Source organism: Marmota flaviventris, chromosome 3 (genome assembly GCF_047511675.1).
Source record: "Marmota flaviventris isolate mMarFla1 chromosome 3, mMarFla1.hap1, whole genome shotgun sequence".
Lineage (NCBI taxonomy): Eukaryota > Metazoa > Chordata > Mammalia > Rodentia > Sciuridae > Marmota > Marmota flaviventris.
Genome location: NC_092500.1, coordinates 52338706 through 52482884, shown reverse-complemented (window position 1 = coordinate 52482884; position 144179 = coordinate 52338706). Strand labels below are relative to the sequence as shown.

Below are 144179 nucleotides of genomic sequence, written 5' to 3'. Positions count from 1 at the left end.
CAAGTTCAAGGCCAACCTCAGCAACTAATTGAGGTCACAGTAGAATGAATGAAATGAGGACAGTAGAATAAATTGGACATAATTTTCCTGTGTTCATATATGAATGCAAGAACAGTGTAACTCCAGTATTACTGATCCAGTGGATCAGTGTACAAACACAAAAATGGGAAGTTATACTCCATGTCTGTATGATATGTCAAAATACATTCTACTGTCATGTGTAACTAAAAAAAAAATTAAAAACAAAACAAAATTGATATTAAAGGTTTGAAAATGGTTTCCTTTGGGGAAAGGGAAGACATAGTAATTGAGAAAGGATATGAATGATTTGATTCTGGCCACTTTTTTGTTTGTTTGTTTTTAATCTAGGCAGCTACACAGGTGTATTCATTTTGTGATGATTCATGAGCTATATGCCTAAAATTAACCACTTTTTTTTTTTTTTTTTTTTTTGGTGGAGGAGCTGGAGAATGAACCCAGGACCTTGCAAATGAAGGACAGTGTGGCATTCTACCACTAAGCTGTGCCTTAAGTCATGCACTTTTATATAAGTTATACTTCAACTAAAAGTCTACAGTTTTACTGGGCATGGTGGTTATTATCCCAGTGACTTGGGAAGCTGAATTAGGAGGATCACAAGTTCAAGGCCAGCCTCAGAAATTTAGTAAGGCCCTAAGCAACTTAGTGAGACCCTGCCTCAAAATAAATAAATAAAGGACTGGGGGATGTGGCTCAGTGGTAAAGTGTCCCCTGGTTTCAATCCCCAGTACCAAAACAACAACAACAAAAAAAAACTCTTCAGTTTTGAGTTGGTGGCACTATGTGCCAGGGAATACCAAAATCTGGTTCACTGAAGATCGCACACCTCAACCAGTCATGATGGTAAGAGGGGTGAGAAAATTTTGTATTATAGACAAGTACTTTTTAATTGGGTGCTGTTGGCATTTTGGGAAGATAGAACCTCCACGTGCAGACTGCCCCTCAACATCCCTGGCTCCCAAAGCACTACATGCACTAGATCCCTTTCCTCACATTTCCTAGTGCCTTTGTTGAAAACAATCCCTTTAGACTAATCAAGACCATAAACATAGCTGGGGCAATATCATGGAAGCCACAAATCTGCTACAGAGTAAGAGAAGGTGGAATGGCTCTGGAGAGAAAAACCAAAAAAGGCCAAGTGGACCTAGGAAAGATTGGCACCAAAAAAACAAGAGCAACCAATCATTCCTTTTATCTGTGTTCACTGCCTTTCATTAGTTAGGAGAAATTCAATCTTCTAAATAATGTAGTATGTTTAGTTAGTGAAAATACTGATTTTAATCACTCTGATTGTGAGAATTGAGTAGATAGGAAATCATTGGTGAGCTGGGCGCACTTTGGCACATGTATGTAATCCCAGCAACTTGGCAGGCTGAGGCAGGAGGATTGCAAGTTCAAAACCAGCCTCAGCAACTTGGCAAGTCCCTAGGTAACTTAGTGAGATCCTCTGTCAAAATAAAAAATAGGGCTGGGGATGTGACCCAGGGTTAAGCACCCGTTGATTCAATCCCTGGTTAAAAATAAAAAATAAAAATTGATGAGCTGATAAGCTTTTCCTTTTTTGCAAGTTATTCTGTTGTCTTAAATGTCCTTATACTTGCTTCTGCCCACACAAAGAGGGAGCTCATACGACATTTCTTTTGTTAAAACTCAAATTGTGAAATATGATATATCAAGAACTATGTAATGTTTTGAACAGCCAACAATAAAAAAAAAAAAAAAAAAAAGGTAAAAAAAAAAAAAAAACACAAAAAACTCCTGGCAACTAATGTAAATGGTAAACAATGGGGCCCACAGTTTAGAAGATGGTAGCCCATTAACATAGTGGTCTAAGATGTAAACATTGCTTTCTCTTGGTACGAGGGATTGAATCCAGGGACACTCCACCACTGAGGTATATCACCAGCCCTATTTTATTACTGAGGTATATCACCTGCCCTTTTATATTTTCCATTTTGAGATAGATTCTTGCTAAATTGCTGAGGCTGGGCTCGAACTTGCAATCTTCCTGCCTCACCCTCCTAAATCATTGGGATTATAGGTGTGCACCATCATGCCAAATTTAGAAATGATCTTGATGATGACGTGTAGAAATGTGGAAGATCATCTATGATATTATGCAAAGTAAAGGACAGAATGCACAGAGGCATGTATACTATAAGTAACTATGAAAAGTATAAGTGCATCTAAGGACTGAAAGGTGTTTCGCAAAAAAAAAAAATAGTTGCCTGGGTGGTGGTTTTTCTTTTCTCTAATTGATAGCTAAAATTATTGCATGATCTTTCCTTGGATGATAAACCAAAAATGAAGTGAAAGGCTTTCTTTCCTTTGAGAAATCCAGCTTCCCCCAGAATTGTAGTATAAATTATTAATCTCTACTCTGATGAGGTTTTTTAAAAGAAACTAGCTCATCCCATAAGAGTTACAATGTCAGGAATTCTAGCTTCTATTTCTAGCCCTGTTGACAGACTAATGATGGACCTCAAGTATGTGCTTTAAGCTTTTCTCCTCTTTGAAGCTGGGAGGAATCCCACTTGCTGCTGCCATTTAGCCCCATAACGTGGTAAAGGCACATACTGTCCATAATGTTTGTGGGAATTTCAGGTGATCGTTTCTTTGAGAAATCAGTGTTGTTTGCATAGGAGGAAAAAGAGTAGGAGTGTTGTTATATTGCTATAAATTGAGTTCCTTCAACTGACCTTCCTTATTGAGTGCCTACTGTGTGCAAGGAATGATGTTTACAGTTATGAGTATATGCAAATATGTTCAAATCATGAGTTTTGCCTTTAAGGATCTTACAATCAGATAATGATAAAATATCTCAATTTTACCAGCCAGGTGTGGTGGTGCACACCTGTAATCCATGTGGCTTGAGAGGCTAAGACAGGAGGATTGCTAGTTCCAAACTAGCCTCAGCAATAGAGAGGAGCTAAGCAATTCAGTGAGCCCCTGTGTCTAAATAAAATACAAAATAGGGTTGGGGATGTGGCTCAAGTGGTCGAGTGCCCCTGAGTTCAATCCCCAGTACAAAAAAAAAAAATCTAAATTTTTCCAATAGGCTAAGGCACTAAGTCATGTGCCTCTTTCAGCCCCCTCCGGTCAATACATCTTATAAATTAATGCCTTTTTAAAAACAATTTTTTATTTGTTCTTTTTAGATATACATGATGGTATTTTGACATATTATACATACATGGAGTATAACTTCCCATTCTTGTGGTTGTGCGTGATGTGGAGTTACACTGGTTGTGTTAAGTGCGATTAATTCTACTCTTTCCCATTCCCTGCTTCCCTTCATTCCCCTTTGTCTAATCCAATAAACTTCTATTCTTCCCCTTCCCACCCTCCCTTGTAAAATAAAGCCTTTTTTGGGAGGAGGGGTATTGGAGATTGAACTCAGGGGTCCTGGACCACTGAGCCACATCCCCAGCCTTATATTGTATTTTATTTAGAGACAGGGTCTCACTGAGTTGCTTTGCACCTTGATTTTGCTGAGGCTGGCTTTGAACTCTTGATCCTCCTGCCTCAGCCTCCTGAGCCACTGGGATGACAGGTGTGCACCACCACGCCCAGCTAAATACTGCTTTTTGATGAGGGACAAATTGAGCTTACCATCCAAAAACCATGTTGGAAAGTTTGTACCTCTATTCAGCCTCCCAAGAGTTTCTACTTAGGCTGGCCTTGTCAGTTAATCTTAATCATTAGCATAGAAATCACATTTAGGTTATATGTGTTTTAATTTCTTTTTTGTGAGGGAAGAAAATACTAACATTAGCCAAATATTTTTCCCCCTAGTACTGGAGATCGAGCCACAGGCCTCACTCATGCTGGGCAAGCACTCTACTACTTAGCTGCATTCCCCAACTCTTTTTAAAATTTCATTTTTTATTTTTTTTAGTTGTAGTTGGACAAAATACCCTTTTTATGTAGTGCTCACCCATGCTAGAGGAGCTCTCTATGGCTGAGCCACAATCCCAGCCCTAAATTTCATTTTTGAGATAGGGTCTTCCTAAGTTGCAAAGGCTGATCTTGAACTTGTGATCCTCCTGCCTCGGCCTCCCAAGATAGCTGGGATTACATGTGTGTGCCACCATGTCAACTGCCAAATGTTTTTAATAAACAATCTTTTCTCTTTTTTAATATATATGTATGTTCTAGGTAGACACAATATCTTTTATTTTTATGTGGGGCTGAGGATTGAACCCAGTGCCTCACACATGCGAGGCGAGTACTCTCCCTCTGAGCCACAATCCCAGCCCCACAATCTTTTTTTTTTTTTTAATGTTATAACTTTGTGTTGTCTAATATTAAAATATTTCTTTGTCTTTTTCCAGAATCTATAAGAGATTATAGAGGATTGTCTATGCTGAAAACAGGGAACAAAACTAAGTTTTGTGTTCTGGATTTAAAGCCCATAAAGTCATAGACTCTCAAGTTTAGAAAGAACTTTCAAGGATGTTTCTGGCTCAGTTTTTTTTTTTTTTTTTTTTTTGCTGTGGAGTATAACCCATCTGTTGATTGTGAAATTAATGGACTGAGTTATGACAAGAATTTTTTAATAAAACAAAACAATAAAATTGCACATGGTAAAAAGTGTAAGGGTCATTTATCAAAACCTTCATTTTAATTGTCATGTCCATTTCCTAGGGCTGCCATAACAAGGTGCCACAAACAGGGTGATTCAAAACAGCAAAAATTTATTCCCTCACAGTTCTAGAGGCTAAAAGCCCCAAACTAAGTGTTAGCGGTCCTTTATAATAAAAAGGCCAGCCCTGGGCCGGGGTTGTGGCTCAGTGGTAGGGCACTTGCCTAGCATGCATGAGGCACTGGGTTCGATCCCCAGCATCACATAAAAATAAATAAAATAAAGATATTGCGTCCATTCAAAAAAAAAAAAAAACTTTTAAAAAAGGCCAGACTTTTCTATTATTATTATTTTTTATTTTGATATAGGGTCCTGCTACATTTCCCAGGCTGGCTTCCAATTTGCGATGATCCTCTTGCCTCAGCCTCCAGAGTCACCAGGATAATAGGTGGGCACCATTGTGCCAAGCTGGAAATGAGGATTAAAAAAAAAAAAAGTTATAGGCAAAATTTAAGTGTTGGGTATAATAAAGACCTCATTGCCAAAGTCCAGAGAAGGTGTATAGTGTCTCTCCATGTTTCCTTCTTGTTTTTTCTCATCTGAAAGTCTTTAAAAGAAATCAAGGGCTGGGGTTGTGGCTCAGCGACTGAGTGCTCACCTAGTATGTGAGAGACCCTGGGTTCCATCCTCGGCACCACCTATAAATAAAGCTATAAAAAAAAAAAATCAAGACATTTTTAATTGTAAAGCACAGGAAGCTAGGTCAAAGACCTATAGACCTGGGTAGCCTATAAAATCATGACACCTTGCCTTTGAGGTATCTCAACATGTGGCCACCACCCCGCCCAGTTCTCTGAAATTTGCCAAGTTTTCCTCCTCTACTCACCTTGCTGCTAGCACCAGCCTGCTCATGGGAGTGAAAAAGTTTCCCCACAAAAGGTTAATTAGATTTTTATTTCTTTAGAAATTTTCTTTTTTTTTTTAAAGAGAGAGAGAGGGAATTTTTTAATATTTATTTTTTAGTTTTCGGCGGACACAACATCTTTGTTTGCATGTGGTGCTGAGGATCGAACCCGGGCCGCACGCATGCCAGGCGAGCGCACTACCGCTTGAGCCACATCCCCAGCCCCCTAGAAATTTTCTAAATAAATCATTGTGCCTATTTGTGCATGGTCAAGCTGTACTATTTTCATCATAGAAGATAATTTAGAACCCAAAAGACTCTTTGGCTAACTGCATCTTTTCCTATCTCTAAGACATTCAGAGAGGAAACAAAGTCCTGTCAATCCCAACCCATTAATCTGCAGAGGTTCTTAGAGGTGGGACTTTGGGGACCAAGAAAGAGATGTATCTTACAATGGAAAGAAAGATGTGGAGTTATCAGAAGTTTCATTCTGAAGCCACCTCCCTCTTGATACCCACACCTTTGAGCTGGCTTGAGAATCGATACCATTAATGTGTCTCTCCAAGAGAGGAATCTCAGACCTGAAGTCTCACAGGGGAAGGTTGAAAGTATAGAAGGAGCTTCAAAATACCACTCATTTTGGTTTTGGGGCTTTTGCTTTTTGTTTTTGGTGCTGGGGATTTGAGCCCAGGGTCTTGCCAACCATGTACTTGACTGCTGAGCTACACACGTGTAGCCCCTAGCCCGAGACACCGCTAGCCTTGAAGCATTTGATCAATCCTTGTTCATAGCAGCATATATCCTCAGATTCAAAGCACATATCTCAAAATAGCCCTTTACATTTTGTTTACTTGCAAAACAAGAAGTTCTTTTCCCTGGAGAGATGTCCTATACCCACTTCAATCCCCCTTTGTACACAAGGCAATGGCAGGAACAAATCTAAAAGAATTAAATCTTTGTCCCAAGGTAGGAACAAAAGGATCTCTATCTTTTGATAGAGATCAAAAGGATCTTCTGTCTATCTTTTGACAGAGTTATTTGCCCTTGCTTTATTTGGGTTCTTGTTGAAATTAAAAACAAAACAAACAAAAAAAACCCTCTTTTATTATTCACTGTTAATAGGGTGAAAAGCTCAAGTGTTCTGTATCGTGTACAAGAAATTAGATGTGTGTTTTATACTAAGATTTTACCCAGAGGTTCAGGAAGCTGAGGCAGGAGAATTGCCAGTTCAAAGCCAGCTTCTGTAACTTAGCAAGGCCCTAAGGAACTTCGTAAGATCCTGTCTCAAAATGAATTTTTAAAAAGTCGGGGGACTGGAGTTGTGGCTTAATGGTAGAGTACTTGCCTAGCATGTGTAAGGCCCTGGGTTTGATCCTCAGCACCACATATAAATAAATAAATAATCAATTGACAACTAAAAAAAGAAAGAAAATTAAAAAGTCAGGGGTGGGGATGTGGCTCAGTGGTTAAGTGCCCCTGGGTTCAGTCCCTGGTTTAAAAAACAAAAACAAAAATCACCAAACACCAAACACCAAGATTTCAAGCAACCAGATGATTTTTGCTGGCCCCAGGCACACACTGCAACCTCTCTATCTTCCTTTATCTCTAGCAAATCCATTCTGCCAACTGTCACCATATTAACCTACAAGAAACCAGGGGGCCGGGCAGTAGAGTTGATTTGACTTTCTGTCACCCAATCACATCCACTTCCTGTTCTTTTAAATCTCACTGGCAGCGTCTTCTTTTACATGACATATGTGGTGAGTTTGGCTATGCTATCAATTTCTGATAAATTTGTGTTTTAATCTCTGACGGTCAGTGTTGCAGGCACTAATGTTATTTAAAAGTAGCCACACAGTTCTAACCCAGAAGTGGTTTTCCAGCTAAGATCATATATTCAGGCAGCTGATTACAGACACTGACCTTGAGCTAGGTTCCTGTGCGGTAATCCAAACCATCTGTACTCGACAACAATTAAAACCTTCAGATCTCTCAGGCATTTCCTTCCTCTGATTATAACTTATGGGTTGCAGCAAAACTCAGAGGAACAGTTAGATGGAGCAGGCTTTGGTGCCAGCTTGATTTCTGCGGGGCATTTCTAAACAGAGAAATCCCATTTATGTAACAGCTCTTTCTTCAGCTGAAATGCATGTCCTCAACTTCTAACAAACCTTGAACATTTCATTATTCTGATTCCCTCTTTTGTCCAGAGGGGAAAAAGTATCTTTCATTGATGGAGCCAGAGTCCGGCTTTTTACTTCTCCTGCCCAATTTCCGTACCCTCAGACATCTTGCTGCCATCTACTGCAGAGATCCAGAAAAAAGGAAAAGAAAGTCAATGTTCCATTTCTTTTGTCCCCCTCCCTATCTCCTTTCCCTTTCCCCTTCCTCCCCCTCCCACTTCCCTCCCTCCTCCTGCTCCTCCCACTCCTCCTTCTGCTGCTGTTGCTTCCTTGATGATTGAATCCAGCACATGCTAGGTGAGTGTTCAGTACCTTGGTGTTTCATTTCTTACTGTCATTCTCCCCTCCTTTATGACCTCACATCCTCACAACTATGACTCTCCTATGAATTCCAAAGGAAAGGCACAGAATGAATGCATCCAAGTATCTGTTTTAGTCTATTTTCTGTTGCTATAATAAAATATTCGAATTGCAGCAATTTGTGAAGAATAGAAATTTATTTGGCTCATGGTTCTAGAGACTGGGAAGTACAAGAGATGGAAGACCAGCATGTGCTTGGCATCTGGTGAGGTTCATCTTGTGTCTGGCGGAGGGCATCACAGGCAAGACAGAGCAAGCATGCTAGCTCAGGTCTCTCTTCCTTTACTTACAAAGCCACAAATGCAGGCCCTGCATCCAATACCATTAACATAAAAATTTTGGAATTTAGTTTCCAACACTGGACTTTTATGGCATACATTCAAACCATAGCAGGGTCCATGGGGGATAAAACTGTCACCCTTGGGAGTTGAAGCTGTAAGAGAAAGCCCTTAGAAACAACAAGTTTTTAATGGAAAGCATCAAAGCCTGAGCAAATTCCTGGGGGAGTCTGAACTTTGGTTGGCTGGAGCATGGCAAATCATACTATTCCTATGGCAGTATTATCCTCTAGGAATGCTCTGGAAAAGCATAGGATTATTTAAGCCAGGCTCTGGAGGCTGGTAACCTCAGCTTAGGGACACCAATGGGGATTTTTTGGGCCACTATGGAAAAATCCAGTACTGGCTGGGTATGCAGGGGTGCACATGTAATCCCAGCTACTTAGAAGGCTGAGGCAAGAGCATGGAAAGTTCAAGGCTAGTCTGTGCAACTTAGCGAGAACTTGTCTCAAAATAAAGCATTAAAAGGTCTGGGGATGAGGCTCAGTGGTAGAGCATCCCTGGATTCCATCCCTGGTACTACCAACAACAACAACAACAAAAGAGAGAGAGACAGAGAGAGGGAGGGAGGGAGGGAGGGAAAGAAGGAGGAGGAGGAGGAGGAGGAGGAGGAGGAGGAGGAGGAGAAAGGGGAGAAAGAAGACCATAAAGAATGAAAGATAAAAGACCATAAAGAGTTCTTTCTCTGACTGGTACCAGGTTGGGGAGAGAACTTGGGGATATAGAGCTTTTTCTTAAGCACTAAGATTCAACAGAATGGCTCCTAATTCAGATGCGGAAAAGTGAAGAGGAGGTGGGGGGAGAGAAGTCTCCTTCCCCAGTGCTTCATCAGCACTCCTGCTCCATCTCACTAGACATGTCTTCAGCAATTGTCATGGTAGAGCAGTGGTGTCTGCAGAATCTTTCACATTCATTGTCTCACTTGATGCTCTTTAGACTTATTATCTAAGCATTTTCATTCTTTAAAAAAAATTAGGAAGTAAAAATCCCCTCTAAACTCACTCTTCAGAGAGAACTTATATCATGTCTGATTTATATTATGCATAGTATTATTGTCCTCATTTTACAGGTGAGAAAGCTAAGATTCAAGAAACATAAAATACTTTACCCAAGGCCACATAGCTAGTCAGTCAAGTGTTCTATTTCCAAATTCAGAGGCTCTTTTAAGTTTATTTTCCATGTTCCACCCCCTCCCCTGCCATACACATTTTTTTTCTTGTAGAGTGGCAAAGATTTGTGTGTGTGTGTGGTTTTTACTTTTTTTTTTTTTCCTTGCTTTTTCCCTAAGGGGGAAATGGGCAATAGTTTGAGAACAACGTAGGGTGGCTGTTTTATCTACAAAATGTCATGCTACCTGGCCAGAGTATTCTCAAATGAAGGGGGCAATACATCATTTGATTTAAGAAATTGGTTTTGACAGTGGGTCACCATCCACAGAATTAATGAGACTGAGCCTGGTGGTGTCATGTCTCCCTCTTGTTTCATTTGCAGAGTAAAGGACAGATGCAGCTAGTACAGCAGAGGGGATTTTGTTGGTATTTGCCAGGCTGATGAGCTCTCCCAGTTGTGGCTTCTATACTAGGACTCTAGGTCCTGGCTCTTGTTTGGGATTCCACCCACTTTTACCAAGTAACTGTTTGAAGAAAATAGAAACTGTAGCAATTTTATTTTTGTTCCAGTTAAAAATACTTCAACATAGACAATGATATCTCAACCCACTATTTTTTTTTCAAGATCATGATACTTAATGGTTTCATGGTATTAACTAAATGAATACCATCCCCGTAGCTTCATTTGTAGGTTTCTATACTTATCAAAATACAATTACTAAATTAATACATCAGGAAAGAGCAAGTTACTCCCAGTTTTGCTCTCATGGTTACTGAGAATAAAGAGAGGGAATAGAGGCATAAATATAATAGGAGAGTATTTTTTTTTTAAATGCTGAAGCTCAAACCCTATGGTAGGCAAGTGCTCTATCATAGAGCTACTTTCCCAGCCCAGTTATAGTATATATTTTTAATGTATACCTTTTAATTCCTAGAAATTTTTACATGACTTCTTTTTCATTTCTTATTTACAAAAGTTTGGTTTAACTCAAATTGTTAGAAAACATGAAGCAATAATAAGAAATCATCACACTGCTTTTTGAAATATAGTAAAACAAAGTATTCAACTAACACCAAGTGTGTTACACAGATAAAGAACAAAAGCAACTTGAGAACTTAAGTTGAAAGCCAGTTCTCTTTTTCACAATATAAATGCCAGAGTAATCAAATATTTAAAGATGGCATTCTACAATTAAAGACTAAATATAGCATTTCCATGTAAAGGCCTTCCCATATGCCAGTATTGCTTCAACAAACATAGCTTTAAAACAATTAAGTATGCTATTTAAAAATGATAGCTTCTCCCCCCACACACACACACACATAAAGATAAAGTGTTTAGGTCTTGAGTTGAGGCTGGGTGTATAGCTCAGTGGTAGAATGTTTGCCTACCAAAGCCCTGGGTTCAATCCCCAGTACCGTAAAGGAAAAAAAAAAAAATTGGGCTAGCCTTATAACAAAGCACTCTGTGATTATTTGATGAACATTAATATATTAGCTCAATTCTTCCCTATGAGGGAAGATGAGGCCAAGATGGCACAAACACTATGTTTACTTTATAGACACAAGCCCACAAAACTAGGCTTCAAGAGTAAAGAGATACCATTTGTTTCATTGACAAGGAAGAAAGGTGGCTATCCACATACACCCAGATGATTTTAACTAGTTCTAGACATTTTAAACTATCCATTACATAGGAAATTCAGGGTTTTAAGGTTATCTTTCTAATTTGGGTACCACCTAAAATGGAGCAAAACTTGACATGAATTTTAATCTCATCTCTCAATGTTACTTTCCTTTGTAGTCTGTATGTTAACTACCAACTATCAACTACCAAATGCCAGCCAGTGGGCTGTTAGGGAGCCTGAGTTTCAGTATCAGTCCAGCAGTGAACACAGAGATATCACTTAACTTCTCAGATACTCAGTTTCCCATCTGTGAAGAAGCAGTAATTACAGACCCTTTAGGTGAAGCTAAGATAACTACATGAGAAAGTGCTGTGAGCATTTTTAAAAGCATGGCCCGAGACACATCAAGCTGTTATTATTATACTCTGTTATTTAATTTCTTCATGTAGACATGAAGCCATTAACTGAAATACCTCTCAATAACATGGTAAACTCTATCTTTAAGATTTCTAAAGGTCTTTGAAGATGAAAGGATGCTAAGAGGGTTCTTGATATGAGTTCTGGTCTCATGTGCACTAAATGGCCTGAGGGGGGTGTGATTGTGTTCTGATGGAGTTAATAAAAATTCAGAGCTTATGCTTGTTTTAAGAATTTTATTATAAATATTAACACTAGAAAGAAAAGTATAACAAACCCTTAATGCCCATAACTCAGGTTCAACTATTGTCAAGATTTTGCTACACTTTTTTTTTTTTTTTTTTGAATTGGGTCTCACTATGTTGCCTAGGCTGGCCTTGAACTCCTAGCTCCAGCAATTCTGCCTTAGCCTCCCCAGTTCCTGTGACTACAGGCATATGTCTCTGCATCCAGTACCATTCTTGTCTTATCCATTCCTTTTTCGTTTTGCTCCAACAAATCCCAGATTTTATGTTGTTTCAATACATAATTGAAGGTGTATTTCTTTTTTTACTCCCCCCGCCCACTTCTACTAGGGATTAAACTCTACCACCGTGCTACATCTCTAACCTAGTTTCCAAATAATGGTACAGTCATAACCTTGACCAGGAGGTACTTACTATTTTTGCTAGTGTGTTTTCAAGACTGAGGAATGCCTATATAATTTGCCAGATTCTACTGAATTATCCTTTCTGGGAGTTGAACCATTTTAAATAATCGAAATAATCATATGTGATAATATCTGTTTCCCTGCAACATCAGTAACAAAGTTGTCAATTTGATGGAAAAGAAATGGTACTTCTCAGTAATTTTAGTTTGTATTTTTCATTGTTTGTGAAGTTGAGCATCTTTTTGTAGGTTTAAAGGCTATTTTCATTTTCTGTTCTGTGAAATTACAGATCTTTTTTTGCTCATTCTTCTGTTGGGTTACTGCTTTTCTACTTGTTTGGAAATGCTTTATGGATCATGGATATTTGTTCTTTATGACAAAACTTTCCTGGTTTGTAAATTACCTTTCCCCCCATTAAAAAAAATTTATAATTTATATAAATAGAATTTACCCTTTTTAAAGGTATAGTTCAACAAGTTCTGACAAACATACAATTGCATAAACTTCTATGATCACAATTGAGATTTATTTTCTTATTTTGAATACGAGGGATTGAACCCAGGGCCTTGATCATGCTAGGTAAGAACTCTACCACTGATACAGACCCCCAGCACCACAGCCAACATTTAAAACAGTTCTTGTCATTTACCTTTGTTTTTTTTTTTTTTTTTCCCCTAGTGCTGAGGATTGAATTCTGGGCCTTGCATATGCTAGACAAGGGCTACATGCCCAGTCCCTTGTCATTTACCTTATGACTCTTTCTACTATGTTCTATTTTGCCATGATGTGCTTTTTTTCTCTTTTAAGCTATTACAACAATTATTTATGTAAACAGATTCTTTAAACAAATAGCTCATAATTCTCTTCAGAGTGTTAAATAGATTATATAGCCTAAATGTACAGTGTACCTGGGGACATAAGGACACATTGTTATAACTAATATAAATTTTTTTTTTTTTTACTAAAGCAATTTATAAACTTAAAATTTAAAAATTCCTGTAGTTAATCTGAATATGATTGCTCCTACCACAATTGTGGTAGGCTTAGGAAGCAAAAAGAAATGGGCAACTTCTAAAAGAGTTTAGTAGTTTTGCTATTTCCAATATACTCCTGAAAGGAATGAAGTATGCCACTTTGGTATGACAATTATTTTGAGTTGAAAGCAATTGAAGAACAGCACACTCAGGAAAAGCTCTAAAAATAAATGAGCATAAATATCTCTTTTGTGGGGACTGGGGATGGAGCTTAGTTGTACAGCACTTGCTTAGCTCCTATAGTCTCTGGGGATTGGATTCCAGTCCCCAACCCGATTCCCACCCTCATCCCCCCAAAAATTTCCTCTTGTGAAGGAAATTTCCTTTGTAAAGATGTTTCTTTCAGGAAAAAGAAAATGATTCCCCCACCCCATCCCCAATCCTGCCTTGTTAGCTGAGGAAATAACAAATGGGGGGAAAAGGTATTTGCAAAATTTTGTCACAAAGAGCAAATATTTATGACCCATAGATAATAAAGCTGATCACCTGAGATGACTAGATTCTGCCTGATGCATCTTATTCAACATCCTTTGTTTATCATAGATTTCCTAGTCTCCTTCCCTCAACCTGCCCCCTGCCCAAGTCCAAAACTTCTCCACACTTTGCTAAAATGGTATACAAGCCCTAGGGAATACCTACCTCTGGGCTTTCATTCTTTGTCTGTAAAGCTCCCATATGTATGTACAATAGTCTTTTTTTTTTTCCTCTTGTCTATCTTTTGTCAGTTAGTGGGGCTCCAGGCACTGCAGCTGAGAGGGTAGCTACAAGAAGAAATTTCTTTCCTAGCCTGCTCATATCACATGAGCCTTGTGAGTTTAGTGGGAGATTGTTTTGTTTGTTTTTGAGAACAGGCCATCACTGATTAGCAAAGTTCAAGGACCTGGAGGTACATTTCCCAATGCCCAACAACCTCTGCACTGCAGGAGTCCTTTCTGAACCACAGGAAGTTTCATAAGCCATGGTCAGAGCTTTTTGCTCCTCTTCATTGGAGTTACAACACAGACCACCACCCACTCTACTTCCCAAATTCTGTTCTTCATATGGTGCCCTGTCTGGCACTTTCCAAATTCACAACAGACAGTCTTATCTCCTTGGTATATCTTTCAAGACTTGGGTCTTCACCTATCTGGTCAGCTTTTCAGATTAGTTTTTTTGTTTTTTTTTTTCTCTCTCTCCTTTTCCTTACCTTTTCTTCCCTCTGTCCCCCTTCCTTCCTTCCACTGGAAATTGAATTCAGAGCCTCATGTATACTAAGCATAACCTCTACCATTGTGCTGTATCCCCAGTACCCCCAAATCTTCTAATTCCCCTCAATTTTATGTTAATAGTTTGTACCTAAGTTTTAGCAAATGACCTTTCTTCTATTCTCTTCCTCTCATCTATCTCCCTTCTTTAAGATTCAAACTAAGGGGCTGGAGATGTGGCTCAAGTGGTAGTGTGCAGCCGGGGTTTGATCCTCAGCACCACATACAAATAAAGATGTTGTGTCCACCGAAAACTAAAAATAAATAAATAAATAAATATTAAAAAAAATATTCAAACTAAGTCTCACCTCTTTGAAGACTTCCCAGATGAAATAATGTTCTTCTGATGTTCTGATCACATTCTTCATAGATCTATTGATAGGCTAATCACAGACTCTCATTATTATGTAATTGTTCCATGGGGTACCTTTCCCTCATCAACTGAATTAAAACATTTGGAGGGCAGGAAAGTATTTAAAACTTCTTTTATGTCCTGCCCAGTTTCTAGGGTGCTATGGATCTAGGGAGGGCTCAGTAGTTAAGTAGTGAAAGAATGGATGTTCCTTGAGTGTGGATGCAGCCCAGCAGGGAACAAGAGAGACCAGTGCAGAAGGCCTACATCAGCAACTCAGGTCTTCTTTGGTATGGATAATGTATGCAGCCCAGTTTAAGCTGCCCAGAAGCCTCCTTCACCAACATTTTGCAGCCAATGTAAATTTGTAAAGAAGGACCTTATTTTGTCCTTATTTGTAAAGAAGGACCAGTATAGTCCTGGAATGCCTTTCTTGAAGAAACAAAAAAGCATTTCTGTTTACCTAAAGCTGTTGCTATAAAACAGATTTCAAAGTCAGGTATGGTGGGCTCTGGGTAGAGGTACCATGTATTGAAAAGCTGCCATCAGATCTCTGCTATGTTAGAGATAAACATTCCATATTTAGCCACAGAACATTCCCCATTTCTCCCTCCATCTCTCAGCCCCTTGACATTACATCTCAAGCAAACTTTCCAGAAAATGTCCTTTTATTCTACCCATGTTACAAAATGAATGTGAATTCAATGAGACCGCCACATGACAAGGGTTGGCTCTTCTCTTTGTGGACAGCATTAGTCTCCCAGCCATACCTCTGAATTTAAAGGCCCTGACTGAGAGAATGCTGCTGTGGATGGGCCACAGTTTTGGTAAATACTCCATGGCAAAAAGAGTTCAGGGGCTGGGGTTGCGGCTCAGTGGCAGAGCGCTTGCCTCACACGTATGAGGCACTGGGGTTCCATCCTCAGCACATGTAAAATAAATAAATAAAATAAAGGTACTGTATCCATCAAAGGTAAAAAAGAAAAAGAAAAAAAATTTTAAAAAAGAGTTCAGATTCTCTTTACTTATATACAAAATAAGGGATGGAGAGTTGGCAGATGTCAGTGGAAAAGGTTACAATCAGTTGGAACGACTGATTAAAATAAATATTGGGAAGTTCAATGTCCTGGCCAATTGAATAAAAACAATTGTTTTTTTTTAAACCTTCAATAGCAAATATCTCTCATACTAATGCAAGCTCCTACAACACATTTCAAATCAATTCACTGAAAATCATTTCTGACAGGCAGAAACCTTCTGGATTTTCTCTAAGGCAGATTGACTGTACTCTTGTCCTCAGCTGGTTGAGCCCCAAAGGCAGTGTCTCAAAGTGTTTGGAAGGGGGAACCTAGGGGCTACCACTGCTTTGCCATTTGTATCTGTAATAGCCACTCTGCACTGTCCTTTTATTGGGGGTCATTGAGGGGTGTAATGAAGATTAAGTGAACTTCTATTGACAGAACACTCAGAAGAGTGCCTGGTACCCTGTAAGAGCTTAAAAATATTCAAGGAAATTTTTTTTTCCCCTATCAGACAGGCCTTCTTTAGGAATAATATCTAAATTGGAAAACATAACATGTCAACTGCTTCAGGGGTTGTTTTGTTTCTCTCTATAGAATTTCTTTCATTGATGGGCTGGGTTTGTGGCTCACAGGTGAGGCGCTCGCCTAGCACGGGTGAGGCACTAGGTTTGATCCTCAGCACCACATAAAAATAAATAAATAGGGAGTAGGGTTGTGGCTCAGTGGCAGAGCACTTGCCTAGCATGTGTGAGGCACTGGGTTCTAAGCACCACATATAAATAAATGAATAAAATAAAGGTTCATCAATATCTAAAAACATATTAAAAATAAAGAAAGAAAGAAAATAAAGGTACTGTGTCCAGCTACAACTAAAAAAATTTTTTTTAAAGAATTTCTTTCATTGAAAATGAACTTTTTATTTTCACAATAACTTCATTTTGTTTGTTTATGTGGTGCTGAGGATCGAACCCACTGCCTCACACGTGCTAGGCAAGCATTGTACCACTGAGCTACAACCCCAGCGCCTGAACTTAAACTTTAATGAGGGCAAACAAACTGTGTTTACCCACTATTTGAGGAACAATTAAGTTTTACTTTCAAATGTCCTTTGGGAGTCCTGTATCTTTGCCAAAAATGACTCAGATGTTAATGCTTTTTTAAATTTTTCCTCATCTCAGGGAAGGTAGAATTCTCTCTTTCTTTTTATTGACCATATAAGCATCCATTCTTTTTAGATTCAATTAAATCATAAGAATTTTCAACTGTGATCTATAGGAAATAGTAAGTGGAAATTACCAGCAAACACCTTAGACCCAGTGGTTTTGTGCAATGTTGGATTTTTTTTTTTTTTATCTCAAAGCTATAACTTAAACATTTTTATTTTTTTTTTAATTTCTTGATGCCAATGATTGAACCCAGACCCTCTTAAATGAGTGCCAGGCAGGTACTGTACCAGTGAGTTGCACCACTAGACCCAAACAAAAGTTGGTGTTTTTTTTCTTTTCCTTCTCTTTTTGTGGTGCTAGATATGGAATCCAAACAAAAGTTTTAAAACTATTCTTATTGTAGTTGATTCCCAATCTTTTTTTTTTTTTTTTTTTTTTTTTTAGGGTGCTTAACTACCCAGCCACATCCCCAGCCCTTTTTTATATTTTATTAGAGAGAGGGTCTTGTTGATTTGCTCAGGGCCTCACTAAGTTGCTGAGGCTGGGTTTGAACTCATAGTCCTCCTGTCTTTGCCTCACGACACGCGCTACCGTGCTAGGCTGATTCCTAATCTAAAACTGGCTTTTGCTCTGGAATATTTTTGCTCCTTTTCTGTTTAGATTTCCATATAATATAAATAAATATATTTATTTATATTATATATATGTATATATAATCATGTATACATATATATATATATTTTTTTCACTACTAGGAATTGAACCCAGTGGCACTTTATTACTGACTTACATCCTCAGCCCTTTTTATTTTTTTATTTTGAAACAGGTATTACTAAATTGCAGAAGTTGGCCTCAAAATTGCAGAGGCTGGCCTGGAATCTGTGATCCTCCCACCTCAACCTCCCAAGTAGCTGGGACTACAGGTGGAAAGTAAAATTTTAAACATAGAAAAGTGAACATTTTTCTTCCTTTCTTCATAATCTTTTCTGCACACCATTGCAACTCCTAAAGTGCCCAGACCAGGATCATTTTTCATTTTTGGTACTAGGGATTAAAACTAGAGATATTTTACCAATGAGCTACAATCCCCAGTCCTTTTTATTTTTTATTATAAGTCAGAGTCTTACTAAACTGCTTAGGGCCTCACTACATTGCTGAGGCTGGCCTCAAATTTGTGATCATCCTGCCTCAGCCTCCCAAGCCACTGGGATTACAGGCATGCATCACCACACCTGGCTCATTTTTCTTTTTTATTCATCTAGGTCTTATTAAAACAATACTTATGGTTATTGGCATTTAAAAATATTTTTTCACAAAATTGTTAGAGTCTGCTTCATTATCAGGACTTAAGTTTTCAGAAGTTTTCCATCTGAGATCTCCTACTTAATCTCTAGATCCAGTTAGTTCTTTGTATTATTAAAATGTAATGATGGGCTGGAGATACAGCTCAGTTGGTAAAGTGCTTGCCTCTCATGCACAAGGCCCTGGCTTCAGTCCCAACACCATTAAAAAAAAAAAAAAATGTAGGGCTAGGGATATAGTACTTGCCTTGCATGCATAAGGCCCTGGGTTCAATCCCAACACCACCAAAAAAAAAAAAAAAAAAAAAGTAATGGCTTTTAAAAATTACAATTATAATCTGTCTTTTAGTTTTTATTATTATAAAATTAAAAAATATTCTAGGGGCTGGGGTTATGGCTCAGTGGTAGAGTGCTTGCCTCTCGCGTGCAAGGCCTTGGGTTCGATCCTCAGCACCACATATAAATAAAATAAAAATAAAGTTATTGTGTCCAACTACAACTACAAAAATAAATTTAAAAAAATATTCTAGGCATACAAAAAATGTGGACAAAATTACTTAAAAATCTGTGTCCAGTATCCATTTAAGATACACATTAACATTTTGTCCTATTGCTTTATTATTTTTAAATAAATAAAATACCACAACTAAATGAAGACTGCTGGGCTGGGGATGTAGCTCAGTGGTAGAACACATAGCTGATGTGTATGACACCCTGGGTTTAATCCACAGCACCGCCAAAAAAAAAAAAAAAAAAAAGATTGCTCCCTATTTTTCTTGCTTTCACTCTCCCAATTTTGGAATATAACCCTCCCACTATCTGTTTTGACTTCCTCTCTTTTTCTTTCTTGGTCCTAGGAGTTGAACCCAGGGCCTCCTGAATAGTAAGGACAAATTCTACCACTGTGGGACACTCCCAACCCCCTGTTTCCTTAACCTCTAGAGGAGACGAGTAATTATCACTTGATATGAGGGTTAATATTAACATCAAGGGCTTAGAGGTCTGAGAAGATGATGTGATAAAATAGCATAATGATTGAGGACTTTTTCATCAGATATGTGCTTTCCTTGGCCAGTTCTTATCACAGTAATGAGGAAATATGGAGCCTATAATGAAATCTGCTGGGACACAGACATCCCAAACTATGGGGTTCATTTGAGAGTGCTTGCACCGGGTAGTACCCTGGCATGAAATATTTCAGCTCATTCTAATAGGCCCAAGGGAGGCAGGATTGGCAAGTCTAGTGATGGAAAAAATCATTTGTTTTCCTCCTTCATCTTGTCCCAGAAACCTGCATCTCCAGGTTCACAAAGAGCATATGACTCTCTGGGACACCAACAACGTGCCCAAACAAACACGGAAATGCTTTCCCTCTGTGTAATCATCTTTGCTGGCATTAATTGAACTTTTATTATGCGCCGGGCATTGTGCTTTACATGCTTCATTTTATTTAATCCCCATAGGAATCCTACAAGGCAAGTAACATCATCCCCCACTCCCATGTTCTAGACGTAGTACAAGTTACCATGGGTCACACTATCTCAGCCCACATTTGGACACAGTCAGTCTGACTTCCGAGCCCAGATACTTAGCCACGGAATATATTATCTTTCAAATATATTGTTTATTTTTGTCACTGTCATGAACAAAATGGAAGTTACTATGGTAATAGTCAAAGCCACAGAAATTGACCAAACAGAAGAGAAACTGACTATATCAGTGCAGCTACCCCAGTGCCTATTTTTTTTTAATTTTTAATTTTTTTTTTGTTTAATTCTTGTTAGCTATACATGACAGTAAATGGATTTTGGTATACATGAATATACCTTCTCATTCTTGTGGTTGTACACACTGTGAAGTTACACCGGTTGTATATTCATATATGGACACAGGAAGGTTATGTCCCATTCATTCTACTGTCTTTTCTATTTCCACCCTCCCCCTTCTCTCCATTTCCCATTGTCCAATCCAACGAACTTCTATTCTCCTCCCACCCCCTTATTGTGTGTTAGCGTCTGTATATCAGAGGGAACATTCATGCCTATTTTCTTTTAAAAAGATTTTTTGACACTGGAGATTGAACCAAGGGGCACTTTGCACAGCCCTTTTATTTATTTATTTATTTTTAAATTAGTTGTTGATAGACTTTTTTTATCATTTATTTTTAGATGGTGTTGAGACTCCTCGAACCCAGTGCCTCACACATGCTAGGCAAGCACACTCCCACTGAGCCACGACCCCAGCTCTCAATCCTTTTTATTTTTATTTTGTGACCAGATCCTGTTGAGTTGCTGAGGCTGGCCTTGAACTTGTGATTCTCCTGCCTCAGCCTCCAGAGTTGCTGGGATTACAGGCCTGCCCGCAGTGACTGGTTTACTAAAGCCTATTTTCTATCAGCCTTGAAGCAACAGATTTCCATTATCTTTAAGTTTGAATGTCATAGAATTTTTGAGAGAAATTTTAGCACTACTTCCTCCCTCCCTTCCTTCCTTTTCTCCCTTCCTTTCCTTTCCCCTACCTTTTTTTCCTTCCTCTCCCCTATCTTTTTTTTGTGTGTGTGTTGTGTGTGTATGAGGAGCACAGGGATTGAATTCAGGGGCACTTGACAACTGAGTCATATCCCCAGCCCTACTTTGTATTTTATTAGAGACACGGTCTCACTGAGTTGCTTAGAGCCTCGCTTTTACTGAGGCTGGCTTTGAACTCTTGATCCTCCCTCAGCCTCCTGAGCTGCTAGGATTATAGTTGTGTGTCTTTATTTTTGACATGGGGTGCTTGGGTTGGCCTCAAGTGATGTTATCTCCTCATTCTCGAGTAGCTGGGACTGTAGGCATGTGCCACCATGCCAGACTAGCAAAATATATTGTTTCACATAACAAGAAGTCCTACTCAGGGGAGCTTCAAAGTTGGTAAATTCAAAGACCAATGAAGGTTCCTTGAATCTACCATCTTTGCTGATGTCAGGGTGTCAATTTCATCCACAGTATGGCTGCAGAATTCCCAGGTGCCACATTCAGGCAGGGGAAATCCTGTGGAAGAAGGGATGGGTCTTTTTGTGGTCTTTTTTTCAAGGTGAGAAAACTTTTCTCGAAAACCACTCAGAGGACTTTCCTTCCTGTCTCAGTATCTCTGAGGTTGGTTATGTGAGACCTGCCCATACCTAAAGCCACTCTGGTACTGAGAAATGTGACCATCACATCCACAACCCACTGGGAACATCAGGCCTTGCCCTGAGCTGGAATTGGGCCTCTTACCAAGGAGAAGATTCTTGAACTAAAGTCTTTATTTAGTTAACAAGGAAGAAATGGATAATGGATGTTGAACGTGCACCAAAATCTAATATTTGGGGTAAGAAAGACCAATATTTACTTGGCCCTATTCTTTGCCAAGGGCTTTACATGATTTCTTTCACTTAATCTTTACAATAAACTCAAAAAAGTAAAATGAAGACATTGTTATTTCTGTTTTGCTGATGATAAACCTGAGTTACAAAGGAGCTACTTAAATCCCTAGGGCCACATGAGAGCAACAGTGTTATCATTCAAACTGGCTGGTCTGCCTGACCCACAGGGTCAGGCTTTTTCCATGTCACCCATATATCAAGATAATAGTTGTCTGTTAATGTGGCCTTTATGATAAATCTCCCTGATAATTTAACTTAGTTTCTAGCACATTTTAAGAATATTACCTATACTGGGTGCAGTGGCACATGTCTATAATTCCAGCTTTTGGGGAGGCTGAGGCAGGAGGATCACAAGTTCGAAACTAGTCTCAGCAATTTAGGGAGACCTTGTCTCAAAACAAAACAAAACAAACAAAAAAAACATAAAAAGGGCTGGGGATGTAGCTCCATGACAAAGCACCCTTGGCTAAATCCCCAGTACTGAAGGAAAAAAAAAAAAAAAGGAAAGAAAAGACAACATATAAGATTACCTACAATCATAGTTAAATAAAAATAAATATAGTTCTATTATGCTCATTGTTTCATGACCTACTTTAAAAAATATGCTAATATCCTCATCAGTGAAAAATGAAACCCTTTGTTTTATTTGCTTGAGTTTTCAGAAGTTTTAACAGTTTATTCTCTGCTTGCAAACCAAGGGGGTTCTTTACAAAGGTGAATCAGGCCTGGTGTGGTGGTGCATGCCTGTAATCCCAGTTACTTGGGAGCTTGAGGCAGGAGGATCACAAGTCTGAGCCCAGGCTGGACAACTTAGGGAGACCCTGACTCAAACAAACAAGGCGGGGAATGTAGCTCAGTATTAGAGCACACCTGGGTTCAATTCCCAGTACCTATCAATAAATAAATACGTAAGTAAATAAATAAAATAAAAGGTGAATCAGTGGTTGTGGACAAGGCTCAGCGATACAGCACTTGCCTAGCATGTAAGAGGCCTTGAGTTCAAGCTCCAGCACATACACACAAAAAGTGTGTCAAATATTGTCATTCCTCTGTTCAAAATCTCCAATGATTTTTTATCTTAGAGTAAGAACCCAAAGCAAGGTCTATGCTTTTACTTTCAAGGCATTGTCCCTGTTACTTTTAAAAATTCCTACTGCTGGGCTGGAATTGTGGCTCAGCGGTAGAGCACTCACCTAGCATCTGTGAGGCCCTAGGTTTGATCCTCAGCACCACATAAAAATAAATAAATAAAATAAAGTTATTGTGTCCACCTACAACTAAAAAAAAAAAATCCTACTATTCCCTCCACTTGCCCACTTAAGAAACACTGGCTTCCTTTCTTTTATTTTGAGTATGCCAAAGCGCATTTTTGCCTCAGGACCTTTATACTTTCTGTTTTCTCTGCCTGAAATGCATTTGCTAAAAATAGGAAATGACCAGCTCCCTCCCTTCCTCTTTTCTTGAACTGACCTCCTCAGTGAGACCTTTAGTGTTTAGTCTATGTAAAACATTCATCTTTTCTTCATGATTTCTATTAAAGTTATACTTCCTAACATACTATATAATTACTTTGTTCTTTGCCTGCCTCTCTCCAACCTCATTAGAACAAGATTTTTTTTTTTTTTTTTTTGGTAGTGCTGGGGATTGAACCCAAGACCTTGTACATGTGAGACAAACACTCTACCAACTGAGCTACATCCCCAGCTCCTGAGTGAATGTTTTAATATATAAATGATTGATGAGCTGTTTGTGTATGTGCATATATATTTATTTATGCACTTTTTTAAAAAATTGAGATAGGATCTTGTTATGTTGCTCAAGCTGTCTGCAAACCCATGATTCTTATACCTCTGCCTTCAAGTAGCTGGGATTATAGGTGTGTACCACTACTGGGCTTTATATTTTTCTTTCTTTATATATATATATGTTTTAGTTGTAGATGGAAAAAATACCTTTGTTTATTTATTTTTATGTGGTGCTGAGGATGGAACCCAGTGTCTCACACATGTGAGGCAAGTGCTCTACACTGAGCCACAACCCCAGCCCTATTTTTTCTTTTTATCAACAACTTGTCCTATCCTTTGCTTTATTCATTAAAGATGTTCAACATTTTTATTGCGTTATCTAATTTCTTTATTTATAATTTTTTTTAGTTGTCAATATACATTTATTTATTTATATGTGGTGCTGAGAATCAAACCTAGTGCCTCACACATGCTAGGCAAGTGCTCTACCACTAAACTACAACCCCAGCCATAAGTTCTTTATTTTTAAAAATATATCACACCTGTTTTTTATGTTACAAACACTTCCTCCAGTTTTTTCCTTACTTTTTAATATTGTATGTATGTGTATGTTAACAATATTTAATTTTTTTGTATCTGTGTGTGTTAACAATATTTAATTTTGGGGAGGGTACCAGGGACTGAACTTGGGCATTCAACCACTGAGCCACAACCCCAGCCCTATTTTGTATTTTATTTACAGACAGGGTCGCACTGAGTTGCTTAGAGCCTTGCTTTTGCAAGGCTGGCTTTGAGCTTGCAATTCTCTTGCCTCAGCTTCCTAAGCCACTGGGATTATAGGTATGTGTCACTGCACCCAGCTGTAATATTTGACTTTTTTTACATCGTAGAATATAAAAATCCTTTCCTTTGTGATGTTGTATTATCTTTATTAGGACAAATTGACAGAAGAAAAATTTTACTTCTAAATATGTGTAGCTAAATGATGAGGTGTTATTATTTTTTTTCTATATTTATCATTTGTGTTCCTTTAAAAATTTGTTTAAAATTGTAGATGGATACAATACCTTTGTTTTATTTATTTTTATGTGATGCTAAGGATTGAACCCAGTGCCTCACACATGCTAAACAAGCACTCTACCACTGAGCTACAACCCCAGCCCCTTGTGGACTTATATAATACTTAAGGAATCTGAATGTGATTGAAGCTTTTTGGTTGATAACCATGTGTATAGAATTATTATTTTTTTCTCATGATGGTTTAACTGATGAGAAAGAAGGGTCAAAGCTTTTAGCTCAGTGGTCCTATGCTTGCCTAGCCTGTGCTAGGCTCTGCTTTTGATTCTCAGCATGCTACTCCACCCTTCCCCCCTCACCAAAACACCACCACCAACAACAAAACTTTTAGTAAGTCTTCCCTTTTACAATAATTTAAAGGAAATTATTTGATGTGTGGGATAATTAAAATGATAAAAACATTTGTGTTTATAATGTTTGTATACATTCAGTAAGCTTTAAATATATTCCCTGATTATCATAGAAATAAAAGATTACGAGGCTATAAATCTAAATCAATACACTCTTGTATTGCTGGGAAATTTATGGTGATAGAGTCCATTTTCAAATTCAGTTCTGTGTCTGACAATAAGTCCTTTCAAAACTGACTTGACTGCATAAATTTTATTTATTCCACCCCTTCCCTCAACTTTAAATGTTAAAAATGTCTGGTTGCTTCATATGACATTTTGAATTTTTACAAATATCATTTTCATAAGCCAAAATTTATTTTAAAGAGTATATTCTTTTTATATATATACATTTATTTTATTTTTATGTGGTGCTGAGGATCAAACACAGGGCCTCACACATGCAAGTGCTCTACCGCTGAGCCACAACCCCAGCCCCTCACAAGCCAAATTTTAAACTCATAATTTTATTAAAAAATTCTATCAGAGAAATTTAGAAATAATATTATGCTCCACTTAGGAAACAGCATGCCAATTCTTCCTTCCTTCCTCCTTTATTTTTTTGCCTTCTGTTGCTTAAATGCATTGTTTCTGCTTATTCAATCATACCTCACCATCCAACTCAGTGCCTCATGTTGTCAGGAGCTCTACCACTGAGTTTCATTCCCTGCCCCCCATCATACCTTTTTATTAAAACTGGTTCTAATGGATGTTGACAAATATAAAAATTAATTCAGTCCTTTGGAGCTTAAAAATAGCATCAAGAAATCGTGTTTGTGATGTGGTGGATCACAAAGCATTTTAAATGAATTTTTCTTCAAAGTATTCAGAGACTTTAAATAATTTGTTCTGGATAAGATTATTTCCCCCTTTGTATCTACAATAAGACAAGTTATTTAACTTCTTTAACCTACACATTATACTCTTAAATTGGAGTATTTAAGAAGGACTGTGTTGATATGACATAATATTTGAAAAATGAGATAATGAAGTCAAGTAAGAAAAAATCTTTCATAAATTGTCCTATTCCCTTATAATGGGTTAATGTGCCTGGCACACACAGGAACCAGCAGAGTTTCACTCAGTAGCTGTGTGGCTGGGAAAAAGCCTTTAATACAAGACCTATAAAGTGGGCTGTTCCTTCTGGAGTTGTGAATCACTAGGAGTAACAGGAGTGTTTTGCAAGCTGGAGGTGTGAGTAAGCCTCAAGGAAGGCAGAGCAGGTTTGCAAGCCCATTTCTGCCTCGGGTAGAAGGATGAGCCAATTCTTCTCCCCTTCTGGTCATCTGGGGGCTATCTCTCTCTCACCAGATCACAAAAGAGCATGGCTGACCACGGACCAAGCGCAAAAATCATAAGGGTTATGTTAAAGCCTTCGAAGCAGTAGAAGCCACAGCAGAATGGTCCCAGCCTTGCTACCTCCTGTACAACTGCTGCTGTAGGTGTAAAACTGGCATAAAGTAGTTCAAACTAATTTTCAGTTGTTTTGAAGATTAGGGGAGATCATGCAAGAATGTTTAGTTGTAAAGGGTGAAAACTTCATCTTTCTAAACCCCTTTCTTCCCCTTTTAAGAAAACCTCTGCTGAAGCCAGAGTACCATAGCAGGGTTGAAGCTTCAAAACAACTTCCTTGCGGTCAAGGTCTCTGCAAGCAAATTACTATGATTTAAATCAATCCTGTAACAGCAAGGTGCAAAAGATGAGTCCTCTCAGGTGGCTTGAATAAAAAAATTGACTGGAGGGATCTTAGAAAAATGAAAATTTTAAATTTATTTTAAATTTTTTGCATGTGGGTGTAAAGTTCCCTGTTTGCCTTACCTTCACTATTTCACCCTGCCTTGTGACCTAGGCTGGTTGTGGAAGTGGGTATTCACAAAGTACATTTAATTATTACTCGATTGTTTTGTAACTATGGAACTATTCATCTTCCTCTACACCAAGTGGCTTCTAAAATCATAACGATTTGGCCACCTTCACTTGTGAAAGAGCCTTCGCTGGGGGTGGGGGGAGGGTAAGATCGAAGTTCAAATTAAAGACCAGAAAGGATGTTTTCCTTCGAATAACCTCAACCCAGCTGCTATCTTCCCACCCATCTCTGCTAACTTTTAACCCTCCAGGAGCGGCGGGCTGCAGGAGGCCGGCGCTCTGGGGCACCCTCCGCTGCCGCCCTCAGGACCCCGCGAAGAGGTAAGCTGGGCGGAAAAAGTTCTCCGCTCGGCTCCCGCCCTCTCAAGAGCTCCAGCTAGCGTAGCGGGGGGCGGGCGGACTGATCACAGAGGAATTTGCAATTTCCGGGAGGTTGGGGAAGCGACCCCTAACACAGCCCGGCCGAAGCAGCCCTCGAGCCCGGCTTTCTGGGTTCCGTGAAGCTGCAGGGCGCGCCTGGAAGGGGCGTGCTCCTCGCCCCCACCTGCGGCCGCGGGGTGCGTCCGGGCTCGCGAGGAGGGGCTCGGCCGCAGCAGGCCGGCCGGGGCGGGGCCCGGGAGGCGGGGTCTCCGGCGCACCGGGGCCGGGCGGCGTCTGGAGCAGGCGGGAGGGGCCCAGACGGCCGGTTGAACGGCGGCCGCAGCTGCAGCAGTACGGCCCGCCGGCGGCTCGGGGCCGCGCGCCGGGAACCTCGCGGGGCGGGCGGGCGCCGCACCCCCTGCCTGGCCGCCTGCGCCCCGGGGAGGCCGCCCGTGCGCGACGGGACCAGCAGCATGAGCAGCGGCTACAGCAGCCTGGAGGAGGACGCCGAGGACTTCTTCTTCACCGCCAGGACCTCCTTCTTCAGGAGAGCGCCCCAGGGCAAGCCCCGCGCCGGCCAGCAAGTGAGTGGAGTGCGCGGCGGGCGCTGCTGCTGTTTTTTCTCCGCCCCGGCGTGGCGGGACCCCAACTCCACGTGTCTCTGCGGGGATGCTTGCCCGGGAGGAGCAGGAGGCCGAAGAGCGGCTTCTGCCTTTTTTCGGTCCCGGGAACTTGCCTTGAACCTCTGCCTGTTGGCGTGGGGTGCCCTGGGCTAGGGAAGCAGGAGGAAGGGCGGGGAGGCGAAGGGCCCGATCCTGCCTTCCGCGCCAGATGGCCTCTGCGGCCCCGCCTGGGGGCCGCCGGCTGTGGGGGAGCAGTTTTGAGAACCTGGAGGCTGCCCCAGGTCCCTGCCGGGTCAGCCATCGGGTCCCCGAGCCGTCCCTCCTTGTTAGTACGCCCTGTGGCCCGTAGCCCCGGCGTGGCTTGGGGGAGTGTGTAATAGCCTTGAGTGACCGCGGTGACCTGTCCCCCGCCCCCGCCCCGCTTCGGGAGCACTGGTGGGGGAGGGGAGCCGAGCGGACCCGACAATAGTAGGCGCTCACTAAATCTGGGTTGCTGGACTTGCAGGACTTAAGGTCAAGTTTATGGGTGCTCCGAATAAGTTTTGCAAGCAAGCTCCGGTGCTAGATAGAAACTAGCCGGCGAGAGCTGAGCTTTAGGCCGGTTTCTTCCTTTTTTGGAGGAAGCATGCCGTGGGAAGCATGGCTTGGGAAAAGATGGAAAGGGAACTTGTGCCAGTTTTGCCGGTCGTGACTGTTTTTTAGGGAGGCTTTCCAGACAGGGCGCTTGAACCCGCGGCCTGCTGCCCCTGGGAGCCGGGCCAACCCGGCCACGCTCACATCAGATTAGAGAAGGCTGTAATGGAACAGACTTGTTGCTTTTCAAAAACAACAGGCGCGCTTCGGACCTTTCTTTCAGGCAGTCCTAAAGACTAGAAGCAAGAGAAATCGTTCAGGAACTGGGTGATGGGTGGTTTTTTTTTTTTTTTTTTTGAGGTGATGGGGTGGCAGGGAGGGAATTTGTTCAAAGTGTCCTTGCCAGGTTCTCTTTTAAATTTATTGAACCCCTTTCTAAGGTCAAGTTTCTTAACAAGATTCGTAAGTTCTAGCCTTTTCAGCCTCTTAACCAAACCAGAAGAAGGGGGAGTGGACGATGAAGGGCTAGAGTGGAGTCAAGTGCCCTTATTCAGTTAACAGCGATTAATCGGGTTAATGGTGAATGAAGTGCCCGGTGATAGTTCGGGTCTTTATTGTTTCACAGGCTCAAGGGCGCACTACTTACCAGGGTGATCTCTTATTTTCAGTAGAGAGTGTGCTAACTGCCTGAGTTTGGAAGTCAGAAGTTACTCTCCATCACTTATGAAAAATGGATTTTTCTTTTTCTTTTTTTAACCTTGCTTTTCTCTTTCTTTTCTTGGCCTATCCTTTCTTTACCTTCTTCACTTTATCTTCTTCACTTACATTGTTGTTGCCATTTGACACATGGAAACTGCTTGTTGTGCTAGTTTGAAATCTATTCCAGAGGTGGCTAGTAATCTCCAGAAAACTAGTCAGCTCTTGGATTCTCCACGTGTGTGACATTCTCCTTTACAAGGGACAGAATCTCCAGATTGGAATTGTTTGAGAATTCTTTGGTGCTTTAACAAGTAAGGAGCATTTCTGTCTAGCTTTATGTCCATATAGTGGTTTTATGTTTAATGCATTAATTTATGTAATAGTCACCTAGCATGTATATTATGCTCATGTAATATTATTTATTGAGCATCTAGAATTAACCTAACATTAATAGTGTTTTGAAGGATTGTGTTGAATCAGAACAGTAAGGCTTAGTTCCTGCCTTGAAAAGTTTCATATGTATATTCTGAAACTCTATTGCCTGTACATTTCCCCTTCTAGCATAATGCATGCAAGGTGCTGCGTTGTAAGAGGAGTTATTTGCCAGGGAGATAAAGGGTCCTAAAATGAATTTTAGTGGGCATTTTGTTTTACTTAAGGAAGGTACTGTGTTTCAAGTTCCTGCTAGTTTTGTAAATAAAGAAGTGAAATAACACACTCTTGTGGAACATTTTTTTTTTAAGGTCAGATAAGTCATCACTTTATTAACTTATGATTATAAAAATAAGTATTTCTATTATTAAGAGTAGTGATTACTTTTTAGCTGTTGACCATCTAGTGGAAAAGCTGGAAAATTTGGTTTCCAAAGCCCTTGAAAATATCTGGAAAATGCAAGATATCTTGGTGAATGCATGGTTGGGAGGAATGGGTGAGGGTAATGCGAAATTTCTTTCTTTTACCAAGAGAGGGACTGTAACCCAACTTCTTTCCATCTCCAACAAGGACAAAATCCTTAAAGACAATGAACATGCCATCATTTTTCCCCCCTCATTTTCTTTTGTATCCTGTTCTCTTAAAAAATAAAATAAAATAAAAAAGAGGGAAACAAGGGTTAAAAATCTGTCTGAAGGATATAAAGAAAATGCCTTTTTGTGGCATTTCCAATGTCATGTATTATAGCTGTATCCTCAGGACCTGAACAGTACCTGACCTAGAGTAGTTGTTCAGTGAGTACTAGTTGAATGAATGAAAGCTTTCCTGACTTGATAATAATTGGATCTTTATCGTTTTTCAAATGTACTCTATCTTATGATTCTCCCAATAACCCTTTGAAGCATTAACCTAATGAAAGAGAAGTTGTTGTACAGAGTTAGGTGGTGCACACCTGTAATCCCAGCTCCTTGAGGCTGAGGCAGGAGGATTGCAAGTTCAAGGCCAGCCTGGGCAACTTAGCAAGACCTTGTCTCAAAATCAAAAATAAGAAGGGATAGGGGATGTAACTCTTGGTAACACGTCCCTGGATTCAATCCCTAATACCTGAAGGGCAGTGGGGAGGGGCAAGAGGAAGTATTGGTATGAGATTGTCTAAGTGTCCATACTTAGAAGACTGGAATTTGGGTTTTCTAACTCAAATTTCACTTTTCTTTTTGTTACTTTTTGGCACAAAAAATTTAAATTAAATTTTCCCTTTGCATATATGGATGTATGTAAATTAGGAGTGTTTTTAAAATTCAGCTTTGTCGTGTACATATTGTCATCACAGTGTTTATAATTCATGTTTGTAGATTCACTTAATTTCTAGGAATCTACCTAATCATAGTTTTAAGCAGATCCCAAAATGTTGATGATTCTGTAGTTTATGATTTGCCTTTTCTGGTTTTGTGACAAAATCAAACTACCTTTAAAAAAGCAGGACACATTCAGATTTCCGAAGAGGAGAGGTAGCCCAAAACTATTAAGATAAACTGTTGAAACGTGTCTTACTTCTTGGCTGAGGTGTTCACCTTTCTTCTTGAGCCTTTCCTAGTGAATAGGAGTAAGAAAATGGGACGCTGTTGTTGCTTTACAAGTAGAATAGTGCAGACATAGTGAGGAACTTGAATTGTCTTCTGACAATTGTAAAAAGCAATACTGAGGAATTTTTGAATAAGTCAAACCTGTGGTTCATAACAAGCCTTAAATTCGCTCTTTGGGTTTTCTTCTTCTTATTGTTTCAGTAGTTTTGTGGGTCTTTATTTGGCTGTGTCTTATTGTGAGAATCAACAATAATGAGTTGCACACTCCTCCCATTAATGTTTCCACTGGAAGTTTTGAAGGTAACTCATTGGGGCAAAAGAACAGTAGTTTACAGCATCAAAGGTGTTTTGGTTCTATTTCTTTTGTGTGTGTATGTGTGTTGTGTATGTGTTTGAACCCAGGGGTGCTCTGCCACTGAGCCTCATCCCCGGCCCTTTTTATTTTGAGATAGGGTCTCACTAAGTTGCTGAGGCTGGCTACCAATTTGTAGTCCTCCTGCCTCAGCCTCCTGAGTTTTGTGCTGCCACGCTATACTAATGTTTAATCCCTGGGCTACTGAATATAAACATTCCTACCAGCCATTTTGCCTTGTGCAAAGTGATTTGCACATTTTGTCTGCATGTCTGATCTGATCTGTTCTTACATAGTCTTAATCCATTGGAATTTTGTGTTTGTATGAGCAGGACTCACAAAAGCATATTGCTTTAACTGGATTTCAAAAGAAAATTATTTCCCAATCTTTTATAATTTCATGTATGACCAATACACTCCGTATTCTGTTTCTTCTTCCGGCTGACTTGCAATATTTGGAATTATTTGGAAAGCAGTGACACAAAACGTTTATGAAAAGAAAGGCTAAAAATATCTACTAATGTCATTATTCTTTTTAGACTTCCTTTGACAGTCAATGCCTATCATGCTGTGAACATTCTCTTTATGGGAGAAAAAAATGAGGCTGACCCAATGCTTTCTAGTGTGGTCTGATCACCAGCTCTTAGCCCCGAGCCTCAGCGCTTGCCTTCCCCCACTTCACTAACATAACTCACTGCCCTTTGATGAAGGCCCTAGATTGAGGCTTGCTTTTGATTCCTAATTTGGCCCTAGGTCATTAGCTAGCCATGACAACCTTCTTCATAAGGAATGGTGAAAAGACTGTAGAATATATGGTAGCTGCAGGCAAAGGAGCTTCTAAATGAAGTATCAGGGCTAATGTGGCCTGTTTGTGCCTTTGTCTGAACAAAGAGTTAAATATATTGTATAGTAGGAAGTTTTGATTCTCACAGCTGAACAAGTATTACCTATGTCACAAGACCCAGCTGATTGTTCACCCTCTAATGTTATTTATTTTTGAGATAGTGTCTTGCTATGTTGCCCAGTCTGGCCTCGAACTCCTGGGCTCAACAATCTTCTTGTCTCAGCCTCTTGAGTAGCTGGGATTTCAGGTGTATGTCGCTGAGCCTGGCTTGTACTGTTATAGTTGCATATAACTAGAACTGTAATCATGTTAGCTTTCTTTTAGTTCCTTTCAGGATCCAAGTTATTCTCCTTTCAGGATCTTGGCCTGGAGTTTGCTTCCCCCCATTATCCTTCTTGTGTCAACTTAAATGTCACCTCAGAGAAGTGTTCCTGAACCTCATATCTAAAATAGGCACTGTCCCCTCTGTTAAAGCTCTCTTGTCTTTCCCTTCATAGCAATAATATTTTTTTTAAAACATGAAGATGGAGACTAGTATGTTTACTTAGCACATAAAAGAAAGGTTCAGCTGAGAATGAATGAAAATTTGCTCTTTTTTTTTTTTTTGTAGTACTAGGGGTTGAACCCAGGAGTGGCATTATGAGTTATGAGTGGCAATATCTGAGTTATGCCTGAGCCCTTTTTATTTAGAGACAGGGCTTCCCTAAGTTGCCCAGGCTGGCCTCAAACTTCTGAGTCTCCTGCCTCAACCTCCTCAGTACCTGCGATTATAGGCATGTATCACCATGTCCAGTAAACCTGCTTATTTTGGATCAGTGTTCCAGTACTTGGTACTATTATCTTTTCTTTATATACAAGTGCACATAATTCCCCACGCTTCCTCTCCAAACTAGATCATAAAACGTCACAGTATCTTACAGGTGGTAGTCATTTAAAATTGAATGATATTGATGATATGTAATTCCTAGCTATATATTTTCTATTACTAGTTACACTAATAATGTATATTAGTTAAGCTAACAATATATACTAGTTATTACTAATACTATATATTACTAGCTATATATTTCCCCCTTGTTGTAAGAAAGCTTGTCATTCATTCTTTTAGTGAACAATTTATGAAGTGCCTTACTATGTGCTAGGCTCTGGGGATAGAGTGGTGAACAAAACCAAGTCCCTAGCCTCATTTAGTAATACTTTTTAAAAAGATGTGCCAAATAGACAAAATTCTCTCAAACTTTTCTTTCAAAAGCTTGCTCCTTTAATGTATTCAAGGAAACTTAGAACTTTTTTATAGTTTGCCAGGAACATACCTATTTTATTGTCAAGCTGTATATCCATTTAGATGGAAATGTCAACATGGAGGGGTATCCCTGTCAAACACTCTTTCCATATTTACTTCTGTGCTAAAATGTAGCACATTTAGTCATTTAGTAGATGCTGTCGTTCAACAGAAACAGTCGTCTTCAAGAATAGAAAATGCATCACACTTTTTAGTTAATTAGAGTTAATTGAACCTCTGGTTAATTAACCAAAATATGACCACAATTAACAAAAAAAAAAAAATTAACCAAACTTGGTTTATTTCCAATGTTTGTCTTCATAGTTCTGGTTTGGCTACTACTGACTAGTCAAATGGCTTTTGTTTCCATGTTAATTATTTTTATTTTTTTCTTATGCTGGGGATGGAACCTAGGACCTCACATGTGCACGTACTTTGCATCCCCAGCCCTTGACAAATCTTTTTAATGGAGAAGGTGAGCTATGCTCTAGGAAGGATGTCAGAAACCATAATAAATAACATATGAAATACATGTAAAAAATATTGTAGTTGGCTCTGAGTTAGAAGTGAACATGCTAAAGCTGTGCCATCCAATACAGTAGTCACTGGCCACATGTAGTTACCAAGTCCTTGAAATGTAACTAGTTGGAATTAAGATGTGCTGTAAGTATAAAATATCAGATTTTAAAGACCTAACTGTGGCAGAAAGAATGTAAACTATATCACAGTAATTTAAAAATACTGATTGCATGTTTAAATGATATTATTTTGGGCAAACTGGCTTAAATAAAATTAATTTTACATGTCTATTTTTTAACATGCTTATTGGAACATTTAAAATATACAGGTGTTTTGAATTATATTTCTTTTGGACAGTGCTGCATGCTGAAGTAGAGCTGATAGCCCTTGCCATAGGTTTGAATCTCCATCATCTGGGTGGCGATTGGTGGATGGGGTGCCCCCCAGTGTGCTGTAAAAATTGCTCTTTGTGAAGGGGGAACTTTCTCTTTACTGTTGGGAATGGTTTCTTCTTGGACTATCATGGGTCATACATACAGCATTTTGTGGTTGTGAAACTTTTGTGTGGGGAACTTTTTTTTTTAAATGTGAGCTAATAGGGTAAAACTGTCCTGCTGGCATTCTAAGTGCAAATCTGCCTTCAGTTTACAGAGAGAATAGAGCTCATTATTTCATAGAGTATTAAAACAGCAAACTTAATATGCATTTTATGGACTGTAATTGCTAACTGCTGCTACATGATTCATTCAGCTAAGAATAATTTACTAATTATATATTGCAGCATCGGTTCTTTTTCCAGATGTTAAACAAAGTGAGATTATTAGAGAGGAAAAAGGATAAATTTGGGTATTGGAGACTAGAATAATAGATTTTTTTTTTTTTCCCAGAAGATCTTAAATTTAACAGAGTTGGAATGAATGTAATCAGCAGAGTGTTCCGCTGAAGTTAATGCTGTGTGTGTGTGTGTGTGTGTGTGTAAGATTGGTCGGGGTTCTTTTCTAAATTTATTTCCTAGTGTTTATTGAATATTCACAATGTGCTGGATAGGTGCTAGAGATTCAGTAGTGAGCAAAACCATTTGGTAATTATATTTCTTAATAATTTTTTTGGGAGGAGGGTACCCTGGATTGAACTCAAGGGCACTTGACCACTGAGCCACATCCCCAGCCCTATTTTGTATTTTATTAGAGACAGGGTTTCACTGAGAGTTGCTTATCACCTTGCTTTTGCTGAGACTGACTTTGAACTCATAATCCTCCTGCCTCAGCCTTCCAATTACTTGGGATTACAGGTGTGTGCCATCCCACCTGGCCTGTTTCTAATTTTTTGATAAACACTGTAGTGACAATTTTGAATCCTGCTTTACAACTGAGCTATATCCCCAGCCTTTTTATATTTTTTATTATGAGATTGGGTCTCCCTCTGTTGCCCAGGCTGTACTTGAATTTGTGAGCTTCCTGCTTTAGCCTTCTGTGTACCTGGGATTATAGGGTCAAGATATTATGCCTGGTCAAATTATGAGATATTTTTGTGCCATCACACCTGGTCGAATTATGAGATGTTACTGGATGATTTCAGTTTTCATTTTGATGTCTACATTGTATTTTATTAAATAGGCATTATTCCCAAATATTGGAAAATTTGGTGTTGCTAATTTTTACTACTATAATATTGTTGTGAACATCTTGAGCATGAAACTTTTCCACTATGAATTAATATTAGGATAGATATATAAAAATGGAATTTTGCTGAGTATGAGGGTAGTCATTTTTATGGCTGTTGTTATGTATTGTCAGTTTATGGCTGTATTTTTACTCAGTTACATTACTCTCTCAGTTCTAAAAAAACTCCAGTGAATAAAGGCACCTTTCATTATTTTTCTGTGCTTCTAAGAGCTCTTCCTTTGTGTGAGCATTGTCATGCATGGCCTTTGGCCACTTGTTTCTTAGGTAGGCGGAAGTCTTCAGAGGGCCTATTCTTGAGTCCTGTGCATAGTTAGCTGGGTAATGTTCCCCTTTTTGTGGTCAGCTGAACTTCAGGTTATTTTTCTGACTTACACTATTTGTACCAAAGGGGCATTACATATTTTGGTATTTGAAATACTTCAAAATGTGTTTCAGGTTGACATAACTGAAACTCGGAGCGAAATACTTACTACTTGTGTAGTTACCACACATGACAGGCATTGTGAAGAAAGCAGTGCTGTGAGTAGAGACGGTGGGGAGTTGGCTGGTGTGCCTTCACTAGCCTTGTAAGAAAGGGGAACTGTAAGTCTTGTTTATCTTTGAATTTCAGTACATTTAGGGCTAGTTTACAGCCATTCTAGTGAGATTCAGAGGAATCTAAGTTATAAGTAGTCTAGGTATTGAAAAAAAAGAATGGAAAACTGAAAATCCCTCCCAGCAAAGAGAACTGTTTACTTATGGGCTTATCGTCTTGTTGAAAAATTGCAAGTAGAAAGGAATCTGGAGTTGCCAGATACTTAAATGCTTGTTGGTGCCTCTGCAGAAAATTGTTGCTTCATCTCATGGTGTAACTTCTTGTTTGCCCTGATTTTTTTTTTTAAAATATAAGTACTGGGTATTCACCCAGAATCACTTTACCACTAATTTATATCCCAGCTCTATTTATTTATTTATTTTAGTTGTGGTTGGATACAATACCTTTATTTTATTTTTTATTTTTATATGGTGCTGAGGATTGAACCCAGTAGGCGAACCACATCCCCAGCCCTTAAAAAATTTTTTTTTAAAATTCTTTTTAGTTACACATATGACAGTAGAATGTATTTTGACATATACATAAATGAATTATAATGTCCCATTCTTGTGGTTTTACATAATGTGGAGTTACTCTAGTCATGTATTCATATACAAACATAGGAAATTTATTTCTGATTCCTTCTACTGTCTTTCCTATTCCCATTTTCCTTCCCTTCCCTTCATTCCCCTTTGTCTAATCCAAAGTACTTCTATTCTTCCCTAACCACTTCCTCCGTTATATGTTAGCATATATGTTAGCATCTGCCTTTGGTTTTTGGGATTGTCTTATATCCCCAGCCTTTTATCTTTTATTTTGAATCAGGGTCTCCCTGAGTTGCTTAAGGCCTTGTTTAGTTGTTGAGACTGGCCTCAAACATGTGATCCTCCTGCCTTAGCCTCCTGAGTTGCTGGGATTACAGGCGAGTACCATCATGCCCAGCTAAGATTTTTTTAAAAAAATATTTTTATTAGTTGTTGATGGATCTTTATTTTATTTACTTATTTGTATGTGGTGCTGAGAATTGAACCCAGTGCCTCACACATGCTAGACAAGCACATTGTCACTAAGCTAGCCACAACCCCAGACCTAGGATTTTTGTTTTTTAATCAAGTGAACTTTTTTGTTTTTTGCAGTGCTGGTGATAAAATCCAGATCTTCGTACTCTATCACTGAGCATACCTCCCCACTCTTTCTATCCCCATTTTTCTTAGACAACTTAAACAAGTTTACTTTGAAAACTTCCAACAAATGCTTGCTTTGGGGAATTTTCAAAAATATTTTGCCACACTGGGCACTGTGGCACACATCTGTAATCGCAGCAACTCAGGAGACCGAGGCAGGAAGATTTTCAAGTTTGAAGACAGCCAGGCAACTGAGTGAGGCCTAGTCTCAAAATAAAGGCTGGAGCCAGGCACAGTGGCTCCTGGGGAGTCTGAGGCAGGAGGATTGCAAGTTCAAAGCTAGCCTCAGCAACTGGCAAGGGGCTAAGCAACTCAGTGAGACCCTGTCTCTAAATAAAATACAAAATAGGGCTGGGGATGTGGCTCAGTGGGAGTCCCCCTGAGTTCAATCCCCAGTACCAAAACAAAAAAGAAAGAAAGAAAAAGAAATAAGGACTGGAGATGTAGTTCAGTGGTAAAGCACCCCAGGCTCTGGATTCAGTTCTCAATACTAAAAAAAAAAGGTCAGCATGATCATAGAAATTTTCATGTATATGATGTAGTTCTTAAAATAGCAAAAAATTATGAAATTAGAAAACAACATAGCTAAATGTATTATATAGAAAAATACCAATAAGTGAAATTTAGCATTCTATACCATTTTACAATTAGCAGAGCATCCCAGGAAAATTAAAATTCACATGATCCTATCACCTTAATTCAGTGGAACTTTTTGACAAATTAACCACAGAAGTTTTAATCAGTCAAACCTTAAACAGATACAGGTTTCATGGCATGTGAGAGGTGAGTTTTTAGGGATACTTGACTACATTGAGTAATTTCCCAGCTATGGGAAAATGTAAATATTATGTAGATGGTTAAAGAAACAATAATATCACTTTTGTCCATTTCAGGTCTTTCTCTGTTTGTTTAAACAGGCTTGTGGGTTGCTTTTTTCTTGCCAGTGTTCCTGTAGGAGGAAGGTACTGCCCTTTCAGATCTTTCTGAAGTTTGAAAATTGCTTTCTTGCTTTTCCTGTAACCATCATAGGTCATGCAGCACAGTCACCACAAAACTGCTATGCTTAGTTTGATCCTTGGTGTCCTGTTGGTCTGTTAGAGGAAATCTGTTCTGTGAATTATATCCAAATAATTATTCTTGCCACTTGGTGGAGAAGACTTTGGAGGTTATGTAGGGGAAAGAAATATTGTTCAAAAAGGCAAACCTAGCACCAATATCAGCAAATCAACTTCAGACCCATTCTGAAGAGGGAGTTCTGTTACAGTTTTGAAGTTGGCATTCCAGTAAGTAGATCTGCACTTGGAGGTGGGGGCTTAAAACTCAGTATTGAGTCAGGCATAGTGGCACATGCCTGTAATCCCAGCAATTCTGGAGCTTGATTCAAGAGTTTTGCAAACTTGAGGCCACTTTCATCAACTTAGCGTGACCCTGCCTTAAACTAAAATGTAGCTCAGTGGTAGAGAGCTTTCTTAGTATGCTCAAGGCCCTGGGTTCAATGCCGGATGCCATGAAAACCGAAAATGAAAACTCAATATTGGTGACGGAGGGAACTGGATTTGTTATGGGCTAAAAATATATGTGTTCTTAATTGATGAATTGATTGATGCAAGCAGTGATGTAGGGCAGGCAGCCTGAGGTGGAATCAGTGCAGGCTGTGTTGTCTTGGGCGAGTGGTTGTGAAGCCAGATTTAAAATTAGGCAGTCAGTGTAGTTAGGTAAATGGGGTCTAATATCGAATGAAATCTAAAATGGAGGCCATGTTGAGAATGAATTTCCGGAAAAGTTGAGCAACTCTCCTAATGTTAATGAAGTCCAGGAAACAGCCCCCAACAGATTTGAAGATAGCCCATCCCCAAGAAATGTTAATGAAGTCCAGGAAACAGCCCCCAACAGATTTGAAGATAGCCCATCCCCAAGAAATGTTAATGAAGTCCAGGAAACAGCCCCCAACAGATTTGAAGATAGCCCATCCCAAAGAAATGTTAACGAACAGCAAACTTGAAGATGCTGAACAGCAAACTTGAAGATGCTGACTCGGAAGTGCCTAGATTACTTCTTTGGCCCACCTGTGTCCTGAACCTTCGGGTCTTTCCACCTACATTCCATTACCAAAAACTATAAAAAGGGGAAACAACCGCACTTCCACGGATTCCATCTCTTGGGTCCCCTTCTTCCTCCTGGAGAAGTCTTTTCTGCTGTCCTTTAATAAACTTCGAATTTTCTACTCTGACCTTCCTCGGTGTGCTTCTCTGGTGTTATTCTTCAACATTGGTGAAGCAAGGACTCGTCACCCGCCAACAGCGGTAACAGTTGTACATCGTTAAGCCTCGGTTTCTTCCATCTGTAAACTAGGGGCCAATGTGGCAGGTAATAAGCACTAATAAATGTTGGCAGTTTCTATGTTTTTAAAAGGTTCTATTGTATATGATCACTTACAAACTCTTTGACAGTGGTTGAGAGATTTAAAGTAAACTACCTACTTAAAGTCAAAGAGACCAGAGAGGGAGGAAACTATAGGTTTCTCTTGGCTTTGTTAACTAAAATGAATTGGAAGTCCCAATGTAATTGATAAGAAAGAGCTTCAGTGTTCCTGGCCATGGTTATTTTTGTTTTCTAACTGCCTGCCCCATCACAGGTGCCTTTGTTTTCTGGTAAGGGAGCTGTTTCCTCCTGACCAAGCCTGAGGCCACCTCAAGTCTTCACTGACTTCTTTCTCCTTTCAAGTGGGGCCACCCTGACTTGAAAGAGCAAAATGTGGTTCTTTTGCCCAAGTGTTTATATGTCAGTTAACACACATTATATGCACTTTTTAAATTGAAACTTCCTCTTTTCTGCCTCTGACTGCTGGATTCTGACTGCAGAGTCTTGCCTAGGGCTGCTCACTTGACTGAGTGACAAATTCCGCTACATCCTGGGGGCTTTCCTTTTTCCTCCAGTAGGTCTTGTGCTCATTGTTTAGGGACTTAGTCACTGTGGTGTTTCTGTTTTCATGAGATCAAATCAAATGAGGTAATCTATGCAAACTGCATGATGTGCTGCAAAGGGAGCCCACCCACTTCTCCACTGTGGCTGCCTTTCCAGCCCTGGGTCTCCCACCCACAGAGTCCATCTCAGCGCAGGGATTTCAGCTTTGCTGGCTTTCACAGTTTGAAAACAAGCTTGCTTCTGCTCGAATGCAGGTGTTGAAGAAGCTCAGTGAGTCATGTGATCTGTCTGGCCAACTCTTCAGAGTTCATTTATACTCTGAAACTGGATGAGTTGTGGAATTTGGTGGGATCCTTCTGGAATTGGTTGTTTATTCTCCACCCCCCAATATCTCCTTCCTTTGGTTATGTGTTTCTTACAAAAAAATTGGTTGTCTGAAACTGCCTTTATATAATTCCGAATACCATTATAAGCATTTTTAATCACCTTTAAATTTTCAATTTGATTAAGCTATAGTGTAAGTAAATTATTATTAAATAGGTAATTCATATAAAAAGACTGAAAGTAGCTGGCATTAAGGATATATTCAATAAAAGTCAACTTTTTTTTGTAGTGCTATTAGCATTACTAATATAAAACAATTTGGTAGGAGCTTTTACTGAGGCAGTGTTGTTCAATAGGGAGGTCTGTGGACCTAGAATTGGTAGACTCTTTGTTCTGGATCATACGAACATCAGAGTGTACTTACACTAACCTAGAAGGTACAGTTCTAGGAACTTGAGCAAGGTTCTTAATTAGCTTCCTTGAGTATTTGAGAGGGACTAAATAAAATAATGTATGTGGAAATCATTCCTAGAGTATAAATTGTTACACAATTGCCAATATGACAGCATCATAGTGTGTTTAGAGACTACTCTTAAAATTGTTTTTTCTGCTTTTAATCTTGTCTCATGTAAGAGTTCTCAAGCCTACCAGGAGGTGACACTTGATAAATAGTTGTTGAAAATGTCCCCTGTTTCTTCTATGTGTCTGCAAAGTAGTGATTTAAGGAGCTGAACAATTGATATCCAGGTTTAAATTACATTCTAAAGTGATTTTGGTATTTATGAAGCTCTCTGATGCTTTGGAGAAAGATGCCATTCCAGCTCATTGTTGTATCAAGGGAATCGAACAAATTTAGTTTTAATTGTTTCTGATTATCCTATGAACTTCACAAAGGCACGTCACATTTCTGGTTCACCACTGCATAGTCACACGAGTTGATCAATCATGGAACTGCTTTTTGAGAAATGAGTTGTTAGGCAGTTTAATCATACGGACATCAGAGTGTACTCACACCAACCTAGAAGGTACAGGTCAGTCACTCAGCATGGCCTCTTGATGTGGTCAAGAGGTACAGTAAACACAAGATGTATGAGGCTGCTGCCAGAGTAGCATGGCATTCTGTTTTACAGTTCACTTTTTACAAATAAGTAGAAGGTGTACAATCAATAATGATTAAAAGTATAGTATGATAAATACATAATCCAGTAATGTAGTAACAGTTGGTTGTTATCATTAGCAGGTATTATGTAGTGTGCATAACTGAATGTGCTATACTTGAATACTCCTGGCAGTGCAGTAGGTTTGTTTATGTCAGCATCACCATAAACTGGAGCACAGAGCTGTGCTACAGTGTTACCAAGCCTGCCTCTTTACTAGGCCATACAAATTTTCCTGCTGAATTAGAGTCATGGGACCACTGTTATAGGTTTCAGTTCATAGTTGACTGAAACATCATCATGCAGTGCTGAACTGGTGCTGTATTTTCAATGTATGCGTGATGTCTGGCACTGGGGACTGACATGGACCTGTTGGCTTTACTTTTCAGTGCTGGGGATGGAACTTGGGGCCTCATGCATGCTAAGGATGCACTCTGCTGTCAAGCTCTCCACCCCCAGAAACTTGACCATCTGGCTTTCACCCAATCAGACTCGTCAGAAGTGTAATCAAGAAAAAGAAGTTGGAGCTGGGGACATAGCTCAGTTGGTAGAGTGCTTGCCTTGCATGCACAAGGCCCTGGGTTCAATCCCCAGCATCATTAAAAAAAAAAGAATTTGGGTGAGGGGCTGGGGATGTGGCTCAAGCAGTAGTGCGCTCGCCTGGCATGCGTGCGGCCCGGGTTCGATCCTCAGCACCACATACAAACAAAGATGTTGTGTCTGCCGAGAACTAAAAAAAAATAAATATTAAAAAAAAAAAGAATTTGGGTGAGGTCAGTGAAACAGGGTTGCTTATTTGTTTCAGGGGGAGTAATAAGACAGTGGTAATAGAGTCTGCATTTATGTGCAAGTGAGTGAGACAGACATTCAGGTAAAGTAACTTGGGAAGAGTTACTTAACCATTTGGAGCTACAGTTTCTTCCTCAAAGGCCCTGGCCAGATCTATGATAAGTGGTTAATTTATTCTGGAGTTGAATTATGATGGACCTAAGAGAAGAAAACAATGACTATGTGTGATTTCATTCATTAATGTTTTGAGATGTTAATTAATTAGTTTGACAGTTGTTTATCTGCTTGGGTGGGGTAAACCTGAGTTGATTAGTCATTGGTGTTTGAGAAATGAGTGGAATATGTAGAATTATTTCTTTTTCAAAAAGGGTAATGACTTGGGAATGAGATCTCCAGGGGTTCATGGTGGTGTGTTTAATTCATTCATCTATAGTGCCAACAAGAGTGAGTTTCATGCAAGACAAAGAGAACACTTAATTGTATGCTGCAGCAATTATGAATACAGTGTGGAGAACTATTTAAAAAAGCCCCCCAGCAGGGCCACATTCCTCAGCACTAGGACAGGATGAATGTGCCAGCATCCTCTGCTTATCTGGGTGTCTGGACATGGAGGGTGGGTTAGTCATTATTGTGCTTCCTGAAAGGGTGACACTTGGAGGTCATTTGGGAGTGAGGAAGTATGTTCATTTCCTTTGGTGGAAGATTTACTTTTTTTTTTTTTTTTTTTGGTGGTCCTGGGGCTGGAACCCTGGGCCTCATACATGTAAGATAACTATATTCCCAGCCCCTGGAAGATTTACTTTTTTCATTTACTTCTTAAAAAAAAAAAAAAGACTTTATTTACTTGATTGTTTGTATGTGGTACTGAGGATCAAACCCAGTGCCTCATATGTGCTAGACAAGAGCTCTGTCACTGAGCCACAACCCTAGCCCCTTTCATTTGCTTCTAAGATCACTTTTATTCCAACTGGTCTGCACTTACCCTTGCCAGGTAAAATGTCCCTAGAAATCTTTTAGCATATTTAACCCGATTATGAAATGGCAGTGTTCATTGCCAAATACAATCTAATACAACTTGTCCAAACATGAGGCTTCCAGAGACTCTTTATCCCCTTGCCTACACTGTCTGTAGTGCCTTTTTTAGCTTCTCCACTCACTGGTTCTGGAATACCCAGTTCGAGGTTCATTTCTTTCTGTTTTGCAGTTTTGGGTATTGAACACAGGGCCTCACACATGCTAGGCAAGGGCTCTATCACTCAGCTACCTCCTCAGCCCTTGTTATTTTACCTTGAGACAGGTTTTCACTAAGTTTATCCTCTTGCTTCCTGAGTAGCTGGGATTACTGGCCTGTGCCACCACACCCAGCTCAAGGTCCATTTCTTACAATATCTTGTCCTGATTGCTAAAGTGTGTTTAAGGTTTGACGTCTTGAAGATTGGAGATCTTTGCCTTATAGAGGGCATGCCAAGAGAGTGAGTGTGATGATTAACTTGATTCTTTTTTTTTTCTTTTAGTGCTGGGGACTGAACCCCAGGCCTCCTGTGCTTTGCAGGTACCCTACCACTGAACCACACTCCCAGCCCCCATTTGATTCATTCTTGAGATATCACCTTTCAAGAGAAAAATTACATATTTGTCCAAATAATTCTTTTAGAAAACTTTCATTCGGGGCCGGGGATGTGGCTCAAGCGTAGCGCTCGCCTGGCATGCACGGGGCGCTGGGTTCGATCCTCAGCACCACATAAAAATAAAATAAAGATGTATGTCCACCGAAAATTAAAAAATAAATATTAAAAAAATCCCCCCCCTTTAAAAAAACTTTCATTCTGTTTTTAACTTGATGTATACTTTAGGGAATATTTCATCAACATCCTATGGGGAAAGGTAATACTTCAGATTTGGGCTTTTAAACATTCAAGAGATCATTGATCATTTGGAATGTCATAATTATAACTCCAAAAGAATGGAGCATATAGACTCATTTCTTTTGACCTGAATAGTCTGAGGTTCCCTGTTGTTCTTCTAGTGAGAATGAGTATTCTTACGTACGTTATTGTATAAAGTTTTGTTTTTAGCCACAAGAGCCATAAGAAATTATTTTTTCTAGCATCTCCTATTCTTTTCATTAAACACATCCTAGTTAGTGCCCCTGAAATTGTGTGGTGCATTTTGGATGACTGATGTGATAATATGAAGAGGTGGCTGGCTTAGGGTGGCTGCTCACATTTTGTGTTTCTTTTAATTTGAAAACCTGGCCTATGAAAATGGTTTATTTGTACTAAAATCTTATTAGTGTTTTGTGGCAAGCAAAGCACCAAGTTCCCAGACCCTAAATGTTATTGTTATTAAACATTTGAAGTATCTCTGAATTAACATACAAGCATTCCATTCATTTTGGCATTCATTGATTTTTAACAATTTTTATGATCAAAGGGAAAATGTGGACTGAACTATAGAAATTATAGATTCCCCCATGTGTATAGTTTATGTTACCAGAAAAGATAGAGATCTAAAGTTAAAAAGCTTCTTGGAAATCCTGAGCTCTTTCTTGCACTCTTGGGACATGTGCACTCCACCTATATGTCTATTTCAAGAGTGAGTTTCACAGTCCTCAGTGGCCATTTAGTTATTATGTTGGAATGAAGGCAATGAAAGTAGGGGAAAATGAAGGTAGGGCCAGGCTGGTGGTACTGGAGAATTGGGGGAGTTGGTAACATTGAGTGTGTGTTGGGAGATGCTTGCTAAAATGATGGGTATCGAGATATGTTGTATGCATAGAGCTAGGGTTAGAGTGGGCTCAGAGTGGTGGGGAGTGAGGGTTGTGTCATGGGTTCTGGCTTGGGTACAGGCAGTCTTCACCGAGAGAGGGAACAGAGCAGAAAGGACAGATTTCAAAGGGAGGATACATGCAGGCCTTGTGTGGAGCACACCAGGCAGCCAGTACATTCTGAATTAGGAAATCTGGGGTGTGCATTTTGAGATGTCTGTGGGATATCAAAGTTTACTGGGCATCTTGTCTAGAAGGTAGACCTGGTCTGCAGAGCTTTAGGATATGGGCTTGGACACAGTCACCTGACAGGTGTGTGTAAAAGTGAGAAGAGGTCTTTGGACAGAATATGGAGGATGCCACACAGAAGCATGGGGACATCCATATGTAAGAGCTAGGTAAAGAAGGGTATGTCATGGAGGTACCAGAGGAGCAGTTGGAGAGGCTGGAGGAAAAGTGGCAGAGAGTGGTATCCTGGAGCTGAGATGTGGGCTACCTCAAGAACACAAGCTTAGTTATTGGGACAGGTGTTTCAGAAAAGCCCAAGGATGGGGTGGGGGTGTGGGGGGTGGAACCTTTATTTAGGAGGTTGCTGGAGGCCTTGAGGGGAGCGTGCCTTGCTCTTCAGTGAGCTGGAGGGGCGAAGCCCGACTATAGTGGGTAGAGGGGTAAGTAGCGGGAGGACATGAGAACAGGAGTGGAGGCCACTCCTTCATGAGCCTTGGCTGGCAAGGAAAAGACTGTAATTTAAAGGAGGAGGTCCTAATGTCAGTGCAGTTTTGTGCATGAGGTCTTGTCATCATTTCTGTTTCTTTTCAGATTAGATGACCCCGAGGGGAGAGAAAGGTGAGGAATCAGGGGAGTGAGGGTCCAAGTGATGGGGAGTGCTGAAGGAGGTGTCTGCCTCCTCTGTGCTGAGAAGGAGGATGTTGGGACTCCAGGTGGAAGGGAACTGTTCATCCATGGTCAGCAGGGGGAGAGCCAAATCTGATCATGGGCACTAGGAATTTGGGTTGGTGGCGGATAGGCCTCGATGTCAGAGGTGGGCATGTATGTAGAGGGGCCTGGGAAGAAACTCCACAAAGGCACTCAGGCAGAAGAAGGTTGTGCTGGGGTGTGTGGGGAACTAGTTGGTGTAATGGCTGGAGCAAAGGGTATCACCCATGGGTGTGGTAAGAAACTGGGCTGGAAAGGGAGGCTGGCAGGGCCCTCCCTGCCAGTCCAGCCACTTTGGATTTTATTTTCTGAGTAAGGAGGAGCCGTCTATGGAGAAGTGATATGGCCAGACCTATGATTTTGAAACCAACAGCAGTTTATGGCAGTGTAGAGTAAGAGAGGCAGGGATATTGCTTGGGAGGCTACTGTGGTAACACTAAGGAATGTAATTGGGGCTAGAAATAGGGGAGTTGCAATGGGAGAGATGAGGATTCCAGAAGTTGAGTTGGTATATGGCACCTGATGGGCCACCTCTTAGGAGAGGAAGGAGGTTGGAGGGAGGAGGGGGTGTGGAGGAGGAATGTGCTGTCATGGAAATAAAACAGGAGGAAGAGAAGCAGGTTTAATGAGGTGGTGGGGCAGTTCAGTATTTGGCCATGCATAGAACATTTGTGTAGTATTAGCTGCAACCAGAATTAGGAATCTGAAGCTAAGGACAGAGGTTGTACTAGAGGCAAAGATAGGAGCATGAGATCATTATTTCTTTCTTTTCTTTTCTTTTCCCTCCCTCCCTCCCTCCCTCCCTTCCTCCCTCCCTCCCTCCCTTCCTCCCTCTCTCTCTCTCCCCCCCCTCCCCCCCCCATCTCCCTCCCTCTCTGTCTCCCTCGCTCCCTCCCAAGGGTGTTCTACTACTGAGCTACATTCCCAGTTCTTTTTCTAAAATTTCAGTCAGAATCTTGTGAGTTCATCCCAGGCTGGCCTCAAACTTGTGATCCTCTTGCCTTGGCCTCCTGAGGCTCTGGGATTACAGACTTGTGCCCCCATGCCTGGCAAGATCATCTTTCTTACATTGGAAGTGTTTGAGATTTCTTTGAAAGAGCAAGAGGGAAATAAGTATCAATGTGGATATGAACTGGGAGAGTAGACTTTATATAATATTTGAGTATATTTTAAATTTTCTTAGGGGCTGGGATTGTGGCTCAGCAGTAGAGTGCTTGCCTAGCCCTGGCGGGACCTGGGTTCGATCCTCAGCACCACATAAAAATAAAGGCATTGTGTTGAGTCCATCTACACCCAAGAAATAAATATTTTAAAAAATTTTTTTCTTAGAAAAAGATCATTAATGTAATCTACAAAATGTAGATTTATACCCCCACCTCCAAATAGTTCAAAATAAGTTTGAAAAATTTCAATAAAAATGCTGTTATTGTACTAGGGCTGTTTTTGTTTTTTGTTTTTTTTTCCTATCAGATTATAGTCTATTTCTTAAATCCATTTGTTTCATTTTGGTAAGAGTCTTCAGAATACTGGCAGGGATTAGTTGGTTGTAGTTTTTGAGAACTCTTCAAATGTGGGGAGAAAAAAAAAAAAAAAAACCACCCCCCAGCACTGGAGATTGAACCCAGGGCCTGGCCCGTGTTAGCCAAGTGCTCTATTATTGAGCTACAGTCTCAGCCTATGAAATTTTGAGTGTGGTATCATTGTATTTTATTCTTTTTTTGGTGCTGGGGATCTTACCCAGGACCTTGCGCTGATAGGCAAACAGTGGACCACTGATCTACACCCCCTGACTCGTACTCAGCAGGTTTTTGAGACCAATGGGTACTTAATAGTATTCTAAAGCAGTGTTTTCAGAAGGATTAAAAATATAACTAAACTGGTTTTCTCTCTTTTAGGGGGAAATAAGCTGGCTATAATTTATATTTAGCCACTTTTGTGAGGCATTTCTTTTAATCAACTACAAAATCTGCTTTCCTTTTCAAAATGTATAGGTAATAACTATACATAACTGTTCTGTCAAAATGTTAATTAAACAAAGTAAATTATTTAAATTCTCTGGAACTTCTAGCAATGGGATGGACATTCTAGAATTTGTGTACCGATGCAAGTGATTTGGTTTTTTTCTCCCCAACTCCTGCTGCTGTCTGTACAACTTCCACTTGGATTGAATGCTGTGGAAGAGAGATTATTACTCCTGCTTTTATGGTATCAACAAACATTTATTGAGTGCCTGCTTTATATCCTGCATTGAGCTTGACTGAGAATTCCAGGAGGAATACTCATGTGTCCTTGCCTCAGGAGTGTGCACCTAGTAGAAAGTCATGAAGAGCCACAAGGAGCTGCTGTCAGTGGCTATGGAAGAGCAGCAGAGTATACTGGCTCTTGATGACAAGGATGGCTCACTGCACACATTTTGTACCTGTTACCTGTATTGATTGATTTCTTTGTACACCAGTTCAGTGGAATGAAAGATGTCCTCTTGGCATAGAAGAGGCTGAGAGGTTAAGTAGTAGCTGGTAAATAGAGGAACCAGGATTGGAAATTGGGCAGTGTGGGGCAGAGTAGGTGAAGCAACAGTCTGGTCAGGGAGACTCTCGTGAACTGAGATGGGAATGAGCCCTTAATGCTGTGTGCATGGAGCTTGGGTGGGATGGAGGGGCTAAGGGCAGGAGAAATCGGGTAATGATTACATTAAGTCCGGATGGACTAATCTGAAGTCCAGTGGTAGAGGGTGAGGATGTAGGGAAGGGGGATGGTCAGAGATTGGAAATAGGCAGATTGTCTCCTGTTACATCAAAGGTAACAATGAAAAATTTAAAGTTATATTCATAGTTTTGTATATATTGCGCATGTACTGTGGACACTCAGTGGAAGCCCAGGATCTTTCCTTCACCCTCCCCACTTCGCTTCTCAGTACTGGGGACTGGGTGCCTGTGCATACTAGACAAGTGCTGTATCACTGAGCTACATCCCCAGTCCTTTTCATTTTAATTTTTTGTTTTGAGAAAGGATCTTGCTTACATTTTGAGGCTGGCTTTGAACTTGTGATCCTCTTGCCTCAGACTCCTGAGTAGCTGGTATTACAGATTTGCGACACCAGGTCTGGATGACTGGGACCCTTTGAGTTTTTAGCATTCTTATTCCCATACTGATTATATTCATTGTCATCCAGAAAATATGCATGTAAAACGTGGGTGGAAATTATAATGATTATAATGAGAGTCACAACTCTAAAGAAGTTGGGGAGCTCAGTGTACTTTATTGTAATTTAAAGAGCAGTCTATAATTAGTAGACTGGAAATTTGTTTCAAATTTGTTCAGTTTGGAAATGAAGGCATTCTAGAGACTAGTCGTATATTGTATATTGCTGTATATATTCTATTCCTCTCAGATTGGAAAGGGAATTCAAAGGACCTGGGTGCATTCCAAAAATTAAAGTAAGCCACACACACCCTTATTGGCACACTGGGATTGCTCAAATGTTTGCATTATTACTAAGCATGGACAATGCACTGAGCTTTGTTATACAACTGCGTTGTTACAGGATTCCTGCTTCCTCCTTGTGAGGAGCTCTCAAGTTTACGTGAGGAGACCAGCTTGCCAGTGGTAGCAACTTGTGTATAAATGAACAAAGAGCAAGTCAGAGGAGGTAAAATAAATACATTTAAAAGCGATCATAGTGTTCTCTTGATTTATTCATTTTTGCAGTTGGTTTTGAGTGGTAGGCACCTGGGGGTGGAGTGAATAGACAAGGCCTGCCCTAAATAGGAATACCATAAATAAGAGAAGCTTGGATTTGGGCTTTGGAAGGATAAAGTCTCAGTGACTGAAAAGGTATTGATTATTTTTTCTGTGAACTCAGGGGCACTTTACCGCTAAGCTACATCCCCAGTCTTTCTTAATTTTTATTTTGAGACAGGGCCCTACTAAGTTGCTGAGTTTGTCCTGGAATTTGTGATCCTTCTGCCTCAGCCTTCTAAATTGCTAGGATTTTAGGCGTGTGCACGACATTTTTTTCTGTAGAAAAAGTATGGTATGTTTTGAATCAGATTGGCTCAAAAGCATAATAAGTTTTGTTTTTTTTTTTTTTTTAAATTCCAGGTGTATTTTGACTTGTTTACAGACTCTAACACATGGACACAATATTTTTATTTTGTTTATTTATTTTTATGTGGTGCTGAGGATCGAACCCAGGGTCTCTCCTGTGCGAGGCGAGTGCTCTACCACTGAGCCACAACCCCAGCCCCACATAATAAGTTTTGTAAAGACTTAATAAATTCAGAAATTCCATGTGTCTCTCTGGTAGGAGTACCAATGAAGCCAGATTTAAAATTAGGTAGTCAGTGTAGTTAGGTAAATTGGGTCTAAGAGTGAAATCTAAAATGGAGGCCATGCTGAGAATGATTCGGAAACGCAGGACAACTCATGGAATGTTAATGAAGTCCTGAGAAAAGCCCATCCCAAAGAAGTGTTAATGAACAGCCCCCAGCAAACTTGAAGATAGCCCATCCCAAAGAAGTGTTAATAAACAGCCCCCAGCAAACTTGAAGGTGCTAACTCAGAAGTCCTTCCTGACCAGATTACTTCTTTGGTCCACCTGTGTCCCAGCCCTCGGGCCTTTCCACCTACATTACATCACTGAAAGAAATTATAAAATGGAGAGACAACTGCACTTCCACGGATTCCACCTCTTGGGTCCCCTTCTTCCTCCGGAGAAGTCTTTTCTGCTGTCCTTTAATAAACTTTTAATTTCTACTCTCACCTTGCCTCGGCGTGCTTCTTTGGTGTTATTCTTCAACATTGGGGAAGCAAGGACTCATCACGTCACCGGTCAAAAGCGGTAACACCTTCAGGGACTGGAAGTGATATGAATAGTTAGTTAATCTTTAAAAACACTGCAAAGCATCACAGTAAAATTTTAGAGACAGATAACTCTAAAATTAGGATGTCCCTAATCACTCATTTTCTATATTAACAAATCACATATTTCTATTTGAGAATTCATGATTGTAATAAAAAGGAAATTATTTTTGGACTATTACATTGTCAAGGTAAATATTTCTTAGAGAAGGTTAAAAATGCTAATAAAGAGGGTTTTTCATTTTTCTATTATAAAGTAATTCAGACATAAATTAATCATAAAAGTAGCATTACCATTTAGCTACTGGAGCTTAGAAGATAAAACATTGCAGATTGTTGAAGTCCTGGGTTTCGCTTCCTGGTTCCACTTCCTCTTTCCTTCTCCTTTCCTCAGTTGGTGTTCCCCATTGACATCCATGTGTTTTATACTTTGTGTGTGTTTTCAAAGTGTTCAATTCAGTGTTTCTTTCTTTTAAAAAAAATTTTTTTTTATTATACATGGGCACAATATTTTTATTTTGTTTATTTATTTTTATGTGGTGCTGAGGATTGAACCCAGGGTTTCACATGTGAGAGGCAAATGCTCTACCGCTGAGCCACAACCCCAGTCCCCCCTTTTTTTATTTTTTATTTTTTTGTAGTTGTAGATGGACAGAGTGTCTTTATTTTATTTATTTTTATGTGGTGCTAAGGATTGAACCCAGTCCCTCACAAATGCTAGGCAAGCGCTCTGCCGCTGAGCTACAGCCCCAGCCCCAGCCCCATCATTCAGTGTTTCTGTGCTTTTAAAACTTATGGACATGGTGTTGTACTGCCTGCATCAGTCTGTAGGTTGCTTCTATTGTTCTACTTTGTTTTCCAGACTAGTTCTTGTTCTAGCTAATTCTTTTGGGCTGCTAAACATACCACGGTATGTTCATTTTTCCTGTTGATGAACTCTTAATTTTTACTTCCTCCCATTTTCTCTATTATAAATGGTAATGCTGTATATTTCTGTAAATATCTTTTCTTGCCTTTTTAATGTCTCTTTGTGTGTGTGAGACTTTATAATCTGAGGAGTGGGATTGCTTCATCATAGGGAAGGGAATGTATCTTCATGTTCTGGGCTAATTGTTTTAGGTAGGTTCTTCAGTTCTAGCTTTGACATGGGAAGTTTGGGGGTTAAGATTACTTCTTTTTAACTTGAATTTTTTTGAAGCTGTAGTAGAACTATGAATGTTGGTGTTTGGTGTGTCTGTGGGGGAACCTATATAGAGTAGGTAATATTGTGTGTTAATTGTTTATAAGTTGTGACATGTAAAGTTCCTTTTAATTTAAATAATATATGGTTCATTTTTTAAAATATTTTTTTTAGTTGTAGTTGGACACAACACCTTTATTTTACTTATTTATTTTTATGTGGTGCTGAGGATCTAACCCTGTGCCTTGCACATGCTAGGCGAGTGCTCTACTGCTGAGCTACGACCCCAGCCCCATATTTTCTAATAGGAACCTCAGTAAGAGACTTTAAAGAGGAAATTCCTAAACTATTTCTTTGGTATCTTAGCGTCCACTTGAAATTTGACTGAACAATGAGTGTGGCAACGTGTGTGATGTTGTACACCTGTAATCCCAGCAGCTCAAGAGGCTGAGGCAGGAGGATCATGAGTTCAAAGCCAGCCTCAACAATTCAGCAAGGTTCTCAGCAACTTAGTGAGGCTCTTTGCTCAAAATAAAACATAAAAAGAGCTCAATAAAAGACTCAGTGTTTAAGTGCCCCTGGGTTCAATCCCTGGTACCAAAACAAACAAATCAAAACAAAACAATGAGTGTGGCTTACTGTGGGGCAAGGGAGATGGTTGTGGTCTTCAAGTTTTTGTTTTTGTTTTTAAATATTTTTTAGTTGTAAGTGGACACAATGCCTTTATTTTTATTTATTTAATAAATATTTAATTTTTAGTTTTAGGTGGACACAATATCTTTATTTTACATTAATGTAGTACTGAGGATGGAACCCAGTGCCTCATGCATAGTAGGTGAGCATTCTACCACTGAGCCACAATCTTAGCCTCTTTATTTATTTTTATGTGGTGCTGAGGATCGAACCCAGTGCCTCACCTGTGCTAGGTGAGCTCTCTGCCACTGAGCCACAACCCCAGCCCTGGTCTTCCAAGTTTTCTCAAATTTATTTTAAAATCTCTTTCTAAACTCTTGTCTTAAAGTGCTCAAATACAGGGGAAAGTGTACCTGAATTATGAAGAGTGAGTGGCATAAATCATGAGAGGGCCTTTTTGAAGTCACCTGGCAGGATCCCTTTGGGTGAAAGAAGGATCTGTTTTCTTAGTGAGTTCTTCCTGCTCAGGTTGCCCAGGTGTAGCTTGTGGTTTCCAAGTACCTGCTGGATTGGCTTTAAGCTGATGTATCAGTTCCTTCATATTTTCTCCACTGTTTTCAGATAAGGCCCTAAAACAATTTTGCTATTACGGTGTAGTTGCTTCTCCAAGTGTTTATTACCTACTGGTAGAATCAGTTTGAGGCACTTCTGTAGGTCTTGGCCACAGGTTCTGTGATGTGCCATTACTGGTAGAGATGAGGGACTTCTCTTGAAAGATCTGCTTGCCATCCTGTGATGAAAAGACTCAGGGATAAATATTTGTGCTATTAAAGCTATGCAATTTATGTAGGTAGATCACTGACCGTTTGGTTCACCTCAGGCTTCTGATGATCTTTTGTTTTCCTCTACTTTCTAGTTTGACTTAGAACACTTCTATTTAAAATAAGTATATTTTTTACAGCTTTATTGAGATGTAATTGATGTACAAAAACCTGGACATACTTAGACTATAATACAATTTGATGAGTTTGGACCCGTAGATGGACCTGTGGTGCTATCACTATCAGCAAGATGCCAAACATTTCCATCACCTCTGAAAGTTTCCTGTCACTCTTGTGTGTGGTAAGAACACTTAACACGACCTCTATCCTCTTATCAGATTTTCACTGTACAATACCCTATTGTTAACGGCCCTGTATTATATAGTTGTCCTGTAGAATTGTAACTCTATACCCATTGATCAACTCTATGTTTTCCCCTCCACCATATTCCTTAGATTTACTTTTCTTTTTTCTGCTTCTATAAAGTTGGCTGTTTTAGATACTACCTTGTATGAGTGGAATCACGCACTATTTGTTTCCTGTGACTAATTTTGCTTAGCATAATGTCCTTAAGGTTCGTCCATGCTGCTGCAAGTGGTAGGCTCCCCCCTCCAACCCCCACCCCCACCCCTGGGAATTGAATGGGGTGGGGTTACCACTGAACTACGTCCCCAGAACCTCTCTTTTTTAAAATTTATTTTTTATAATTGAGACAGGGTCTTGTGAAGTTGCTTAAGGCCTCCGTAAATTGCAGAAGCTGGTCTCAAACTTGGGATCCTCCTGCTTTGGCCTCCCGAGTCTTTGGAATTACAGGGATATGTCACTGTACCCAGAAAGGCTTTCCTTTTCAAAGGCCAAACAATATTACATTGTATGTTTATACAACATTTTCCTTTTTGGTACCAGCGAGTGAATCTAGGGGTGGTTAATCACTGAGCCAGCCACATCCCCGCCTCTTTTATTCTTTCTATAAATTTTGAGACAGGGCCTCACTAGGTTGCTGACTCTGGCTTTGAACTTGTGATCCTTCTATCTTAGCCTCTCAAGCCACTGGGATTACAGGCGTGCCTGACTGTAGCTCAATTATAAACTGATTAAAATGTGCTCTTAGTTGAGGGATTTCCTGGTTGAGTTACAGTTTTGCTTTATCTTCTGGCCTAGCCATTCTACTTCTAGACATTCCTTCTTGGGAAAAAAAGGTCGAGGATATATGAAAAGATCTCTTTCAAGAAAGTTCATTGATTCTTGTTTTTTTTTTTGTTGTTGTTGTTGCATACTAGACCCAAACACTGCTTTTAAGAGTGGAAGGTGGAAATTTTAGAAGTTAAAAACCCAACCTCAAGAGGCTAGGGCTAGGGCTCAGTGGTAAGAGTTTTTGCCTAGCACATGTGAGGCACTGGTTTCGACCCTCAGCACCATATAAAAATAAATGAAATAAAGGTATTGTGTCCATCTATAACTAAAACAAACAAAAACCCAACCTCACATCTGTCAGATATGTAGACATTTAACCATTTAAAATTATTTGTAGGGGCTGGGAATGTGGATAGCACTTGCCAGCATGCGTGAGACCCTGGGCTCCTTAGCACCACAAACAAAACAAAACAAAATTGTATAGTGCTGTGGTTTAAAAGTGTGGGTTCTGGATTCAGACTGTGAATTTATAATTCTGGTTCTATCACTTGTAGCTTGACGATCTAGGGCAAATTTCTTAAGGTAATTGATAGTTGTAACTGTTAACACCTCTCCTTGGATTATTTTGAATATCAAAGAAGTTACTAATTGATGTAACATGCTTAGAACACATGTGGTTCATAGCAAATGCTCATTAACATTGGCTGTTGTTATTGTTAAAAGTATCCAATTCATAGATATTTACAAAATTTCTAAATGGAAAAGATTTATAAATAACATGTATAGTTATCATTAAATATAAGACTAAACTTTATCCACAGTTGGGTACAGTGATGTACTCCTCTAATCCAGCAACTCTGGAGGCTGAGACAGGAGGATCTCAAGTTCTAGGTCACCTTGGGCAACATAGGGAGACTCTTGTCTCTTATAAATAATTTTAAAAATAAAACAAAGAATAGAAGTTAAACAGTAAACCCTGTAAGAAGCTACGTCTCTGGGTACAATCTCTTTTTTTTGCTTCTGTGTTTTTTTCTTTCTGACAACTGCCTTGTTTTGCTTCTTTAATATAGATTTTTTTTTTTAAACATCAATTTTATTTTGGGGTCTTTGGGTAAAAACATCTAGTAGTTACTGGCAGATTAATCCTTAAAGAACAATTTGATTTTATACTTTATCACAGAGTTTCATTTGTTTCCTAGTAATTGACTACTTATTTAAAAATTCATTGTGGCATATGTACAGTTGTGTCGAAAATACACTTTCAAACAAAGGCAACTTCCTAAGGGTAGCCATAAAATTGTTTATAGTTTGTTAAACTTATTGTGGTATTTTGTTTTTCCTAAATACTGTTTCCTGTTCTTTTGCTTTTACATGTTAACATTGCTGAAAATAAATATTTCAGAAAGCCAGATGGGTGTTTATAATTCAAGGAAATAGCTTAAACTGTCATCAGTTAAAATTGCATTAAAAGGCCAGGAGAACTTTCGTTAGAATTTTGTAAGGTAGCAAGCCAGGAATATTCTAAGTAACCTATGATCATGATGGTAAAACTGAAATAAAGGTGGAGGGAAGCTGGGTACAGTGGCGTGTCCCTATAATCCTAGCTACTTGGGAGGCTGAGGCAGGAAGATGACAAGTTCAGGGCCACTTTGGGCAGTGCAGCAAGACCCTGTCTCAAAATAAAAAGGATTCATGGGGATGTAGCCAGGAAGTACAGTGCTTGCCTACCATGATGGAGGCCCTGTGTTCAATCCCATTAGGGGGGGAGGGGTGGGGGGTAGGGGGAGGAGGTGGAGGGAAGGAAGGGTAGGTGAGGCTGCAGGTGAGAGTGAGGCTGCAGGTGAGAGTCGGAGACCCAGCACAGCCGGAAGTGACCAGCAGCTGAAAGCTCCAGATTTCTCAGGAGCATCTTGTGTTATTTTAGCAAAGTTTGTAGTTTTCTTATTAATGTCTGTTTATATAGCGAATGTTTCCCTGTAAATTTTCGTTAAGTTGGCTGGCTTCAGAAAATAGATGGTGTATTTGTCCTCTGACTTCAGTATACCAAGGAAGGTCCCAAGGTTTATATATAGCTAGTGTGAGAAGCAAGACCTAAACAGGGTGAACAGTTTTTACAAATTAAACTGGGAATTGTTTACAGTTTGCATGCTTTCAGAGAGCTTCTCTGAATTTATTCAACAAGTCCAGTGTCCCCCTGCTCTGCTGCTGGGGATGGCACCCAGGGCCTTCTGCTGCTAGGCCAGCACACCACTCTAACCCTAGTCATTAAGACTTCAGCACCTGTGTTTTTTTGTGGGGTGGAATAAAAGGGAGTGAAGGAAATGGATAAATAATTGTGTCACACCATTGCTAAGTGGTGGATATGTGCCAGGTGCTGTGTTAAGTGATTGTTATCCTAGTTAATTATCCTCACAGCAGTTCTCTGGGATAGGTGCCAATGTCACCCCAATTTAGAGGAAGGGGAAAGTACAAGAGAGACGAATTTATTCTTTCTTAAAAATATTTACATTTGGAAAGTTTTGTGTGTTGTAATGTATATACTGTTTCATTAAAGCCAAAATCTTTATTACTAGCCTTCTATCCTGCCTGCCCATCTTTTATTAAAAAAAAAAAAAGTGAAGAAAAAAGTTTTATTCCAAAGTGAATGGTGGGCATGTTGTGTCTTCATATTTATTTATGTAGATATTTGAGTTTTTAACTTTGAGGTATAACATATATAATGAAAAACAAATCACAGCTATATAGCTTACTTTGACAAGTTTTTCTGTGTTATGTTTAGCTACTAGTCAAATAAAAATATATGGTATAATTTGGTAACTCCATAAGGTTCCTGTGTATCCATTCCCAGTCAGCAGTCTCTCCAGCTCTTGGTTAGAACCACTATTCTGACTTTCATTATCATAAATCCATTTTGCGGACTGAGGGTTGTGTCTCAGTGGTACAGTGCTTACCTTGCATGCGTGAGGCACTGGGTTCGATCCCCAGCACTACATAAATAAATAAAATAAAGGTATTGTGACCATCTACAATAAACATTTTTAAAAAATCAGTTTTGCCTCATCTTTAATTTCATTTAAGTGCAATCATGCAGTGTGTACTGGTTTGCAGCTGGCATCTTTTGCCAATCCAATATCATTGATTCACCCATGTTGCAGCACATGTCAGTAATTATTGATATTTGGCATTCCATTGTATGAATATTCCATTCTTTGTTTATTCATTTTCTTGATGAGACTTAGAATCATTAGCTGCTTCAAGCATTCTCATTGTACTTGCCTTGTGGTGGACATATGCCCTCATTTCTCTTTGATTATATACCTTAGAGTGGAATTGCTGTGTTGTAGTATGTTTGGTTTTAGTACATATCATCAGTTTTCCAGTGTAGTTAGACCAGTGTACATGTCCACAAGCAATACATGAGAGTATCAACTTTTATTTGTTTATGTTTTCTGTGTGGGCATCAACCAGGGCTTTGCACATGCTAAGCAAGCACTCTCTACCACTGAGTCATACCTCCAGCCCTGTGTTTGATTTTTAATTGTGTCATGCAGTATGGGATGTGGGAGAAGGTAGATGAGGAGTGCGACCTGGATGGGATGAAGATAAATTACCAGCACATAGCTTAAAGCTTTGCTCAGCTGCTAACTCAGGCCTGTCAGTTGTCTCAGTCACTCTAGCAGCAAATTGATTGGAACCTGTCTGCCCACTTTTTCTTTAGGCCAACCTTATCAAAATTCTACTACAGTTATGCTTAAGTTCTCTTCTTAGGATAAGTCGTTATTTCTCTGTTTACATTCATGTTGAAATAGCAAAAAAAATTCCTATACTTCAAATTTCTGTAGGGAATCTCTTATTTCAGAAGAGATAAGTATTTGATTTCTCTCCTCCATTTCTTCCATTGAAGTGATGTGAAAGACCTAGGAAAAATCAGCCTTTTTGTACATTTTGGAGCTCCAATGACAATAACCACAGCTATTGTTGCTCCTTATCTCATTTACTTTCCATCACAACCTAGTGATAAAAAGGTATGGTTAGGGTTGGGGTGGTGGCTCAGTGGTAGAGCTCTTGTCTAGCATGTGTGAGGCCCTGGGTTCAATTCTCAGTACCACATATAAATAAATAAAAGTCCATTAACAACTTGAAAAATAAACAAATAAAGGTACTATTATTATTTCCACTTCACAGATGAGGAAACTAAAGCTTTGAGAGGTTAAGTAATTTACCAGTTACTAAGTACAGAAACTGGAATTTAAATCTAGGTTTTCTAACTACAAAGTACAAAATCAGAGTCCGTCTTTATGACTGTTAGTTTGTTAATAATTAGGCAGAAGAATTTCTACATATTTATTTATAATATATTTTTAGTTTATTTATTTTGCAGTACTGGGGATTGAATCCCATGGGCACTTTACCACTGAGCTTTATTCCCATCCCTTTTTGTTTTTCGAGACAGGGTCTTGCTAAATTGGCCAGGCTGGCCTTGAACTTGCTGTCTTCCTGCCTCAGCCTCCTAAATCACTGGAATTACAGTTGTGCATCACCACACCCAGCCCCAATTATCTTTTTAACTGAGTCTCTTCCCCCCTCCCCTGGCATTTTGGCAAAAAATAAATGAAACCCAACGTTGTTTTTAGGCCCTTTGAAGAATGTAAAATAGAACGAATGGGAAATAGGTTCAGGCATCAGGTGGACTGTGTGTAGCAGCCAAGGTTAGAAATGCACGTGGCCAGCCACCAACAGAGGAAAGGTCCTGATGAAATTTTGGGGCTCTTGATGGTACCAGGCTTTATCTAGGAGACATTTGAGTTGTGATTTGAAGAGTGGCTATATCTCAGCCCATGTGGGCACTGGACATGAGGCCAGGGGCCAGAGGGTGGAATCTGTGCTCCAGGCTGGATACTTGTGTTTGATGGGTCCGTGGGAAGTGGGATGGGCATCTCCATGGCAAGTAGCTGATCCTGCATCCATTCTTGACTTTCTGGTCAGTAGCCCTTGAACTGTTTCCCATTTGGGGAAGATTAACTAGCTGGGCAGTGCTGACATGTGGAGGTGGAGAGGCTGGTGAAGGATTTGTGGCACTGTAAGCTGGGAGGCAGATCTGGGCTGGAGAAAGCAGATGTGGTAGTCACAAAACTGGCTATAGGAGCAGTGAGAGTAGACAGAGGCTCCGGCTAGAGCTGTAGGGCAGTGGGTTAATCAGATGGGTTTCGAGGTGTCTTGAAAATATATTGGCCTGTTCTGACCTTAAGGATTCTGATGGGCGGTCCTGGGATCACAGCAGGGTCTGAATTTTAAAAGTACTTCAGGGAACTGAAGGTATAGCTCAGTAATAGAGAGTGTACTTAGCACGCACAGGCCCTGGGTTCAATTCCCAGCAAACACCCTCCTCTCAAAACAAAAAACAAAAACAAAAACCCAACTAAATAAAAGCACCTTGATTTCTTGTATTGCATTTTCTTTCTGTACCCTGAAGGTCAGACTAGGTGAGGAAAATGGGTCTTCAGTGCCTCTCTAGGAGGTCACACTCAGAGGACAAATCTTGCTATCTTGATAGTTGAGGGAGCAGCATTAAATGTCTTGAAAAAGTCTTGTTTCCCAAGTGGTCATGCTGTCCTTGCTTAATTAACCATTTCCAGAACAAAGAGCTTGCCAATTTCCAGAGCAGCCATTTTGGAACAATTTTGAGGATCAGAAAAGCTTTTGGGTGAGACAAGCTGAGGTGTCTCCTGGAACAGCCTTTGTAGAGTAGGGCCTACAGGGAGCACAAGACCTAGCTCCTATGTGTGGGACTCTTTATGGTTTTCAAGACAGTTTTCACACACCTCAGCTGTCCTTTTCCCCTCACTAAACATCCCCAGTGTACTCCTGTGCCATATTCAGGCTTAGGATCTCTCTGGACGATTCCTTTTTGCTTCTACTACTTTTCAAATGGGCACCCTGAAAATTTGGGCATTTTGACTAGCGCTGAATGGAGTGGGACCATTTATTCCTCTCGTTACGTAGGAATACACTTCTGCATTTGGGGGGAGTGTGAGGCAAATCCCAGATATAGACCTTAAAGTATCTTTAATTTCAAGGAGGATGCATTCTATCATTTGAGCCTGTCATCTGGCTCACCAGGGTGCCATTTGCCAATTTGATGAGGAAACTTGCTCGCCTCTGCAGAGGAACAAGCACCACTTCAAAGGAGGCTGCCCTGCCATGACTTGGATCAGTGATGAGCGCACTAACAGGCCACCTTCACATATTTAGTCAAGATCTTGACTAGTGAGTTGTCCTCAGCTTATTAAAGTAAACATTGCTTGTTGTTTTTAACCTCATGAGATGACTTGACTCTGCAGAGTCTTTTCTTATACCTTGAAGAATAGTTTGAATGAAGTGGTTGCCTGTTTAAGGTATTTCATTCGTTCTTACATATTTTTTCCCAAGAATTTATCATGCCACTAATTGGACAGTCCCTGCATTGAGTGCTTACTTCTGGTTACACTGTCCTGGGAGCATTATGAATTGTATCAGTGACATTGTTTGCATCTACTAAGCATGTGCTCTATCACTGAGGTACAACCTCAGCCCTTCTCAATGCTTAGTTTCCAAGAGGTGTTTGCTATATGTACTTGATGTGTTTAATATAAATAGAATTGAGGTTGCTGTTTGAAAGTGCCATATGACCATAAACTTAGCTAACTTGTTAAAGATATGTTACTGCATTTTAGACACTGAATCTACTAATAGAAAAAGCAGTGTCTTGTTAGGTGGCACATGCTGTAGTCCCAGCAACTTGGGAGGCTGAGGCAAGATCGCAAGTTTGAGACCAGCCTCAGCAACTTAGTGAGACCTTGTCTCAAAGTAAATAAAAAGGTGCTGATTGAACTCAGCACCTCTGACAACTCCAGTGCCAAGGGGAAAAGAAAAAAGGGGGGTGGGGAGCATAACAGGTTGTGTGCCTCTTTCTTGTGGTCCCTCTTTCTTTTTTTTTAAAATATTGACAATTAAATGTCCAGAACTTTTGTGGCTTACCTAATTTAAGATCCAGGGGCTAGAGATTTAGCTCAGTTGCTAGAGTGCTTGCCTCTCATGCAGAAGGACATGGGTTCAATCCCCAGCACCATACACACACACACACACACACACACACACACAGATCCAAGATATTTGGAGAGGCAATAAAGGTGACATAGACACAGAGAAGACAGAGGCCGAGAACAGACCCTTCCTCACAGCCCTTAGAAGGAAGCAACCTTGATGACATTCTGATCTCAGATTTTAGCTCAGTATTTGGCCCTCCAGGATCACTAGCTTGGTGGAAACAGGTTATTAGTGGGTCCCCTTCTCCATGACATGAGCAAGTCCATTTGGGGAAATGATGATGTCACTCTGGTTTTAGTTTGCCAGTTCTCTCCACTCTGATTTTGGTTAAAAACAGCATGCAAATGCTGAGAGGAGTAATTTGTACTTGGGCATCATAATCTTGTCAGTAGTCTCATTTATTTGACTGTCACTGTATTTATCTATTGACCATCACTGTTCCTTCCTTCGTTTTTGCTGGGGATCAAACCCAGGGCCTTGCACTAGGTCAGCTCTCTACCAGTGAGCACAGTCTGACTTAATTTTTCATTAAATCCTGTGTTTCTCTTTGAACTGATTTGCCGACAAGGTTGCCTTCTGTCCTCTCCACATGTATGATTCATATTCATTTTCTCTTTTTGTTGTTTGTACTAACTTCTGTGAATACTATAGAAGAACATGGTATGATTTACTGACTATCAAGAACTAATCATGGGCTGGGGGTACAGCTTGGTGGTAGAGCACATTCTGGGTTCCATCCCCAGCACAAAAACAACCAGAAACTAATCACCCCAATACCTGTCCCAAGTGTGGTGAGAGCAAGGGGAGATCTTTAATTCAAAACTAGTTTCTGGCTAGGTGTGGTGGTGCACGCCTGTAATCCCAGGGGCTTGGGAGGTTGAGGAAGGTGAATTATGAGTTCAAAGCCAGCCTCAACAACGGTGAGGCACTAAGCAACTCAGTAAGACCCTGCCTCTAAATAAAATAACAAACAAACAAATAAATAAATAGGGCTGGGGATGTGGCTCAGTGGTTGAGTGTCCCTGAGTTCAGTCTCTTGTACCCCACCTCCAAAAAACAAAAACAAACAAACAAACAAAAATACCTGGTTTCTGTACAAAACATGGGTGTAGATCTGTAGAGATTTTCACCTCTACATAATGCTCAGGAGTTTTCTATAAGCATTTAGCTCTTAGTGATTATAAGTAGTTTACCTTTTTTTTAAAAAGTTTGTTGATATCCCATTTCTCTGATATTGCTTTATTAAGAGGCTGTAACATCACAATTTTTAAAAATACACATTGCCAAATGAAGGGTAATGGCCAGAATGTGTGTTGTGACAGGAGAGAGACAGGAATGTCCACAGAACAGGGAGGAGAGCTAGCCTACCCTCCAACACAGAGCGCAAAGCCCTGAAGAGGCGCCCCCCTTCATGCTTATCTTAATTACTGTTCTTCTTTTAAATTGAAAAGATCAAAAAACAAAAACTGTTACAATTTGAGGAACATCTAATTTTTAAAAAATGTGTGTTTTTTGTTTTGTTTTGGCTAACAGAACCTCAAGTTATTGGGATACGTCTGCAAACACAGTTTCCAAAAATGATGTTTACTGGAAAGAATTGTTTAAGGTTACTTGTGGTATATGTATGCACGCATTTGATGGTAGTGGATGTGTGTTGGACTTTGAAGTGCTTGCTGAGTACTGTGGGAAATGTGGAAGGGGTGTAAGAGTACTTATCACCTGGATTATAAAGTTAAGGTCATGTTAATGGGAAAGAGTGGGTGGTGACCACTAATGGGTTTAGGGTTTCTATGTGGATTGATGGAAATGTTGTAAACTGAGATCATGGTGATGGTTGCAAAAATTTGTGAATATATTAAAACCATTCAGTTGTACTCTTATGTGGGCAAACTTTATGCTTTCTGAGTTATATATCAGTCTGACGATGCTTTTAAAAAAGACCTTGTTAATAAGCAGTGATAAATTAGTAGTGCCTAAAAGATTTCAAAAGTGATTGTGATTTCTGCTTTCCTTTTTCATTCTTCTGATCTCCCAAAGCAGTTGTAATGAAAGACAAAGAACAGCAAACACTCTTATCTTCTGGTGGTGGGGAAATGCTGAGTGGCCCCAGATTTGTGCAGTGAAAGTTGTTTACACAGCCTGAATCTGTAAGCTCAGAGATAAGGGAAATCCCTCCTGGTTGAAGCCCCACTCAGGCAAACCTTGCCAGAGAAATGGGCCCTTCTGCTTGCTTGAAGGAAAATCCAGGATTTCCTGGCTGGGTCCTTAGTTTTGTGAACCCTTTAGGCTGTCAATAAAGTAAGAGTAAAGTTCTTTCACATGCAAGAAGAAAATGACTTTGAGGACATTATTCTGCATAATTAAGGCAGGCAAAAAAGGACAGATATTGTGTGGTTTCAAATATGAGGGACCAAAAATAGATTTATAGAGACAGAGCAGAATGGGGCTTTGGAAAATGCAGAGTTAGTGTTGAACCAGTGTATGGAGTCTCAGTTGGAGGAGATGAAGAAGTTCTGGAATGGTGGTAAAGGTGCCACACTCGTGTGTGCACTTAATGCCACACACCATACGCTTAAAAATGGCTGATATGGTAACATTTATGTCATTATGTTTAGCACAATATATTTTTAAAAGTAAGGAAAGAGAGGATGGACCAGGGTGTGGGGGTTCCCTACGCTGGGGATCCTTTCTGATGGTCTTGCTTCTGTTGCAGCCTCTGAGTGTGTGTGTGTGTGTGGGGGGTGATGAGGGTGCTCCATGAGCCCTCACCTACACCACCTTTGTTCTTGTCACCCAAGGAGCATCTTCTGTGTTCCAGAAAAAGAGCCTTGGCACTGGGGCAGGATGCCCAAATTTTGGTTTGGGCAAAGGGGAGGGGGAGAGGGGAGGAGGAATGGGGGTAGGAAAGATGGTGGAATGAGATGGACATCATTACCCTAAGTACAGGTATGATTGCATAAATGGTGCGACTCTACATCGTGTACAACCAGAAAAATGAAAAATTGTGCTCCATTTGTGTACAATGAAACAAAATGCATTCTACTGTCATGTATAACTAATTAGAAAAAAAAAAGTGTGACCTTCAAGGTCCTCATCAGTCTGAAGGGAGTTATGAAAGAAACATTTGCTTTAAAAAACTGTCCTGTTGCATTGTGATTTTCTGTGCTGGAAGCATGGGTGGCATTATTTAGGTGCTATTTGAGTAGTGACCCTGAGATATCTGGAAACCTAATTTAAAGTAGGAAAATAAAAATGTTGATGAAACTTGGTACCTGCAGACATATTCTTATAAAAGACAAGAACGGTTTTAGAAGAACAAAAGGTGTCTAGGCCCTAGAACCTTCCCGAAGCAGAGATCCACCTGTGTGCCAGAGGAGCCTAGGCTTTGGTGGGCAGCCCCTAGGGTGAGGTGAGCTATCTGACATCTGAGTCCTGGAGTGATGTCAGGAAGACAGCCAGATCCATAGGGAGTTGAAGGGCTAGTTGGAGGGAACCAAAGCAAAAGTGTTTACAGGGCACTCACTGCAGACAGGTTAGCAGGTTATGGAGAGGAACGTGTCCTAGCTCAGGGGCCAGTGAGAAAGAGCCTGGAGATGGTTTTCAGCACATTCCATAGTCCTGTTCATGTTTTTTGGAGAGATGGGTTTTCAGAGGCAGTGTCTTCATCTGTTAAATTCTTTACCGGTGAGAGGTGGAGTAAGAGGTGAATTGGGGTCAGGAAATGATATTTTTGGAACATTTTGAGATACAGAGTAATTTCCTGATAAGATTAGTTTTCTCCTGAGTGAAACTTGGACTGTGGTCATTCTCTTACTAATGAAAAAGTCAGAGCAAACTGAACAACCTTAGAAGACTTGGGTTCTTGGCTCTTATGCTGAATTCTGAGGCTATGTCCTGAGGTGACTTTAAGGATAAGGGGGATTAGTTTTTGTGGAGTATCTTATTTTAGTTTGAGGTTTGTTTGTGAATTAATTTTTTTGTTTGTTCCTTAATTTTTCTGTCACTTTCCCACTTGGTTGGAGATTGGTTGCTACAATTTAGAATACAGCAAAATTTGAAAGGAAATTTAGAAAAATCACACACTAAGAATTATTAGCCTAGTCAGGCACACACCTGTAATACTACTTGGAAGGCTGAGACAGGAGGACTACAAGTTTGACTAGACTGGGCCACTTAGTGAGACTGTCTCAAAATTTAATAAGGGCTGGGGATGTTACTCAGTGGTAGAGCGCTCTGGGGTTCAACCCCCAGAATCAAAAAAACAACAACAAAAGCCCCTGACAGATTCTTTGTTTTTTTAAGAAAAGGGAAAATAGAGATTAATTACACTAAATGTGATATTTTTTTTCTTTTCACTTGCTTATAATTTGTGATCATTGACCAGTAATATTCATGAGCCAGTGTTATGGATACTTTAAAGTAAAAGGGACCTCATGGTGTTTAAGATGTGTGTAGTGAGTAGTTTATATTGGCCAGTATTGTGAGAAAACTGCTTCTGGAACCTGTTTTGGTGCTATTGGAGACAAATACAACTTCATGTTTCATAAGGAAGGTCAGTATTTTGTCATGAATCTAATTTCTTGACCTTTAAGGAGAAGGTCACAAAATCTTAAAAAAAAAAAAAAAAAAGTGATTCATTTGCTTTTTCCCTTTAAAAGTAGGGAAATTTCTTTTTAAGGTAAAAATTTCCCTAATGACTAAAACAATATGCACTCAATACAGAAAACTTGTAAATTAGGGAAGAAAAAAAATGGAGAAGTTTGTGAAAAATCTCTTCTTTCAGGATGAGGGCTGGTTGTGTTTTCCCTCCAGGTGACAACCAGCAGAGCACCTGTAGCCCTCGCATTTGGAGGATTGGGAGGATTCCTGTGCCCTTCTCTCCCCATCAGCTTCCAGTCTTTTCCACAGAAGCACAAAGAGCTTTCCTTTTTAATTTGTTAACCACTTAGCTCTGTGATTCTGGTTCTAGGAATACCTTACCCATTGCTCCCAAGGCTTGTTTCTACTGAGTCCGGAGCTTGACAGCAGAAGGTGGTTGTGGAGGGTGGTGTGGCCCTCGCTCAGAGGCATTGGGCCAGATTATGGCTTCAGTCAAATGGCGGCTAAGGGGCAAATTGAAATTGCTTTGCTCATGTAAGTGCTAATAATGATTCTTAGTTAAAACTTTTGGATTTACCTGTGTGTGGCAGACTCTCAGGAAGAGTTCTCTGTAGGGATCTGATGTATTGTTCATTCAGATGTGTTTATTGAGTGCCAACTATATGCTGGGCCTTACTTTTGGTGTTGGATTCCAAAAGAGAAAATAAAATCTCTGTCATTGTGGAGCTCTGAGGCTTGTGGGAGAAGCCAGTAATAAACAAGATAAATGCCTGAAATACAGGATTTACTAAATAGTGTAAGTGCCAAGGAGAAGAAAGTCAAGTTTCCATTTGGAGGATCAGGGTGTGTGTGTTGGAAGGGAAGGAATGTTGAAGGGTTATAGCTGTGACTTAGTCACCACTGTTAAACTGAGATACAAATACTCTATAGAGAACTGAGATAATGAACAGCAACATTTGGTAAGTGGTTATAGTTGAAGGTTGTTCTCCTGTGAAGTATATTTAATTCCCAGCTGAGGAGAAGACCCCACCCTAGTGTTGAAACGGAACTTCCTGGCTGTCCCTGGCTTAGTGGGCTCTGTGTCTTGCCTGGTTGGGAGTGAGGGCCCCAGCAATAGGCTTATGGTTTGTGGGGGGAAGTTTGCATGTGGCCTCTGGATATACATGAAGAGTGCTTAGAATAGTGCCAGGCAGTCAATAAATTCTGGCTATTATATGTGTTAACTCTGAATTATGTCTTCTGTTAAAGAAGACTCGGAGCTTTAAACAGAAACTGGAGAGGCCACTTTTTGGATAAAGTGCCTAGTGCTAGAAGCAGTTATTATGTAAGTACCAAATTTGGAGCATACACATGGTGTTGATCCTCCCCATCTTTCTCACACTGGCACTTCTCTTCAGATTTCTGTCTCTGGGTCCCTTCCCCCCCTTTCATCCCCTGGGGGAATTTTGGAGATGGTTTTAAGGCTGGAGCCTCAGTGTGTAGCAGAGCCGCCCTTCTGTTATTACCTAGTGAATCATTAGTCAACAGGAAGTAACATTCTGAGTACAGCCAGGTTTCTAGAAATGTGCTTGAACAAAGGGAGGAGGATGAGAAATCCAGTAAAGGTGTGTTGCATGCTGATTGATGGGAAAAAAAATAAATAAATGCGGTGTTTTCCTAAGCTCTAGCCATCTCTTGTTTTCTGACTAAATTTGGGTTTTGGAAGATCCAAATCATTTCAGGGATGTAAATTTATTCAGTGGCTTACAACTTTAATTTCTGATTACTTCTGGGTGGTGCTTTTTAGTTTAAGAAATATGATTCTGTAACTGGTGTTAAAAATGATACTTTAAACCACTTACTAAATGCTGCTGCTCATTATCTCAGTTCTCTATAGAGTATTTGTATCTCAGTTTAACAGTGGTGACTAAGTCACTTTAATGATAGGTCTCCATTGAAGATACCCCCCCCCATTCCCCATAGCCCTTAAAAGGCAGAGGTCCAGAATTAAAAGGTGTGAAGTCTTCTGTTGGTTATGTATTTTGTGGGCTAAATCATCTTCTTATATCAGAAAAGTAGTGTAGTGGCAAGTTTCAGGAGCTACATGGGTCTTGGTTAGAATCTGAGTCCCTTTTGAAACCAGTTGTGTATAGTTTGGGCAGATTAATTGCTTGTCAGTTTTCTCATGTTCAAAGTAATTATTATTATCAATTCACCAGGTTCTTATGAAGGCTCAGATAGATGAATATTATGTGCATCTAGCTCAAGGTAGCTACTAAAATTCATTCCAACTAGTTTCACGTCTGTCAGAAATAGTTTATTCATTGTTCACTTTTAATATAGATTTTGAGAGCTTCCAGTCAGATTTTCCAGTTGATTTTACTGTTAGATTTTAAATCTAACATTATTGTTAAATACCAACCTCAGTAATGAACACTAATACTAGTAGGTAGCAATGATACGATGCTGATGGTAGCCAGCAAACATTCCAGTGTTCCCCATGTGTTATCTGGTTACTCTGAACAAGGGCCTTTCGAGGGCAGGTATGTTTATTAGGTTCATTTTGCTGAAAAGAAATGAGGTTTAAAGATTTACGACGTCATGAAAGACAAAAGCTGTGTTAAAAGATGACTTTTTTTCTTGGTCAAGATAACGTGAGTTGCAGAGCCCTTGGAAATTGCTGGAAGGTAATGACATTAGGAACTTTCTTTTTGAAGAGATTCACATTTTTGGGCAGAAGTCAAACCTGTTCCCCTGTTGCTACATCACCTCAGGGCCTTCTGAGTACTGACTGAATGGAATCCCAAAGGTCTAGTCTTCCTGGAAATTCTTGGGATGTCTCTAAATTTGCTTTCTTCTAAGTAGATCTGTTTACCTAGGAAATAACTGGATTACTGCTGTTATTCTGAGTTCCCACAGGAATGAGGGTCCAGCCTATAAGCTATGTTTTTTTTGCAAAGAAAGAAATAAACTGAAAACTACATGAGATGGTTCTCCCAATGGATTCCTGATGTTGATTGAGGCTCTCCTGGCAGCAGTGAACCGCTTAATAATTTAAACCTTTTGATACACCCAGTTATCTGTAAATAAAAAAAATTGAAATTTAGAACGCAACATTGCTTTTTTCCCCATTACATTTGTTCTTTCTGTTTCACTCTTTGAGTGTTGACATGTTAGTGAAACACAGAGAAAAGTTACATCGATTTCACAATGTTTTAAAGTAAGACAAAGATGACAACCTTGATTGGATCAACAAATATCCATGAAAGATTTTGGGGAGCACAGTGGGAACTCTGAATGTGAGATGGATATTGGATGATATTAAAGAATTACAATCCATTTTCTTAGGTATGGTAAGCGTGGTTTGATTATGTAAGAATATGGCTTTATTCTTTTATTTGTTTGTGTTTTGATACTGGGAAGCTTTGGCATTGAGCTACATCCCCAGCTCTTTTTATTTTTTATTTTGAGACAGGGTCTCACTAAGTTGCTGAGGCTGGCCTTGAGCCTGCGATCCTCTTACCTCAGCCTCCTGAGTCACTGTGATTACAGATGTGTGTCACTGCATCCAGCTTGAAAATGTCTTTATTCTTGAGATTCATGCTTTAAGGGTGGAGGGGTATGAGAGCGTTCCGGAGCAGGGGTCTATATACAATTGAATACACAGCCTGTTTGAATCCAGCATCATCTAGTCACAGCAGTTATACACAGCTTAACTTAATTATCATCATCTTAATGGCTCACCTCTCAACCATTACTTCTGGCAAAATGCCAGGAGCCATTCCGACTCGGCTGTGGCTCCCAATAGGGGTAGAGGGACATCACATCTATGAGTTGGAAATGGATGTGCAAAAATGAAGCTCCCTCCTTCCACAGGGTTTGGAGTAAACCCATTGCAGGGCTGCCTCTGCCCTCACACAGCAACACACACAGTTTGTTTGAGGGAGGAGGGACTATTCCAAAGAAACCAGCCTTTCGCTGTCACCCTGTCCTTCGCCCAAGGATGAGCTCCTTGGGGGCAGGGTCTGCCTTAGTATCTGCCCAAAGTACAATGCAGGCTACCCAATAATCACTGTGGAATAAATGGGCGAACAATGTGACCAGCACAACTAGTGTAATGGCAGCGACCCTTTGTCCTTGTAGACTTGCCAGCTGGTGGGAACCCAAGGACGAGGGGCAGTCTGGTTCCTCCTGGGCATTTTCAGGAAAACGAAGTTGAATAGTAATATATCTGAAAAGAGTAGCAGGTTGCTGGCAGCACAGCCTCAGTCTCCAAGACTGATGTGTTTTTGCAGAAAATAGCAGGTGCCACTGCCTAGTGAAAGCCGAACTCTGTGGAACACCCCATTCTAAGCCCTGGAATTTGGTTCATCCTCAGGCTGGGCCAGTTGGAGAAGTTTTAAGAGGCTGGGTTGGGCTTGGGGGCTGCTCTCCAGATATGAAATGTGGTTTAAGCCTATTCTTGGGCAGTATGGTGAAGGGACAGAAAACATACTGTTCCAAGCTGAATTTATGGCCTTTTGTTCATGTGTGTTTTGCATTGTTTAGTGTTTTTTCCCTCAAGATCTGCAGTGAGAGAAAGCAGCTGTAGTCAATGTTGTTTCTCTAGCATGAGGCAGATACTTATGTTGTAAGCTATGGAATGGAATTAGGTATGGAATGCTGATGTTTATTTTCTGTTTTAGGATGAAAGTAGTAAGGCATAAAGAATAAAAACCATTGCTAATTTAGACTTCAAATCCTTTTTTCTGTCTTGTCTTTCACTTGTTTTCTTTTGAAGTACTGAGGAGTTCAGAGTGGTTAACTGAAACAGACTCTAAAAATACCCTTCAGCAGCATGCTAAGTATTTTCTCTTTGTCTAAAATTAGCCACTTTGAGCTGTGTACTTTGTTTTTACCCTGATGGCTCCATTAGGTGCTCTGGCGGCTTCTTTCTGAGGTTCTGTGTGCTCTGGATAACCTGTCTTTTGCAGGAGAAGCCACAGAGCAGTTTGCAGGTTAGACACCTCCTCCTCCAGGGATATCTCAGTGTGACCTTACTGTGTCTTCTAGATCACCTGCCTCTTTGTCCCCCCCTTAGTGCCACTTCCCAAGTCTCCATGACTGTGCTGTGTTCACTGTTGCATCCCAGTACCTCACACAACTGTTTGCTAAGTACTTAGGTGCTTAACAGGTAATTTGTCAAAAGCCAAAATGGGTCCATTTACTAAGCAGAAGGAAAGGAAAATATTATGTCTACAAAGAGATTTGTCTTTTCACATGAAAATGAAGAAGGAAGTGGGGGCAGAAAAGCAAGAAAGTGAGAGCAAAGTAGTTGAGAGCACAGTGGCTCAGAAGTGTTATAGGGACTGGGTGTGGAAGGAGGGTCAGGTGAGGAGGCTGCACAGATGGCCAGCCAGAGGGGGAGAGTAGAGCCAACCAAGACTTGCCTTTCTTCTGCATTGGACATTGCCAAGTCTTTGTCTTTGTTTCAGAAACTGATCGGTGCTTTCAAAAAATGTTTACCCCATGGATGTGGTGACGCACATCTGTGGTCCCAGCTGCTTCTTCAATTTAGTGAAACTCTGTCTCAAAAATAAAAAGGTTTGGGATGAGCTCAGCGGTAGAGCGCCCCTGGGTTCAATCTTCAGTACTGGAAAAAAAGGGGAAAAAAATGCCTCGCTGTAGGTAACGCAGGAACACATTTATTTTTTCAAGTAGTCTACTTAACAGTTTTCATTTGTTAATTTCTGGGATAGTTTTTAGTCTGGTATGTGCATACATGTTTTCTTTCTGTTGTGAATTCGGGGCTGGATCGTGGCTTCTATTTTAATAGAATTTCTATCTTAGCTGTTTTCCCTTTTTTTCTTGGTGTTGAGGTATTCAAGGAGGATCAAATTTCATCCCGCTTTGCTGCCTGTGTTCTCTCATTTAGTGGAGAAGGAGACAGGAGTAAGGCAGATGGAGACCAAAATTTACCTTTTAACTCCCATAACAGATAAAGCCAATGTGGAGAATGTGGCTGTTCCTGAGGCCCAGCTGCAGAGGTGCAGAGGACACCCCCATCTCCAGAGTCAGAGCAGACTGTTGGCCCCTAAAAGGTCAGAGGGAGGGGGTGGCAGTGACAGGAGCCAACTTTCTCCTTCAGACTCTGGATTCTTTTAGTTCTGCATTTCCATGGAGAGGTAAGAACTCAGTGAGGTTCTGTACTTTCTTAAAGTAATACACCGGCTGGCAACAGATTTTTCCTGGGCTCTGGAGGCCATTTGGTGTGAGTAGAAAGGGCATAGTTTCGGAGTTGGCCAGGCCTAGATTCATATTCTTCTTCTATGACCTTGCCCTTGATTTATGCATCTATACAATGGGGTTAAGGTTTCCCCCTGAGGTTCTGGGAGCTTTACATAAGGTATAGTGTGAATGGTGCACTTCCTCAGAACCAGTGATGCAGATGTCACCCAGCCTGCCCAGGGTGCTTTCCTCTACTCCAGTCCTTTTGTTCTCAGCTCCCTGGTTTGGAGCGTCAGTAGAGTGGGGTGTCGATGGTGACTTTTCAATTTGAATATTTGGGAGGAAAAAAATTTGTTCTTAAAGAAGTAAATAAATCAGAAGAATTGAATGTATTATATCTTAGGACAACTTGGGTCATACCTGGAATTGATTTTGTAGTCAGGGTTGAACAGTGTGGCCTGTTTAACCTTGAAAAGAACATCCTTTCAGGGTCTTTTTATTTTTTTAGTTCTGTTATTTTTATTATTTATTGTGGGTATTGGGGATTGAACTCGGGTGCTTTACATGGTACCTATGTGGTACCTTTTTTGCACTTTGTTTTGAGACAAGGTCTTGATAAGTTGCTGAAGCTGGCTTCAAACTTGGGATCCTCCTGCATCAGCCTTCTAAATTGCAGAGATTACACCCATGCCCAGCTAAAGTTTAGTTTTGTTGTGCATGTTAGAGGACTCTATGAATGAATTCCTGGGGGAGGAAATTGGTGGCTTAAGTGAATAAACATAAAGACAAAACTTTCACATATATGTATAAGGGATCTGGTCCAGAACATGTAAAATCCTACCTTCTTTCTTGGTGTTTCCTTAGATGTCCTGGATAAAATAGTCTCTGTGTCCTCAGGGACACTCGCTGCAGGCAGTAGCACACGTGGGGAGAAGGATGTAGTGCTAAGCAGCACTTTCCTGTGTTTAATTCTGTGCTGACCCTCCTCTTGGTGTCTGCCACTTGCTTCCTGTCCAGAGTTTTAGCTTGGAGTGAGGTCCAGCTGTGAAGCTGAGTCCTACATGTGCTACATGATTTAATTCAGCTTCTCTTTTTCTTCCTTCTGCTGCACATCAGCCTTTAGAGCAGGTTTGTAGTCCAGACCTGTAGCTGAGCCCTTCTCTGGGGTGGCTGCCTGGGCCTCCGACCCCAGCATGAGGAAAGGTGGAGCAGGCTTCCTCTCAGCCTTGGACTTCCTGTGCTTGCCACTGTGGAGGAAAAGGATCTGGAGGCCTTGTGAACCTTCAGGTTATACAAGTAACACTCTTGCACGAACAGAGACAATGTAAATTGTTGTAAATTAAAAAAAAAAAAAAAAAAAATACTGGCAGTTCAGTTTCCAGGCCAGTTGGAGGGTAGCTTTTATTTATAAATTGGTCAACTAATCGAGTGATGTTAAAAACCTACCTTTCCTCTTGGCAACCCTTGTTAACAGTATTCTTATTAACTTTTTAATGGCCAGAGAAATCTGTTTTATTTCACAGATCACAGTGGCAGCCTCTCTTACTTAAGGGATCTCTGTTTTGCTCTTTCTGGCACCTTCTGTGTGTTAGTCTCTAAGGGCAGTCGGCTGTCAGTGTGGAGAATGCCCAGCCTTGCCCTGGTGGTGCCTCTGTTTATTTGGGGGTGGTAGTCGGCACATGAAAGTGGTCTGCTGGCAAAGCACTCAATGGCTTTGTGTTTATTTTTGTTTCCAAGGCTGCTTATTTTATTTTTTTATACATGAAAGCCTTCCTGCCTTTCCCAGATTTTATTTTTCGATCCCTGATTAAGTCATACAGACTCCAGAGACGTTCTTTTGAATTTAGTAAAAATTTAGAAATTTAATTTAGAAAGAGGAGGGGGCACCCTCAGTCTCATCAATCAGACACAAACCACTGTCAGTGTTCAGCCTATTTCCTTTCAGTTTTTCGGCTCCTCTTCTTCTTTTTTAAACATTCTTTGTCCTACAGGGTATATAGTTTCTTCCCTGATTTCTTTTTTCATTTCATTTAAAAACTCTTCTGTAGGCTTTGTGTTAACAGCTCCTATATGGCCCTTCTTAGGAGATGGCAGTATTTAGCCATTTCCTTAATGGTGGAAATATAGTCTTCTAAGTTTTAAATTAATTGTCTTTGGCTTTGGCCAGATTAGTAATTCCCTAATAAGTTGACAGGTGTGTTACTACCCCATTCTACAAAATTCACATGGCTACTGTGTCTAAAGGACCAAGCCTCCATAAGCTGAGTGGGTGGTGGGGAGGGCTGGACATCCCTGAATGCTGTGTTGTGGTCTGTGGGCCACTCCTCCTCTTACTTGCTTGTCCTTACTGTCTTTGAATCCAACAGACCTAGGTATGAACCTCACTTGGCCCCCACTCACTGCATGTTCTCAGGTGAATTCATACTCCAAAGCTTGTTTTCCTTCTAGCAAAATAAGAGTAATTGTAGTACCCAGTTCTAGGGTCTTTTTTTTTTTTTTTTTTAAGTTGTAGGACACAATATCTTTATTTAATTTATTTATTTCTATGTGGTGCTGAGGATCGAACCCAATGCTTCATGTGTGTGAGACAAGTGCTTTACCACTGAGCTACAAACCCAGCCCAGTTGTAGGGTCTATATGGGAATTTTTTGTAGGAATTTGGTTGGGTCATGGAGGGTGTGGGATGGTGTCTAGAGTATGGTGGTGACAAGTTCACCACGGGGACCTGATACTGTCCCCATTCTACCTTGTGTCCCCTCCCAGGGATTTGGGTTGGCTGATCCTCCCCCATCCATTTGTGGAATAGGGATCAGATAGGAAAGGGAGGCAGAATAAGAGGAGGTGGAGTTGAGAAGACTTTTCTTTCCTTCTAAATGTAGAGAATTTCATGTTTCAGGTTGTGCCTGAGCCCTCAAAAGTCGGTGTGGGCTGGCATTAGGCCACCTGGCTGGGGTTTGTGATGTGGCCAGGAACACCAGGCCTGGACATTCTCCCTGCAGAGGACCAGTCCAGCCCCACTTCTTTCTACTTAGTTCTCTCTGTGAGCATTGCCTATCCTCACTCTGTCCAGCTGGAGCTCCTGACATGCCCCCGATGGCTTGCATGTTTCTCTGCCCACCCACACCAGAGCAGGAGGCCAGGAGGGGGTCTCTGGGAAATGTGCAGCTCTTGAAGGCACTCATCCTCCTGGGTTTTATTTGAGTATCTCTACTGTATGTTTTGATTATTTGACAGTAATTTTGCAACCTTGGTAGGAAGGAGGAAGGTGATTCCCTAGAGCTGCACTTTGGGAAGAAAGTGGTTCTAAAGTAGAGGTGGCTGTGTGGGTGTTCTCCGTGGGGGGAGTTTTGTGCATGTGTCATTATCCTGATGATGGAGGGCAGTAGAGGGGCTTCTTTCTTGTTCTTTGCTTGTTGCCTGTGGCAGAAGGAATCCTGTACACTTTGTACTTAGGACATGCTTTTGAAGAACTAGAGACAGAGGCATCTTGAGAGGAGCATAGGGTGCTAGGGAGGAAATGGACCCTCTTCTGACTTTCAGATTTGTCTGTTAAAAAAAAAAATGCTTGGCTATGTGTGATAGTCCACATCTGTAATCCTAGCTACTCAGGAGGCTGAGGCAGGAGGGTCACATATTTGAGGCCAGCAACTTAGTGAGACCCCCTTGTGAAACCCTCCCTCAAAATAAGAAGTAAAAAGGGCTCAGTGGTTGAGCTCCCTGGATTCAATCCCCAGTACTGGGAGTAGGGAAAAGCTGGTAGGTTTGGGGGTGTAGCTCAGCACTTGCGTAGCAGGACTGTTGACTATCTCTCTGATCTTTGTGGTGCTGCAGACTTCAGATGGTACTAGTGCGTGGTATGTAAACATGCTGGGCTGGTGTATTTATAAATCCAGGCCCTGGAGGAGTTAAACGGGACTCTCTTTGGGGACATGGTTATCCCATACAAGTTGCTGTCTCTACATTTTAACTCCATTGCCTGAAAATACAGAGTTTTAAGTTGATATAAACCTTTCTTCATGTGGTGGCAACTTAGACTCACAATTGGCAAGGAGGAAGACACCAAATCCTCTGTGGAACCTTTGAACCCTGGTGATAAGGGGTTGTCTTTTAGGTAAGCTTGCTTCAGATAATTTCCCTTGGGGTGATGGTCTACAGAAATTTCTGATTTTCTTAATACTGTTCTCCAAATTAAGTTTCTTTTGGCAAAGTGTCCACTTTTTGTTTGCAAACCTCTGCCCTTGAACTTCAGATTCCTGCTGTTGGTGGAGCTGGAATAACCTGGAACCTGCAGCGCTTCCCAGACTGCCCCACCTGCCTTCTTGGTTGCTGCAGCATTTCTCTCTGCTTCCTGTTGGGCTCACCTCAGAGGAGTCTTTTAGTGCCTTTCTCTGAACCTTCCCTTATCACTAGGGTTCAAAGATTACGTAGAGGATTTGGTAGTCAGGAGACCTGACCTTAAATTCTGTCATGACTAAAAGCCCCTGTGCCCCTGGACTTCGAGCCTCTGGAGCCACAGTTGTAATTGCTGTTAGCCAAAGAAAACACACGGCTGGGTGACCCTCAGGGCCTCCACCAGAGAGAAGTTCTAATCTAGAATTTGAGGTGGTGTTATGTTGGGAGTTGGCATTGTCTTGTTAGTCGCACTTCCTTCCTGACCTCCTTAGTAAACTCTTTTTTCCCCCCTAATTTTCTTAACATTCACTGGACTTACTTTATAGTATTTGCCTAGGGTAGTATTGCAGATGGAATAGAATATTAGAAAACTGACACTGAAAGGGACCGTAGTCCGGTGCTGTCTTTTAATAACAGGGAAACTGAGCTCTTGAGGCCACGCCTTCCCTTGAAAACCTGAGAATCCACTGCTGCTTCCATTGACTGAGCCCACAGAGGAGGGCCTTGGTGAGAGTGCTGACTCACTGGCCACGTGCCTCATCTAATTATCCAGGCTGATTCACTGGATGTGGATGATGGCCCTGAGGCCTCTAATCGGCTTTCCTCTCTCACCTAGATCACCTAGATTTTGAAGAAAGTTAAGCCAGTTGTGAAATGTGTTACCTTTTAGAAATTAATAGCTTCTTAATTGACTCCCTTTTAAAACATGTCAAGATGGGATTCCTAAGTCTGAGTGTAATCTGGTATGCCTTGACGTTGGGACCTCAAGCTGGGGCACTCTGGGGAGTCGGGTCCACCTCCAAGTTTGTTTTCTGGCTCTAAACAAACGAGTGGCTGTTTGACTATTGGCACACGACCCAGTTTTAAAAGTACAACCATATAGGGTATTGGTGGAGTGGTAACCCAGGGGTTTAAAAAGTGAGGTCATGGGAGGCTCAGATGAAGCTCTTTTAATGTGTATCACAACTGCAATTAATCTTATTAACATGCTGGGTCTGTGCCTGCTTTCACAGCCCTGGGTGAGCAAGGGTATTTAAGGGGCAAGCTCTGAAGGACTCTTGTTCTTTGATGATACAGATGGATAGCAGAAGCATATAAAATGTTGTATCTGATATTGTAAAGGCATTTTGTGTGCCTCTGAAGATTTACTCAGTTTTGATTCGCGAGCAAAAAACCTCCTGCGGATTGATAAGGCACACAGAAGAGGGTGGCTGGCAGATGCAGGCTTGTGGCTGGGCTCCGTGACCAGATCAGAATCAGTTGATGGATGGCGCACACCTCTCTGTCCAGCACCAGCCTAGTTTTAACAGAGTACTCTGGTTATAAAAGATTAAAAAAAAAAACATGGTAGGGTAGTTGATAAGTAAAAGTAAACACAGGAGCCACAAGTTCTAGAGGGTGCCTGGAGCCAAACTGATGGTAGCATGGATGTTCCAACTGAGGGCTGCTGTGGTTAAGGTGGCTTCCTGGGTGGGTGGGATCTTGAACACAGAAGACCACAAGGAGAGCAGCAGGAGGAGTTCAGCGTGTTCACTGGTGGGGCGGTGCGGTGGTGGGAGGGCACGCAGTCAGCCCGTGGCACACTTTTTGAGTGTGCTCTTGCTCTTGTTTTTCTTTCTTGCTGGTGCACATAGGAGAAGGCTAGTGCAGACCTCCATCCTTATAAGGTTGTTGCTTAGTTCTGTTCTTGCAGCCTATTTTTTGGAAGTCTTCTAAAATACCCATTTAAGCTCCCCTGGGTGTCCTCTTAGGTGTTGTTTAATAAGCAGGCTTGGGGACAAAGAAGTTCCTTAAAATTGCCAAGTTCAACTGCTATGGTTTAGGTGTGTTAGCAACCCCCTAATGAATACAGCATCCATTCACTAAGTGAATAGCTAATAAGACCCCCAAAATAATGTGTCATTTGCTTGTAATTAATGAGCATTAATGATCTATACCATTATAATAAAGTTCATTTTCTTAAGGTTTCCTTGCTGTGTGTGCTTTTACTGGTTTCTTTTTCTTACTTTTTTTGGAGGGGGGTACTGGGTATTGAACCCAGGGGTGCTTAACCACTGAGCCACATCCCCAGCCCTTTTTTTTTTTTTTGAGAGAGGGTTTCACTAAGTTGCTTAGGGCCTCACTAAGTTGCTGAGGCTGGCTTTGAACTTGTGATCCTCCTGCCTCAGTCTCCCAAGCTGTTGGGAACATTGATGTGCATCCAGCTGCTTTTACTGGTTTCTTAACTGCAGAACTTCTTAGAGACTTTAGTATTTTGAGGAGCATTGGGAGTCTTGGGGGAGGCAAGCAAGAGGTTCAGCAGTGCCCTTGCTGTCCACAGAACATCTTGGAGGATCAGTGTCCGTGGAACACTGGAAAATGCAGCTTCCCGTTGTTCTGCAGTGCTGTGCACATTGCCCTTGTCCTTTCTAGTTGCCCTGTTTTCTGCTCATTTTTCCCACCCTGAAACAACAGGGAGGTCAGGGATAGGAGGCAGCTGTGAGATCCCTCTTCTCCTTGGCAATTGGAAGCATGAATATCATCCAGTAAGCCTACATGGTGGCCTAGTAAGAGTTGCCTGCCTGTAAGCTGAATGCAGGCAATGTGAGCTCCTTAATCCTCATAGAAATGGAAATAAAGTACGAGCTCTATATTTTACCGTCTTTTTTTTTTTTTAATATTTATTTATTTTTTTTAGTTTTCGGCAGACACAACATCTTTGTTTGTATGTGGTGCTGAGGATCGAACCTGGGCCGCACGCACGCATGCCAGGCGAGTGCGCTACCGCTTGAGCCACATCCCCAGCCCCTATTTTACCATCTTTAAAACAAAAAAAACAAAAAACAAAACCTCCCATCTGGCAGGGGAACAATCCCAGTGTAGAGTGGCCAGGATGAATCAGCATGCTGGGGCTGCACTAGATAAGCACTGGGTATCCAGACATGGCACCCCTATGGATTTTCAGATCGGTGCCATGAGAACACAATAGTGGGCAACATACTGTATTTTTAAGGCCACCACCAGCATCTCTGAGCACCCCGAAACGGCTGTTCTCATTTTTTCCTTCAGGAATAGAATTGGATTTGTGCTCTAGAACAGGTGTCTTTTCTCCTTAACATCCTGTTGTACGTTGTTTTCTGGTTGCTTTACTCTCTTTGTTCTTCATTTGCCTGTGTCCATTGTCGTCTAGAGTTACACTGTCCAGTGTAGTAATGAGGTTTAAAATTCAGTTCTTCATTTCAAAGGCTCAGAAGCCACACATGTGGCTGCTGGCAGATACAAGACGTTGCTATTGTTGGGTAGTAGAAAATGCTGTTGTTGTGTAGCCTTGGTGTTTGTCGAGAACTTGATCCCTCCTTGAGAAAAACTTTCTGGGCCCCATAGTGTTCTGCCTGCTTTGAGAATTTTTTGGAGAGAATGGTTCTGAAAGTGAAGAACGCTGGACAGTGAGGGTAGATACTAGGCTGTCCCCTATGGCCTTTCTCATCCATATTTTCATTAGCATTGAGCAAGACATGATTCTGGCCTGAAGGACCATGGGGCACTTGACTACCGAGCCACATTTCCAGCACACACACAACGCCCCCACCCCTGCTTTTTAGTACCAGGGATTGAACTCAGGGGCACTCAACCACTGAGCCTCATCCCCAGCCCTGTTTTTTTATTTTATCTAGAGACAGGGTCTCACTGAGTTGCTTAGCGCCTCTCTTTTTGCTAAGGCTGGCTTTGAACTCTCAATCCTCCTGTCTCAGCCTTCTGAGCCACTGGAATTACAGGTGTGTGCCACTGCACCTGCCTCCAGCCCCTTTTATTTTTTATTTTGAGACAGGGTTTCACTAAGTTGCTTAGGCCCTTGCTAAATTGCAGAGGCTAGCATTGAACTTGGCAGCCCTCCTGCTTGAGCCTCCTGAGTCGCCAGGATCACAGGCACACCTCCCCAACCCCCCACACCCAGCCCCTTTCTGTAGTCATCATATGGTCTCCTCTTTGCACACCTAAAAGTCTCCTTGGAAGAACTTTTTTTTTTTTTTTTCCTTTTTTTCCTCATCCTGCGGATCATACTTTAAAATCTAGTTCAGGAGTATTTAACTTAAAGAAACACTTAGAAGAAGTAGTTAACATGTCGACCCCCTCCAAACTGCTTGCACTTTGGCTCCTGGAGTTACTTGTTTACTGAACTCAGCAAATGCCTCATTGCAGGCCTGCATGGGGTTTGTGTGTAGGTCCCTCCCTGATTGCGGTAGAAAGATATTGCTGCTAGAGAATTTTTTTTTTTTTTTTTTTGGTTGGGTCCACGGTACCTTATTGGATTTCCTTGTTGGAACAGGGCCTGGCAGGAAGATGTCTAGTGGAGTCAGTACCTAGATTCAGTTCAGTTATTCAGTTCAGTTGGAGCTGGCCTTGAACTCGATTTGCAGGAGAGGCCCACTTGATGTTTACAAGACTGGAACTATTCTTTTTGTATCACACTGGGTACCCCAGTCTCTTGGGACATCAGTAGGCAACTGCTTGTTTCCAAAACTGGAGATGAGATTAAAAGTAGGAATTCATGATTTCTGAGTCTAGCCTGGAAAAAACACCCACGGGTGTGGTAAGTTCATCCTTCTCCGCGGACACAGGCTGAACCCCAAATTCAGCTGTCCAAGCAGATGCAACCTGGAGCAGTGGGGCCTAAGGGCCAGGTGATGGCAGCACCTGCTGAGTGTTTGTTATGCCCCTGGCATCAGGCACTGTGCAGATAGTGTTCTTGACTTGGTCAGAAAATCTCTGTTTGGTCCCCCACTCCAACCCCTTCTTGCGAGACCTGTCAATAGCTTGCTGTTTCCTTCCTTCCTTCCATTGTTGATAATGGGACAGTGGGCCTTGTGTATCGTAAGCAAACACTCCACCACGAAGATACAACCCCAGCCCTGCTTTATTTCTTGAAGAGGTCTGTGATGCAAAATAAAAAAACCCAAACATACACAAGGGGGTAGGGTGGGGAGTAAGGCAAACTTTACCAGGCTGTCGGCCAAGAAGAGGCAGAAAGGCAGAAACTACAACTGTCTCTCTGAGCTTGAAGTGCTTGGCACAGAGCCTGGCCCCAGTAGGCACTCAGTAAATAGTTGTTGAATATGAGCTTATGTTATATCTTCTTACAGTTGTATAATTGTTTTGCATATTTTACAGAGATAAGAAGACAGGTTCAGAGAGGTTAAATAACTTGCCTTTGGTCGCACAGCTAAAACATGAGGGCCTTTTTGCACTTTGATCATAGAGCTAGAATGTGAGAACTGTGATTTTATTTTCTGTAGTGCTGGGCATGCCAGGCAAGCACTGTACCACCGAGCCACATCCCAGCCCTGTTGTTTCATATTTGTAATTGTAGAGTTACAGAAGAGTACAAGTAATTCTTAGACCCTTTACCCAGGCTTGTTGGGTATATTCTTGGAAAGCCTGATTTGTCACCCTGTGGGAGCAGGCCATGCCTGCACATTTATGAGGTACAGGGTGTGTCCCTTAAAACAAACTGATGTGACCCCACCCAGGAACTAAAGCTAACCCAGGGGCAGCTCTTGAGCATTCACTAGCTGAAAATACGAGGAAAGAGTCTAGAGGTTGTAATTTTTGTAATTTTGCATGGAAGAACTCCCTCTCTGAGGAACTAGAGGCTGGGGAATATAAAACAAAACTGACTGAAACAAAGATGACTTGCAACCTGCCAAATAGACACTCAGGCATGGCGTCAGACCCTCCCTGGCTGCCAAGAACAATAACCAATGCATTATTTACGGACTGCTGCTTGCTGTGCCTTTTCCTCTCCAGCCTTGTAATGAAAGATTCATGCTCACTCTGGGTGTTTCATCTGTGCCACGCCTTCAGTACCACCTTTTAACCCTCGCCTTGCATTCCCCCCTTTACCTCCTTTGCCCTGCTGGGTTAAAATCCCCCCCGCCCCATCTTCCTGCCCATAACGACTGTATTCCAAAGAATTGCAGTTCTTACAAATGCTCAGTGTATTTGGAGGAAGGAGGATTCTTGCCCAGATTAGCTAAAAAGGGAGTTGTGGTTTTTTTTTTTTTTTTTTTTTTTAAGTTCAAACAATTTGGAGATTTTCCAAGTTAGGGGTCTTTCTTTGGTTTGGAGGCTAACTGAAACCAGTGTCTTTGGCCCCAGGGCCCGAGCTGGCTTTTTCCTGCTGCCCAGACCTCCAAGGGCAGCTTGCTTGGTTATCACTTTGGAAGCATTCTCTTTTTGGCTTCCTTTGATGGTACTCAGCCTGTGCTGGGCATAGACAGTAAGCAGTGTGAGGTGGGGTGGCATCTCCTTGCAAGGTCCCCTGCACTTAGGCAGGTGCCTGGCACGCAGCAGATGCTCAGCGAACATTTGCTGAAGGAGCCGCGTACAGTTGCTACATGAGTTGGCCTGCCAGCACGGCTTCACAGCCCTCTGGGCTCTAGCTGCTTTCCTGGGATTTACTTTCTGGACCATCTTTTAATGATGAGATGTTTAGCCTGGAGAGGGTCCTGGAGATGCTTGGGTCCAGCTCTTTTCTGTTTCTGCTCCCTGCAGTTTGCTTGGTTTTGATTCTGACAAGAAGAGAGACTTGTTAGAAAAGAGTATCTCAGTTATTTACATATGGGTGATCCAGGGGAAGTCGCTCTTTCCAGACTGGCTGGCTCTTCTGATTTTCCTCAAGCTTCTAAAACTGTTGACTGTGGCCTGCTGATGTGGAGGGGGACGGGGCTTTAAGGATGGATGCTAAGTTCAGTATTATCAGCAAAATCTGTAAAGAAGAATTAACAAGCTTTACTTAACTTTTTCTTTGCTCTTAATCTTAATACACAGCCTTCACCCCTTTTCCTTCTCTTCATTCTTAAGAGTTCTCACTTAGGTGAAGCCCTTAGGATGTGTGTTTGCTACGGAATACATGCAGTTAACTATTTGGTGTGTGTGCGTGCATGCGTGTGTGTGTGTGTGTGTGTTTTTGGAGGGGACCCTGGCCTTGCCTACCTCTAGCCTCAGTCATCACGTGGAAGTTTTGCCTCTTTAATCACCGCAGTGAAAGCAGCATCAGATCTTTGCAGATGGATTCTTTATTAGACCAGGAAGTGCTGCGGAAGTGACTAGTCTTTTCATTGGAAGGAAGTGAGAGAACCAGCTCAGAAAGGTTGGTAACCCCAGAGCCCTGTATGCTGGTGACAGACCAGGGGCTGGATCCTGGGTCTTGCTGGAGCAGTGTGCTTTCCACCCCGCCTTCTCATGTCACATCAGTGACTGCACAAGTCCCTTATTGTTTTCTTTTAAGTACTCTGTCCTTTGTATTTGTGGAAACGTATCTGTGGATTCAACCAGCCAGTTGCATCATTAATAAAACATGTATAGACTTTTTTCTTGCCTTTATTTCCTAAACAATACATTATAACTGTTGACATAACATTTATATTGTGTTAGATATTATAAGTTATCAAGTAACCTAGTGTCACACATCTGTAATCCCAGCGACTTGGAAGGCTGAGGCAGGAGGAATGCAAGTTCAGAGCCAGCCTCAGCAACCTAGTGAGGCCCTAAGCAATTTAGCGAGACTCTGTTTCAAAGGAAAAAATAAAAAGGACAGGCGATGTGGCTAGGGGGTTAAGCACCCCTGGGTTTAGTCCCCAGTACCAAAACAAAACAAAACCAACAACAAAACCCACAGTACATTGTAACTGTTGACATAACATTTATATTGTATTCGGTATTGTAAGTGATCTGGTGATGATTTCAGGTATGTAGCAGGATAAGCAAAGGGTATATGCAAATACTATTCCATTTTGTATAAGGGACTTGAGCTTCTGAGGACTTTGGTATGAAGCGGGGAAGCATCCTGGAACCAATAGGCTGCTGATCCTGAGGAACAATTGTGTATGTGTTGAAAGTCTTTGAATAATTGTTAATACTTAAGAGACAAAGGCTACCTCATTTTCTTTTTCAGCGGTGGTCAGTAGGTGGCTAATTGTGGACTGGAAAGAGCAGAGCAAGCCAAGATGGGATACATGTTTTAAATTTCCTTGGAAATAGTCACTGAAGCTTTTGAAAAGTTAAACTACAGCTTTCTCCCCCCTAACCAGTGACATCAAAAATAAGATTTGTGCTGGGGTTTTCCATGAGCAAAAAGAATGCTCTTAAGGGGCTTACAGTGACTCTCCAGTATTACAAGGCACATTGAGCCCCCCAGACTTGCCAGGACAGTGCTGAAATGGAAAATGCTGAGATAATGTATAGTTAGGCACCCTCTTAGGGTCTAAAATCAAAGAACTTGAGACTCAGTGGCTCACAATTTCTTTTATACTCTATTCTCCATTCCTGCCCGCTGTGGAGTGGCCATTCCTGGTGTATTTATAACTTTAGCTCCCAGTGAGTAGATGGGAGCATGTCCTGCCTGGAGAATATCCAGTCTGGCTGAGCAGGTATATTTTCAAAATTCCTATTTTTTTTTTTTTTTTTTTTGCGGGGGGAGCATGTTTGGGGAATGTGAATTATCAGATTTTAATTGCTCTTCTCTTGGTCTTCAAGATTTTTAGGCCCCCCTGTCTTTCAAAGTTGCTATTTAGGTTTGAATCTGATTGTGCAGCTTTTCTTTGAGTTTTCAAATGTTAACCTACACCAGAATCTTGGAGACCAGTTTAGTGGAAACAACAGAGGACCTGGATTAAAATGCAGCTTGGTCTGGTACTAGTGGGGTTGTCCTTGGATAAGCCACTTGACTGTAAATCTTCTCTTCTTATCTGCAACATGTGGATGCTGATTAGCTCATTCTGGAGAGGATTAAATGAGAAAACCCATGTGGAGGTTCTTAGAGGTCTCAGTGGTTGGAGTTAGTGAGGGTTGGTGAGCCTTGAGGTCAGGCTTCAGGCAAGTTCTGCCACTTCCACTGAACAGTTTCTTTCTTTTAGCAGGTTAATTTACTTCCTAGAACTTGATCTCATCTGGAAACTGGAGTAATAATGCCTACTTTGTTGTGGGGTGGTGGGGTGGTGGTGGTGGTGAGGGGGGGCTGGGGTTGTGGCTCAGCGGTGGAGTGCCCACCTGGCATGCATGAGGCACTGGGTTCGATCCTCAGCACCACATAAAAACAAAATAATGTGTCCACCTAAAACTAAAGATACATAAATAAATAAATATTTTTTAAAAATAATGCCTACTTTGTTGGGTTGTTGGGAGAATTAAATGTAATACAAGTTCAGTGCCTGGTATACGTGTCTTTGTGGGGGTCACAAAATACTACAGTTTGGCCATTCGTGACCACATATTAGCTGCTGCATAATGTCATGCACTGGTTGAGCTTTTTAGACAATGAATTATTAATGAATTCTTCAAGGTGTGGGAAGGTGAGGGTAGATGAGATTGGAGTGGAGGTAGGAGTGGGTAGGTGGAGGGAGTCATGCTTCTTGTTCTTGGCATAGGTATTTGTTTGGAAGACAAATTACCTTCTGTTAGTTGTATATAGTTTGACGGGTCAGTGATTAGTGCTGATTAATTAATACCTACTAACTACTGTACTTTTTGTGGATACCTTAGAGCTCTTAAGATCCTAATGTTCACAGAATTTGCTAAAGAGAAGCTTTTGGTGTATGTCTTTAAATATTGTTTAAAATAGAAATGGGCAGATTAGGAGACTCTCTGGGGAAAGGATCTTTTTGTAGAAGGGAAATTTACAAAAACAGTTCTGCAAAATAATATTTAATGAAGTGTTGCTTTTAGCTGCTGACAGATTTGTTTTACTTGCTATATGCCTTTGGAAGACTATAGTCTGAGGAATAAGGACCATATTGGTGGATGAGACTGGAGAGTTAGGAAGAGAGAGAGAGAAAAGTGTGTGTGTGTGTGTATGTGTGTGTGTGTATGTGTGTGTGTGTGTGTGTGTGTTTGAGATAAAGAGGGTAAAGTGCTCCCAGGTGCTCTTATGTGGAATATAAAAAGAATCCTGGCTTATCTGCATTTTTTTCTGTGATCATTAATGTGTGACATGGCTCTTGATTTTCTTTCTAGGATGTGGAGAAAGAGAAGGAAATTCACAATTACCTCAGCAAAGAGGAAATCAAAGAGAAAGTTCATAAATATAATTTAGCTGTCACAGACAAGTTGAAGATGACCTTGGTAAGTACCCCAATACTATTTAGGCTGTCACCTGTCCAAAAACAAATAGATGTTGTTGGTAGTATAATCTATGTATTTTAAAATATTCAAATAGTATTTCGTATGCAGAATAGAAAGATAAGACTATTTCTGCAGCTTTCAAATTAAATCTGTATTTTGAAGTAGCTTTGTCTCAAAATCAGTGGTTAGGTTAACCTTAAAAAAGTGAAATTTTGGGGCTGGGGTTGTGGCTTAGCAGTAAAACGCTCGCCTAGTGAGTGCGAGGTCCTGTGTTTAATCCTCAGCACCATATAAAAATAAATAAATAAAATAAAGGTATTGACAACTACAACTAAAAAATAAATATTAAAAAAAGGTAAAATTTTATTTTAAAAGATATTGTGACCCCTTTCTTTTCCCCAAAGGATTTTCTAGATTATCTAATATAGAGATGGTGACCAGATTATAATAAGACCTCAGGTATATTCTGTCTTGTGTAAAATAAGCACGAAAGTGTCAGGAAGATTTTGTTCCCATGGATTGAGTACGTTGAGCTAAGATGTTTTTCCCCTGGCTGTCAGTGTAAGATAGGTACATAATATTCAGCTTCCTATGTTGTTGTTACAGGCATCTACAAGGTTGTACCACACTGTTTGATGCACCGTGGGGATGTAGGAGGGAGGAGGTCAGGGCTTGGGGGTGATGAAACGGATCGACAGCAGAGCTACAGTATTCATGTTCCTCTAAAATGAACTGGCCTCTGTCCTCACTCACTGATTGCCCTCCCATCTGGTGACCTCCCATGCAGCTCCTGCCATCCCTTGGTGCCACTTTCCAGGGCCCCTGAACCCCTGCCTCTCACTCTATTGCTTGCGAAGTGAGTTCATTAAAAGACGGATGGCCTGTTTTAAACAAATGAATTTAGGAACCCTTGGGAGGAGGAGCTTTTAACTGTGAAACCTTATGATAAAGGATCCCATCCTGGTGGCAGTGTGCCCAAAAGTGGGGAGAGGAACAGGTAATCCCAAGATTATTCTTCATTATTTCAATAATGATAGTTCTTTTTCAAACATATTTTTCATCAAAGGAGAAAAGTTCCGCCTGCCATGGTTTTTATTTCTTCCCCCATGGAGATTAAAGCAGATGCAAATTTCCATATTCTTTCCAAGATAAAAAATTTTAAGTGTTGTACAATGCACGAACAAGGGAATTAGTGTTGCAGATTCATCTTCTGTAAAGGAAGAAAAATAAGGGGCCACGAAGGAGGTCTTGAACATTCTCCTTGAACTGTGGTATTTGTATGTGACGCCTGATGACTTGTTTTAGTAAAACACAACTGTCGTTTTTTTTTTTTTTCCTCCCTAAAATAAAATGAAGACAAGACCATTATTACTGTTTTGGCAACTGAGACATAGTACTTCTACTATAAATTAAGACGAATATTTGTAATATGTTTAGGTCACATAGTAGCTTGAAGTTTAGGAAAAAAAATATGTTACTTAGAGCATAAGAAATGCACCCCATGCTGAACACGGTCTAGTATGTACCTAGTAGCCACTAGGAGCAAAACAGCCTGTTTCCTTGTCAGCTCATCATTCTTGGGTATTGCAGAATCCTAACTGTGGGCTTTTTTTGGGGTCATAGCTAGTCATCAGTTGGGGATGCCGTTTCCTTTAAGCGTTGAGTCGATCTTTCATTCATTTGGGTTTGGCTAGCATCTGTTCCACTGGCTATAAGCTCACAAATGGCCACTGACCTTTCACCTGCAGTTTGGAGGCCCTGGTTCCGGGGCTGGTGGCTGAGCAGGGGAGGGCATCTTCGGTTGGCACATCTGCTGAGCAGACTTTGCCTCTGCAGGCGCTTCGCTGCGGTGTGTTAACCTTCCTCTGAGGTCATTCCCTTGGGGGAAGTTTTCAGTGAAGTCGTGCCGCAAAGCTCCAAGTGAAAAGAGCAAGAGGAAGAGCTTCCTGTTGGGCTTTGATACACTCCTGTCCTAAAACGTGCTGACCACATAGCTAAGAGTGGCTTTTCTTCTTCCCTCTTCAGAACTCAAATGGGATTTACACTGGTTTTATTAAAGTGCAGATGGAACTCTGCAGACCTCCACAGACTCCTCCCAGCGCTGGGACAGTCACCCCCAGCAGCATTGGCTGTGTGAACACACTTCACATCAGCAGCACCAACACTGTCGGCGAAGTCATCGAGGCCCTGCTCAAAAAGTTTCTTGTGACCGAGAGCCCGGCCAAGTTTGCACTTTATAAGCGTTGTCATAGGGAAGACCAAGGTATGCTGCCTCACCTAAAAACGAAGATGGTCTCTGCTTCTCTTTCTGTCCTTTGTCATCATGAGCCGGAAGACCTATTTTTTACCTGTGTCAAACTACCCCCACCTGGGGGCAAGTTCTGGAAGCTTTGGTGATCATGGCAGACACTTAATGTTTCCTGGCTGTTCATGGTTTTGAGTTGAACATTTGCAGGTCTGAGGAGCTTAGAATCATCTGCATGTGTTGGGCGTTTCTGTAGGAGTTGTTGATATGCACAGAGAAGGAGCTTTGATTAGTGGGAGCAGAGTGGCTTTGATTTTAATGCCCTTTAAGACACAAAAGAATATTTCTGTGCTTGAAGTTTTCAGTAGCATGATTTACATTTGATGCTCATCTGCACACGCAGTGGCTTGCTGGACCTGTATTCTCAAAAGCCTTGAGGATGGGGAGGCCCATATCAGCACATTTCAACTCACTGATCAAAGTGGCCCAACCCTGCATGCTTCTGTTTCCTAAGCTGGTTGTTGCATGGGGACATTTTGGCACCCTGCCTCTAGAGGCACATAAAATGAGTGAATAGCATTTTGATCTGGGGTCTGTCTGAGCTTCATATCCATGTTCAGTGGGTAGAAGGAATTTTTGATTACTTCATGAAACTGAATAAGATATTCTAGGTCAGATAGTCTAGCAGAAATTGATACCTGTGGTGGACAACAGCAATTTATGCTAATTTGGAAACAGTATGTGTAAGTCATGAACTCTTTGAGCTTGCTCTAGTTTTTCTCAGTAAAGCCTAAATTCGCCATGAAAGAAAATATATTGACCTTACTTGATAGTAGTGTTCTTTAGTTACACAGCATGAAACATGGCTAGTTGCTGAATATGAGTACATTTGTTTAACACATACCATGGGGATAGACCCTGCAGAATACAAAGGTAAAGAGGTCAAAGGTCCCATCAGAGAACACAGGCTCAGCAGCCTGGGAGACGTGTGCATCTACAGGGAAATTGGCACCTACAAAGCAGTTGCACCTGGAAGTACCCAAATAATGTAGTTCTGCTCCAGTGGCATTTTTATCTTGCTAGCTTCGGTGTTAGCTCATCTGGACTTCAGCTGTGCAGTCTGAAAGTGAAAGCATCTTGTTGAAATGACTGACAAATCTTTCAACAGCACAGGCAATATCAGTGCGCGCGCGTGTGTGTGTCAGAGAGAGAGAGAGAGAAGGGAGAAGGGACACACTGTTGTAAAGCCACCAGAGCTTCTGTTCTGATGCTTCATTCATTTGTGGTTGCCAATTACATATCTGTGCAGAGATTTGTTCCAAGAGCTTTGAATTCATATTCTTTGGACAATATATTTTCATTGTCAAAGGGGTTGAAGAACCTTTTTAAAAGTTTCTTATTGCCAGGTGCAGTGGCGCATGCCTATAATCTCAGCAAGGCCCTAGGTACCTTAGACCCCATTTCAAAATTTAAAAAGGGCTGGGGATGTGGCTCAGTGGTTAAGTACCCCTGGGTTCAATCCCGAGTACCAAAAAATTAAAAAATGCTTCTTATCTTGCTTTCTAAAAAAGGAACAATAACTAATTAAAAGCATATCTGGGGACTAGTAGCTGTTTAAATTTATTCTTGGAAATTATTTCCTCCTTAATCAAGGTACAGTTTATATTGGGCCAAGAGAATGGAAATGGAATCCATTTGGCTCCCCTGTGGTCTGCTGGTACCAAGCTGAGGGGAGGATGGGTAGACATGGACACATTGAATTGGAAGGAGAGGGTGGCAAGGGGCATGGGGCCGAGGAGTGCTGAAAAAAACTCATTTGTGACGTGCTGCTTGTTTCTTTGCCTAGTCTATGCCTGCAAGCTCTCAGACCGGGAACATCCACTCTACCTGCGTTTGGTAGCAGGGCCCAGAACCGACACACTTAGTTTTGTTCTTCGGGAACATGAAATTGGAGAGGTAAGTGATTGTGTGATGTGACTTTAAACTATACAGAACAGCTGGCCCCGTTTTATTGCTCTCGTCTACTGACTTGACCCAGGAGAGGAAGCCGAGTGGGGTGGGAGACATGCAAGAGGGAGATATTTTGAATCATCAGAAATAAACCCAAAATTAATCCATAGTGTGATTTCCTCGAAGCACTGTATTGGTCTGCTCTTCTCCTGTGTGGGAGGAAATGCGACTTTTTACTTGTTGGTATCCAGAGAGGCATTTTCAGCCCTTCCCACCTCCACAGGGCTCTGAGCCAACTAAACTTTGAAAGTTGACACTCCCAGTGTCTGCTACTAAGAAAAGTCTCCAGGCTAATTTCATTCTAAAGGGAAATAAAAGGAAACGTGATCTCTTTGCCACAGAAGACATTTAACTTTCTAAAATATTTTTCCCCCCTGCCCAAATGATTAAGAAATGATGTTTTACATATGTCTACATCATTTGACATTTTCTCTCCTGGGAGGATTGTATTTAGACCATTAAAAAAAAAAACACTTTGGACTGTCCTTTACATCAGTTGTCAACTTTAAATGACACTTGAGCAAACTTCCTGAACTCTGGGTCTCAGTATTCTGCTAAGAACAGGAAATGGTGTGAAATGTTGCATGGGACAGCAAAAACAGGGTTTCCAGCTTAAAAGTTAGGAAACAGGACTCTGTTTCCTTTTGTTTGCTGTATTTGGAAAATGACCTAGTTTTTCCTGCCCTCCGTTTTAAAATCTGTAAAGAGGAACTAAACCCTTTAAAAGGTGAGGCCCTAGGTAACTTAGTTTTGAGTCACAAATTGGAGAATATATAAATGTGATATATAGTATATTTATATATAAGTGTAAATTAGAATTACTCCAGGGAGTTTTAGGAAGATTGTTTTGCTTCTATCATTTTGAAACTTTTTAAGAAATTCAGTCATTCTAGGGAGAAAACTGGGTGCAGAAGCTTTGCAAGGTGGGCAACGTTCCTCCAGACCTACTCTGGACACAAGTGTAGTCTCATCCACATTTTACACCTCTTGTTATTGGATTTTTTTTTTTTCAGCATTTCACATAGTTTAGTGCAGCTAGAGCAACATTGGGGAGGAATTGTGTTTTGAAATTAGAATTGTGCTTTAATGTTCTGGACTACTTTATTGAACCTTTGTTCAGTGTTTGCTTTTCACTTATTGAAGGAAGCTAAACTGGGGGAAGAAACTTTGTATAAGCTGTCAGGGGTGGGAGAGAGAAAAGATTTTATAATGTCTCTTTTTAAAAATGAAATGTTAAAATTTTTCCATATTAACAGAGTGTTCTAATGTAGAAAGTTGTGCTCTCCTACTCCTTGTTTCTCATTTTCTTTTTTTGGTACTAGGGATTGATCCCTGGGGCACTTAACCACTGAGCCACATCCCTAGCCCTTTTTTATTTTATATTTAGAGACAGGATCTCACTGAGTTCATTAGGGCCTCACTAAGTTGCTGAGGCTGGCTTTGAACTTGCAGTCCTCCTGCATCAGCTTCCAAGCCACTGGGATAATAGGTGGGCGCCACCGGGCCTGCTCATTTTCTTTACTAACCAGCTTTAGTTCACCTCCGGGAAGACTTCTTATCATTTAACCTCTTTGGTGGTTTTTTTCATGCTCTTCTCTGTGCATTTATATTGGGTTATCTAACTAATTCTACCTCATTAGACAGCATTTCTAACTTTGGCAGTGATTCTCAGCCAGGACCTAGGGTCCTCTTTGGGTCAGGAGGGTGTCTGAAAAAAACTCGCCAGATGATGCCAAATACTGTCCTTGATATTCACTGCTTGAGTTTAAAAAAAAAAAAAAAAAAAGTGTATTTTGTGCTTACTAAGTGTACCAAGTACTGTTAGGGAAATAGAAGTCAGCCTCAGGGGCAAGAGACAAACTCCAAATAGTGAGAAGTATGAAGTTGCAATGTAGGTGAGGTGTAGGTGAGATAGATACTAAGCAAATAATTATTAATAATTCCAAAATCTTGGTTGTGATCAGGGCCACCAGTGCTCAGTGAGAACTTCTAGACTTAGATGGGCAGGGAGGAGTTGTGGAAAGGCCTCATGGAATCAGTGGCATTTAAGATGAGCCTTGAAGAGTGGGTAGGAGTTTGGCAGGTACCGTGGAGCAGGGACACTATGTGCCAAAGCCCTGGGTACTGAGTGAGGCACAGTGTGAGAGAGAGAGGGTTAGAGAGGTTTTGGGGTCTTTCAAGACTTAACCTAAACAACCCAGGGAGCCTGTTGATTGCATCCAAGCAGGGAGAGTCATGACCAAATTTGCATTTTATAAAGGGTTGGCTGTTGGGGGAGCAGATTGGTGGGCTCAAGTGTGCAGTGAGGAGGCCAGGTAGGCTGTCCCAGGGTGCCATAATGATGTCAGCTACACTAGGGATGAGCAGAGTTGGAGAGAAAGGGTGTTGGAGAGGTATTTGGGAGGTGATGAGATTGATTGTGGGAGGTGAGAAAGCAGGCAGTGAAGATGGTGATCAAGGTAAGATGCAGAGAGATGTTTCTGAGGCCTTGGGGGGGTCAGATCAGGTGAGGAATGAGGCGCAGGTATCTAATGGAGGTAGGGATGTGGAAGTCTTAGTCCTCAGCCATTTTGAAGAAAGAAGCAGGGAGGGGAGCTAGGGACTGTTGGGAGTGAGCTGAGTGGGAGTGAAGAGTAAGAAAACCAGGGTTCGGAGGAGCTGGGCCAAGAAGGGAGGGCAGCCACACCGCCACTTGCTCAGGACAGCTTTCCCTCTGGACTCTGAGTTAAATATCTGGCACTTTTTTGTATTCTCACAGTGGGAAGCTTTCAGCCTTCCAGAACTGCAGAATTTCTTGCGCATCTTGGACAAGGAGGAAGATGAGCAGCTGCAGAACCTGAAGAGGCGCTATGCGGCCTACAGACTCAAGCTGGAAGAAGCCCTTGGCGAGGTGTGGAAGCCTGGCTAACACCGGGAGCATCTGCCAGGAAGGCCCCAGTTGGGACCTATGTTCAAAGAGCAGCAAGTGCCTCTCTTCAGAGAGCTGTTTTCTTGCCCCATGATGCTAGGGTCTTCCCCTTTTATCTCTAGACTTAGTTCCCAAAGCCTGGTCACGCAGCATGCCGCACCTCATGCATCCTGCGTAAGGGACTCTGCGAGCTTGTTCTGTTACGGCATGGCGGTGTTACCTCTTGCAAGCTGCGAACCTGTAGGCATCAGGAGCGTTCTAGAGTGCTTGAAAGCATGAACTCTGGGTTGTTGTTTTTTTTCTTACTCTCTTCTAGTTGTTTTAATTATGTGATGATGTTAAGCTTTAGGATGTGCAAGTGAGTTTTTAAAAGCTTAACAAGGAATCTCTGAATACTTGTCCTATGTTGAAACTACCTGTCTGTATTTTTGTTTTCTAACAGTAAAGGAATCTATCCATGTGAACTGAAGGCACAGGAATCTAGGAACTCTGGGGAATTTGGGAAGGATTTTGTAGGAGTTTGACAAAGAAAGTAAAAGCAAGTTTGGAAAAAGGATTGTGTAGAGGTGAGGGCTCTGAGGGTTGAGGAAGGTGGCAGGGGGTAAGTTGGTGGTAGAAAAGAAAGGCTTTATTATTTGCTTGTGAATGAGTTAAATGAGAAGCATTCAGTGTTGAGATGTTAAATGCGTTTTAGGATTACTTGATTTCCCAATGAGAAAAATGTGGGGCAGAGCCAAAGAGGTAGGAGCTAACCCCAAGGAAGGACCCAGCAATTCTGGAGAATGAGGCAGGTGGACGGAGGTGAGCCCAAGGTGGGTCTCATGCAGCTGGATCTGACCCCTCCGTGCCTGGACACCCAGATTCTCCCTTCTTCAAGTGAAAGGTCCTACTGGTGTGCCTGGTCTGTGTAGGTGGGGCCTGGTCAGTTAAATTTATATAATACAGTTGTGTCTACCCCCCACCCCGCTGTTGTTTTCAAAGTTGAAAAGGAGTTTGGGTAAGGGCAGGTGTTTTCTCCTCGATTATCAGCCAGGAGGTTTATCAAGTACAGGGCTCACATCCAACTTGTGACAACCATTCCCTTCTCTTTTATTCCACCCTTCCTTCCTTTTCCTCTTCATTACTTCCTCCCTCTCCCTCTCTCCCCTCTCCTCCCTCCTTTTCCCTCTCCCTCTCTCCCCACTCCTCCCTCCTTTTCCCTCTCCCTCTCTCCCCTCTCCTCCCTCCTTTTCCCTCTCCCTTTCTTCTGTTCTCACATGCTATAGAACAGGGATGTTGAGTAAAGACCCAGCACTACCACATCATCCTCAGTTCTGAAGGACTTGACTGCAAGGAGGAGGGCCCTCAGGATCGAGGGAAGTCCACACTCAGCTGACCACACACCGGGTGTTCATAGTGGAATTATTGAACAAAAGTGCATGTTCAACCAAAGAAATGCATGTGCAATAGAAGCCTTCCTTAATACAGGCAAAATAACCTCATCTTCTGCAGTGACTTACAGATCTGAGAACAGCGGGGAAGGTGTGCTGTGGTTCCAGTGGGGCCTTACAGTCACTATTTATAATCTAGATTTGTTTGTTTATAAATTCCCAAGGAATTGTTAACATGTTGGTGACACCTAATGGATTCTTTTTGAAATTCCAAGGTGCTTCAGTTCTTTGCCTCATTAGTGAACTGTGCCTTTTACTGCATTATCTGTTCCCTCTTGGTGGCTCTTCTGACTTTTCAGAGAATACCCATCTTGTTGGAGGCAGATTTACATGTTGGTTACACTGTGCCACATAAAGTTACTGAGACAATCAGATCTTCCTAAGCTTTTAAGGAAAGTTGTGGGGGGAAAAAGTAGAACTAGCTATAAATTATGCATGGCACACCTTGTTTAATTTTGCATGTAACTTCTTTTTAGTGCTTCAATGAGGTTTTAGTGACATTGTCATCCAACACTTGGCCTTTGTTGTTCAGGGAATGCCTTCATGATTTTAATACTGGTTTTCCTATTCAGACTGTGGATTGGGTTTGAATATACTGTTATCAACCACCTGGTCTTTTAATTACTCATCCCAGTAAACTTATAGTTTGTGAAGCATTTGTTTCTCAGATTCATGACACTGTTAGAACCTGAAGTAGTAGCTGATGGGTATCTGTGAATTCTTTTTTTTTTTTTTTTTTTACTTGAAGTAGATTGTCTGAAATAGGCATATTCTCCTCTGTGTTTATCCAAACCTCCCTGTCATGTGCACTACAAGTTACAATTTGGAAGTTACTGTATTAAAATTCTGTCTGTTCATGGTTCTAGAAGAGTGATGTTCTCTCCCAAACACTGGTTACTGCAGCAGCATTTTTAATGTTGTAAAATAAGAATAAAGGCTCCGAAGGCCAAAGATTTTAAAAAGTCATTTTACAAATGTTATGTTAAATTAAAACTGAGCTTTGCTGTAATACTGTTTTCTCTTCAAAATGTGATGGTACAGGAAAGGTGTTATATGAAGGGGTGGTATTGCAGGGGAGCATTTTAAATTGCAGAAGTAAAAAAGTTATAATATTTATAATTTTGATGAGTTTATTTTTATAGGGAAGATTTTTCTCCCCTGAAATTTTTTCTCGAATGGCAAAATGTTTCCATTATTAAAAATTGAAATTGTTAGTTGATGTTTGTGTGTTTTTATTTATAATATGCTGGATTTAAGAGAAAAAGTCACAGGAGTAGAATCGACTATAAAGAAATACTATACAATGAACACCCTGTGATCACTACCAAAATAGAACCTTGCCCAGTTCTTTGGAAATCCTCTCCTCTACCCCCATTCTTGCCCTGAGGTCTTCTACCCCTGAAACAGAACATTTTCAACATACAGTGGTATTGCATTTGGGGCCAATGTGACTCTATATACAGAGGAAGAAGGGCATTTGGGGACAGCAGTGTGGGCTGGGTCTACCCATTCTGCCTCCATGCCTGCTTGCAGGGCCCTTTTCACGACTACACTGCCCCCTAGAGGGGTTGGCAAAATAGAAGCCAGCTTGCTAGGGAGAAGCATTTCAAGTACCAGAGCTGCTTCATAATGAGGATATGATAGAGAATTATGGCTCTCAATAGTTTTCCTTTTTCACTGAAATATCCAGAGGATTAGGATTCTAGATTGGGAGTTCAACCTGTATTGCAACCCAAGGTACTGTGGGGTTGCGGGGTGTCTTTTGGAATTTCATCCCTTAAAAGGAATTACCTTCCTGCCCTAGGTTTCTTTTCAGAATTTGTTGCCAGTTGAGAACTTTTTTTTTTAATATATTTTTTTAGTTGTAGGTGGACACAATACCTTTATTTTATTTTTATGTGGTACTGAGGATTGAACCCAGTGCCTCACACGTGCTAGGAAAGTTGTCTACCATTGAGCCACAACCCGAGCCCCCAATTGAGAACTTCTAAATAAATATTCTTATGTTGCAAAAATATAGAATTTTCACTGTGGCACACACCTGAAATCCCAGCAGTTCAGGTGGCTGAGGCAGGAGGATTGTGAGTTCAAAGCCAGCCTCAGCAAAAGTGAGGTGCTAAGCAACTGAGTGAGATCCTGCCAGTAAATAAAATACAAAATAGCCTGGCTCAGTGGTCAAGTGCCCCTGAGTAAAATACCCAGTACACCCCTCAAAAAAAAAAAAAAAAAATATATATATATATATATATATACATATGTTTCCCATGCCGCTTGGCTTATAACTCCCTCTTCAAGGCAGGCCATAGAAACTATAATCTTCCCCTCCCTTTCTGTCTTGGAGTTGGCTATAATTTAATTACCTTGGATTGGGGTATAGCTCAGTGGTGGAGTGCTTGCCTAGCATGTACGAGGCCGTGGGTTTGGTCCCCAGCCCGCACGTGCACGCGTACACACAAGAAGAAAAAGATCATGTCTGATGTAGATCATTAAGATCCCAATTACAGAAGGGGTCCTGCCCCACACCTGGAAAAAGGAATACTGTACAGAGGCCAAGAAAAATCTGACAGGCCTTTCTGGGAAATGCAAGTGAAGGGAGGTTTCAAACAAGCAGAAATAAAAAGGTACTGGCAGTAAGATTTCGGAAGTAGCATTAGATCATACCCTTTTTGTCGTATCATATGTCTACACTGTTCTCCAGGCTTCAATCATGCTTGCATAATGAAGTCTCCATAAAAACCTTTCTAAAAGGTCAGGCTGAACAGATGGAGGTTGCCAGAAGGTGTTGTGCCCGCGGAGCATGGAAGCTGTGGCCCTTCCCACAGGTGAACCTCTGCATCTCTTCATCAGCAGCTTTTGTAATATCCTTTTAAAAAGCTAATAAGCGTAAGACGTGTCTCCCTGAGTTCTGTGAGCCTTTCAAAAAAAGATAATTAAATCTAAGGAAGGGTTTATGGAAACCCTGATTAATAGCCAGCATCAGAAACACAGGTGAAAGAACCTGGGCTTTTCTATGAGCATCTGCTGTGTGGGTCATTCGTGGGGTCTGAGCCCTTACCTGGCATCTCCTGGTAGAGTGTCAGGACTGAATTGGATTTGAGGGCACCCAGGTGGTGCTACAGAATTGTTTGCTTGCTGGTGGGAAAAAAAGTCTCCATACTATTTGTGTTGTCAGTGTGTAGTAGGAAAGGCTAAGTTGAGCTGGTTCCTTAAATATCATTGGTAGCTGGGCACTGTGGCGCATGCCAGTGATCCCAGTGAGTCAGGAATCTAAGGCAAAAAGATTGCAAGTTTGAGGCCAGCCTCAGCAATTTAGCTGAGGTCCCAAGCAACTTAGTGAGGCCTTCTCAAAAAATAAAAAGTGCTGGGTAAGCATCCTGGAACAAAATAATTAATAACAACAAAATAAAAATTAAATATTGTTTAGTTGTATACATACATTTGTAACACTGTCAGATGATCTTAGTTAGGAGTTCTGTGCTATTGAAAGGATGAGTTTATTATAATACCCAGTGCCAACCAAGGGCTGACCACGTGTCAGGCATTCTGAAACACTTGGTATGTATTTACTCACGTGTTCCCTTACTAGGTAGGTAATGTTACTATCCTCATTTTACAGATGAGGAAACACATTGTCATCCAGCAGCTTCGTCTCTGGCTACTGTGTGTGTGAGTGGCAGAACCAAGAAGTGTCCAGGAACTTCCCAGTTTCTCCATTTTTCCCTGGAAGCTCTCTGCAGCTTTTCAGTGAAACTGCCTACTCAAAGAGCAAAAGCCGCCACACTACCTTTAACGTTCAGGCCAAAGCTGGCCTGTTTTGGTGCAGATAGACTTCATTGATGTCAGTGTGCTTTCTGATCCTACTTTATTTTTTGTTCACATCTTCTGTTTAGGTGATTTTACTATCTACCTGCTGTGTTTTCTTTTAGGGAGGAACTGACAGGGCAGGTAATCAAACCCTAGGTTCTCCCTGCAATTGGTAAGATAATTCCCTGAAGCCACCTGGAGAACAGCTTCAGGGAGAGAGGAGAGGAGCCACCAGACCTGCCAAGGTTTGACTCACAGACTTAGGCTCCCACAATCAAGGATCCTTCTCTCTAAAGGAACCAAGTGTGCCACTTTCTGGAGTGAACCATTACTTGCTTAATTAAGTCTGCAAAAAAGAAGGTTTGCATAGGGATAAAGGGCAAGGAGGAAGGCCTGGCGAAGGCCAGAGGGGCGGGATGGAAGCGGCAGGTCATGTAACTACTTCCGGGTTAAACTTGACCCTTCCATCTGCAGGGTCAGGTTTAGGGTTGGGCTTGTTTGTTGGTTTCAGTTTCATTCTTGGATTTTTGGCAGATCTTTTCTGGTGTTGACACCTCTGAGAACAACTCCTCCCTGTTTCCTGGAAAGGTGAGCATGATGATGATGATGATGATGTGATGATGATGATGATGGTGGTGGTGGTGCACTATGAGCAGCTTGTGGGTTTTCATTGTTGTTCTTTTACAACCAAGATAATTGAGCAGAGGCACAGTAGGGCCTTGTGGAAAGTTTTTGCTATGAAGCTGGGAGATGGGGAAAAGGCAGCATGGTTAGGTTCTGCTGGAAGAGATTTTAAGACAAAATGGGGTTGCCACATTATTTCCCCACAAACTCCCAGTGCTGGGATTTTTTTAAAGGCAGATTTTTCTGCACCCCCACCCTGAACTGAATCTGAATCTCCTGTATTGGACCCTGAGAATGCCATTTTCCTGCATTTTTCACACCGTAGCTACAAATCCTAGAGTCCTACAAAGTGTTACCAAGGCTGAAGGGATACAACGTTTGACAGCCTGTTTTATCAGGTTCCTTCTTGCTGTTTTCTTCTGTGTTATTATGAAAAAAAGAACTTTAGGGCTAAATAATTTTTCCAAGGTTAAGAATTTGACCTTTGGCAAGGGTGGAGTTAAAGTTTATAAGGGCAATTATTCTGAATCAAGCCCAGCTTTTTCCTTGTAAAGTGTTGAAGGCAGCACCTGAGTAGTTACCTCAAGGCTGTTGTGAGAACTAAGATAGCAAACTTGAAGGCATCTTGGGTACCATCAGTCCTGGTGTAGCATATAGTGGGATTGTTTTACAAATTCTTATTTCTGCAGTAGTGACTGCTGGGCCAAGATGTTCACCTTTGACACTCAAACTCATCCAGAGGCATCCTACGGGTCCATTACAAGAGGGACCTTTTTCCAAGCAGAAAGCCTTTTGTTTTTATTTTTCCAGGGTTTAAAACTTTCTATTTGCATATTTAAAATTGTCCATTCCAATTTTAAAATCATTTGAACAAAAGTTACTCAGATTAAGCTGCATTTTATAGCCTGTGAGACATCTTGGACCAGCTTGGAATTTACTGTAGATTTCCCTGTCCTCTCACCCGGCTTTTTCCTTCCCTGCCAGCTAGACAGCAGAAGGGAGAGGCAGGCACAGCCTTTGTTTGTCAGTGGTTCTGAATTTGACATGAAAGGGGCAGCATAGCTTTTTTTGCAGTGTTGGCAATGGAACCCAGGGCCTCACACAGGCTAAGCTCCAACTATACCCTAACAACAGCAGTCATTTAAACTTGACCCAACCCCTTTGCATCTTACAGAGTTAAACAGCGAAAATAAGTAAAATAAAAAGGCAATGCTTGCTTGTGGAATATACAGTCCATATTGGTGGTGTACACCTCTTTATGATCTGCCTGCTTGTTCTCCTGTTTTGTTGTGGGGAAACAAACTGGTGGAGAAGCAGCAAGCAACACTTGGAGAGGAGAACTCCAAACTTAATTTTATGCCAGTGGGCCTAGAGGAAAACAAAAACTCCAAATTTTGAGCCCTCATCCAGTTTCTTACAATATTTATAGGTAATTTGAGGTCATCTTAGACCCATCCTATCATTGACGCTTTTCCCTCTTTTTAAAAAAACTTCTTAATCTATTTGGGCTGATGGCCTTGTGCGGGGGTGGTGGGGTGGTGTGGTCGGGTCTCAAACATGTTCACAGAAACAGTTGAGAAGATGTTAGTTACATCTCAGGCCTCTGTTAACATTTCTCAAGGAAGCAGTCAGACTCCTGGGGCAGTTATTTACAATCCAAAAGGCAGGGACCTGTGATTAATTAGGCTTCCAGGAGAAAGGCTGAGAGAGGGGAGCAGAATTGACTTCTTCCCCAGGCATCGTTTTTTTTTTTTAACTTTAACGTTTTTTGTTTTGTAATTGTAGATCCACAGCATGCTTTTATTTTATTTATTTTTACATGGTGCTGAGGATCGAATTCAGCGCCTCATGCATGCAAGGCAAGCGCTCTGCCACTGAGCTACAACCCCAGCCCTACCATAATGTTTTGTATTTCATTTCACAACCAGGTCTGGTTTTGTCATCAGTTTGATCATTGCTTTTGAAGACTCTGAAATTTTTCTCTTTACATTTCTGCCTTCTGAAATTTTGATTTACCATTTTTTTTTTTTTATTTTAAATCTCATTCATATGGAATTTGTCAGATGTGGTTGTGGAGGAAACAGATCAGGGTGTATAAGCAAGTGGCGTCTGTGCACAGTGGCCATTGCCAAGTTGTTATTGTTTTAAAAATTCATGCTGGGATGAGAATGTGGCTCAGTGGTAGAGCACTTGCCTAGCACAGTGAGGCCCTGGGTTTGATCTTCGGTAACACACAAAAAATATAAATAAAAAATTATGGTTAGGGAAGGAAATTGAGTTAAAAACAGAATATTCAAAAATTCTAGGGCAGTTTGTAGACCAAGGAATCATATAGGGCCTTCCCTTTTGCTCCACATAAATGCATTCACAAAGTGGTGTCTTTCTTCCCTGACAAGCTAGAACCAAAGCGCCCAAAGCAGCTGGGTCTGGGGGTGCTCCAGCTGTCAGTTCAGCATACGACAGAGAATGATGCTGAATGATCCAGACCAGGGGGCTGTGGGCAGCCTGCAGGCCTCAACCTGTTTCTAGTGTTTGCATGCTCGTAAATTCTCCCTCCAGATGGTCATCTCCTGGAGATCTGTCTATTCAGCTCACTTTGCATCTCTTCCTGCTGCAGGGCACAAAGTTTGTGGGAGTCAAGTTTCACAGACAGGTCTGGAAATGGCCACTTGGACAACTTGGAGCCAGGAAAGGACTCCTCTCCAGACAGACCCTAGGCTGCAGCTTCCTGCCTCTCCTGCAGTGCTCGCCTTTGGCTGAACTCAGGCAGGGCCTTGCATGGCATTATAGGAAGGAGACTGGGGACCAGAGTTTTTGTTTCCCCCTGCTAGGTGGAGAACCAGATGTGGCACAGTGAGCTTCATTCTCTGTGGGGGCATCCAGGAGAGTTGTCAAAGGCTGAAGGCTTTCCTCAGAACTAGTAATCACTCATTCCAGACCAGTAGAATGCATCCAAGTTGTCTTGATTTCAGGCATCGTAAGGTGGCTGCTTACCTTATCTGGAAGATGCTGGGAGAGACCAGGGCTGGGGAGCAAAGTAGCTACTTGGCTTTTGCATCTGAGCTGCCTTTCCTGTGTTAGGAGGAGGCACGAGGATAGTGACAACAGGTGGCTTGGAAATCAAGGAAGAATCCTGGTATGCTGCAGCTGCTAAGGGGCTGCTGCTCTCCCCTGCACTGGCTCTTAGGAGTTCTAGAGACCCACTGGAGATGCGTGTTTGTGACTGGAGCCTGCCAGCCATTAAAATATTTTCCAACATCTGCTGAGGACATTTTAGCAACCATTCCAACAAAGATGCTTCTGCTTGGTTTTAGTAACAATAGCTGGAATGAGTGATTATTTATAGTCTTTGGGTATGTAGTAGTGCACATAAGACTTTGCCCCTTCTTTGTCTGTTCCAGGTACCTGTAATTGGATGGGCTCTGGCAAAAGCCCTGATCCAGTTTCTCTCTTGGTAAACAGCTTTGGTCACTGTAGTAGGCATACATTCCTGTGTAATAAACTAGCCAAATCAACTTAAAACAACATTAAATATTGATTATATTATTATAATCTGTAGGGTAAGAGTTTGGGAGAAGTTTACCTGGATGGTCCTTGCTTGGGGGTTTCTCCTGAAATTGCAGTTAAGATGTTGCCTAGGGCTAGAAAACCTGCTTCTGGGCTGGGGATATAGCTCAATTGGTAGAATGATTGCCTCACATGCATGCACAAGGCCCTGGGTTCAATCCCCAGCACCACAAACAAAAAAAATCTGCTTCCAAGATGGCTTACTCACTCAGGAGGCTGGCAAATTGGGGCTGGTCTTTTACAGACAGCTTCAGATCCTCACCAGGTGGACCTCAGCATTGGGCTGAGGTCCTAATATGGTGGTGTTTTTTTCCCCCAAAGTAATAGGAGAGACAGCAAGGCAGAAGTGGCCACATCTTTTATGACCTATTCTCAGAAGTCACATACTATCATGTGCCCTATTCTATTGGTGATATGACCAACCTTCATGCATTGTGGGACCACAGAGGATCGTTAGGAGCTGTCCTGGAAGCTGGCTACTGCAGCCATGCTGGAAATAAATGGGGTGTGAAGAACCCTCTATTTCTTTTCCACCAGCAATGCTGTGAAGTGGGACAGGAAGCCACTTGAATGGTTGGGGCACTTCTTAGTCTGATAGTGTCATTTCCCTTAAGGACAGGCATTAATGTCATGGAGGAATAAAAAAATTCCCTTACATAATGAAGCTCACTACTAGGCAAAGTAGGCTCTCATATATGATGAGGAAGGGATGGATAATTCTTTCATAGACAATGGAGAAACTGGATTTTAAGAGAAAGATGGACTTGGGGCTGGAGGTGTAGCTGTGTCGTACAGTGTATGCACAGCACGTGTGAGACTCTGGATTCAATCTTCAGTACCAGAAACAAATCGGAAGCCAGATCTTGAAATCCTTATGCTATTTAGCTTTCTAAGCTTGGTTATATTAAGCTGAGGAGAAAAACCCCATTCCCTGGATGTTTTAATTACCAAAAGATGGTAATTAGAAGCACCTTTTATACCTCCATCCTCTGAGGACCTTTCACCAGCAGAGCTGCAGGCCAAGAGGACATGTGTGGATATCAGGTTTCACAGGCAGGTGGTCATGAATCTTCCACTTAAAAACTAAGATTGAAAACTGTCCTCTCCCTACTCTGTGGTACTCCAGGATTTAGCGCCCATATCCCACAGGTGAATCTCATTTTATGTAGTGATTGCTAGGCCAGCAGTAGAGGTCTTGGACAGTGCTTACGTCCTTTGGGTTCTGCTTGTTGGCTGTTGCTTCAACAGATTTCAGTGTATGCACATGACCAGCCCTTTAAATCCACAGGTGGCAGAGAGATGTAACCAAGTCTGTAGGGAGCTTGGTGCTATGGGGCAGGTACAGTGTCAGTGTGAATAGGTGGGTTAGAAAGATGGTCTAGTGGGGCTGGGGATGTGGCTCAAGCGGTAGCACGCTCGCCTGGCATGCGTGCGGCCCGGGTTCGATCCTCAGCACCACATACAAAGATGTCGTGTCCGCCGAAAACTAAAAAATAAATATTAAAAAAATTAAAAAAAAAAAAAAGATGGTCTAGTAGTCTGTGCTTGTCCTCATTTTAATGTGTGTGAACATTCTCCTTGCTGATGGCTTTACATTAAGATGTTAACTAAATTTCCTATTTTTATGGTGGTAATTTAGCAATTTTATGAGTGCCTTATGCCAACTTGTTTTACTACTTGGTTACTGATTAAAGGCTCTTCACCTTTTCTCCAGTATTTAGACAAAGGTCAGAGTGGGTAGCTCTCAAAAACAAGTCTTACCTGGCCGTTCAACCTTATGTTTTTCTTCTTAATTGCTTTAAGTTTTAATTTCTCCTGTCTTGGAATCTAATAGGTCAGTGCTCATTCTTCATTAGATTTTCTTAGCCTTAAGGCTAAGACTTAAGTCCAGGGTGGGGGGAAAAATCACATCTAAGTATTTATTTCCTAGAGCTACTGTTAGCTTGATTTGTCGACAGGGAAGGGGCAACATCCAGCTAGGTGAGCCCCTGCTATTAACAGCTGGGAGTTGTTGGGAGAGATGATTTACTGTGGGGCCCAAGTACTGTTGCTGGGGGTATGCAAAAGATCGTAAGGTCGGAATTGCTTTTTATTCACAATTGTGATTGCAGTGAGCAGCTTTGAGGATGAAGTGGTGGTGGTCTTTTGGGGCAAAGAACAGGCATGTTGGAGAACAGGTTTTCCAAGCTCAGTGTTCCTTTTCTGTAACAAAACCCAGTGCTGTGCAGGTATTCACAAGGTGGGCCCTTTGCATCACACCCATGGGCTTAGGGACAAGAGTGAACTGACAGGCTCATGCTGATGAGTCCTTTGTCTCTATGAGACGCCTAGGTTGACTTCCAACACCAGCATCCGTGAAACAACAGACTAACTGGTTAGCTTGTAAGGATCAAAATCAAATCATAGGGGCTGGGGTTGTGGCCCAGTGGTAGAGTGCTCACCTAGCACCTGTGAGGCACTCACTGGGTTAGATCCTCAGCACCACATTTAAAAAATCAAATCCCAGACCCTTCTAACTCTGACATTGTGATATGCTCAAGTCACCTGTTTTTCTGGTAATCTAGCAACTCTCTGGGTGTACTCTTAACATCTTATTTTCTACTTGGTCTTTAGAATTGCTGGGATGAGGCAACCTGCTGGGTGCTGGGTCTGGGGTTGTTTCTACAGTTTTATTGGAACACACACATTTATGTATCGTCTAGGGCTACATCTGTGCCCTAGACGAGACATGTGACAGACACACATGGCCTGCAAGCCTAAAGTATCACCTGTCTCTCCCTTTAAGAAAAAGGTTGTTGATCCCTTGAAGTCATTCATTAGGACAGTGGGCCACAAGTCTGCAGACAAGGCAAAGTACCTCTGAAGATGAGCATCATCTACCTACCTGAAAGCTAGCCTAGATTATTTTTTTAACCCCTCCAAAGTTGTAAATGATCAGGAAAGATTTTCTCCATGGCTACGTAGTGCTTCATTCAGGCTTGTCAATCACTAGGAAATCAGGTGCATAAGAGCTATCCAGGCAGAGACTATAATCTGTTGAGGAAATGTCCCATTTTTTGCTATTAGGAAAGTGGTTAAAACAAACAGCATCAAGAATAAAAGTAGCTTGTCAATTACTACTTGTGGACTAAAACAAAGGACACAGTCCCACTAGAACAGAAATAAATTTTAATTTGTTGAAAAGTGCAGCAGTGAACAGGGTCCTTCGAAGGGCACTTTCTAAGTGAAATGACTGATGACAGAGAGCCAGGGCCGAGTAACCTCCAGGAACAGATGATGCAAACATAGGGAGTTTACAAAAATTCAGTGGGAACAAAGTAGTAAATCTAAAGAACCTAAATATACCCATCTAATTCCATTGGTGGATCAGTTGAAGTCCCCTCTGCTTTCTCTTAAGGATCCTGGGACAAGTTAGATTTCATTTGAAAAGCACTAATCCTTAATACTTAAAAATAAATTTAAGAACATTTCTCACAGATTAAGGTGTAACTTCTATGGCTATCATTACTATTTTGTACAAAAACCCTAGTGTCGTCAATTAAAATATGTTTGCAAAAGCACCGTTTGTCAATTCAAAGATACTCAATGTATTCCCTGCTTTGAAATTATATGAGGGAGAACTTTATAATAGGAAATGTTGTAAGGCAAAAATCTCTTCATTCCAAAGGCCTCTATTCATTCCCAGTGGTTTTACAGTCCTCTACTCTGCAGGGTACCAATAGACATGAACCTGACCTTAAAAGGGAAAATAATCAAAATCCAAATCAGTACAGTTAAGAACAAGGAAAGCCTCTTGCAAGTGGGTCCCTTGTACAAAAACATTCTGAAAACAGCAGTGTGCCCTGCAGTCCGTTAGGCTAGAAACTGAGGTCTATTTTAAGGTTAGCTAGGAAAGATCCCCAAACTAAAAGAGGTACACGGAAGGCCTTACCACATCTCACACCCAGACATCAGCTGGACGCAAGAGCAGTGTGGCAGAGAGGCTGCTGGCAGCTGACTCGTGTCACTCTTAAGACTCCACCTGCTTTCAGGAACCAGCATCATAAACTGAATAATATGACATCACAGTCCAAGACCTGGTAAGAGTTGGTTTCTTTTTATTTGGGAATAACTATGGTCAACTTTCACTAATGTCAAAGTTGACGAATAAGAATCAAAGTGGAGAATAAAGTCAATACCCACATTCAACATTATAGTTGCTTTTAGTTACACTTATTTTTAAAATTTTCTCTAAAGCATTCACAGCAGAGGTGTTCATTTCATCGGCCTATTCACCTCTAGGTACCACCACAGTTGCTGGGGTCACGTGAGGTAAAAGAAAAAATCCAATGGCTACTAACCCAACATGGCTATCTGGAGTTCCGATAGAAAAGTTAACTACGGCCATGTCTTAAGAAGTGCTTAAAGCTCGACAGGCCTTAAATAAAGCTAAAATCACTTATTGCCTGAGTTGAACAGGTTATAAACCACAGCTCTTCCTTCCTTGCTGTCCCACCTATAATCAGCCTTCTTGAAGAAAACATTAGAAACGGAACTGGTTTTCAAGCCAAGAAACAAAACATGTGTGTTCTAAGCAGTGAAACCTAAAAATCTGATTTTGATAAGTAATAAAAGATTCCAGAAACTCAGGAAGAACCTATCTGAAAGAGAAGAAGATAGGATAAAGCAGTTGATGCTACTTTAATTTGCATCAACTACAGGGCATTTTTACATCTTAAAACAAATGACAGAAAATAATGACAGCAAAATAGAGTCCAAACAACTTCATATGTGGCACTGATAAGTTAGGTTCCCTGTGGGACAGGCACTTGCTTCCTCCCAAGTTTGGCCCTTCAACCTGTTGACCCAAGAGCCTGGTCTACAGAAGGCCCTCAGAAACACAACCTTCCCCAACTGTGTACCTTGACAGTTTAGAGGCGGAAGTCTCAAGAGACATTTCCTCAATACTGCTAGTGCTGACTGGCACTCCACATGGTTAGCCACTGGAAAGCAGGTGGCTGTCACCTTCAAGAGCAACCTGGAATTAGCCTTTACCACAGCTTACTGCCCTATCTCACTCAATGTAGCACTAACCCAGAATTCCAAAGAAACAGCTTGGTTGACATGTTTTAAATTTGCCACCTTATCACACTGTGATGGATTTTATAAACAACATTATCTACTTATTTTAAAACAATGGTACCTGTTCTATGATCTGATGATTCAGCTGAGGGTTATTCTTCAAGCCATGTGATGTTAGTATTTTTGATAGTGAGGTGCTCAGTCTGAAGTGTGTGCAGGTCCTTTGAATTTAGATCAACTCATAAACCAAAAGGTTTTCATACTTTTTCCCTATCTGAATGGATTTACACATTCAGACTCTGACCACATGGGGATAATCAAGAACTGTGGCCCCAGGACAGAAAGGACATGGTGAGAACAAAGACTTCAGGAGTGTTCGTTATCATCTGAGGAAAGAGACAAGGGTAGCCACTCCCTGACCTATGGGGCAGAATTCACAGTTTAACACATTGCACGAGGAAGTCAGCTGATTGGGTTGCTTTTCAAATAGGACTTAAAACCAGTCCAGAGCTTTTCCAGGCATGGTCTCAAAGATGAGCTACAGACACCTACTACAGTCACTTCATCAGGAGGAGTCGTGAAGGGATCCCACTTGAGGCTGGGCATGGTCGCTAAAGAGGATGTTTTGAGAACCTTCGCATCCTGACACTGCCATGATTGCTGAACATGAGACGAGGGTCAAACCTGTATCTGGGGATGATAAAAGAAGAATCGTTGCATGAGCTTTTAGCTAAACACTATTTCCTCAGAATGTTATTCATCAGAAAGGTTAGCAGGAAGGGATGTAAAAGAAAACAAAATCACCAGAAGGGACTCTCATGAGAAAGTCTGTAGTAAAAGATACGAGGACTTAATAGTTAAGAACATTTCATGGTAAACAAAAACCCACTTCTGCTGAGTGCAGTGGTGCACACCTATAATTTCAGGTACTTGGAGGCTGAGGCAGGAAGATCACAAGTTTGAGGCCAGCCTCAATGACTTAGACTACATCTCAAAAATTTTTAAGAAGAGCTAGGGATGTTGCTCAGTGGTAGACCACTTGCCTACCATGTGTGAGACTGTGTTCAATCCCCAGCACCACAAAAACTTCCCATCCCAAGCCAGCAAGCCTAAAATCATATAGTATAAATTGAGGGGAGAAAAAGCAGAAGGTTAATCTTAAATGGTACCAGAAGGTAACAAGTTTTTTTTTTTTCCTTGAGGGAGGAGGGGTGATCCCTGAGGTATAAAGCAGCCAGATGGAAGAGAAGAGCCTAACCCTGGCTGAAAGCTTTGCTGGCAGTTTCAGAGCCCTCTCCTGTTTGATAGTTAAGACATACAGACACAGAAGAGCACAAGTGTGCAGCTGAGACGTGTTTGAATCTGGCTCACAATTTACATGAGCTCTGCCCACCCCCACCCCCCCAAAAAAATAGAATTCACGCCAAATGTATGGCACACACAAAAAACAAAAAACAATTTTACCACTCCAGGGGAAAGGTAGAATGAATGCTGAATAAAGAATATGCACTGGCCAGGAAGATTTTAGGTGTGCAGGCTGGAAGTAATATTGTACTCAACTCTTACTTCCTATCTTGTAGGATAAATTATTTTAGAGAAGTGGTTGGTCAACACATTTGTAAAGGGTCAGATAATATATTTTGGGGGGGACTGCAGGCCACATACCAACCATTCAGCTTTAGTATTTAGTAGGAAATAGTAATCAGGGCTAATGAATTTAAAACAGAAAATCAGTGGAGTTTAAGACAGCTCAGGCAAACAGCAGCTCGGCAAAATCAGCATCTAAAACTTAAATCACAAACTTCAACAATGTAAGTAAGACAATTGGTTATAGTTAAACAGATAATCAGAAGAAAGAAGGTAGCTCCCACATCTGCCTTGCACTGGCCTATCGGATGTGGACATGGAAGGTCTACATTCTAGCAGCCAAGTGGTCAGGGACTCATTGGCATCTAGTTTGATATACTGTGACCTAAATAACCGTTGGAAATTGCAAAATCAACACAAGCCACCCCAAAGCCCTGTGCTTTTCAGAGACTGAACTTCCCATTTCAGAAGACCAAAGCTGGGGGCTGGGGTTGTGGCTTAGTGGTGGAGTGCTTGCCTGGCATGTATGAGGCACTGGGTTCAATTCTCAGCACCACAAATAAACAAACAAATCAAGGTCCATCAACAACTAATAAAAGTTAAAAAAGACCCACAACCAAAGCTGGGAGGGCAAAATACTTGGCCAATCATTACACTAATAGGTATCTATATTTAAGAAGTAATTTAGTGCAAATGATAAACTGATAAATATAATTTCTTTATATTGTCATCTAGCTTTCTAAAACTCATTCTTATTTTGAATTGTTGTATTTGAAAAAATTTGATCAACTCATAATTATACACATTTATGGAACACAATTTGGTTTTGACACTGGTATACACTGTTATCTAGGTTTCTGTTGGTTTTTTTTGTGATGCTGGGGACCTAACCCAGTGCCACGTACATGCTAGGTAAGTGCTCTGACACTGAGCTACTTCCCCACCCCCAGCCCTGTTATCTAGTTTTAGTGTGCTAGAATCTGTCTCTTTGGCTATATATGCAATACTTAGATATATTTATTTAATAAACAGTTTATAATCCAGTTTCTCTAATCATTGACATACATTCTTCTCATTTGGACTGAAAATAAAATTTGATATGAAGATGGCTAAATAGTTACAGTTTTCCATCAACTTAGGACCTCGCTGCTGTCTTACAATCAAGGGTGTAAGAACTGAAATAATCCATTCCTGGTTACAGTTTTTAAACTTCATACCCTTTAAGCATAAAGTGAATCCTTCTTGTCAGAGGCAGCTTAAATGCCTGGTGTTTGATGCCTTGTGTCCTATTGACTAGGCACTGTGTAACAGGAGAGGAAGAACAACATATCTGGGCAGGTGAAAATCATCTTTGTATTCATTTTTGGAAATGGACTTACATTTCAATATTTGGTTTAAACCTATCTTCGCATGCTTAAAATATAACATTCAAGTTACTATAGTTGGGGTTTCTGAGAAAAGTGATGAAGGCATACACTCTGGGAAAGCCTAGGAACAGGACAGCACTGGGTCAGAGCTTACTTAAGCCCTACTTGCCACGAGTACAACCAAGTGGTACCATGACAAGAATCACAGCAGCAGGGCAAAAGGAAGAGCCTGGGGCAAGAGAAGGGTGTCCATGCACCCAGGGCAGTGGAGAGCCAAAGTGTCTCAAACAGCTTATTTTCCCAGCACAACAGGGTGAGGCAATATGAAGATAGTATTCCCTCTCCAACAGAAAGGCTTGTGGTCAATGCAGAAAGGACCCATAGGACTTCCTATCTTCTATAACAGCATGACCACTAGAGACAACTCGGCAAAGTGAAGACAGGGGAAACTTACCCGGGGTCAAAAACCCCTGGAGTGCGACAGGTTGGCCCAGAACAGGACTGTAACATCATCAATCGATAGTTCATCTTTCCTAGAAGCTCTGGGTCTATACTTTTAGCAATGTTAGTGATTTGGTCTGGATCTGCAGTCAGATTATAGACTTCTACAAACACCTGGATGAAATGAAAGGATGGTGGAAATAAAAAAGGGTTATAATCAAGGAAATATTCCAAACATGAATTATTTCTAAAAGGGAAGGGAGGACATAGAAAAAAACCCAATACCCAGTATAACAACATCTGGCCTCAAGATCCTTAAGGAGCCTAACTGTGTACTTATGACAATGGTGCATCTGTGCTGGGTGTCCATGGCTTTGAGTCTATAGCTTGAGCTGGAAAGGGACCACCTGCACCCCGACGCCTTCAGGCAGTCAGGATAGGGCAGTAAGAGGAAACCAATTACTCTAGATAATTGAAGAACAGCAGGCAGGGTCCTCAATGGCAGGCCCTCCGAAATAAGACTTCATAATGAAACTACAGGAGTGAGAGTTAATATTGGAAGGCTTACTTCTGCCTTAGAATTTTGAGATTCAAATAAGAATGGGTATGAAAAGTGCCTCAATTTAAGCTATTCAAGTTTCCCCATTTATAACACCAATTGGGGAAAGATACAATACTCGTTATTTCCAACATTAGACATAACTGTAGGATTAGTACTTCCCCCTCTAACCTGTATGCTGTTCTCCAAATTGGAGTCAAATGATAGGTTGCCTACAACAGCTTCCAGTAGCTATCCTCAGACTATCATTTATAATTATCAAAACTTGATGAACACTGTTGGGAAGGGAGGAACAGAAACTGAGTTTGAGGGACACCCTTGTTGTCCACCATGCTTCTGAGCTCCACGTGGAGCAGCAAGCACAATTTCTGAGAAACAGAGGAACCACTACTCTGTGGAGTACCAGACGCAGCAGGGGTATGTGCGCTAATAAGCAGAATGCGCTCACAGGGACCGCAGCCCATGTGATTCTTCAGGCTGGCCAAAAAACTCACTTCTTCCAAGGACAGAGCTCTTGGGCCTTTGTACCAACTCTATTTGATGAGCACTGGACTGTGCTGTGGTGGGAACAGGAGTTTTTGAATATATCAGTTGCTATCAACTTTCTAGGAAAGGCTAATGCCTCTCACGGCCATAGAAGTTGAAGTGCTTCACTTTTGCCCCAACTACTTTTTAAGAAGGGACCAGGTGTGAATCATTCTAAAAAAGTGAACTGTGTCTGAGGGGTGGTGTGAGTGGAGAAAACCCATTTAGAAAGATCACAGTGACAAGCAAAACATGGCTGTGTGGAATTTTTCTTAACTGAAGGACACACTAAGTGAAATACCTTCCTTTCATTTATGTAGTGCTAAGAAACACATCTTCCCTAGAAGGCACGCTTGGAATTACTCTTTTGCCACCACGCCCAACCAATAAAGCACTAGCAATAGACAAAGGTTGGGGGAGGTATAGGTGAAGCCCCTCTTACCTCTTGGTCATCAAACTCGCAGTACTGTAAATTCCATAATGCTGACATTGTCCTTACACAAGCATAGGTGTTGTTATAAGCATCTTCACAAACACAGTCTGGGAAGCATTGCTGTAGGAATATTTAAGAAGTTAAATGAAGAGCGTTCTTCCATGGTAACAACAACCTAGTTGCCTACAGGAACAACTCAGTTAGCTAAAGCCAGACATGGAATTTGGTAGAAATGAAGAAACCTTCTGCAGAGACTCCAATAAGTAAAAAAACAAATGCAAAGGGCTGGGGTTGTGGCTCAGTGGTAGAGCGCTTGCCTAGCACTTGCAAGACCCTGGGTTTGATCCTCAGACCACATAAAATTAAATAAAATAAAAGTACTGTGTCCAACTACAACTAAAATTAAATATTAAAAAAAAAAAAACCCAAAAAACAGATGCAAGGCTCTGTTCCTTACTAATGGCTGACTTAAAGAATTGTGTTGGGGCTGGGGACGTGGCTCAAGCGGTAACGTGCTTGCCTGGCATGCGCGCGGCGCTGGGTTCGATCCTCAGCACCACATAAAAATAAAATAAAGATGTTGTGTCCACCGAAAACTAAAAAATAAATATTAAAAAAATTCTCTCTTAAAAAAAAAAAAAATCTGTGTTTGTACCATCTGTAGACTGCTGCCATCTCTTGTCTGGTAACCTCCTGATAAGAATTAGTTGTAATAAGCACCTGTTAAATGTACAGGTTGGCAAGGAGAAGAAACACCCAACAGTCACTTCAAAGGACTACTATCCTATAGAGAAGTAGTAGCTAAAATGAACTTTGTGGCAATATTTGCAGGTAAATCATTTATGAGCATTCTTGTCACCAAAATGTGACGTAACTGGCTTTTAAAAAATATTCAGTTTTTAGTTGTAGACGGACACAATACCTTTATCTCATTTATGTGGTGCTGATGATCAAACCCAGTGCCTCACATGTGCTAGGTGAGCACCCTGCCATTGAGCCTGAGCCCCAGCCCTCCTGTGGCTTACTTCATGTATTCCACAGACTCTGTCATTCTACTTGTTGTTAGCCCTTTACTGTGTCCCAAACTTGGCGTCAGGAGAGCCAACTCCAAATGGAAGCCTAGTTCCCATTCTCCAGCACATCTATCAGTTACCTTTATGACCTGTTTGGCTGTCACCAGTGAAAAACACTCATGATGGCATATTTACAGGGGAGAACCCCACTTGTCAGAAGTAACTGATTATATATTGCTATTTAGAGGGGCAGGAAAACAATGAAAGGGTACTGTCAGAAAATAGGGCAGATACATGCATTTGTTGCACAGAGTAGAAGAATTCAAAGTGCACATTCTGGTGATAGGTTGGCAGCATCAATTTCAGGATTACCAGATTTACCTTTGTCAACCTACAAATTTCCCACAGTCGGGTGACCAGGGAGTAGCATTCATATGAAGGTTTCCCATACTTGTACCCCTAAGCAAGAACCTTGCTGCACTGTGAGAAAGTTGTCGAGGCCAACACAATTTACTACTCACAGATACTCCGGGACTCAGGGAAGGACATGTTGGGTCCGTGACATTCTGACCTTCTCCTTGATATTCTACCAAGACATCTGACCGCCAGGTCAAATTACTGGTACCTCTCTAGAAAAAAGAGCAGAGGTGCTTTCCGTGAGGCATACAGACTATGATAAAGAACACAGTTTTTACACTACTGCCAAAAAGGACTCGAGAGTCAAAACTAATTGGACTGCTCATTCAGTAACTAAAAGGACTGACAGTCAAATGCTTTGAATAGTCTCTTTCCGAGACTACTACTGTGAAGCAGGTCAGGAATAGAAACCAACAAAGTAGCTAAGCTAGAATCAAGTCCAGTGCAAGTTGCTCAAAGTCCAGATCATCGTCAATAACTCCATGTAAGAACTGTTCTAAGCTTATACCAAGGTACTCACAACCTAATACAAACACAAGAAACAAACAAACAGGGCTGGTATGCTTGGAACTAGAGTAAAGTTCAGAGTTCCTTAGAATAAAGCTACAACACATACATTAACTCCTTTGCACAGCACATTATTGGTGTGGAAGGAAAGCAGCAGCTAGAACAAGAGCAAGTTTTGCTTCCAAAGCACACAGGGTGGAAGCAGAAAAACTGAAATGCAAATCAAACCCACAATGAGATACCACTTTACATCCACTTCAATAAAAAACACAAGTGCTGGTGAGGATGTAGAGAAATTGGAACCCTCAGACACTGCTTGTGAAAATATATGTAGAACGATGTGCACCTTTGGTAAAGTCTGGTAAGTGCCTCAAAGAGTTAGACATAGTTACCAAATGACCCAGGAATTTCTACTTCTACAGAATTACCCAGAAATGAAAACATGGGTCCACACAAAATCTTGTATACAAATTGTTCGTAACAGTATTATTTAAAATAGCCCCCAAATGGAAAAGTACAGTCTAAATGTCTCTGAAAAATGGATAAGTAAAAGGTGGTACATTTGCCAAGTGGGGGGAATAGTATATTCATACAATGGAATATTAGAAATAAAAGGATCATACAGTGCAGATGATCCTTGAAAATATGCTCACAAGAAGCCACATATTATATGATTCTATGAGACATGTCCAGTATAGATATATACAATGGAGGAATGACTATTAATGTATTTGGGGGTTTCTTTCTGGGATGATAAAAATATTCCAAAATTAGATTATGGAGATGGCTGTACAACTCCATGAATATACCGAAAACTACTGAACTGTACCCTTTAGATGAGTGAATTGTATGATATACAAATTAAGCTATTAATGATTCACCTCATTAACAAATAAATTGCACAGTAAGACCAAATATACATTGCAAATACTTTTTCAATTTGTCACCTATTTTAACTTTGTTTATGGTGGCTTTTGAGAGAGCTGGGAAAGGGAAGATAAGAGTATGCTAACGTTTACATGTGGTCCAGTCAGCCTTTTCCTTTAGAAAACTTGCACTATGAGATCAGAAAAATCCCATTCTCTGTCCTTGCAAATGCAACAGCTTTGAGATTTAGCTTAAGTCTTTATATAACCTTGAATTTAGTTTGGTTTTGGCTCACGATTGAGTTAGGGCTTTATACTTACCAAGATGGGCAATAAGGACATCCCATCCATCTGTGTCTTATTTAGGTTGTAGCCAGCAATGTCCAAAATAGTAGGACCCAAGTCAATGTTGGCAACGAGCATCTGTAAAAACAAGAAAAACAACAGTCTAGTATGCAATTGGTCCTGTCTTCCTTTTCTATCTATATTAAGGCTCTCTCCTGACAACCCACCTGAGACAACTACTACTCACTCTTAACTTTTGTACAGACCATTGTTTCTTTGATCTTACAATTTCATATATTCAAATTAACAAAACACAAAGCCCTTATGAGGGTTGTAATACATGCTTCTGAGAAATTATAAATCTATTTCACCCAGACTCTAATTGATCAAAACATTTAAAATTCCTTTGAAATTGCCTTGTTATGAGTCATGAGTCTTGGGCTAATGATTTAAAAAAAAGTGTTTTCCAACTTGATTATTCAGATTGGTTCACCAAATTGGACTTCACATTTTTAAATATCTCAAAGGTCGAATGCTTGCCACCATTGAGAATTATTAGCCCATTTTATAGTTTTTCAAAGTTGGCAACATTGCTAAAACATAGGCTTTGAAGGCTTCAGGAAATTACTCCCAACAATGTATCAACGAAAGTTTCCTCACACAGCATAAAATAGATGTTTTAAAATATTCTAGAAATTAAAGACCAATGTCTTGCATTTATACCTTTCCTTATTAGGAGTATTTTTCTTCTGTTTACAATGCTTCTACAGGACCTAAACCAGCATGTTCCAATATAGATACAGTAGAGACCATATATTTAAAATAACTGCCTTTAAATGAAATAGACAAAATTCATTGTGTACATATTTAACCAATATATTTAAAAATTACTATTTCAACAGGTAAGGAATATAAGGAATATAATGAGATTCTACATTTGTTTCAAACCAAGCCTATTCAGAACCTACTTAGAGGCCTAGAGGTCACCTGGTCACAGGCTGGGAAAAGCCTTAGGATAGCAAGGACAACCCAGGAAGCAAAGCAGGGGCAAGGAGGGGGGAACTAATGCTTAGTGAGCACCTAGTCTGTGCCAGATGTTTAACCTTTATTCTTATTTATTCCTTCCCACAATCTCAGTATGTAGTACTTCCCCCATTTTACAGATGGAGAAATAAAATATAAGAACAAAGATAACAGTTTTAACTGGGAGAACTATCTTGCTAAAAAGAAATGTTTTTGAAATTATTGAGAAGGAAAGAACAGGGAGATCAAAAAAAAAAAAAAAAGAAATCCTTCCACTTTAAATGTGAAAACAAAACTGAAAGTATGATGAAAGGCAAGAAAACATCTTCAGAACATTGTTCTTCAGGGGTCAGGTTTCCTCTCAGCCAGGATGGCTCTCAGAAGGCAAGGGATACATATCCTGGCTCTGAATCAATTAGCTTTCTGCACCTGTCAGAAATTACCATTCAGTAGAGACAATTCAGGAGAGGTAATCCATATGTCACTGAGGAAAAAAAAAAACCTCAGAGAGTTAGTCTCCAGGGATTGCATAAGACCCACTGTTACAGATAATTTTCCTAGTCTAAGTCCCTGAGGCAAACTGAGCAGGTTGGAACCCAGCCAGTAAGTCTGGGTGTAAATATTGGGGAGATCACAGCAGGAGAGAAACAAATGGAGACCTGATCTCCAGAGAGTCACAGAATGAATAAGTGAAGCCAATTCCAGAGACACTACTAACATGTCCAAGGCAGTTTTATAAGGAAAAGGGTAATCACCAAAATAATAAAACCCACAGACAGAGCCAGGGGTGGTGGCGGCACACACCTGTAATCCCAGCCTTTTGGGAGACTGAGGCAGGATAATGTCAAGTTTGAGGCTAGCCTTAGTAACTTAGTGAGTCCCACTCGGGGGCGGGGGGGAGGACTCCCCAGTAGCTCTATGGTAGCATGTGCTAAGCCCTGGGTTCAATCCCCAGTACCACTAGGGGAGAAAAAAAATGTCACCCCATCCACAGAAATATAAAATGGTGTTTGTGTAAGACTGGTCAAAAATTGCCTCAAGAGCCAGCAGCTGTATGATGGGAGACATTTTCTACTGGTATTTTGCTCAATGGAGAGAAAGACCTGTAAGTTCTAGTATAAATCAGGGATCAGTAAGATTTGGCACGAGTTTCACAAACATGTTATCTCAGAGGACACTTTTTTCTTGCCTAAATATAGAGAATAAATGTTCTACTATTCTAGAATTTTGTCTAAGAAGCAGAGATGGTTTCAAGGTGTGCATACTATGTTGGTAGAAGGAGCATCAAGTACCAGTAAAGAATTCCAGAGAAAATTATACCTACCTCTAATTTTTTTTAAAAGAGAGACAGAGAGAGAGAGAGAGAGAGAGAGAGAGAGAGAGAGAGAGAGAGAATTTTATTTATTTTTTAGTTTTCGGCAGACACAACATCTTTGTTTGTATGTGGTGCTGAGGATCGAACCCGGGCCGCACGCATGCCAGGCGGGCGCGCTACCGCTTGAGCCACATCTCCACACCCTACCTCTAATTTTAAACAACCAAGTATTAGAACAGATTTGATGGACCACCATGGTAATGACTCTTGAAACATTAGGGTTCCAAGTTTCTAGAATGATATTGCTTTTATCACATGGTCTTTAAGTATAAATTTAAAAACACTCATTTATAGATCAGAACATAAAAAGCTTTTCCAACACCAAAATAAATTATTTCATATCATAATCTCTCAGTTTATTTGGGGTTCTTAGGATTCAAATACATAGACAGTCTCATCAAACAGAAGCCCTCTAGAAACCCCTGCAGCACGAAATCCAGGGATATCATGTGTTGATATCTCAACTCTAAAAGAATGAAAGCATTTTTAATTACTGAAAAGAACAAGGTGATGCGATCTCAGGAGGACACATCCAGTTTGCCCGACAGAAACTGAAGCTCTGATGTTCAACAATTCACACAGAGTGACCAAAAAGAAGACTCAAAGCATGCCAGAAGGTGAAAGGTCCTATAACATGAGAAATCAGAGATTCCCCCATTATGTTGGGGTGTGCTAGCTGGATTTATCGCTAATGAGGAAGGTGCCAGGTTATCACCCCGTTACACTCAATAACAGAGATACAATATCCTCCCAATTTCACAACTAGGGGAAAGTGAGGCTTATTTTGTTCAAAGTCTTAAAGCCAACGGGCAATCTTTACTCTCAGTTCAGGTTCCCCTGGATCATGCTCTCAGTTTAGCTCTCCTACTAGCCTTCTCCTTTCTAAAAACCCCTTTGAGGAACTATCACCAAATTTAGAACTAGATTAATGTCTAGTAGTGGAGACAACTTCAGCCAACCTCTGGCATCCACACACCACCTGCTCTTGCTGTCAAACAGCCGAGACACCAGTCAGCTAAATGTGAGCTGCTTAGGCTGTCAGGCTGTGATGGCTCAGCTTGTCATGCACAGTGCACAACCCTGTGTCACTCATGTGTTACAAGTGGCACTGAAATGACTGCTGCCAACACACGATCAATATCTCTGACGTTCCTCAGCTAGATGAGAATTGAGGCATTTCACATTTCAACTCCATCTGTCAACACTGCAATGTGACAAACTCGGATTCTGAGAACAGGCACAGTTCACTGTCAGCTCTGGTCCTGCTACTTACTACACGACGAGCAAAATTCATGCAACTAATGTGGATACTGCCCAGTGTTTGTTAAGGGATGGGTACTCACTTTGGATTGTTCCTCTTCTCTAGGGTATCCTTGAGTGAAAAAGACAATTTCAGTGGGGAGTGTTAAGTGTGGGACCATCTGGAAACCCACAGAAAGGGCACCATGTCATCCAAGGGCAGGAGTCTGAAGTGACTTCCTGGGGTGGGGTAGACCAAGGTCCTGAAGGACAGGGAAGTTGGTCAGGTGAAGGGGTTCTGAAGTAGGCATTCCAGACAGGAGCAGTCAGTCATACCAAGGACAGGAGGTGAGAGAGATGGTGCACTTAGGAAGTGAAAGCAGTTCAGTATAAATGCTTCCTTTTGTCCCTTGAACAAGCCTTGCTTATTCTGACATCTGTGCAGTCACATTAACTGTTCTCAGAATGCTCTTTCTACAGACTTGTGTGACTGCATACTTTTCAACCTGCCTCTGCTCAAATGCCTCAGAGGTGTACATTGACTGCTCTCGCTAAAGTCCAGGGTCCTCCCTGACACCAGCATTTAATAAGAAATCCTCCCTCACTGCTCCTTGCTGCATTCAAGGCTTTTCTAGGGTACTGTGCCAGCAGAGTATGAAGATACTTAATAAATTCTTGTTGACTGAACTATAGTGTAATTGTTAAGAATATGGACTCCGGAGCCAGACCGCTTGAGTTCAAATGCAGGACTCTGCTTTTTTTAGCTGTGTGATCATAGGAAAAGCAATTAACTTCTGTACCTCAGTTTCTTCATCTGTAGAATGGGTATAATAGTGCATATACATATCCTAATAAGACTGAAATTTAACTGGGTTGATTCACATAAAACACGTGTAATACCCAATAAATGTACTATTGAAATGTTTTCCTAGGATTCAGGCTTCGTTTAGATTGTTTAGAGAAGGTGAAGTTTCTGATTTTTAACATTTGATTGCACTGTTAACTTGAAAAGAAGGAACGGTTTGTTCCACAGGCAGCTGGCTGACACACTTCATCCTGTTCTATTTGGCCTCCTTCCTCACACTGGCTTTATGTGGGCCTAGAAACCCCACTTTTCAGAAATGTATAGTGTTGGCATGGTCTCAATTAACTCCAAATGCCAACCTCAATAAAACATTTTTTTAAAATATTTGTTTTTTAGTTGTAGTTGGACACAATACCTTTATTTTATTTATTTATTTTTATGTGGTGCTGAGGATCGAACCCAGGGCCTTGTGCATGCTGGGTGAACGCTCTACAGTTGAACCACAATCCCAGCCCTCAATAAAACACTTAAGGTTAATAACCTTCCCAACTTGCCTATCTCCTTTGAAAGAGAGGCCTGTTTAGAGGAAACTGAAATCTGTAGTGGAAAGTGGACTGGCTTTAGAAACGTAGGTCTTAAGAGCAGAAGAAAACACAGACACCACTTATGAAAACCATTTTCCCTTTGAGAGAATTTTAACAGAAAAGCATCAAGAGCATTTGTAAAAGGAAATAAGTGAAAGATACAGTGAAACACAACATTAAATCCCCAGATTAAACCAAAGTAACTAATAAGACCAGAAAGTTTGGCCCATTTTGAAACCCATTCTGCAATTTAGCTTAAATCATGAATCTGCTTATTTTCTTCGATCTCACAGACCTGGGACCAAAATCATGATACAAGGACAGAAGACATAAATGGTAGAGCATATGTTGGTTTTCTCCTGAGAACAAAAGGAAAGCGTTTCTGATCAAGATGCCCACCATCTTCCAGGACTAAGTACCTTTTCAATGGAAAAAGACATTGAAATCAAATAAAGAGAAGAATGTATTGCATTACGATAGTTCTAGAAGCAAGAACCAGGGAAGCAGCGCTGGATTGTATGTAGCTCAGGGGTAGAGCACTTGCCTACCACATGTGAGGCACCGATTTGATTCCAGCACCACATAAAAATATATATAAATAAAATAAAAGTATCGTGTCCATCCACAATTTAAAAAATGCTTAAAAAAAAAAAAAAAAAAAAAAACTAGAGAAGCAGAAAAGCATTAGTAACGGAGAGTTCCACATGGAAAAAAGGAAATTCTCAGAAAATTTTTTCCACCGTCTTACACTCAAAGTGAGGTCAAACCAGCAGCAGACATCATGGGAACTGGTTAGAAACACAGAATTGAAACCCATATTTCAGGGGTTGGGAGTGTAGCTCAGTGTTTGAGTGCTTCTCTACCATGGCCAAGACCCTGAGTTCAATCCCTATCATAGCAAACAAGACCCTTCTGCATTTTAACAAGATGTCCAGGACATTCACACACATAGCAAAGCCTGAGGAGCTCTGCCCCATGAAAAAGTGTACACCAAATCAGGCTGCCTCTCAGAATCATCTGTAAGCTTAAAAGGGAAAGAAATGCAGATGCCGGGTCCCTATTCCACACCATGTAAATCAACAAGACTTTTTCTGGAGGCTGCCCAAACATGTACCATTTATTCTTCATAATATCTCAGATCACTTTTTTGAGCACCTTCTGTTAAGTCATCACCACTTCAGGACAAAGCAAATCTAGTCTCAAAGGACAGACAAAAGCTATGCACTCTGCTGTGACATGTACTGGTAGAATACACTGAATAGCCAGGCATGGTAGCACACAGCTGTAATCCCAAGCAACTTGGGAGACTGAGGCAGGAGGATTACAAGTACATGGACAAACTCAGTAACTTAGAGAGATCCTATCTCAAAATAAAAAGGGTTGGAGGTGTGGCTTAGTGGTTAAGGGTCTCTGGGTTCAATCCCTGGTTTAAAGACAAAAAACAAAACAAAACCCAAAAAGAGTGGCAGGGAGTTTGTTTTTAATTTAAAAAGGAATCTCTATTTCCAAGGCTCATAAACACACAAGATTTAACACTGATCAGCCTTTATCCTTACAGGAGGAACCCCACCAGCACCCCTCTCAAAAGGAATAGCCTTATTTTCTCAGGCAACTGCCTACCCCATCCATACACAACAGCTTGTTAGGCACCTACCTTGCTTGTCTGATTTGCTTTGATCCCAGGCCCTCGAACCAACAGTGGAACTTTGATATCAAACTCATACAGTTGTCTTTTGTCTATTGGCAAAGAAAACTGTCCTGAAAACAAAATGCAAAAAGTAAAGATGGAGCCAAGACAGACACGTAGCTTTGACTTTCTTTTATTTGTTTAGTCAATTGAACATACAGAAAATACTATTCTACAATTCTACTAATTCTGGTGTCTTAAAAGAAAGCTTAAATTTGCCTGTTTTTCTTATTACATGACAGGAAAAGTAGTGAGTTCATCTCTTTTGGATACATAACTACAAGGGACTCCCTGGTCTACATTAGGACAAATTGAGCCCAAAACAAAACAAAAAAAAACGAACCAACCCTGGAAAGGACCAAAACACTAATACATAAAAAATTTATGCACGATATTCAACTTGATCACAGCAAAAGAGAGATTACTCCAAACAGTGCCAAATGAAAAGGGACAAAAGTACTTCTCCTGCTTTTCCTGAACAAACTGCAGTTCAAGATAATCAAATAATTGATATGGAGAGGTCCAGCAAGTAAATGCAAAGGACAGAATTACGAAGTCCACATTTCACAATTTGTGTTTGAGGGAATGATGGATTTAAGCAATCATCGGGAACCTCAGTGTCAGAAGGATTCACTGGTAGAGCTCAGACTGAAATCACCTGAGTCATAAGTCAATACGAGCATCCCCAAAGTGGGCAGCCAGACACTATGAGTTTCATGATGTCACAACAGGAAATATACAGCAGCACTACTGAGGAAGTGCACTTACAAGTGAGAATTTCTAACAGGTCTTTCAATTTCACTACCAATCTAAAGGAAATGCTGAGTAGATATGAGTAAGTGAAGGCCTTACAAGATGGCGGCCAAATCCAGAATGGGATAGTCTACAGGATGAGAGACCTGCTTTATCCAGTAAGTGAGTGGCAAGTGAGAGTTAGGAGATCTAAAAACTAAAAGGTGGTGTGTGGACCTTGTTTGGATCATGACACATAATAAATCAAATGCATAATCAGATATTGATATGTGGAACCACAGGGTCTGGGAATTGTTTCAAAACATTCTTACAAAAAACAAATACCATGGTGGGGGGTTAAGAAAATATAAAAGCACAGTCACATGGAACCAAAAACCTAAGCTGGATAATGGGGGTTATTTTACTAGTCTATACTTACCCCACCCTCCAAAAGACAGCATCTTGCTATGTTGCCCAGGCTGGACACAAACTCCTGAGCTACAATACTCCTGCCTCAACCTCCAAGTGCTAGGACTACAGGCATGTGCCACCACATCCAGAGCTCCATTAATCTCTATTCTGAGTGTTTTAAATTATTCATAATATTAAATGCCTACATTTTACATAATATTAAATCTGCTCAAGGTTCAGGTTAATTCTTTTCAAGTGGAAATTTATAGACAGAAACAAATATTTGTTGTGGTACTGGGAATTTAACTTGGGGCATTCTACAACAGAGCTACATTCTCAGCCCTTTTTTTAAAAATTTTGAGGCCATCTTACTAAGCTGCTGAGGCTGGCCTCAAACTTACAATTCTCTGGCTTCAGCTTCCTCAATCGCTGAGATTACCTGTGTATGCCATTGTGCCTAGCAAAAATATTTTTGTTCCAGGGATTGAACCCATGGGTGCTTAGCCACAGAGCCACATCTCTAGCCTTTTTATTTTTTATTTGTTTTTAGTTGTAGTTGGACATAATACCTTTACTTTATTTATTTATTTTTATGTGGTGCTGAGGATCAAACCCAGTGCCTTGCACGTGCTAAGTGAGCATTCTACCACTGAGCCACAACCCCAGCCCCCCTTGCCCTTTTTTAAAAAGATTTTTTTGTTCTCTTTAGATATACATGACAGTAGTGTACTTTGACATATTATACATACATGGAGTATAACTTCCCATTCTTGCAGTTGTACATGATGTATAGTTACACTGATCATTTATTCATACATGAACACAGGAAAGTTATGTCCGATTCTTTCTACTATCTTTCCTATTCCCATCCTCCCTCCCTTCACTTCATTCCCCTTTGTCTAATCCAATGAACTTCTATTCTTCCCTCCCCCACCTTGTGGTGTGTTAGCATCCACATATCAGAGGGAACATTCTGCCTTTAGTTTTTAGGGATTGGCTTATTTCACTCAGCATGATAGTCTCCAGTTCCATCCATTTACTGGCAAATGACATAACTTCATTCTTCTTTATCCTAGCCCTTTCTTATTTTGAGACAGGGTCTCACTAAGTTGCTTGGGCTGGCTTTAAACTCACAATCCTCCTGCCTCAGCCTCCTCAGCTGCTGGGATTACAGGCATGCCTCACAGCACCTGGCAAAACATTTATTTTTTAAACTACAGAAGGTCCAAGTATGGGCTGGGTAGAACACCTGCCTAGAATAGGCAAGGCCTTGGATTCAATCCCCAGCACATGTGAGCGCGCGCACGCGCGCGCGCACACACACACACACACACACACAGAATCCAAGCAGAAAGAATGAAAGTCAAGGACATGGAGCTAACTCATTCTACAGTTTTAAGAAATAAAAACTACTCCCAAATGAATTCCACAATTTAGCAAGACAAAATGTACTCTGCAAAGATCACCTCTTGGTTCGCCTATCCAGAATGTCTTACTCCTACTTTTTAAGTTTCATTTATTCTTAAAATTGAGTTCAATTTCCATAAAGCCTGCCACTATCCCATCAAGCTCTTTCTGCTCTGGCTCCTAGACCACTACCTAACTGAGCATATAAATCAAGAAACCTAGTTTCTCTATGTGAGAATGCCCAGCCCACTAACCAGAGGGTCCTGAGGGCAAGACCCTTGCTCTGACAAGCCCACAGCTATACAACACTAGAATTCCTGCCTGGGCTACTTTTTCTACTGGGTAGAAACCTATGTTCTCAAAGATAAAAGGAGTATCTGTCTCTTACCTGTGTGATAGCCATTGTCTGAGGTATAAAAGATGTAAGTGTTGTTAAGCTCCCCAGTGAACTCCAATCTCTTGACCAGCTTCTCAACAAGGTCATCAACAGAGAGCAGGGTTTGCCACCTGGATGTGAACCAAGGGTAGAAAAGGGACTTTGGGGCAATGGCTCAAGAATCAATATGGGGTGGGGGGAGGCGAAGAGAAACAAGCAAAACCAAAAATACCAGCACCTACCAAAAAAATCCTATATGCTCAATTCTCAAATCTCCATTCCCCAAACCCTGCCATAGCAAAGACCTTGACATGAATTATATTCTGAAATTTTCTAAAGTTAAATGTTTCCAAAAAAATAAATGAAGCTTTTAACAACTAGTTAGCTTTACTTTTATAACTACTGGTGATAAGTAGAGATAATCAGAAAGGAAAGTTCTCAATTCAGTAACAAATAGTAGAGATTAATTCAAATATTATTCAACATTGTTCAGTCATCTACACTAGAGGCTGGCAAACTATAGCCCATGGGCTGCAGTTACCTTTTTATTAAGTGTGATTGGAGCACAGCCACAATCACTCATTTACATATTGTCCAGGGCTGCTTTTATGTTATAACAGCACAACTGAGAAGTTCTGACAGAATACATGGCCTGCAAACCTACAATATTTACTATTCTTATTATCGGGCCCTACAGAAGTTGTTTGCTAACCTCTAGTCTAAACTAAAATAAACCTTAAGTAATAGATTCTTTAAAACTAACTTAGAATGTCTTGAAAATTCCAAACACCAAAGGCAAATAAATATTTTGCTCAGTGTTTGGGTTGACTTCTCACCAAGTGACTTTGCCTTTAGGAACAGGAAAAAAAAAATTTCAAGCAAATGATTTAAATTTGCAATATTCTTTAACAAGTCCTAAAAAATGAATGATTTAATTAGTCTTGGGGGCCATAGGTTACCTTGTACACATGAATGTAAAGGTATATCTGCCTGCTTCTGAGGTAGCAGATGCCCCAAAGCATCTTGCCCATAGACTTGTTTCCCTGTTTTTTTGTTTTGAAGATAACGTGGCACACTTATCCTTAAAACCACTCAATCTGAGAAAGCAGCAGCTCTTACCTTTTCCTAAATGCATTATCTAAAAACTGTATCGAAGAATTAGTCATTGGAGTCTTGGCTTGTCTAATTAACCAGTGCTTGTTCTAAAATCAGAAGGAAAAAAATGTTAACACCAAGTCACCATAGTTAAACTACTACATCAGTAAAGTTGATAAAAGGATCATTTCATCCTTTAGGGAAAAGAAGTTAACTGAAACTATTTAATGTCAGACTCTCTCCCTTCTCCTGTATTCCTAAAAAGGAAATTTCTCAGATTAACTCCATCACTCATTCTTCAGCTTCCCACCACCTATCAAATTATAAAATGCCTTAGCTCCTTTGTCAGCAACATTAAGAGACTTTAGTGAACATCATTGGGAAACCATTAGCCAACATGGGATTAAATTTATAACCTCAATCCTATGTCTACTGTAATTATAAATGGGTAAATATTAACTTTGCCTTTTTCTAAGTTTTGCCTAATGAATTATCATTCCATTGCCCTCAATTTTTGTGCCCAAGATCCTTAGGGAAAATCCTATCACAGCAGTTTCTTAAAACTTCAAGTTCAAATCTGGAGGAGCTATCCCAATTAAAGTCACATTTTTATACAAGAACCTCTCATATACTATTAATTATCTCCTCTCCATTCACAATATTCTAAGCTAGCATCTCCCAAACCATGGTCCTCAAAAGTGTTTTTTAGTTAGTTAAATCTGAGAAATGCTTTATAACACATTCTTCCCTGCTAGAAATTCACATTCAACCACACAACTCTCTCTGGATGGAGTGTAACAGAATGATTTTTGTTTTTTATTTTTGGTCAGTGATGAAACAAATGACTTATTTAGTTCCAAGTTTCCAAACTTCTATTACCTTCTTTTGGAACACAAACTGAAAACAGCTCTCCAGTTTAAAACCCAGGTCACTCAGTGTCAAAAATCATATTTAACAAGCCTACAGCATGTCAGGTGGTATGCTAGACGATGTCTGTAATCTTCACAGCAGTTGCAGGAAGGACTGGGAACTCCCATTTTAAGATATCTTGCTCATCTCACAGCCAGAAATTGGTAGTATTGCGTCTGAATTTAAGACTCATTCCTTCAACAACAACCTTATAAGCAATTACGATTTCTGGTGAATAGACATGAGGCAATGGAGACCTTCTGACTTTGAACCAGGAACTGCCCATACCCTGGGTCAAGGGAAGTATAATCTATTAACTAAAGAAAGTGCTGTGATAGGATCTCTCCGGGGACCTGGGGCAATCAGTATCCTGGGTGGGAAAATAGAGGGCAATGCAATGACTTAGAGTAACTTAGAGAAAGATATAATAAACTGACACATGAGGCAAATATTTGGGTTGTGTGGCCTTTAATCGTGTCTCCTGTGCTGGCTTTTTTTCATTCAGTTTCTCTTCCCAATCACATGGCACTCTGCCACCCCTCTTCTTCTTATGCCTTGGACCAGTGAGTTTTTGGGGTGGGGCTGGTGTTGCTACAGACCCAATTCAATCCCCAGGGATGTGTCTCAGCCATTGCTAGGAGGGAAGAGAGCCAGCCTACATGTTACCAGAAAAGCCTGAGTGACACTCCTGTAATCAGGGAAGATGGCCTTTCCACCATTCCCTGTGGACTCCCCTGCTGCTCCCTGGATGTGTGGCAGGAACCTTATCTGTACCTGTGAAGCAAGTTTATACTATTTGTTATTCTAGGGGCAGGTGCATTACCTTAAAAGATATTGAAATAAAAATCTACTACATGGCTCAATGGTTTCCTGACGGGTATATTACACTATTAATTATACTGAGTATGGCTTAATTCAAGGATTGAGAAGGCTACCGTTCCATGGACGTTGAAGTTCTTGTTTCTGGGTGCAAATACATTCTGGAAAGTCTTCTGGTACTGAGGTGCAGCTGTCCAAGGTGAATGAGGTGCTGGAGTGGAAATCATCATGAAGAATGGCTCAAAGTTGGACTTGTAGTCCAGGAAGTCCAAGGAGACGTTAGCCTGACACATACAAAGATATGTTACCTCCTACCCTACCCAATAATTCAGCACTTAATAGATAAATGTCCTTTGGTGGGCAGAGAGTACAAGGTCATCTTAGCTGTATATCTTGGTGAATAATGTTTTTTCATGATCATGTGCAAGCATGCTACTGGAACAAAACATTTGGTTTCTAGGCAATATTTAAAAACTGAGAAGCATACCATCATAAAAAAAGCAACTGAGATCTTGATAACTTTACAAGTCTAGAAATTGTTACCCATATAGAAAGAAATAGAAATTCGGCCATTTTGCTATTATTTTACATTAATGAAACTTTACATATATACATTTAATGACTTACAGAATTTAAAGAATAAATCTACTTCTCAAAAGTGGGAAAGGTGCATTAAATTACCATAATCTATGAAAATACATAGAAAATAGTTGTCAATTATGCCAGCTGAAGTAGCTAAACTAAATGGATATTAAACCCAAATCCTGGGACAGAAGATGTAGGTCACTGGTACTCCATGTGCTTAGCACGAACAAAGCCTGAGGTTCAATCCCCAGCACCAAAACTAAAGGTCAAAACAAACACGTCACACCAGTGCTTGAAATTATATGGACTTAACATTTTTCATTTACTTATCAGGAGATTCTTTATGAAAATAAAGCACCCCATATACATGCTGTTTTTCATTATTCTAGCTGATTCACACCTTCATTTATTCCTAATACTAGATCAACATAAAGAAGATAACTATTTCCTATCACCTTCCCACCTGCCCACTTTACTCCAGCTCTATCAACTTCCTTGTGGTTTCTCACAAGTGCAGGGCACACTCTTGCTCAATCAGGGCCCTTACACTCACTGTTCCCCTTGCCTGCGACATTATTTCCGCTGATGTGTATAACTCACTCTCACCTTCTTCAGGTTACTGCTTAAATGTTACCTACCAAGTAACCCCCCTATGCTTATTTCTCTGATTATTACCTAATGAAGCAACAAATGTACATGTGTATATACCCACATACACATAGCACAAATAAACTCTGTCACAAATTACCTTCACAGAATAGACTTTGTTTCACTTACTGCAGAATGCCTACCGTACTAGGTAGTTGCTGAACTATTTGGTGAATAAAAGCTCTATGAAGGATTTCCATTAAAGACACTTCAGAACAGAAAAGTCCCAAATTCACTTTTTAATTTGTGCACATAATGACCACCCAAAGAACTCTCACATCTCTATGCCTCTGCCTACATAAAGGCCTGTAAAGTTGCCATCTTCTATTACTCCGAGTCTTGAAATCAGACCCTGTGAGTAAAACTGGGGCCAAGAGTAGGAACCCCAGCTCAGCACACTGGCACATACCTATAATCCCAACTACTCAGGAGGTTGAGGCAGAAAGATTGTCAGTTCAAGGTCAGCCTGGGCAACTTAGCAAGACCTTGTTTCAAAGTAAAAGGGGCTGGGGATGTAGCTTAGTAGCAGAGTGCTTGCCTAGTATGCATGAGGTTCTGCATTCAATCCAAAGTACAGATTAAAAAAAAAAAAAAAAAAGGAGCTCCTAACAAAGTAAAACTTCTACAAAGTATTATCTATATGGTCTTATTACCCTTTGGAAAAGGGATGTTCTTGAAATTCTAGCAACAAATAAGAAAAACACCCTCAGGAATTTTTAATCAGTTGGACATAATCTTTGGCAGTTATTTCACATTATTACACATTTATGTCACCTGCCACAAACAAGACTAGAGGTTTTCTAGGGAGAGGCTTAATCGAATGTGAACCAAACCTGCAAGGGCAGAGTTCCAAAAACTCACCAGAACATCTGTCAGGTAGTCCACACTGTAGTTTTCACCATGTTTCCGTGCTTTCCCATTGATAGAGAGGGTGTAATTGTAATATTTCGAATTCTTTTCCTATTTAAAAGAGGAAAGTAAAATCTGGTACAAGGTCAACACAAAATGAAAAACTAAACCCATGTTGGGCTAAACTGTACTCTATTTAAACAGCAAAAAGACAGGAAAAAGGAAATTACTCAAGTCAATATTTATGTTTTCTGACAAGGGTTTTTTATCAAAGACTAGCATGTTTTCAATAATTTGTTCTAGTTTAAAAGCCAGAAGTGGCTAGGAAGAACAGCAAACTACATTGCTAAACCCTCTGTAATGCAGGAAAAACATCCCAGAACAGAGTGACTCACCAGTCAACAGGCTTTCTTTTAAGGAGACAAAACAATTAGGCATAAAGCCGAAAAACTTATGTTGGTATCAGGGTTAAATTAGCGAGTAAACATTTTGCATCTAGAGGTCTGTGTATAATATAAGTCACTGACTTCAATAATCACTTACCAAAGCATACCAATAGCTCCAGCCTAGAGGGACATGTTCTAGTCCACCTGCATCTGGGGCTCCATACTGAAAAGACAGAAAAGTAGGACATTAGAACTCGTTAGACATGACCAGACCATAAAGAAACAGGAAATTTAGAATCTTTTTAGACGAGTGCCTGACAGACTAGGTGCTCAATTTTCCCAAACACAAAGACTAATAAAAAAGTAAAGAACTCTATAATCGTAGGAACTTCTTAAGCTAGAATTGCTAACCACAGACAGTAGGCCAAATCTGGCCTCCCAACTATTTTGTATGGTCAACACACTAAGACTTAAACAATCAAAAGACAAATATTTTGTGAAATGTGACAGTTACACGAAATTCAAATTTCAGTGATGAGACTTTTATTTGAACATAGCCATGCTCATTTGCTTACCTAGAATCTACAGCTACATTCATGCTACAAAGGCAGCACACTAAGCAAGCTGCAATAGAGATGTATGGCCTGCAGAGTCTAAAACATTTACTTTCTTGCCTGCTACATGTCCATGTCGCCTACCCTACCGTGACCCATTCATGGATAAGTACTGAGCCACGATGACATAGAATGAATTGTTCAACTGACACTGTTGCTAATAATAATAAAAAATAGACTATGAGCTATTGAATTTATTACTTCAGTTGCCCTGATGATATCTACTTTTGGAGCATAATTTATCTGATGAGATGAATAAGTTAAGAGACCACAGTACATTCCCACCTTATTTCAACAAGTTGTAATACTGCCTATTTAAGGCAGAATTTAATCCCTGAAAACTCTCTGTACTTGAAAGCTTTCTCCTAATTTCATATATAAATCAGATGACCTTCAATATGCAAAGCAAAGATAGATTCTCTATTCTCTTTACGACCCACACCAACACCATAACTGAGTATCACACCATACTTCCTGTTTCTCTTGATTCTTTCAAACTGATTAATTTTCCTTTAAACCCACAAGGTTGCAGATCTCCTTAATTATCGGGGAGAGGAAGAAAACTAGCAGAACTTCAGATCAGATATTAACACCACCTGGAACCACAGGTAAAGAAGAAGAAAATATACATCTTCTCTTTGTTCTGCATTCCTAGGCTAACTCCGAAAGCTAACCCCAAACATCACCAATTACACCATTTTAAGCTTGGTCTTTGACTAAAAGCTGAGGCCAGTGTGATAGACTTGGGGCCTTGAAACCTGGCCCCGACAGGTCACAATGAAGTATCACTCTAACCCGGCCCGAGGTACTTTCCCTTTATTACAGTCTCTCCACAGTCTGTTCTCACTTTTTGGGTTAGTGAGTTAAGCATTAAACAGTTATAATTCAGAAAAGATTTTAAGAAATGTGAGGGAAAAAATTCTTCATTCTGATCCTGATAAAGGGGAAACAGAAAAAAAAGATACAGCCACATGACAAGCAGAAGTCCTGAGGAAAAGGGAAGATGCAAACAATAATGGCAATCTTAGGACAATTTTAAAATAAATGCTTCTGGGATTATTTAAAGGAAGAATAACTACAGTACCAGAAACATGTAAACCAGTTCCTGTAAACCATGGGCAGATGAGGAAAAAACAACAGATACCCCAAGCCCTTTAACACGACTTGAATTGACACTACTGAAAAAATAATAGGAGTTTTGATCAATTATTAATTCACATTTTAAAAGCTATTATAAGGGAGAAAAAAATAACAAGCCATTCAACATACCTCATTTAAATACTTCCCTGCAAAAAAAGTTTGATAACCACACATTGATCTGAGGATTGCTGGGAAAGTATTTGGCTCTTGGATCTTCTGCCAAGACTTGCTACTGCAGTTTCCCTCCAGAGTGTTGTTAACGACATGATGATTATGTGGGTACTTCCCTGTCAGGATACTGGCTCTGCTGGGGCAGCACAGAGCACTTGGCACATACTACAAAGAGAATTGAAGCAAAAGTCTGTTAAACAAGAAGGATGAAGTTATGGATTTTCTTTACATGACATACTTTGGAACTACTTTAAGTTACACAGAACAGATACCAAGAGATGAGACAAACGAAGAGAATTTCTTTTTAATTTGGTTTCTTTCTGAAGAAAACAGTAATTCTAATCTTGTCTGTCATGGAAATAATATTAATATGCAGGGAATGCAACCTGGCAGGAGTAGGGTCTTAACCAAAGATAGAGAGGGCTACTTGAATCTAACGTAGCTGAAAAGCAGAGGTTCATTTTCAGGTTCATCTGCAGCTTTATATAGTTTTTCTAACACTTTCCCACCACCTCTCTTAATTATGTTTCCTGAGCTACTATCAACAAACCTTTTCCTTTCTACCCAATAAAATTGGTACATCCCCAAGTCACTTTATTGACATTAATACTGATATATACCCACACCAGGAGGAAAGAGATGGTCAACATATTCGTGCCAACATTAGATATTGTTCCTTTTTTTGTTTTTTGGCTTTTCAAGTTGGATTTAGCTTTGTTTGTTTACTGGGGATTAAAAACCATGGTCCTGTATATGTTTAACATGTGCTCTACCAGTAGGCTTCACTCCCAGCCCAGAGAGGAATTTTAAAATACTGGTGAGGGAGAATGTTATCTACATGCACAGTAGCCAATCGTCTATGTGAAGAGTCATTTCATGTGTTTTGTTCATTTTTTCCTCCTGAACTTTGGCCTCATGTTACTTAAGATTTGCAGTAAGGAAAGATTTGGTCACATTACAAATGCTTCCCCTTTTTTACTTTTGCTCTTGACTTCTCTTATTTTTACAGTGGCAACTCTTAATTCTTTCCCTTTTTGTCTTCTGATCTATTTTATGGCCATTATCACACTGCTAACGGTATCTTCATATCACATTTTAATATATGGTTGGGTAATGTCTTAAAACGAACAAACCTCTCAGTTGAGAGTATAACTGAGTCATAGAGTGGGTGCTTAGTATGCACAAGGTTGTGGGTTCAGTCCCTAGCGCCAAATATAAAATGCCTTTATTGTTTTTACCTATTTATCTTTCCAGATAACTGCATGCATGTTACTGGGTATCAAACTCAGGGTCTTGCATATGTTAAGCAAGTGCTCTACCACTAAGGTACACTCTCAGCCTTCCAGATAACTTTTGAAATCATTTGTGTCTAAAAAGTCTTGTGGAGATTCTGGGGCTGGGGTTGTGGCTCAGTGGTAGAGAGCTCGCCTAGCACGTATGAAGCCCTGGGTTCGATGCTCAGCACCACATAAAAATAAATAAATAAAATAAAGGTATTGTATCCAACTACAACTAAAAAATAAATATTAAAAAAAGTCTTGTGGAGATTCTGATTAGAATAAACTTAAGTGTCTTACCACAGAAAATGATGTATGTATCTATGAAGGTATTTTTATTTTTATCATTTGCTAAGTACTTTAACTTAGTCTTAAACCATTTCTGGAACATCACCAGCCATTTCTAGAGTGTTTATACTTTGCTATTATCAATAAGATCTCTTCCTCAACTTCTCTAACTCATACAGAAGTTATTTTTACTTTTTAATTTTTGCCTTACTAAATTCTATTAATTTACAAAGTTTTCTAGCCAGGTGTGGTGCTATATACATATATCCCAGCTACTCTGGAGGATCACAGGTGAAGGCCAGCTTGGGTGACTTAATGAGACCCTGTATCAAAAAGTAAAAAAAGCTGGGAATGTAGCTCAGTGCTTGGCTAGCATGTATGAGGCCTTGGGTTCAATTCCTTGCACCACAGAAAAATTTCAAATAATTCTGTTTTCTAGGTTAAAAATCCAAGAGTGGAAATTATTTTTAACTTCAAATAGTTTAATTTTATTTCAATCTAGATTTATGACAATGATTAGACAGTTTAGAACATAAAAAATTAAGTCTTTGTCTCATGCCTAACAATGCCCTAAGTCTCTCACCTTAAGTATAAAGTGTGCTATTTATTTGTAATATTCATCATTGTAAGGATGTATTCTAACAACTTAATGTTACCAGGAAAGGATGCTAAATTTCAGGGAACTAGTCAAACATCTTTCAAGATGAACATCTAACTTTCCTTGTTTCTACTACTTCAACTACTGATATCATGTAGATAGACAATGCAATAACCCAGTATTATGAGCTCTTACTGAAAGTCCAGTACTGATATTGTGCTTTACATGCATCAACTCATTTAACTATAATAACACTAGATTTTGATAACTCACTTTACAAACGGGGAATCTAAGAACCAGAGAGGTCAAATAACTCACCCAAGGTTACAGAGGTAGATAAAAGAGCAACTATTCAAAACCAGGCAGTCTCGTTCTGGAATCTATGCTCTTAGGTCTAACATGGTTGTACTGTGCAATAGATTTTTCTGGATCAAGCAATCCTTCCATCTCCAAACCCACTTACTGAGTTACATGTATGGTTGCTGAATTTGAATTGGTAGCATTTTATTTTGGATCTTTGTATCTGTATTTTCTTTAAATTTCTATGTTATTAATTTTAAAATTTGTTCTTAGTTATACATAATAATAGAATATATTTTAACATATATGGAATATAACTTTTAATGTATTTATATTATATATAAATATATATGTATATATTTTGGGTGCTATTATTTTTATCAGGTTTGACTATCAGAGTTAATTGGGTTTTACCATAGAATAGGTTATCAAAATATAATCATTACTTGCTTCCAACAATCCACTTTCAAATCTAAAACAATGAGGTTTTAGATAAAATTCTCTGGTTCTGAGTTGCAGCACAGCCTGGCTTAGAAAATACCTACAACTAGCTGGGCATGGTGGCACATGCACGTAATCCCAGTGGCTCAGAAGGCTGAGGCAGGAGGATCATGAGTTCAAAGCCAGCTTCGGCAATGGCTAGGCACCAAGCAACTCAGTGAGACCCTGCCTCTAAATAAAATACAAAATAGAACTGGAGATGTGGCCCAGTGGTTGAGTGCCTGAGTTCAAAATCTGGTACACACACACACACACACACACACACACACAAAAAAAAAAACCAAACAAACCTACAACTGTTCTTCAATTGATAGCAAGTAATATTTCAATTTAACTATTAAAAAAACCCTTGATAGGGCTGCGGACATAGCTCAGTTGAGGGCTTACCTTGCATGAGTTCGATCCCCAGCCTCCCCCCAACACACAACCTTCAAAGATCACACCAGACTTCCAGAAGAGTGTTTCTTCTTAATATAAACACAAAGTCTAACAAAATTAGTTTCAAAACTTACAGCACTGGAGAAAGTCATTCCCATCTCTCCAATGAGGGCCTTGGTTTTCTTTAGTGGTGTCTGTAAAATAAGTAATTATCCATTAAACAATTTCTTCTGATAAAACACAGAGACCAAAACTTGTGTGTTTTTACGTATTATTTTTTTATTCACAATGGTCAGCTTTGTCACTAAGCAATAGCTAAGAGTCATATAATTCTGGAGATAAACTAAACAGGTTTGGTAATATTCGGTTAGGACCCTGTGCCAAAGTGTAGGGGTCTGTAACACAAGCAGGAAGGGAAAGCTCACGGCTGATGACATTATTCCAGCAATGCTGATTTCAATATAATACAATTTTAGTGTCCTTCCCTTATTTGTTAGTAGTCACCTTAGAAGGCAGATAGTGCCAGCCTATCTCCAAGGATTCATCTTTAGAAGCAGAATGTTAGAAATGATATGAAAGGTGCCTCCCACCCTTTAAAGAGAAACAACAATTAGATTCTGACAGACAAGGCTTTGAGATCCAGAGATGGCTTCAAATCTCAGTGGTGGACCAGACACACACTGTTCAACTACCAGCTTACTGTCCCTCTGCACCTGACTGGTCACCACCTGAGCCAGGTAGCAGGCAGGTTTAACAGAACCCTGTTAGGCAGAAGGCTAGTCAGAAATTACTTTGTTTTTATCCTGGCTTTTCATCTTTTGTTCAAAATCTAAGATTCTGACAAGTGCAGAGAACAATTAACTTCATCCTAGAAATGATAACAGTGTGAAGTAATATAAATATAAATAAAAGGGACACCAATAATCTTTATTCACTTTCCACACAGCAAAAAAGCACCAAAGAGGCTCATTTTAGTAGTACTATGAGGCAGTTCACAATGACTCTAAAGTACTTCTGAAACCTAAGACCACACCATATACACTGGTAAGTTATTTTGTGTGATAATTTCTTGAAGATTGATATTCCAAATATAAACTAGATTCATGAGAGACTCATTTTCAACAATGTATAAACGGCTTTTCCCCATTATCGATAATTGAAAACCTAAGGAACCGTAATCAAAAAGTATGAGAATTCTAAGATGAGCTTTGATAATTACATGAGTAGATCCTTAATGGGATCTCAAGAAACACCAGCACTGTAGAAGATGTGTGCTAACCTTCAGAGGCAATGTCACCAGTTCTCAAAATATCACTAGAAAACATATTTTCCCAGAAGAGTGGACTGAACTAAATATTAGCTTGACAAAGAATCCAAATTATCACGAGGAAACTGGGAGAGAAAATGAGAATGTGGGGGAAAGGACTGAGTTGATTGAGACTTGTCAAATTATCCAATATGCAGGAAAAATTTTGAACCAAGTTTGACTTGGTTTTAAGACTGTACTTAAGGCTGGGGACATAGCTTAGTTGGTAGAGTGCTTGCCTTGCATGCACAAGGCCTTGGGTTCAAGCCCTGGCATCACAAAGAAAAAAAATCTGCACTGTGACCATAACACATTTATTATATACTTAATGTGTGCCACACATTGATCTAGGCAATGGTGGAAAAAAGAATGTCCTTGACCTCATGATACTCAAGGACACCTAAACAACTTAACTATTTCAGGTAGTCATAAGTGCTTTGATCACAGTAAGTCAGCATGATGTGACTGGAGCTGGTGGAAAGAAAGGGGGAACTACTTGAGATGGGTAGTCAGGAAAAGCCTCTTTCAGGCCTTTCAGGAGAGGATGTCTCTGGGCTGAGTAAATAATAAGCACAAAGACTCTCTGAGGAAGGAGAGGAATCTGTGAGGAACAGAGAGCAGGCCAGTGTGGTTGAAGCAGCCCAAGAGGTAAAAGGGAAAGAGGTAAGACAAGGTCAGAGAGGCAGGTAGAAGCCAGAGGATGAGGCAGGACTACATAGGAATTTTGATTTTAGTCTAAGAAATTTATATTCCTAACTGGAGTCCTTTTTCTACTAATGGTAATACAAGTGATAATGATAATCTGTGCTTAGTGGAACAAGTCCGAAGCAAGACACCACATTGTACCAAAAATGTGTATCCCTGCTAATTCAAGTGGACAGGGGCTGGTCAGGTGAAGGTCATGCAATTAAGCAGCAGCCAATCTTCTGTTCTCATGAGTAAATGTGTTACTCATCCCAAGCCAAATCCCTTCTATAAAAGCCCTAAGGACTCATTTACTTTCCTGGTCCCATGAATAGCTGCTCTGAAATAGTTCTGACAATTCTGGTAATTCTATGGCTACTTTTTTTTTTGGGGGGGGGGGTACTGGGGATTGAATCCAGAGGTGTTTAACCACTGAGCCACATCCCCAGCCCTTTTTATATTTTATTTAGAGACAGAGTCTTACTTTGAACTCCCAATCCTCCTGCCTCAGCTTCCCGGGCTGCTGGGATTACAGACATGCACCACTGCACCTGGCTAATTTTTCTTTTAACAATGAAAATCATTTTGCTTTAAGTAAAGCAATGACATGTATTTATTCTTTTCCTACATTTCCCTATGGCTCCTTCCCTGGTTTCCTTGAGATTTTGACCAAATATCACTTTTTCCTACAGTGAATGATTTTTAAAAAGAGCAACCTGTGCTTTTGTGAAGAACAGTGTGTCCCAGAGCACCATATGATGTTTAAGTAAAAATCAAGAAATGGAAAAGAACAGTTCTCTAGGAAAAACAGTAAAAGCAAAGTTCCACAGATGATACCTGGAACAAATACAGTGAAATGTCAAAGATAATACAGCTGCATAAGGGTATGAAGCTGATTCAAAGAATTTCACTTTAAACCAAAATTATACCAAGTATTACGATTCTTCAACGTGAGTTATCTGCAAGGTTGACTACTGTTTATTTTGTGAACTATGGCAGCAATTTATAAACATTTTTGGGTCAGAGGACCCTCTCTCCAAAAAAAACAAAGCTATTGCCGGGTGTGGTGGTGAACACCTAGAATCCCAGTGGCTCAAGAGGCTGACACAGGAGGATCGCGAGTTCAAAGCCAGCATCAGCAACATTGAGCCACTAAGCAACTCAATGTGATCCTGTCTCTAAATAAAATACAAAATAGGGCTGGGAATGTGGCTCAGTGGTTGAGTGCCCCCCGAGTTCAATCCCCAGTACCAAAACGAACAAAAAGCTATTATACATGAAGAATTATATGTAAAGTCACGGATTCACTGGTATTCTTGAATGTCACCTGAAGAATCTTTATGGTATAAGTGACTGTGCTGGTGTGGGTTTGTGAAATGACATCTGACAAGTCAGAATTACCACAGTATTTTACATAAGGAGAAAAACATGGTGGTCAGGAATCCTAAAATACCCAAGCTTTGACCCCTACAAGTTAAATAATGAACTTTGGCCAAATAATTTCAGGACGTCTGAATTTTCATTTCCTCTTATTTAAGGACAATATCTACAGCAGAAGATTCCTGTTATGATTGAAACAGAATTATGAAATACCTCACATTTGCTGGTTCCAAGTAGGTCCTCAACTGCCGTTCTTGTCCTAGCTCTTTCCTTTGGAAGCCCTGTTTGATACTTAGCAGAATATTCTGGAAAAGCTACAAGAAAAGTCAGAATACTCTGAAGAGTTGGGAGCATGACTTGTGCTCTCCACTCAATTTTGACTTGTCTCCCCAGTCTGAACACTTATAAAAAGACTCTGCTACTAGGTTAAAGAAGCAAATAGGATTAATGTACTAACAAGAGATCACAAAGACACCGACAACAGCTGTGGTCAATGAGACTAGAAGAAACTGAATTCTAACACCTTAAATTTAAGTAATGAATTTTGTTTTGAGTAGAGAGATGAAAGCATGGCCTTCTAACTAAGTACTTTGGTCACTGACACAGATGGCTTGTTTTTCTACTAGACAAAACACTCTTGAAGAACACAAACTTAAAGTTTTGTGAGCAGGAGGATAAGTATAGTATTTGGAATGGTGGCAAAACCAAAGTAAAAGTAAGAGGAGAAATGAAATTAAGATTCAGTATCAATATGGTTGGGTAGAAACTAAAAGTCAATAAGGTATATGTGAGAGGAAGAAGTGTGGATCAAAACACAAGTATCTTAAACATCCACTAGAAAAGACTGATACTGTTGAGCACACTCTGAGTATATTTTACTCACAACCCAAACAAATATACATATGGATATGTTTGCCATTATCATTTGTAAAACACAATTTCCATTGTACTCTTCCAAAGAATATTAGTGGCTACTCACTGAACTTATTTCACAATTCACTCATGGATTGAGAACAGCAATTTGAAGCACACTAAGCAAGGATGTTATCATACAGGAAAAATTATGAACCTCTTGCCTGGAGAGTTTTCATAGTTTCAGCCCTTAGACTCAAAATCAGAGGGCCAGTCAGGTTATGCCTTGAGGCAATAATTTGCTTCGGTGCCCTGGGTGAGCCCCATTTCTGACCTTATAAGGGGGTTAGGGTAAATGCTGATTAAAGTCATAAACTCCAAACCTCTAAGATACAAGAGCAACTCTAAGACAAAAGGAAATTTGGTGGCCAGGACAGTGGTGCATACCTGTAATCTCGGTTACTGGGAGGCTGAGAAAGGAGGATCTCAAGTTCTAGGCTGCTTGGACAATTTAGTGAGATCCTGTCTCAAAATAAAAAAAAGAAAGGGCTGGGGATGCAACTCAATGGTAGAAGGTAGCATGGGATAGACCCTGGGTTCAATCCCCCTCCCCCTAGTCTCGTGACAGCTCGCTGACAGTATCTAATGCTTTAGCCAGGCGTTCAATTAGGCTAATTAAACTTTCCTGATCCTTTGGGGTCACTCTCAACAGTTCAAAAGTCTACCTACCAGATTAGTTCATTTTGTCAGTACTTATTTTACGGATATCAGGCACAGACCCTATACACAGGCACAAATACAGAGGGGGGCCTAGGTCCTTCCTAAAGGGGATTGAAACAATGGCCTCTAAGCCCCTAATCCAAAAGAAATGCAAACAGGGCTGCGTGCTCTTTCCAGCACCTGAGCCTCACTGGTTCAACTTATCCTTAACTGGAGTCCACATGTTTATCTTGAGGCGTGAACGCAAACCCCGCAGCAATAATGGCCAGACTGGATGTGTGGTGTGTGATATGTGCATGTAAATCAAATCCGAAAGAGAAATAGTCCTGCGGCCCATCAAAGCTGCTGTTTGTGAATGCCCTTGAGCAGCAAAACCAAACAGACCCGGGGTCGAGGCAGCCAGTTTGGGGGTGGGGTTAAAGAAAAAGAGCACGAAGTCAGGCAGTAGCCAGGGAGATGGAGGGGCGGGGCAGAAATGGAAGAGTTACCATGCCGCCGAGCACTTCGTCTTGATCGTCGGTGAGGAGCAGCACCACATTGGGCCTCCGGGAGCCTGCTGCCACCCCTGAAGCCCCTAGGCAGCCGCTCAGCAGAAGCAGCAGCAATGCCGGTCTACAGGCAAGCAGGTGGCGGGAGCTGCCCCGCGAGGGCCCACCTGGGGCCAGATGCAGGAGCCGCATGGCGGACGGGGCTCCGGGGACACCCCGGGACGGGGTGGAGAGACGTGCCGGTGGCCGAAGGGCGAGAAGTCAACTAGCTGCAGGGAGGGAAGACTGCGCCTAGAAGGCCGGGGGCTGGGGTCAGGCGTTTTCTCCCCAGGCGCGATCACGTGAGGCGGGGACAGGGGGCGGAGCACGCGCAGTCACGTGAGAGCGGCTGTGGGCGGGGCCCCGGGCGAAGCAGCCGGATGGGAAACTCCCGGGCAGTGGCCCGAAAGGGGCGAAGAACTAGGAGCCGGGGGAGGGCTTGCCGGCCTGAGGCTGAAGCTAGGCTGAAGCTGAGGCTGCGGTTGTGTTCTGGTAGGACCTGTTTGTGAGCGCTGGCTGAAAAGATTGAAATGAAGGGATGAAAAGGAGGGGGAAGTCAGCGAATACCGGTTAAAAAAGGAGGAATGCACAGCTGGTGGGTGAAGTCTAGGCTCTACCGTATTTAATCCCCGAGTTAACGAGCATTTATTCAATCGTTTCCGATTTTCTCTGCACCTTGTTGGGTAAGTTAGCATTCTCACTTGGATCAGTTGGTAAAGAAGTCTGATTAGGTTTTACTTTCTTCATCTGACATCGTGGTTTCAAACATAATTTAGGGAATATCCTGGCGCCTTTATCCTAATGTTCCTTGGTGGATTTTAGAAGATGTTGGAAGATATGCACATTGAACAAAACCAAAAATTCTGAAACATGGTCACCCAACAGTAATAAGTAATCTTTAGGGGAAGAAATTGCATGAAACTAAGAATTTATTTTTGTGGTGATTCTGGAACAACTTTACCTTGCTCCTCTGCTGAAGTCTATAAAAACTATTGCAACTGGTAAGGTAAGTTGTCAAAAGTTATATCCCAAACTCAGTATTACAGAATCCATCCTCTTGCTAGTTTAAAAAAAAAAAAAGTGTATCTAAGATGGACCCAGACAAGAAAAAACTTAAAGCAGTGAAAGCACTATTCTTAAGATAAAATAATTGTAGAAATACTTCGAAACTCTATGTATACAACTATCCTTATATCCAACTGTAAGGCCTTTTTATGCAAAAGAAGTAGTACCTTTTTTCCCCCCTATTTTGGTAGTTGGGATTGAACCCAGGGTCTCATGCCTGCCAAGTAAGTGTTCTACCACTGAATTATAGCCCCATACTTTTTTTGCTACTTTAAAAAAGTAAATTTATTGAAATCAAAAGAAGCTTCTAAAAGAATGAAGTAGAGTTCTGCTCTGCAAGAAGGAATTATGCTGAGAATCTGGTTGCAGCATTATGCTAGATGAATTTTTT

The 144179-nt window shown here is 40.8% G+C and overlaps 2 protein-coding genes across 2 annotated transcripts; one reads left to right on the top strand and one right to left on the bottom strand.

Annotated features, from left to right (window-relative positions):
- Positions 1-27497: 27497 nt before the first annotated feature.
- On the top strand, positions 27498-97220 carry Rassf3 (Ras association domain family member 3). Its single transcript, XM_027925718.2, has 5 exons — positions 27498-27755; positions 87301-87408; positions 89434-89671; positions 91500-91609; positions 94422-97220. Exons 1-5 carry the CDS (start codon positions 27645-27647, stop codon positions 94569-94571), a joined length of 717 nt encoding a protein of 238 aa, XP_027781519.1. The 5' UTR covers positions 27498-27644; the 3' UTR covers positions 94572-97220.
- A 9927-nt stretch (positions 97221-107147) lies between these two features.
- Gns (glucosamine (N-acetyl)-6-sulfatase) lies at positions 107148-143023 on the bottom strand. Its single transcript, XM_027925664.2, has 14 exons — positions 142685-143023; positions 137389-137448; positions 133871-134077; positions 132145-132210; positions 131614-131712; positions 129636-129803; positions 127816-127898; positions 126709-126827; positions 123738-123841; positions 117094-117195; positions 115504-115611; positions 113979-114089; positions 112466-112626; positions 107148-109747 (listed from the first exon to the last, which is right to left on the bottom strand). Exons 1-14 carry the CDS (start codon positions 142874-142876, stop codon positions 109669-109671), a joined length of 1659 nt encoding a protein of 552 aa, XP_027781465.1. The 5' UTR covers positions 142877-143023; the 3' UTR covers positions 107148-109668.
- Positions 143024-144179: the final 1156 nt, after the last annotated feature.

Excerpts from the sequence above, each read along its gene's own strand:
- Rassf3 (XM_027925718.2), top strand. The coding sequence starts at position 27,645 with ATGAGCAGCGGCTACAGCAGCCTGGAGGAGGACGCCGAGGACTTCTTC. Across the intron at positions 87,409-89,433 it reads ACAAGTTGAAGATGACCTTG|AACTCAAATGGGATTTACAC; the intron begins GTAAGTACCCCA and ends TTCCCTCTTCAG. Across the intron at positions 91,610-94,421 it reads GGGAACATGAAATTGGAGAG|TGGGAAGCTTTCAGCCTTCC; the intron begins GTAAGTGATTGT and ends GTATTCTCACAG.
- Gns (XM_027925664.2), bottom strand. The coding sequence starts at position 142,876 with ATGCGGCTCCTGCATCTGGCCCCAGGTGGGCCCTCGCGGGGCAGCTCC. Across the intron at positions 134,078-137,388 it reads GAATGACTTTCTCCAGTGCT|TATGTGCCAAGTGCTCTGTG; the intron begins GTAAGTTTTGAA and ends TTCTCTTTGTAG. Across the intron at positions 114,090-115,503 it reads CCCTGAGTCCCGGAGTATCT|CAATGCTTCCCAGACTGTGT; the intron begins GTGAGTAGTAAA and ends ATATTCCTACAG.